The 131,560-nt window shown below is 39.5% G+C and overlaps 2 protein-coding genes across 4 annotated transcripts; one reads left to right on the plus strand and one right to left on the minus strand.

Moving 5' to 3' along the window:
* Positions 1 to 17,927: 17,927 nt before the first annotated feature.
* Positions 17,928 to 81,217, minus strand: AGTPBP1 (ATP/GTP binding carboxypeptidase 1). 3 transcript variants are annotated; one of them, XM_054397372.1, is made up of 26 exons: positions 81,201 to 81,217; positions 80,120 to 80,190; positions 74,942 to 75,072; positions 74,358 to 74,425; positions 73,902 to 73,965; positions 73,436 to 73,582; positions 73,033 to 73,164; positions 71,100 to 71,193; positions 69,677 to 69,714; positions 67,986 to 68,194; positions 63,569 to 63,746; positions 59,126 to 59,223; positions 58,001 to 58,117; positions 56,708 to 57,405; positions 52,973 to 53,056; positions 52,581 to 52,667; positions 52,345 to 52,493; positions 51,283 to 51,370; positions 50,442 to 50,586; positions 47,886 to 48,039; positions 47,013 to 47,193; positions 45,390 to 45,519; positions 44,908 to 45,039; positions 43,126 to 43,302; positions 38,503 to 38,663; positions 17,928 to 18,156 (listed from the first exon to the last, which is right to left on the minus strand). In XM_054397372.1, exons 2-26 carry the CDS (start codon positions 80,149 to 80,151, stop codon positions 17,979 to 17,981), a joined length of 3,672 nt encoding a protein of 1,223 aa, XP_054253347.1. In that variant the 5' UTR covers positions 80,152 to 80,190; positions 81,201 to 81,217; the 3' UTR covers positions 17,928 to 17,978. The 3 variants fall into 3 exon arrangements, with proteins under 3 accessions (XP_054253347.1, XP_054253345.1, XP_054253346.1); XM_054397370.1 differs by lacking the exon at positions 81,201 to 81,217 and having other exon boundaries at positions 74,942 to 75,060; positions 80,120 to 80,151; XM_054397371.1 differs by lacking the exon at positions 81,201 to 81,217 and having other exon boundaries at positions 63,569 to 63,630; positions 67,990 to 68,194; positions 80,120 to 80,151.
* Positions 81,218 to 101,499: 20,282 nt separating this feature from the next.
* NAA35 (N-alpha-acetyltransferase 35, NatC auxiliary subunit) lies at positions 101,500 to 128,098 on the plus strand. The gene is made up of 22 exons (XM_054397717.1): positions 101,500 to 101,623; positions 103,260 to 103,293; positions 104,815 to 104,929; positions 105,979 to 106,053; positions 107,485 to 107,652; positions 109,016 to 109,082; positions 109,755 to 109,798; positions 110,350 to 110,400; positions 111,224 to 111,307; positions 112,742 to 112,856; positions 113,366 to 113,544; positions 114,557 to 114,616; positions 115,703 to 115,809; positions 116,020 to 116,086; positions 119,742 to 119,840; positions 120,354 to 120,532; positions 122,207 to 122,343; positions 123,676 to 123,743; positions 123,965 to 124,105; positions 125,740 to 125,862; positions 127,364 to 127,444; positions 128,039 to 128,098. Exons 1-22 carry the CDS (start codon positions 101,500 to 101,502, stop codon positions 128,096 to 128,098), a joined length of 2,178 nt encoding a protein of 725 aa, XP_054253692.1.
* Positions 128,099 to 131,560: the final 3,462 nt, after the last annotated feature.

Below are 131,560 nucleotides of genomic sequence, written 5' to 3' on the forward strand. Positions count from 1 at the left end.
GCAGAGGGGCAGATCCCGAGGTAGCAATACCAGGAGGGTATAGCTGTCGCTTCCTCAGTTTCCCAGAACAACTCTGATAGCTCCAACAGTGATCCTAATTCTGGTGCTGGACGTTGTGCCAGCTGTACATGTGGATGTAATCCCCACCATTAGGGGTGCCCTGCCTTCCGCCAGGGGGAGGTAAGGGATAATGGAGATAACAGAATCTATTGGGATGTGTACATCCAGTGGCCTGGCACTTCAAAATTTCAGAAGTACAGGGCCTTGGTTGACACAGGAGCTCAGTGCACCATAATACCATCAAATTATCAAGGGGGAGAATCTATAACTATTCAGGGAGTCACTGGTGGATCTCAAGAGTTGTTTAAGATAGAGGTTGACATAAGTTTAACTGGGAAGCAGTGGAAGAAACATACTATTGTAACAGGTCCTAATGCACCTTGTATTTTGGGAATTGACTTTCTGAGAGAAGGGCGTTTGAAAGACCCTAAGGGTTACAAATGGGCTTTTGGAATAGCAACTGTAGAAATTGATGGAGGAAAATTGAAGTTGTCCATTAGACCTGAGCTTTCAGATGAATCTGCAGTTGTGGGACAACATGAGATAGAGGATGTAAAGCTGCCGGTTGCTTCTCAAACTGTGCATCACAGACAATACAGAACCAACCGTGACTCTTTGGTGCCCATTCAAAACTTGATTCGTCAGTTGGAGAGTCAGAAGGTCATCAGCAAAACTCATTCACCTTTCAACAGTCCAATCTGGCCTGTGCGAAAGCAGAATGGAGAGTGGCGTCTGACAGTTGATTTCCGTGCCTTGAATGAAGTAACTCCACCCATGAGTGCAGCTGTACCAGACATGATGGAACTCCAATATGAGCTGGAATCCAAGCAGGCCAAATGGTATGCTACCATAGACATTGCTAATGCTTTCTTCTCTATTCCCATAGCAGAGGAATGCAGGCCTCAGTTTGCTTTCACCTGGAGAGGCATTCAGTACACATTCAATCGTTTGCCCCAGGGGTGGATTCACAGTTCAACCATCTGCCATGCAGTGATCCATGATGCTTTGGAGAAAGGTGGAGCTCCAGAACACATTCAGTTCATCGATGACATCATCGTCTGGGGTGAGACTGCTGAAGAAGTCTTCGAGAAAGGTAACAAAATCATTGACATTCTCTTGCAAGCTGGTTTCGCTATCAAGCGAGACAAGGTGAAAGGACCTGCCAGAGAAATCCAGTTTCTGGGAGTGCGGTGGCAAGACGGTCGCCGTCACATCCCAATGGATGTGATAAACAGAGTCTCCACCATGGCAAATCCCATCAACAAGAAAGAAACTCTGCGTTTCTTAGGCATAGTGGGATTTTGGAGACTGCACATTCCTGGATACAGTCAGATTGTGAAACCTCTATATGATGTGACTCGAAAGAGAAACAGTTTCCAATGGGGTCCTGAGCAACAAGCAGCCTTTGACCAGATCAAGCGAGAGGTAGTCCAAGCGATGGGTCTGGGACCTGTCCGAACTGGTCCAGACATTAAGAACATTCTGTACACGGCTGCGAGTGACAATGGTCCAACCTGGTGCTTATGGCAAAGAGCTCCAGGGGAGACACGAGGACGTCCTCTTGGTTTCTGGGGTCGTGGCTACAGAGGCTCAGAGGCAAACTACACTCCAACAGAGAAAGAGATTTTAGCTGCTTATGAAGGAGTGAAAGCTGCTTCTGAAGTGACTGGAACTGAGTCACAACTTCTTCTAGCTCCTAGATTGCCAGTTCTGAATTGGATGTTCAAAGGCAAAGGTTCTTCACCACATCATGCAACAGATGCTACCTGGTCTAAGTGGATGGCTCTGATAACACAGAGAGCTCGAATGGGAAATCTCGAAAGGCCTGGTTTGGTGGAGGTGATCACAAACTGGCCAGAAGGCACAAGCTGTGCAAAACCTCCAGAGGAGAGAGTAACTCGTGCTGAGGAAGCTCCTCCTTACAGTGATCTGTCTGATGATGAAAAGAGATATGCTTTGTTCACAGACGGTTCCTGTCGTCTGGTTGGGAACAAGCGGAGATGGAAATCTGCAGTGTGGAGTCCAACGCGCAGAGTTGCAGAAGCGAGAGATGGAGAAGGAGAATCCAGTCAATTTGCAGAGGTAAAAGCTGTCCAGCTAGCTCTTAACATAGCTGAACGTGAGAGATGGCCAAAGCTTTATCTCTACACCGACTCATGGATGGTAGCCAATGCCTTGTGGGGTTGGCTGAAAGACTGGAAGAAGAATGGCTGGCAGAGGAAAGGAAAGCCTATCTGGGCTGCAGATCTGTGGCAAGACATTGCTGCTCGCATTGAGAGAATCCCAGTGAAAGTGAGACACATCGATGCTCACATTCCTAAGAGCAAAGCTACTGAGGAACAACACCACAACCATCAGGCAGATCTAGCTGCAAGAGTTTCCCAGGTGGACACAAACTCTGATCCTGATCCTGATCTTGACTGGAAACACCGAGGTGAGCTGTTCTTAGCTCGGTGGGCCCATGACTCGTCAGGACATCAAGGCAGAGATGCAACCTACCGATGGGCTCGTGACAGATCCATTGACATTTCCATGGATGCTATCACACAAGTCATCCATGACTGTGACATTTGTGCTGCTATTAAGCAGGCAAAGCGGATCAAGCCCTTGTGGTACGGTGACCGATGGTCCAAGTACAAGTATGGTGAAGCCTGGCAGATTGACTACATCACTCTACCTCGTTCTCCATCTGGTAAGCAGTATGTGCTGACTATGGTAGAGGCGAGCACTGGATGGCTGGAAACTTATCCAGTTCCTCATGCAACTGCACGTAACACCATTCTTGGTCTGGAAAGACAAATCCTGTGGAGACACGGAACTCCAGAGAGGATTGAGTCGGACAATGGAACTCACTTCAAGAACAATCTTGTAAAAAACTGGGCCAAAGAGCACGGCATCGAGTGGATATTCCACATTCCCTACTATGCACCAGCTGCAGGGAAGATCGAACGCTACAACGGTTTGCTGAAAACCACTCTCAAAGCCATGGGGGGTGGATCTTTGAAAAACTGGGAGAAACATTTAGCACAAGCAACCTGGTTGGTGAATAGTAGAGGTTCAGTGAATCCAGCTGGACCTGCCCAATCAGATTTGTTGCGAAAGGAAGAAGGTGATAGAGTTCCTGTTGTCAGAGAAAAGAATCTGTTAGGCAAAACTGTTTGGGTATTTTCTCCTTCAGGAGAGGCCAAACCTGTCCGAGGGGTGGTTTCTGCTGAAGGTCCTGGTCACACCTATTGGGTGATGCAAGAAAATGGTGAAATTCAAGGTATTCCACAAAGAAATCTAACTTTGGCTGAGAGAGGTTAAACTCAGAGTGTTGCGCAGATACAGCATCGCGCCCAAGAGGAGAGAACATGAGATCTACGGTGCACGAACCCTGAGAGCCCTGAGTCACCTGAGAGTCCCTGTTCCTTTCTTTGCTCCATCTATGAGGAAACAAGCTGTTTGCTGTTTTTCCTGTGATTTGACTCTTTTGAATCATCTACGTCTGAGATAGCCGGAATGGACTATGGTCTTTATTCACCTATTGTTGTAGATATTATTTTAGATTAGATAAATGATAGTAGCAGCCAATGGAATTGTTTAGAAGGGGTGGACTGTGATGGTTTGAAACCGTCTTTTTAATTTTTCCTTGCAAAGTTCAGAACAGAAAGTGAAAGAATGTAAATAAGTCACTATTGGGTGTAAGAAAGCAAAATACTGATTGTTCTAAACACTTCCATTGGATAGATAGAAATGTTTAAGAACTATTACCCAAAACAAAGTAGGCATTCTGCACATTCTGCGTTCGGCAGTGGGGGCAGCTGCTGGACTGTCTGGCTGCTGTTTCTTCTTCTCTTCTGGCTGAAGATAACACGTACTGACCTTGGCAGCTAAGTTAACAACTTTCTGCTTAACTAACTCTGCTTCTCTGTCCAGGGGGGTCTGAGGGGGAAGCTCCTGGGAGAGAGAGGCCCCTTTGGGAGGGTCCCCTTGGGGGGAAGCAAAGGGAGATCGGTTGTGCTTTTCTGTTGATTGTATATATTTGTGAATGTTGTGAATTTTGTATATTTGTACATATTCATTGCATTTCATTGTAGATTTTAGACTCTGCTTGTAAATACAGCTTTTCATTTGCTTCCAGACTGAGCTAGCCTGGTTATTGTTGGGGGGGGGGGAATTTCAGCTCACACCGACACATTCTCACAGGCATTAAATATTAAATTAAGTTAAAGTCAAAGCTTTTGATCACTTTTACAATCTACTTAAATTTAGACTGTTATAAGTTTACGATGAATCTTAAACAGGCAGATTTTGAAAATATACAGAAAATTACACAGAAATTCAAGGTCAGACATCTGAAAAAATAACAAAACAAAAAACACCCAAAACATTCTGGAATAGTGAATATAGTGAACATAGTTTTGGAGAAAAATAACATAGGCAGAGGTTAGAGTGAAGGCTGATAGACTATGTGAAATTTCAGAGCAGAGACCATGATATACTTGAATGTATGCCCAGGAGCAGGCTTAACAGAATTGGAAAAGCTAGTACATTGCTGCCGACAGGATAAGGGAATCTGTGTGTGTACTGCAGAGCTACCGTACGTACAGTCACCCATGACCACTGCTGAACAGGAGCTGGTGACTCAGGAACCACTCAGAAAAAGCTGTGAGAATGAATCCAAGCTTTAGAAGGTGCTATACAGCATAACAGGCTGAAGAAGTTCAATCCACTCACTTCAACAAAGAAAAGATTGATCCTTGCAGTGATTTCTGAATTGTAAGTAGGCAAAGACATAGATTCCTACCTGTTAACACTGAATTCACTATGACAGTTTAATGGCATCATTGGAACACCTATTAAATCTTAACAGGCATCCTGTATTTCCAGTGGCTTCTGACTACAGCTGTTTCCACCTAGAAATACAATGTGGACTGTGGCCATCTATGATCTCAGACAAAGCCAAGAAGAAATATTTGAAATAACAGAAAAAATAATAGCACAAGAAATTCACAAGGATAAAACTGGCAGAGAGAGTTTATAAACTCCTTTCCAGGTTCAATAGCGCAGGTATAATGTCTTTTCTAGCCCCAAGAAGAGAAAATTAACCTGAAAATTGTGCCAGTATATTCCGATGTACTGGGTATTTTTTTCTGTAATGAAGGTACCTCAGGTACAATCTTCTTCATAGGTTAATCATCGACCATTAAATAAATATCACAGTATCACAGTATATCAGAGGTTGGAAGGAACCTCAAGACATCATCATCTCCAATCCCCCTGCCAGAGCAGGATCACTTAGGATAGTCTGCACAGGAATGCATCCAGGTGGGTTTTGAAAGTCTCCAGAGAAGGAGACTCCACTACCTCCCTGGGCAGCCTGTTCCAGTGCTCTGTCACCCTCACTGTAAAGAAGTTTCTCCTCATGTTGAGATGAAATCTTCTATGTTCTAAGTTGAACCCATTGTTCCTTGTCACATCACCGTGAACCACTGAAAAGAGCCTGGTCCCCTCCACCTGACACCCACCCCTCACATATTTATAGACATTGATCAGATCCCCTCTAAGTCTTCTCTTCTCAAGACTAAACAGCCCCAGGGATCTCAGTCTCTCTTCATAGGGGAGATGCTCAAGTCCCCTTGTGGCTCTCCATTGGATTCTCTCCAGCAGGTCTCTGTCTCTCTTGAACTGGGGAGCCCAAAATTGGGCACAGTATTCCAGGTGTGGTCTCACCAGGGCAGAGTAGAGAGGTAGAAGAACTTCCCTAGACCTGCTGGACACACCGTTCTTGATACATCCCAGGATCCCATTGGCTCTCTTGGCCACAAGAGCACATTGTTGTTCCATGGAGAACTTGTTGTCCACCAGCACTCCAAGGTCTTTCTCTGTGGGGCTGCTTTCCAGCAGGGCAGCCTCTAACCTGTGCTGGTGCCTGTTGTTATTCCTTCCCAGATGTAGGACCCTGAACTTGTCCTTACTGAACTTCATGAGTTTGCCTGCACCCAGCTCTCCAGCCTGTCCAGGTCATGTTGGATGGCTGCACAGCCTGACAACAAATAATAGACAACAGCATAAATTAAAACAAATCAAATAAAGAAGGTACAGGAAAAGATATTTTAATGATTCCTGGTAGCATTTCATGGTCAATACTTATTGAAGGACATCTCCTTCACCACTTCATTAGGCCAAAGCCTTCCTCACCAGTAGAGACAGCCATTCAGAAAAAGCATTTATCAGGAACATAATATAAATATAACCTTTAGTTGCCATTCACAGGGATGCCAGGGAAAGGCTTCTGCCTGCAAACAAGGAGTGACATTTGTTTCTCTCCCCCGACACTTCCACAGCTACAGTGTGCAGTCTCCAGCTATATATTTGGTTATATTAACTGGCAGCCAGATGTGTATAGTGAAAATAATTAAAATTAAGAGGCATAAACTGGAACTTGGTAAAAATAAAATACAACTTTTCCTTAGAACATTCTTTCAGCCTTGAAGCATCCTACACTTTGCTGAATCCCAACCAGATTGCTTTTACACATCTTTACAAGATCAAGAGATTATTCTAATAAATGTCATCATGGAATCATGTTTTTTTTTTCAGTTGGAAAAGACCTCATATGAGGATATGAACCTTTTACATATGTAATACTATCAGGCAACGCATTCTAAGTTGCTACCAGTGATCATATCTTTTATTATAGTATAGATATATTTTACAATCAAGATTTTATATCCTTACATGATGTAATAAAACTGCCCTTCCCAATTTAAAAGCCTTGGGCTGGAAAATGGTACATTTCTTTCACAGTATTGACCTGCGTTATGAATGAAGCTTTGGAGGACATCAATAAAAAAGAGGAAAGGGCTTAAGTTTGTGCTATACATGATGGTAGCCTTCAAGTGGCAGATACTGTTTTGTAGGAATCAGAACTGCTTCTTCTGTCGGTATAACGAGCAAAAATTCTTTCCTACCAAGACAATACTAAAATTTAATTAGCTTAAAAATTAATTAATTTGAGAACCTGGATTTTAGAAATTCAGGTAAAACTCTGCAGAAATAACAGTGAATTTGTTGTGCCTAAACTGCATCATGTTACCATCTCCCTTTTTTGTTTTGGCACTGAAAATAAGTATGTTTAAGCTATTTGAAACCTCTTGGCCACCTCCAAAGCTTTCTCTTTTGAAACTTCCTTTGCAATGCCACAGCATTGTCCTTTTTTGGTGTAATTTAAATCCTTAGCACTTAGAGTCATATAGACCCTTTCAGGTGGGAATGCGAAAGTGCCTTTCCAAATTTCCTGAGAGTTCTCAGCCTCAAGCAGACACATATGGCTTAAATGTCTTTGTGCAAACCTCAGAGGTCAGTCAACATTCAAGGCTTCCTGCACATAAAGCTAGGGTCTTAGACACATTCCTTCCACTCTCAAATTTGACAAATAACAAAAACTTAAGTTTTGTTGAAGTTCTGCATTTGTATTAATCTGTTCACATAAGCATCTGTGAAGGGTGAACATAATTCCTTGTGATATGAATCACTAAATTTAACAGGGATAACTTTGAAGGTGGATCCTGGTTTTAAGGTGGTGATTTGAAGTTATAAAGGAAAGCTTATATCCCACTTCTGTAGAACAAAATTGTTTTGTCAGATTGAGCTATTAGTGACACAGCTAACAATAATTAAAGATCTTTATGAATATAGAATGGAGAATGGTAGAAACAGAACATGCAAGCCACAACCTGCATGTGTAAAAGTACTTGGGATCCCTAGCCTTCACAGACCATATGCCCAAGGATCCTGCTTCTGTGAACTGGTGACTGTTCCTGAAGGGATAAAATTTTGTATGATTCACCCAAGTAGTTTAATCAGTAAGACATGCTAAGACCCTTCTCTTGGGTCCATTTGTTCATACATCTTATTATGGGTGCAGAGATGCTGCTAGTAGGATGCACACAACATAAAAGTGTATAACAATTACTCACTGGCTGGCACACACCAAAGGTAGCTGGGATTTAGTGAGCTGCTAGGCAAAGTACTAGTGTGCTGACCATCCCCAGTAAGGTAGGCATTGGTCCCACAGGCAAGGTGGGCTCCTTGGTACTATTCACACACTGGCAACGGTTGCTTACCCTGGTGACTCCCACCTACCCATCCTATGGTTTCCCACTAAGATTTATAAGCTAGTGTTTACTTTCTTGAATTCTTTGCCCCTTAATGATCCCATCTCAACAACCCTGCTCCTGCCTCCAGTGTTCCCTTGCTGCTGTGGGAATGTTCTCACAGTGCTAGGTCAGGAGCACTGCTCAGTCACAGCCTCCAGCACCTGGCCAGCCCTCACCGTGGCGTTAAGGGAAGTTGTGGGACCCGAAGCACCTTCACTGCCACCAACAGTGCTACTGAAGGGCACGTGTGCACATGGCACTCTGCACAGCTCTGGGGTTGCTGCCCCGCCTGTTACTGCCATGCTGGTGGGAAGGGGGGAAAGGAAGAGGAAGACAGGCGGTCGCTTCGGTTTGGCTCGGCTCCCTCCCTCCCTATCCTGCCACTTCGCACTGCTTACTCTGCACTGCCCAGCACTCCTCCGTTCCCACGGCTGTCCGTGTGCCTGGATGGCTCCGCGGCCGGCAGCCACGCGGTGCCTCTCCGCCCTCACCGCATGGCACGACCCTGCTTTGCGTCGCGCTGCCTGTGGCCTAGAGAGGACCCCAGTGGCTGGGCCCTGCTCCCTGTCGCCACAAAGAAACTTGGAACTGTTCCTGTGACAATGCCACCGTTTTCAAGCCAGGGAAATGGTGATACCCCTTCTCTTTGATATGTGTTTTCCCCACTGTCTTTCCCTCCCATTTTCTCTCTGCTCCGTTTCAATCTAAGAAACCCAGTTCATCAGCCGTTTGGCATCCTTTTGCCTTTATTTACTCCAGGGGAATTACTTGAACCTTTGCACGGCTACCCGCACCCACCCTGCTGACCAAGGTTGGTAAGGGGAGGAGCAGGTCATGACAGAAGATACTGGCTGAGATTGCAGAAAGGGAGTTTCACAGGCAGCTTCACAGGCAGCCAAGATGATCCTTGGGCCGTGTTTGCCTCTTCCGTCCACAGATAGAAACAAAGAAGGCAGTCCCTGTGTCCATCTTCTTCCATTTTCTTTTACTGCCCGTAGCCATATTGCTGTGGTGGACAAGTCACCAATGAGTATCTTATGTAAACCTTAAAATTGGTGTAATTGACAAAAATGACTACTCCAATTTTATGTGGTTAAATTTAAAGTTTTGTTTGGTAAGTGAGCAAAAACAGCGCTGGGCAGCTGGGGGAATCTCCTGTTCCTCCACAGCTCGCAACTGACAGTATCGTATCGACTCCTTTTATAGGGTAGGAGTTCAGCATCATCTCAGTCTCTTTGCATTGTTTCAGTTCCTTATCTCTTGTTCTGTATACTCGGAGCCAGTTTATCTTTCTGCATATGCGTAGATATCCGGCAAGGAGTTGTGGATCCGGCTTAGGAATGTTAGAACACAGGACTCTGACAGATACACAAAGCTGCCTATGATACACAAAGCTGTCTATTGTAGTTTAGTTACAAGGTCTTGGCAAATAAGCAAAGCAACCTACATTCCACTATTAAGCTTTTACAAAATACAATTATTAATCTAACGTCATTTAAACTTAACATCGTATGATTAACAGATAACTCCATTTCTATTTATTACAAAGAGTTCGGATTAGATACGTATTTTATGGGTAAGAAATATGGGGAAAACAACTACTGTTGTGAAAGAGTAGGTGGTTCATTACATTTTAAAGTCAAGGAATTTGAAACTCTCCACTAGCTACGGCACAGCAGATTTGTTCAGGCCAGGACAAGGGTAATGGTGAAGTGGAACTCTTCTCCTTGCCATGAGGAAGGAAGCAATGTATATGATAGACATTATGTAACAGCTACATATTTAGTATCCACTCCTTAAATCTTGTTTTTCATATTTCAGTGGCTTTTTAGACATCCCAGCTCAGCTGCTTTCATTATTGCTGTGATTTGAACTTGAGCTTTTTGTCTGTCTGATACAGGAACTAGTTGAAGTGCCGAACAACCCAAATTCAGAGACCTGATGTCTGAACCCCACAGTTAAACACTCATTGCCCCAGATTTCCTGCTCCTTTAACACTGGCTGCCGGATTTAGCAGATAGGATGAGGAATTCTTTGTCAGAGCACTAACAGACTTTACAAATCCAATTTGCCCAATCTGGAGGCTCCCCAGCTGTATTCACAGCCCATATCAACCTCCCAGGGCCTTCAGTTTCTCCTGTTGTGGGTCAGGTCTACAGCTCCCCCACAGCTCTGCCCTGGCCTGGGCATTGTCTCATCAGCAGAGGTCTGAATAGACGAGACAAGGTGTGAACCGTTCTTCCCCTGCCCTGATGACAGCAATAATCGCCTGTTGTCCCTGGCCCCACAGGTATTTGCCGGTGTGTGGGGAGAAGCCCTCCGGTATTTGGAAAGGTGATAAGGGGGCTATTTCACATTTTGGCTTGAACAGATTATCTAGGAAAGGGTAAGCAGAGAACAGTCAGGGTCCTCACATATGATTAACAAATAATTTCATTTTTATTTATTACATTGGCAAGCTGTAATTTATCATTTTCTCCCTCTTCCTATAGCACAAAGCACAACTTGAAGGCAGAGGAAACTCTGCCCACAAATCTCTCAAGTTCTGAAGCAGATGACACCAGGTGAATGATGTTAAGGTGAAGACTTCTTCCTCTGCAGTGAATAACAGCAGTTTCTCCTCAACACAGAAAGCTGTATGAGAAAGAATGTGAAGTGACGTGGTTTCCTTATAGAATTAGCTGACCAGGTGCCACCTGTTAGAGTGCATAAAATCTGATCTGATCTACTTCCCTATGAAACTTTGGGTCCTTAGCATAAAAGAATTTGTATGGCTAATATCTTACTGAACTCACTCATAGATCTGAAAAATAAATATTTTGAAATACAAGTCTACTTCTGTTCTAGACATTCAGTCTTTGGACAAAAGAACAAGTACGTGACATACTGAACAGTGTGCTACTGTATTTAAACAGGTGATTTGGGGCTTGCTCTTTCATTTTGGAACACACTCAAGGTGTACATTTGATAACAGAAGTTTTCAAGCAGTCCTGGCTGATGCAATTCATAACAGGAAGCTTTTGTCAACAGTGAGGTCAAATCCAAAGGAAAAGGGAAATGTCACTGACTAATCACTTAAGCTAAAGGTCTGGCTTGATGAGACTGGATGCTTTAGAAGAATTAAGTAACCTAGAGATGTAGACTAAACTGATCTCATGTATATCTAAGCAGAAGGTCTGTGTACGTTGAACTTGTTTCTTTTGTGATAGAATTGCAAAATTATTGTTGCAGAGAATATGCAAATTTTGCAACAGTTTTCATAGGATAAAAAATCCCAGGGATGCGTCATTCTGGAATACTCTCTGAATGAGTTTAGGACTTTTTATTTGGCGGTGTATGAAAAAATGCTGAGGAACTTGGGACCTAGAGAAGAGAATACTGAGAGGGGATCTTATCAATGCGAGGGTCAAGAGGATGAGGCTGTACTCTTTTCAGTGGTACCCAGTGACAGGACAAGGAGCAGCACGCACAAGCAGGAACACAGGAAGTTTCATCTGAACATGAAGAAGAACTTTGAGGATGGTGGACACTGGAATGGGCTGCCCAGAGGTGGTGAATCCTCCAACTCTGGAGTCATCGAAAGCCTGCCTTGACACCATACTGTGCAACCTGCTCTAGGTGAACTTGGTCTGGCAGGGGAGTTGGACTTGATGATCTCCCGAGGTCCCTTCCAATCCCTACCATGCTGGGATTCTGTATTGTGCTAAATCAAATTGAGTGGAATGTTGGATCAAAACTCAGTATTAAGACAGCTGAGGGTTTGAGCAAGGCACCTCATTCCAGTTGTCTTCACAAAGTGTACAACTGAGCTGTTTTAATCTGTGGGGTCTGCTGGATATATCACTTTCACGTATGTAACATATCACTTATATCACTATAATTAAGCAAATATTATACAAAATATTAAAGATCATCTGCCTTCTCTGTTCTTTACATCTTGTTGATACTGAAATATTTTCAAGTTCAGTTTCTTTTGGGAACAAAGCAAGAAGGCAATGCTGCCATCTAAGAGTGGTTTGTATTGTCTTCACAATTAGCTAGAGAAGATGATAATTCTGATTTAACTCTGCTAGGCTAAGTGAGGTTTTCTAGGAAGAGTGGTCTGCAATCAATTGACAGAAGACCACCCCAGTGCAAAGCAGTTCAATCCCAAAAGCCAGTAGTTGCCCAGAGCTGTTTTCTGGTGCTAGGGTTAAATCTCTCTAACTGTAAGATGTAACTTGTAACAGGCTCAGTAACCTAGGTTTTTGCTTCACCCTGCAGTGCCTCCAGCTGCCTGGAAGGTAAGTAACTTTTGTTTCCATTTTTAAGAGAAGTAAGGCTGTTGCTGTGTATAAGCTAACCCTTTGTCTCAGCCATTCCTGGGCTGTGGACCTCCATGTTCTGAGGCAAAGTTCATTATGACCATGATAGCTTTACTAATAAGCTTAAAACTTAACTTAAACTGAGATATCTGAGGCAGATTAAGCTGCATGAAGACTTCTACAATACTATTGCATCATTTTAGACTGCAGTTGCCTTTTTCAAGGGAAAAAAAAAATGATACCTGAGTAATACAGTTCTTCTTTAAATGCAGAAGCAAATCTTGCCCTTTTTTTTTTTCCCCTTTTGTGTGTGTGTGAATAGGATAAAAAGTAGGTAAGTATAATCTAGGGGCTAAGAAAAACTTCTTTGCACTAAATTGTGGAGACCCTTTTGTACATTATCTTACTCTTCTAGGCCTGGGGTCGGGGGGTAGTGCAAAGAACAGTCTTATTTCAGGTCATTAGAAGTCAGTCTCCCCATTCCATGTTAAGAGCAGAGTTTCATGTATAGAAATACTATTGCGGAATTTTGTTAGTTGAGTTCTTTTATTATTTACCTTTCAGCCAACTGAAAGTTTGCAGTAGTGCTATGTGGTATTGCTAGTTGAAGTATGTGTTCTGCCCATCTACCATGAGAAATGATGCTTGCTAAATCACCCCAGTCCAAGAGAGAAGAGCACACATTAAGCACAAACATTTAATTGTAAGAATGTTGCACAGGCAGCAAAAAACAGGAGCTGGTTGGCATTTGGTAACCACATAATTTGGATCAATGAACCCTATGGTGTGCTGCTTCTTTTGTAGCTCAACCCATTTTTTTCAGCATGGTTCTTTAACTGCTTCAAAAGCTGCACTAACAATATTATGCCTTTTATAATTAAAAAACCCCAACAGAATAGCACCTAACTTTTTCTAGTAACAGAAGAATTAAAGGTGAGTGTTTCATACTTAAATGTTTTACAGGGACAAAACAAATTCTTTATAGGATACTACTACAAATAGTCAAGTTATCCATTCTTCACTAAATGTCAAAGCTGTTTAGCATTTTATATTTCAAAGCAATCTACAGTTAGTTTATTTTTGGAAACAAAATGCAAGGTCACATTTCAAATGCTTTGCACCTTGATGACCTTAGAACTACTAAGACCAACAATACCCTTAGACTAATTTAAGATCCACTGTGACTCCTCTGCACTCTACAATGTTTTGGACAACACAGCTTGTGAAGGAAGCTGTTCAACTTAACCTACCATGACAGACTTAGTCAAGTAAACTGTGTATGTATTTGCAAAAGTGACATTCACAATTCCTAGTCAACCACTTGCTCTTTTCAGAGAGCTCCACACAACTAGATCTGCTTTTATCTTGTTTCCTCCAAAAATTTCTCTCAAACCTTAAAATTGCTACTGCAAAAATACAAATAGCAAAATTAACTTAGTTCTTAGCTGTAGTCCAAGTTGAGTTGTAAAGGGATGAATTATTGAAAAGCTGGGCGTTTCCATGCTCAGTATATTACCTGTATAGGAGGGAAAAGCTCTAACCAAAAGACTTTCATCTTCTTGGTGCTCTGCAGTGTCCTTTGTGGTAGTTCATTCATACAAAGTATTCTTAAGTTTTACATACACTGATGAACATTAGCGTTTATAAAGTTATAATTCAATCTATTAATATGCAAATAGTACTCAAATCCTGCAGCACACTGGCTTCAACTTGACAGAGAAAAAAAAATCCTCCTTTTTGAGATCTCCCCAGTTCTTACAGGTAGGTACATTGCTGCAAATGCTATGATGAGAGATCCTTTAAAAATTAATAACCAATAATGGGGAAGGCAAAGCGATTTTATTAATTCTTTATTATGTACTTCTATTAGTAAGTACTGTTATTTGGGGCATGCATAATAACACTGCAACAATTATATCTATCACAGCATTACAAGAGAAGCTACCTGAAACCTTGAATTTTCACATTTTGTGAACAGTGTTTACTGCTACTGCAGTCTAATTTGAGATTTGAGCCAGTTCTCCCTGATAAGTCAGGCTGATAAAGTAATTTACCTCCAAAACTGACCAGGTAAGATTTGGCACACATCGCAGTCTTAGCTGTAGGTTACATGGCACCAGGGAATGTCACTGGTGAAGAGAGAATACCAAAATCAGTGCTGCAGCTTGAATTATAGCTGCATTATCCAGCAATTATTTAAAGCCAAGACAATAAATAACAGAGACTCAATTATTATTTATAATGTTACTACTGGGAAAATATAGAAGTATCTTCACGTTCTATACAGAATCAGACATGTTTATAGTGAAGAGAATCATTTACAACCAGAAAGACATTGGAATGCCAATAAATAAAATAAAGACAGTCAGTCATCTGGGACAGGCTATGCTAGATGATGGATTTGTGGCAGTATGAGAAATTGCCTTTGTTTGGTGTCCCTTTTGCCCTCTTATTTGGTGTAAATGTCATACTAACAGAGTGGTTAGTATGCCTCAGCTACTCCATTTTCAGCTAAACATCAGAATTCCAACCAAAACAGATAAAAGGGGACACTAGCATATGTCTGCTAACACCTCTGCAACAATGGCAACATATCAGAGAAGGGACAAACAATATGAAGCAGCTACCTCTGCATGATTCTTCCCATGAACTGGCGCCCCTGTGAGCATGAATGGAGACTCTGTCTTTCAGAAAGTGCCTTAGAAGTGCCATAAAATACATAAAAGGTAATGATTGCCTTTGCATTTTCAACAATGGGTAAGGTAAGGAAAAAGTTTCATGCTTACATTGGAAATGCACTGGTAAAGTTCAGACCCAAAAGTGCCAAACTGGCATGTAATTTTCTCTAACACATACATCTAATCTAATGCATAAGTGCCTTAGAATTGAATGGATAATCATGCTATTACTGTTTTAGAAAAGTGCCTGTTATCCTGATCCATAAGTAATGGATAACTCCTTCTTTGCACAGGCTAAAAAGCTGTAGAAGACATAAGAAGAACATATATGCATATTTACTCAGGATGAAAACACAATTCTTTCTAAATGGTTAAAGCACATTTCTAGTCTTGCCTGCAGTATAAAAACAGGTGTTCCAGTAACACAGGTTCATATGGAAACTGAGAAGAACTGCACAATGGGGGCAACCTATGTGGCATCCCGCATGCCCTGAACTGTCAGTCAAAATTATTTATGTAAGATACTGAAGTATGAGTACTTAAGGATGCAAACCCATTTATGCAGATAACTGGTATAAAACAGACATAGTAATGTGAGCATTCTGCACTGCTCTCACTGGGCTGAATTAAAGATAGTTCAAATTCCGTAGCAACATTAATCCTTCCACTTGGCAGCTTCCCAAAACCCTCTAGAGTTTCAACACAGAGGGCTTCTCTTCAACAAGGTATTAAAAACAGCTTTCTTATTTATGGTATGCAATTCACAGAAGACAAAGAATGATAACTTTTGATAGAAAGGAAAACTTACCAAGGGAGAATAATTGTTTCCATTATACATTTACATCATAAAATTGCATGGTTATTAATGTAACTGTAAGCCTTGAAACAAAAATATAGTAGCATATCACAAGGAATCATAAGGACATAAGGGAAACTTTTTCCAGTTTCAGAATCAGAATAGCATGGACAAGAATCAACAGCCTTCCAGTATCTGAATGGGGCCTACAAGAAAGCTGGGGAGGGACTTTTTAGGATATCAGGTAGTGATAGGACTAGGGGGAATGGAATAAAGCTGGAAGTGGGGAGATTCAGGCTGGACATGAGGAAGAAGTTCTTCCCCATGAGAGTGGTGAGAGCCTGGAATAGGTTGTCCAGGGAGGTGGCTGAGACTCCATCACTGGAGGTGTTTAAGGCCAGGCTGGATGAGGCTCTGGCCAGCCTGATCTAGTGTGAGGTGTCCCTGCCCATGGCAGGGAGGTTGGAACTAGATGATCCTTGTGGTCCCTTCCAACCCTGACTGATTCTATGATTCTAAACAATGCTGCATTTAAAACAGCGGATTTTGGTGAAAATTCATCTGACTGAGAATCATGTATACAGTTGATACTTTCTTTTTCCCCACAAATCCTTCTACCAAAGGCACCTTTGCCATCAAAAATACTTTTTTCTTTGCAACAGTATACACAGACAAAGTTCTCATCAATTAAAAACCTGCCATAACTTGGAAATCTTACTCTTATGGCCCTAGCACATGCAGCAGAAAATAAATCCCATTATTGAATCACATCAAGTAAAAATAATTCTGGAAAAATATCTTTTGTTGCAAAACATGTCTGTTCTTTAAAGAATGGGGTACTACTTAATTTCTCTATTAGATCTTATTCTAAGCAGCAGCAAGAGGGACTAAGTAGATGACAAGAGAAGGTGAAGATATGTAAATCCCATGTCTGGCAGCTTAACTTTAAACATGAAGAATACAGAACCACAGAGTAACTATTCAGGTTGGAACAGACCTCACAAAATTACAATCCAATCCTTTTCTCAGAGCAGAGTTAACACTGGATTGAGACTAGGCAAAAGATGTTTAAAACAAAATCTGCCTTCACCCTTCATGGATTTGGATTGGGTATATAGTTAACGTGCCCCCCATAAAGTAAGCTCTTTCTAACTACATGCAATAAGACAAGAAAAATTGAGTATCTGAGTAGTTGAACAGCCGTGCAGTGTACATAGCTAACCATTCTTGAAGTCATGTGTACATTTTAAAACCCAAAGAAACAAAAAAACCCTCACGTTAACCCATGCCTATTTTATGGGAAAGATCTTATACAAGTGTCTAGCTCTTGTAAGCATAGGCTGCATTGTTCACTGTGCAACATTCCTGAACTGTGAACAGATTTTACCTCTTTTCACCTAGTACTGTGGTAAAACCATACACTTCTCAGAAGCAAGAAACAAGTGCAACAATTCATACATCTTTTTTTTTTTTCATTTTTAATTTAGTAATTATTGAATGGCTCCAGAACAGGCACTACATCACTTCAAACAGAATTAAGTACCTTTGAAATAATGTTGAAAAATAACCTCTTCAACTCAGTATACTCAGGTGCATGTACACACAAATTAATTTAGAAAACCTGTACATATATATTTTTCAGGAAGTACTCAAAGAACAGTACCACAAAGAATTAGTTTCTGTATTCAGACCACAAATTATAATCCATTCTTCTGAATACAGGGTTTAAGGACAGAAAATGCCATGCAGTGCTATTTAGTAGAAAATGTACCATTAAGTTAATTTATCTACTTAAGTGTGCTAAAAGAAAACACAGAACTCCTTAAATAAATGCCAGTTTATTATAAATTAGAAATATTTATTGTCCTTGAGCTAGGCAAGCTTAAGTTATCTGTGTTTTCTTTAAGATTATCCCCATGTTAGACAAGAGCAAGGAAGTATTTGATTAGGAAGTTTAAGTATCCTGGATTTTCGTATTACTGGCTGCAAAGATGGTTCAAGAAAGCAGTATCCGTGTTGAATCTGAGTCTGAAAGTCCATCTTCGTGATTAGTTGCCTCATAATCACCGACATTATCAGGTAATTCAATGTCTTGGTCATCATTGCTCTCTGCACTGTAATCAACTTCTTCAAGGAAGCGAGGCTCATCTTCGTCCAAAACATACGTAGTGGGGCTACAATGAACAAGAATTTGAATGAATCTTGTTAAAAGGTTTACTTGGAGGGATATATTCAGACTGTCCCTACCCTGGCACATAACAATCCAAAAATAATCCTCAATAGTATCAACTTTTTAATGGCATGTAAAATGATTAGGTGCCAAGCCCATATTTGTACAACTCTGAACACATTACTCAGCCATATACGACATGTTATCCAAATGTGCCATGACAGATTAGCTACACACCATAGACTTATGCTAATGGCCTGTAAGAACTTCACAAAATTATCAGTATCAGAAGTTCTTGCAGAGGGATACTACAGCATAGAGAAATAGCTGCTGCTATGAGAGAAAAAAGTAAAAAACCAGAAGAGTCTGAAAGTTGAGAAATCTCTGTATTTTTTTAAAATGCACATACTACTGAAAAGCATTATGAGCAGAAGTACTGTACATATCAAAGGTGACAAAACATGGAGTCACATTTACACCTACAACTAGGATTAAGTTCCCGTATTTGTAACTTGACTCATACCAGGTCCTTATACTTCCATGCAGTTGAAACTTTTATGTTAAGCCTTCCAACTCGGAAACAGTAGCTTCAAGGAATTAAGCCACTGCCCAGTCCATGGCCTCCAACGATAAGACGACTAACACCTTCACCTCCAAGATAAGAGAACTAACACCTTCAGTGTTAACTGGAGAATAGTTAAAATACAACTTTATGATTCATACTCTCACCTCCACGGGACAGAGAGAAGAAAAAAAAAAAAGTGTTCTCCAGACCACGTTTTTACTAACCTGTCCCGGAACACAAAAACCTATCTGCCTAAAAGCACTAAGCATTCATAAATATTTGTGTGATTTTCTAGTCAAATTAGTTTCTAAGAATTCATTACATTCTAAGAATTTAATCTGCAGTTGTGATGCTTTTACTCATATGAAAGGGTAAGAATGTTATTATTAAGAAAGATCACGAGGTACTTGTAGAAATGTTTGTGTAACAGTTTTGATAAATTTTGTCTTAACAACAGTCTACCTTGGCTGTGGCTTTGTAATTAAAAGGATTAATCATTGTTTCTTTCTAAAGGTACTTTAGAAGCATGTGGACCACCTGAAGTCTATAATGCTATGTCCATTGAATATAAATAAATTCCACAAGTATTCTTCATCTGCTTGTAGCTACATGCTCCAGGTACATGACATACTGTAATGTTTTGTGCTTTTGATAGCCAGTTCAAACACTGGGATAAAAACAAATTTAAAACTATTAGTTATAGCTTAGAGAAAAAAAAAACAAAACCAAAACCAAAACAACCACAACAACAAACCTACCCACAAAAAACAGAAGAGCTAAAATAGTCAGAAAATAATCTACCAAAAATTCAATTCAGTCACAGTGTCTGACTTCCATTTAAAACAATCTGTATCATGGTTCACTAAACAAGCTCGTATTCATTAAGCCATGTAAAAAGGAATGCTCCACGAAACTAAATATTTCTAAAGATTATTTAAGCTGTAACTGGGACAACAACCCTCTATGTTGGTTAATGAACTGGCTGTTTAAAGAAAATTTGTTTCCATTCAGGAAAGATAGTGAGGAAAATAACCAGAATTTTTGCTACAAAGCTGCCTTCATTTTATAGAAGGGGAACCCAACGTACCATAACAATACATGCTCTGCAGGAAGAATCTGTGGTAGAATCAGCAAAGGAATACAGTTTTTCTGAGCCTTGTCGCACTTTCCACCCTAGTAAGTCACTACCTACCAACACATCTTCTAAAGAAAATAAAGCTGGGGGAAAGAAGTTTAAATATGTTATTTATTTAAAGAACAGAATGAAAGGAACTTCAGCAATTGTATCATGTTCCAAATGCACAGCTTTTTTCCAACTTCTGCTTCTAATCACTTAACACAGATAGTGATTTGTTAGTTTTTGTATGGCAAGGAATCCACACCGCAATTACAGGACAGGCTGTGTAATTCAATTCACAGGAAATGGAGCCATTAAACCTGAATGCTGGCCCAGTATTAACCAATAATTCTGAATACTGAGACAGAAAACTACAATGAGCTGTATTGATGACAAGTATTTTATTAACCACTGATAATGTATGGTAATGCATTACAGAAGGCACTTTAAAAAAGTCATGTTAGTGAAGTACAGTATAGAATAGTAAAGGTCTTTAAAAAAAAAAATCTATCCACTCTTTTTAATAACTGCCATCATTTGGAAATTAAACTCCTATAGCTGCTCCAGCAAAAAAAAAGGCAACCAAAAAAATCTGTTTTAGGGAAAAAACACAGAACTGGACACACAAGCAAACAGAGTTTACATCTTCAAAGTGGCTTGTCAGTATGTCCTATTTTACATTGTCTTGAAAAAAAAAACAAAGCTATATGAATTCAATATATATTTTTGTTATATTTGTATACATTTTTCACATGTGTAATCATGTAAGTATGCCCCTAACTTCTAGAATTTCAGACACTGTGCACAGTCAGTGTGTCTGATGCAAGACACTTTAGACATTTGCTCTGGCAAGTGTACATTTAAAATTGTCATCTGAAACTGAAGCATGCTTTTTATTGCTATTTCCCATTTAATAAAATAAAAATCAACATTCTAAATTACTTTATCCATTCAAGAAAACTACCATTAGAACAGACAGATCTCATTTTCAAAGCTACACAAACCTTTAATGTAAAACCTGTCTGAAACCTGTCTCATAATAATCTTAGCTTTCTGCTAACATCCACAACAATGCATCATTACTTCTCGTTTATTACTGAAAGCAAATATTATATTTATTAACATTATTTTTTTGCTTTCCATTTCTTCACAAAATGGCATTCAAGTACATTCTACATTCAGAGAAAAAAGCCATATACAACTCAGTACATTTGCTTTACCACAGTATGTTTTGTCCTGATGCAGCAAATGTTAACTGTGGATATTTAATTTTCCAGCAATCTTTATTTTAAAGACTAGCATGAATCTGCACGATGTAATTACTTCACTGTAATGAAGCAAACAAGAATGAGGAAGTTTAACTGAGGCTGGGTCACATGAAATGCAGAAATCAAAACACCTGAAAAAATGTATTGCTATTTAATCAAATTCTTCATTTGCCTCCCTGCTGCTCCACACCCTTGGCATATCATGTGACAATATATCTTTAGCTGCTGTCATGCTGATTCTACGAGTTTTAATTTTCTAACTTTTCCCTTGGGCTCTTTCTAATTAACTTGCTCAATAATCCCTCTCTTCCTCTACCCCTACACCTCCCACTTTTGCTGTTAAAAGGAAGCCGTTATTTTTATCAGGTTAGCAAAGGCTGTCTATCACACAAATACAGTTCTGTATTGTAAGGGGTGCCTTAATCCGTGCATTTTCTTTGAAGTCATGGCAGTTAAAAGAGAATACTATAGTAAAACCGGAAGTTTTTTATGTTTAACATAACAATGGTTTATGGGTAAAAATACAACATACTCCTAAATACGTGATTAATATACCTAATACAATACTGTGGTCTTGAAGTTTATTAGTAAGTAACACTATACCCTTCATTTAAAAAAAAAAAAAATTCTACATCACCCACCACTGAATATACTGAATTTGGGAATCGATACAATTTTTTTCTAAAATTTTATTTCATTGTGTATTTAAAATTACAGCAACTTACTGTAGTTTTTTTCTTATTTACATTAATACTCCAAACATATGAACAAAAATAAACCTATTCACTACCATGGTGTATTTTTTCAAACTAAAATTTTGTTTCTCTCTCAAAATATATACTTGGAATTTTCATTACTCATATGACTCAATTAATCCACAAGCCAGACAAAATCACTACTAATTTCAACCCTGTGAAGATGAGAAGCTTTCTGAGACTATAGGGGCAGTGTAATACATTCTAAAAATTCTCTAGATAAACTAAGAAATATTCCCTGCAAAACTATGAAGATTTGCAACTACTTGAGAAAGGAAAGAAAAATTTGAAGAACTAATAATTCCTTTTAAAACTGTATTGCTAGTGGAGGGGAACAAAAATAGAGGAGAAGGAGTCAGGAAGAATCACAAAGGAATAATTTCTCCATATTTTTCCTCTAAATGTTCAGTTTAGGGTCTATATTCCCTTCCAGATTGTGGTGAAGACACCATATGCCCAGAATTATGCCCCCAGATACCAGCAACTTGTCCCAACGTGTTTTGGTAAGTTCCCCCTTCCACCATCCTTTCAGGAGAGGGGGACAAAGGCCCAGGTGCCAACCTGTCTCCTAAGGGATAAACAACTGCATGCACCCATCGCATGCCATGCTTATGCTCTTGCCATCTAAGGGCATAATTCTAGCTTCACCCTTTCTATAGGGTAAAGCAGGTTGTTGACAAGTGTGCCCATTGGCCAGATCTAGCCTTGAGAAATCTGTAAGTATTCTCCTCTTGTTTACCAATTTCCTCTCTCCTTTTTCTTTCCCTCTCTTTGGTCGAGTTGGGCCGACCCTCCTGATGGAGCTGCACCGATCCTGCCAGTCCCCGGCCGCTGCAGTTGCGCCGTGGGACCACCCTGACAAGGGAAGCTACCAATCGGCGGAAAGTCGCCCCTTCCGTGGCCGCGGGAGGAGAAAGAAAGCCTTGCCCCACCCGCAGAGGCGGGAGGGGAAAGAAAGTCACCGCCCAGATGGACCAGACCCGGGCCGACAGACCTCGAGCAACCAGAGTAACTCAGCAACTTGCCTCGCTGCAAAGAAAGACACAATGTAGCTTTTCACATGTGCAACACTCAGTAACATTCAATTCAAAGTACCCGCGCCTCGCCGTGTGATATTCCAGCTTGAATCGCCTCTTGATGACATTGTAAATATCTCTGTACATAGTTACAGTCGCCAAGTGTCTTGTCAAGTCTCCATCTAGTGGACAAGCGGTGGAACTGCATCCTTCGTTCCCTTAATTATAAATTAATTCTGTAAATATTCTAATTGGGTCAAATTGAATATGCTAAACCAGTTATGGAATATATTTTCACAGCCGTGCATTGGAATCAATATATAAGGTGACTAATCAGTTATTACTAATTCTAATACTTAATAAACAATATTTTCACAATTCATATTTCATAATTCAGAAATTAATAATAATTCTCCTCCTGATCACCACACAGATATCAGCAATGCTGCATGAGTATGCAGCGACACACATGCAGCTACCTTGGCTGTCCCCTTCAGGAGCTCTTCACCTATGTGTTTTTAACACAGAGTAAGGATATTTCCTGAGAGGAACTTCCAAGGCTAAAGAGAATAACATACTCCACTCTTTTCTAAGCTATTAGAACCCAGTTTAAGTCTCACAGAGTAATAAAATTTCATTCCTCAGCTTAATAAAAAAGTAGTTCAACACTTCCTTTGTGCTACCACTCTTGTATACATTTTGTGAAAGTCAAACCTGGCTTAAATTAGTTGGATTCAGCAAATCATTGGCTGTAGCCCACATTAATATTTGGATCATGCTACCAAGAGAGGAAGAAAAGCTTGGGAAATGGTACGAAGAGTATATAACCTGTTCATCATACTCTTGTTGGTTGGTGGGGGTTTTGTTTTGTTTTTTCCATACATACTAGTTTCCTTACTTTGCCCTAAAGAAGATAAATAGTACTCTGACGCTACAGTCTATACATAATCAAGAACAATCACTTAGGCCAGAGGAGGGTTTTGGTGCATGGGCATTGCCACCAGGCCCATCAGTGAAATTCTGAGTCTCATCTTTGATAGATTTTAATTCCAATCTTCTGAAAGGCACAGATAGGAAGAAAGTTGCAGCAAAGAATGCCTTCTTTTCAAAAAAGTTGTACTCCCAGGCTACGGTAAGAAAGACCAAGGAAAGCTCAAGTGCTGCAGGAGAGTAGTAAGCAAGAAACTTTTATTCATAGGTGACGGCGATTGGTGATTAGAAGTATGCAAATGTTTTGGCACAGTGTAAGACTTATGAAGGGTGAGGAAAATAAAGCAGGATAAATCCAGTGCCTTTCTTGTAGTCTAAAGAGACATCCTGTGCAAGAAGATCTTGTACACATTCTGACTGCATGTACCCCTCACTCCTTGCCTCACTAGTCTGATGCCTTTTCTCAAGTGTAAGATTAAGTGCAGGAAATGGATTTTAGATTTTTTTTTTTCTTTCCCACAGACCTTTTTAGCTGTTTGGTTTTTTTCTACAACATTCTAGACCTGCTGGGTCCAAAGCCCAGTCTGCTTCACTGCTATAATTGAATCAAATTAACAAACGAAAACACACCAGTGAGCCTCAAAATAATCAATGAAATTACTAGAATTTCCAGAAAGAGGTCAAGTTATTGCACAAAGGAGAATTCCAGTAAGTCCTAACAACTGACTGCAGTCCTGTGTTTGGTTTCACTGCATATAGACTCTATCAAACCTGTCAGCATAACATCTATAATTCTTACTGCAAGGTCAGTATAACATCTAGTCTAATCTTTTCCATTTGGAACTGGGGGGTAAGCATTGACAAATATCTGAAATAATTAAAGAAAAATAAAGTGTTTCATTCATCACTTAAGATGTTAAAGTGCACTGCCAGAAGGAAATAAATCTACTTACAGTTTTATTTTTCCTAAGTCAAATATGTTTCAGACATAGTTCAAAATGAACTCATGGAAACTGAGCCTACATGTAATGAAATACTGTGGAGGTATATTTTAAAATATTAACACCTACTTGGTCATTTTAAGTACCAGCAGTAAACCCAAAACCAGTTTGAGAAACCCTCAAAATGTTGTGCAAAAAATTAAAAGCAGTGCTTCTGTATGTTTAGACTTGAATGTTTAAAGTTGCCAGCTTATCCTTTAAAGTGTTAGAATCGTGTTTTTTAAAAAAATAACACCAGAAATATTCAAAACACAAAATAACTATAACCTCACTGCATTTTCTCTATCTTACTCTAATGATAAGTAATAACCCACAATTCATATAAGTATGAGGAAAGATAATAAAAGTACTGCTTATAAATAGAATAATCCAAATGGGCATCTATCTTTACAGCCTTTACTTAGTAGATGTTCTTTGTGTATTTCCAGCACTGAAGTGAATGGATACCTAATAAACGGATAGGTATTTTTTAGTATCTTGTCTAGAACTATTGAGATACGCTAAAATTTCAGCACTTTGGATACAAAAACTGAATCAAGGAGCAAATAGACTACATATTTCACAGGTTGGCATACAGGTGTCAAGAGCCAATAATAAAAATCTGGGTTTTAACCCAATAAGAAATAGAAACAAAAATTGAAGGAAAATTTATTTCCTGTTAAATGTGAAGAGAGGAACTTCTGCTGCACAGAAAAACAGCCAGATCTTTACTTAGGGGGAAGAAAGAAAACCCTACCAAATAAACACATTCTCTAACCAGCAGTGAATTCTCAAACAGCTAGGGAGCCCAGCTCTCCTGTGCTTCAGCTGTAACAGTACCTGGAAATACCAGTCACAGGCTTCTCTACATTTCATTATCATTGGACTGGGAAGTGAGAAAAGAAGAGCTTGAGAGTTTGCTCAGCCTTATTACAGGTGTCACTAGGAGCTGGTACTCATCACATCTATGTAAATTAGTTGTGGTGTTATAGCAAAATTTTCTGGAGTACTTTTCACACCCCCCATATTACAAGAAAAATTATTAATGGAATCTGAATGAACTGCAATATCTTGAGGCAGTGTTCGGTCTTCTTCACTGCACAAGAAAAATATAGTGTAGCCTTGAAAACAAGTTCAGCGATCATAAAAAAATACTTCCTATGTAAAACTTAGCCCCACCTCTTGAAAAAACTATGAAAGAACATGGGAAAATCCACACTGAACCACACTTTTTTTCAGGTGTTCCTTTTATGGTACTTTCTGAGACAGTATAAAGTTGATTTCAATAGAATTCATTTTAAAAATACTATTAAAATGTATTATGAATAATACCCAAAATAGAGGAACATGTTATCTCTGTTACTCCATAAAAGAGATGTCCTCTAACTACAACTTGGTTTACAGTATGTATTTCAGTTCTCAATGTAAGCCAGTTCTTAAAAGTAAATAACATGAGACTTCTCCCTTAAGTATCATCACGGATAAACAGTCCAGGTTTTTGAACCTTCTGCTGAGACATGCGTTGATTGCTATCAGATAGGAAACTTGAACCCCAGGATATCTGGCCCAGCTGTCACATGGGCATTTTTTTTTTGGGAGCAGACTAGAATTGCACTGCTCTAGACGGACTATTCCAAGTAATTGAGGAAAGACATCTGCAGCAGAAGTCAGCTGAATTCTTCATTGAGTGAAGATATTCAATGATCTCTCCCCAGATAAAAAATTTTTCTTGCAGTACAGTTACTTTTGTGATTTTCATGACCTGGTCTTTTGGGATGGAGACTGAACCTTTCTGTTTATTGAAGTTCATAAGTATCAGTTACCTTCTACACAACAGGATTATAAACATTTCCATGTACATCCTCAATAATATTAACTTTACTGTGACCCTCACGTTATTATTCATCCATGTTCAAATGTGCTATGCCAACTACCCTGTGTTTTTGCAGTAAAACATCTTTAATTACTGCTTTCATAAAATTCAGTATGAAATCAGTGAATTGCTCAGACAGGTGGTGGAGCTGAAGGAGGAGGTGGCAAGGTTGAGAAGAATCAGAGAACGCAAGAATGGAATAGACTGGTGGAACCATACGATGCAAAGGTGGAGGCTCTTGAGAAGCAGAGAATCCCCTCCTCTCATGTCACCAGGCAGAAGGAAGTGGCCTAAGAAAAGGAGGTGAATTGCTACAGGTCCCTTGTCAGGGAGACAAGCAAACCCCATCCTAGTCTTCTTCACCTTCCCAGTTACCCCTACGTAACAGAGTGTGTCGGTGTGAGCTGAAATTCCCCCCCCCACCAACAATAACCAGGCTAGCTCAGTCTGGAAGCAAATGAAAAGCTGTATTTACAAGCAGAGTCTAAAATCTACAATGAAATGCAATGAATATATACAAATATACAAAATTCACAACATTCACAAATACATACAATCAACAGAAAAAGCACAACCGATCTCCCTTTGCTTCCCCCCAAGGGGACCCTCCCAAAGGGGCCTCTCTCTCCCAGGAGCTTCCCCCTCAGACCCCCCTGGACAGAGAAGCAGAGTTAGTTAAGCAGAAAGTTGTTAACTTAGCTGCCAAGGTCAGTACGTGTTATCTTCAGCCAGAAGAGAAGAAGAAACAGCAGCCAGACAGCCCAGCAACTGCCCCCACTGCCGAACGCAGAATGTGCCGAATGCCTTTGTTTTGGGTAATAGTTCTTAAACATTTCTATCTATCCAATGGAAGTGTTTAGAACAATTGTTATTTTGCTTTCTTACACCCAATAGTGACTTATTTACATTCTTTCACTTTCTCTGTTCTGAATTTTGCAAGGAAAAATTAAAAAGACAGTTTCAAACCATCACAGTCCACCCCTTCTAAACAATTCCATTGGCTGCTACTATCATTTATCTAATCTAAAATAATATCTACAACAATAGGTGAATAAAGACCATAGTCCATTCCGGCTATCTCAGATGTAGATGGTTCAAAAGAGTCAAATCACAGGAAAAACAGCAAACAGCTTGTTTCCTCACAGATGGAGCAAAGAAAGGAACAGGGACTCTCAGGTGACTCAGGGCTCTCAGGGTTCGTGCACCATAGATCTCATGAACTCTCCTCTTGGGCGCGATGCTGTATCTGTGCAACACTCTGAATTTAACCTCTCTCAGCCAAAGTTAGATTTCTTTGTGGAATACACTGAATTTCACCATTTTCTTGCATCACCCAATAGGTGTGACCAGGACCTTCAGCAGAAACCACCCCTCAGACAGGTTTGGCCTCTCCTGAAGGAGAAAATACCCAAACAGTTTTGCCTAACAGATTCTTTTCTCTGATAACAGGAACTCTATCACCTTCCTCCTTTCGCAACAAATCTGATTGGGCAGGTCCAGCTCGATTCACTGAACCTCTACTATTCACCAACCAGGTTGCTTGTGCTAAATGTTTCTCCCAGTTTTTCAAAGATCCACCCCCCATGGCTTTGAGAGTGGTTTTCAGCAAACCGTTGTAGCGTTCGATCTTCCCTGCAGCTGGTGCATAGTAGGGAATGTGGAATATCCACTTGATGCCGTGCTCTTTGGCCCAGTTTTTTACAAGATTGTTCTTGAAATGAGTTCCGTTGTCTGACTCAATCCTCTCTGGAGTTCCGTGTCTCCACAGGATTTGTCTCTCCAGACCAAGAATGGTGTTACGTGCAGTTGCATGAGGAACTGGATAAGTTTCCAGCCATCCAGTGCTTGCCTCTACCATAGTCAGCACATACTGCTTACCAGATGGAGAACGAGGTAGAGTGATGTAGTCAATCTGCCAGGCTTCACCATATTTGTACTTGGACCATCGGTCACCGTACCACAAGGGCTTGATCCGCTTTGCCTGCTTAATAGCAGCACAAATGTCACAGTCATGGATGACTTGTGTGATAGCATCCAGGGAAATGTCAATGGATCTGTCACGAGCCCATCGGTAGGTTGCATCTCTGCCTTGATGTCCTGACGAGTCATGGGCCCACCGAGCTAAGAACAGCTCACCTCGGTGTTTCCAGTCAAGATCAGGATCAGGATCAGAGTTTGTGTCCACCTGGGAAACTCTTGCAGCTAGATCTGCCTGATGGTTGTGGTGTTGTTCCTCAGTAGCTTTGCTCTTAGGAATGTGAGCATCGATGTGTCTCACTTTCACTGGGATTCTCTCAATGCGAGCAGCAATGTCTTGCCACAGATCTGCAGCCCAGATAGGCTTTCCTTTCCTCTGCCAGCCATTCTTTTTCCAGTCTTTCAGCCAACCCCACAAGGCATTGGCTACCATCCATGAGTCGGTGTAGAGATAAAGCTTTGGCCATCTCTCACGTTCAGCTATGTTAAGAGCTAGCTGGACAGCTTTTACCTCTGCGAATTGACTGGATTCACCTTCTCCATCTCTTGCTTCTGCAACTCTGCGCATTGGACTCCACACTGCAGATTTCCACCTTCGCTTGTTCCCGACCAGACGACAGGAACCGTCTGTGAACAAAGCATATCTCTTTTCCTCATCAGACAGATCACTGTAAGGAGGAGGTTCCTCAGCACGAGTTACTCTCTCCTCTGGAGGTTTTGCACAGCTTGTGCCTTCTGGCCAGTTTGTGATCACCTCCACCAAACCAGGCCTTTCGAGATTTCCCATTCGAGCTCGCTGTGTTATCAGAGCCATCCACTTAGACCAGGTAGCATCTGTGGCATGATGTGGTGAAGAACCTTTGCCTTTGAACATCCAATTCAGAACTGGCAATCTAGGAGCTAGAAGAAGTTGTGACTCAGTTCCAATCACTTCAGAAGCAGCTTTCACTCCTTCATAAGCAGCTAAAATCTCTTTCTCTGTTGGAGTGTAGTTTGCCTCTGAGCCTTTGTAGCCACGACCCCAGAAACCAAGAGGACGTCCTCGTGTCTCCCCTGGAGCTCTTTGCCATAAGCACCAGGTTGGACCATTGTCACTCGCGGCCGTGTACAGAATGTTCTTAATGTCTGGACCAGTTCGGACAGGTCCCAGACCCATCGCTTGGACTACCTCTCGCTTGATCTGGTCAAAGGCTGCTTGTTGCTCAGGACCCCATTGGAAACTGTTTCTCTTTCGAGTCACATCATAGAGAGGTTTCACAATCTGACTGTATCCAGGAATGTGCAGTCTCCAAAATCCCACTATGCCTAAGAAACGCAGAGTTTCTTTCTTGTTGATGGGATTTGCCATGGTGGAGACTCTGTTTATCACATCCATTGGGATGTGACGGCGACCATCTTGCCACCGCACTCCCAGAAACTGGATTTCTCTGACAGGTCCTTTCACCTTGTCTTGCTTGATAGCGAAACCAGCTTGCAAGAGAATGTCAATGATTTTGTTACCTTTCTCGAAGACTTCTTCAGCAGTCTCACCCAGATGATGATGTCATCGATGAACTGAATGTGTTCTGGAGCTACACCTTTCTCCAAAGCATCATGGATCACTGCATGGCAGATGGTTGAACTGTGAATCCACCCCTGGGGCAAACGATTAAATGTGTACTGAATGCCTCTCCAGGTGAAAGCAAACTGAGGCCTGCATTCCTCTGCTATGGGAATAGAGAAGAAAGCTTTAGCAATGTCTATGGTAGCATACCATTTGGCCTGCTTGGATTCCAGCTCATATGAGTTCCATCATGTCTGGTACAGCTGCACTCATGGGTGGAGTTACTTCATTCAAGGCACAGAAATCAACTGTCAGACGCCACTCTCCATTCTGCTTTCGCACAGGCCAGATTGGACTGTTGAAAGGTGAATGAGTTTTGCTGATGACCTTCTGACTCTCCAACTGACGAATCAAGTTTTGAATGGGCACCAAAGAGTCACGGTTGGTTCTGTATTGTCTGTGATGCACAGTTTGAGAAGCAACCGGCAGCTTTACATCCTCTATCTCATGTTGTCCCACAACTGCAGATTCATCTGAAAGCTCAGGTCTAATGGACAACTTCAATTTTCCTCCATCAATTTCTACAGTTGCTATTCCAAAAGGGTGATGGAAGGTGAGAGCCCAGATCAAGAGGCCCCTGTGTCCTACTGTCTGTCAGGTGGAAGACAGAAACTTAAATGAAGAGGTTGGGTGGTGGCAGGTTCATGGCCATGGCAAGGGTCAAGTGCACATAGCATCCTCTTCCACAAGGGAGAAGAGAAGAGTTCTGGGTGTTGGGAGACTTGCTCCTGGCATGAACAGAGGGCCCAGCATGCAGGGCTGACCCTCACCATAGGGAAGTCTGCAGTCTCCCTGGAGCCCGGATCAGGGATATCACTAAAGAACTCCTCAACATGGTGCAGTCACATGACTATTACCTATTGCTGTTCTTCCAGACAGGTGAGGAGGAAGCTGCATCCTGCAGTCTGAGGGGGATGAAGAGAGACTTCAAGGCCTTGGGACAGCTGGGGAAAGAATCTGAGGCTCAAGTTACTTTCTCTTCCCTACTTCCAGTACCCAGCCATGATATGGAAGAGAGTAGAAGAATCCAGTAGAAGAATCTGGCTTTGAGACTGGTGCTACAGGCAGGGCTTTGGGTTCTTTGATAACTGATAGTTTTGTAGGACACCAGGACAGATGGTAGTAGATAGGAAAGGCTTATCTCACAGGGAGAAAAGGGTTCAAGGACAAGAATCACAGAATTGCCAGGGTTGGAAGGGACCTCAAGGATCATCTAGTTCCACCCCCTACTAGATCAGGCTGCCCAGAGCTACATCCAGTCTGGCCTTAAAAACCTCCAGGGATGGGGCTTCTACCACCTCCCTGGGTGACCTATTCCACTCTGACCATCCTCATGTTGAAGAACTTTTTCCTAACATCCAATCTGACTCTACACATTTCTAGTTTTGTTCCATTCCCCCTAGTTCTATCACTACCTGACACCCTAAAAAGTCCTTCACCAGCTTTCTTGTAGGCCCCCTTCAGATATTGAAAGGCCACAAGAAGGTCTCCTCGGAGCCTTCTCTTCTCCAGACTGAATAGCCCCAACTCTCTCAGTCTGTCCTCATAGGAGAGGTGCTCCAGCCCTCTGATCATCCTCATGGCCCTTCTCTGGACACCTTCCAGCACATCCAGGTCTTTCCTGTAATAGGGGCTCCAGAAGTAGGTACAGTACTCCAGGTTTCCATTCGTTCCTTTTCTCATCTAGCATTATTGAAGTTTGATATCAAAAAGAAAGCAGCAACAACTTGTTATTCACTGAAAGCATTTTCATACCCATCATAAACAGTATGCTTTAAAAGTCAAAAATATAAGAACCATGAAGTCTGAAGGATTGCATTTATCACAGAATCATAGAATTGTCTGGAATGGGTTGGAAGGGACCTCCAAAGTTCATACAGTCCAACCCCTTCTGCAGTAAGCAGGGGCATCCTCAGCTAGCTCAGGCTGACCAGAGCTCTGTTGAGCCTCATCTCCAGAGAAGGGGCCTGTCATGGATTGAGTTGAACCTGCTGCTGTTACTCATGCTGTTTCATGCTGGGTGGGATTTTTTTTTCCCTGTAATTGACTGTGCTGCTTCTGCAAATAGGCTAATCTAATAATACATGATTACCTTAGTTTAATTAGGCTATTAACTAAGGTAATTATGTATTGTGCTTATGATATCTTATGTTACATTAAACTCTTATCTCTTTATATCAGCCCTGAGTTGTATGTGTTACTCTTACCCTCGCTTTTGTGCTTGGGGAGCAGGCAGGTTAGTCCTTGCGCTAAACTGTTACAGGGCCTCCCTGGGCAACCTGTGTTCCCTGTGTTCCACTACCCTCACAGTAAAGAACTTGTTCCTAAAATTCAATCTAAGTCTGCTCTTCTCTAGTTTGAAACCACTGCCCCTCATCCTATCACTACAGGCCTCTGTAAACAGTCTGTTTCCATACTTCTTGTAGGCCCCCTTCAGGTACTGGAAGGCCACTATTAGGTCTCCTGGGAGTCTCCTCTTCTCCAGGCTGAACAACCCCAGCTCCCTCAGCCTGTGCTTCTATCAGAGGTGCTCCAATCCCCTGATCATTTTCATGGCCCTCCTCTGGACCTGCCAGAACAATAATTATCCCTTTCAGATCAGCTGCCTTGGCTTCACCATAAATCAATTCTTTCCTCCCCTCATGCACTCCCACTGCCCTCTTCCCCATTTTTATCAACATATCGTTCCCATAAGCCTGAGCCCAGCTTCTGACTGACTACATGAACCTGAAGCTTCCTGTGAAGCTGCCATTTTTTCACTCTACCCAACATCCTTGTCCTGCTATAGCTGAGCAAGTCCATGTGACAAGTTTGCGGAGCTCAGAGGAGAACAAGCTGGTCATTTGATAAAAAAGGACAACACGAAAGGAGGCTGTAGAGAGATGGATGTTGGTCTCTTCTCCTCAGTAACAAGTGATAAGAGAAGAGGTGACCTCAGGATGCACCAGGGAAGATTTGGATTGGATGTTGGGAAGGACTTCTTCACCAGAACGGTCGTTGGGCATTGGAATGGGCTGCCTAGGGATGTGGGGATGTCACCATCCCTGTAGGTGTTTGGAAGATGTGTGGATGTGGTATTTTATGACATGGCTTAGTAGTGGGCTTGGCAGTGCCATGCCAGCTGTTGGGCTTGATGATCTTGGAGGTCTTTTCCAACCTAAATGATTCTGTTTCTATTTCTGTAAGTAGGTGTAACATGTGAGTATTAAATTTTGAAGTTCAACATGCTGCACCAATGCACACATGGAACTCACATGTGCCCTATTGAAAGACTATCATTTTTACAAGCCAGCCACAACAGCTGTCAAGCAAAACTGTCTACTTACAAAATTATATAAAAATATATGGCAGAAATACCAAGGGATTGGGACCTTGGCTATGGAGGTTCTAAGGGAGAGAAATGCAACCAGACCGTGATTTTAGAACCTTGTATTCTAATTAGCTAAACTGACACTCCAGTTAGAAGCTGTCCACAACATCAGCACTCAGTATCTTTTGAGGACAAACAACTTTTTCATCGTTTCACAGACCCAAAGAATGGCAGAGGTTGAAGCAACCTCTGGAAGTTGTCTTGCCCAACACCACTGCTCAAGCAGGGTCACTTACAGCAAGATGTCCACACAGCTTTGGACTATCTCCAGGGACTACATATCTTCCATGTGAAACTTGTTCCAGTGTTTGAGTAAACTCATACAACTATATATAAAAATTATATATATTTAATGCTCTAGGGTTCGTGGATGTTGCCTCTTAGCCTCTCACCAGACATCAGTGATACAGTCTGGCTCTATCTTTACAACCTCCCTTTAGGTATTTGAGTACCCCTTGATCAGATGTGTTCCCTGAACCTTTCTCCTCTCCAGATCACATCTTTCTGCTTTCCTAGCCTTTCCTCCAATTGAAGATGTTTTCAGTTCCTTAATATCTCAGGGGCCCCTCACTGGACTCTCTCTACTATGTCCATGTCTCTCTAATACTGGGGAAACCAGAGCTGGACAGTAACCCAGGTGTGGCCTCACCAGTGATGAGGACAGAGGAAGACCCTCAGCATCCTGGTAACACTCATAATTAGAAGCACAGAATAGTATTGTTATCTTTCTTTGCAGTCAGGGCACATTGCTGGCTCATGTTCAGGTTGGTGTCCATTATAACCCCCATGACATTTTCTGCAAAGCTGCCTTCCAGATGTTCAACCCACAGCAAGTTCTGATGCTCGAGACAAGCTGCTCCTCCTTGGATGTGGGACTTCGTACTTCTTGCTGAACTTAACAAGATTCCCACTGGCCTGTTTCTACAGCTTGTCAAAGTCCCTGTGAATCAGTCACTCCTAGTCTGACATCATCTTGAAACTTGCTGAGGATACACTCTAACCCCATTGTCTAAGTCATTAATCCAGATGTTAAACAGGAATGGGCCCAGTATTGTGACCCAGTACAATGCTACTGTCTAGTACACTGCTAGATACTTGCCTCCAACAAGACTTTGTGCTTCTGATCACCACTCTCTAGGCTCAGTAGTTCAGACAGTTTTCAATACACCTCACTGTCTTTCCGTCCAGCCCTGATTTCACCAGCTTCTCTGTAAGGATACTACAGCAGATGTCAAAAACCTTACTGAAATCAAAGGAGACAACATCCACTTCATTCCCCATGTCTAACAAGCCAGTCATTTAATTGTAGAAAGTTATCAGGTCAGTCAAGCATGATTTCTTTTGATGAATCCATGTTGACTACTTACGATCACCACCTTCTTCATGTGAGTACCAGATCCAGCAGAGGACCTCTCCTCTTGGTCCTTGTATCACACTGGGTTTGGAAGTTGTCATTAGTGCTCTCCAGGAAGGTCCTGGATTGCCCATGTCCTGTTTTGTTCTGCCAGCAGATATATATGGGGATTGAACGACCAGGGATTGCAAATATGAGGCTGCTTCTAGCTGGCTGGAGAAGGCCTGTTCCATTTGTTCCTCCTAGTGAGGAAGCCTACAGCACCCACCACTACTACTTTCAACTTCACCCACAAGCTCTTGGTTGGGCTAATCACTCATCCCCAGGACAACCTTCATGCATTCCACCTGCTGTCTGACATAAAGGGCAACTCCTCCTCTTTGTTTTCCCAGCCTGTCCTTACTTACAGAGCCTGTACCTCTTCCCTGCAGCACTCCAGTTGTGTGAAGCATCCCATCACATTTCCATGTCCCAAACAAGATGACAGCCCTGCAACTGCACACAGACCTTTAACTCCTCCTATTTATTCCCCATGCTACATGCATGCATTAGTGTGCAGGCACTTCAAAGAGGCACCCAACTGATTAAAATTCCTAGAAAGGATCTGGGGTTTTTACATATGATCCCTCATAGCACTTCCTTGCTTACATGCAAATACTCAAGAGAAAGCCATAAAGCAATGCTTTGGAATAGTCAAAGGCTAATCTAGTTGTTCACATTGCCATATATTGCTTGTGTATTCTATTAGTCTCCTGTGGAGACTGCAGATTGCCCAGATGACTACTCCAGAACTTTATTTTTCCTTGCCATAAACAATTTTTACCTAAGTCTAGTCTTGATTTTCCTTGTAATGTAAGGAGTCTCCTTAAGGACATTTACTCCAGGTCCTGTCTGCCCTAGGGAGAACAGACTCTTTGCCTATAAATACAATATAACAAATGCAACTGTCATGTTTCTTTAATTCTTTTCCATCTCCTAGCTTTCCTTTCCATTTTGATAAAGGCCTTGTGTGGAAAACCATAATCACTTAATTTTATTTGCTGTAGTAAGACTTCCTCTGTCATAAAAATGGAATTCTGTCTAGTGATTTCCCTCAAGAGCTTTACACTGTAAAACATAACCCCTTGGTTCCACAGCTTTACTTCAAGGAATCTATTTGTGGTTCACTATGGAAACTTTTTCACTTCCTTAACAGTTAACATTTTTCATTTCTCAAGTTTCAGTCTTTTTTGTCAACACTTAGATATAATCCCAAAGAACAACTGAAAGATCAGTCAGTAAGCTCCTCATGTATTTTAAGAGGAATTCTAAACAGATGACCTTCAGAAAAATACATATCCAAAATCCCTCACAACACACATAAAACTATACATACAAAATCCAGTTTTATTTCTCCTTAGGCTGACGATCCCTGTCCAAAACCCCACTCAATCTGTGTTTCCCCAATCCAAAATTGCAGGACAAAACAGCTGCTTTCCATAATTACCTAACGATTAACTGTCTCAGCATCCAGCATAGCAGGAGTAGAAGAAAATTTTCTGTGCTAATCTCTCTGCAATACTGCTCATTAAACTACCATGTTACATAAGTGGACCAGTAAGAGATTTTTTATGAACAAAGCAGATAATTATATTAAGTCATTCTAATTATATTAATTCATTCTAATTGCCAACTTTTCAACCCAGGCAAGGAATAAAAGAAAAAGGAATTCAAAACTATTCATAGTTTATCCTTGCCCTTATTTTAAACACACTGCAGAGATAGTGAAATTTGGTTTTACTTTTGCAAAATTAAGGAAACTTATTTTATTTACATTTTCAAACTACACCTTACAAGGCTGACAGTAATTCATACATCAAATGAAAATTTAAGAATCATACACTGAACAATATGTTACAAATGCTGAGATCTGTTCTCTGCTGCTACCATGTTTTGGTATCAATATTATGTTAGTAAACAACACCAAGGCATTCTTAGTGATTAAAATCCTGTGCTTTGCCTGCACTGGAGACACCACACTAACGTAATTCCAACAATTGTAGAGCACTTTTGGCCTTTTTTTTCCCCTATGCCTACCATACAATTCTCTTCCTTCCAAAAGACCTACATAAATTTCAGTGAGTCTTACACACTGGTGGTGTTACTCCAAGCCTTGTGAGCCTATCTCTTCCAGGAGTGAGTCACTAACTCAGTCTTACCCAAGCACAAAATTTCATCTGACAGCAAAAATCTAATAATTATAAGCACACTAATGCTGTTAGTGAGCAAATAATTCTGGAGGATCCAGCCACCACTGGAGTGACAGATATACAGATTACCACCACTACTCTTCATACACTTTTAACTACTTCTTTAAATAACTCTCTTAATTGTTTCTCCTACTGTTCTCATCACCTTTTCACTTATGCTTCACTTTCATTACTATCTGGAAGTATAAACACAAGCTCCAGTCCTTCTCAATAGTCCAGATACTGGTTAACACTCATATTTTAAATGCTGGAACTAAACATCATCCTTCTCTTCCACAGAGCACTACAGATGTCCTCATCTATCTCTCCTAGTGTGTATGGTCTACAAACAAATCACTCAGTAGTCTAGCACCTAATGAAAGTCTCGGTTCCAAGCATTTCCTTCTTTCAGTTGCACAATAACAATAATAAATTTCAAATTTTCCCCAAATCTCCACAGCATTGCTTTAGCTAAGTTGGGGCTCTATATAGCCAAGGCCACTATAAAAGTGTTTCCAGCTCTAAGTATGCCAAAAGGTGACATTATAGCGTGTAAACCTTACTCCTTCCCAATCTTTTTCTGGTCTGGAACTCTGCTTTATCTAATCTCTAACCAGATCTTCAGAAAGAGATTCTTGTGCATATGAAACCACTTACTTGATGTGAAATCCCATTTATCAGGTACAAGTGGATACTTCAGTGATAAAACACACAAATGGAAATATGCAATAGTATGCATATAGATTTTTAAGAACTGACAAAATAAGCTAGCTACTGATACAATTAATTTCCTTTGTCACCCAAAGTTTTCTTCATTCATTTTAAGTTATTGAAGTGTATTATATATCTCTGCCAGAGGGAGAAAGAAAGAAGAAAAAAAAAATTTGAAAGAAATCTTACAGTTCTTACAGTGCTTTAACTCACATACTTTGTATTTGTCTAAATGTATTTTTAATACTGTAGCCAGTAATAAAAGAAAAAAAAAAAAGCTCTCAAAGAGACAATTGAGACCTAAGATCTACTGAATTTTACTGCACATAACTCTTGGATCACATTAAAATTGCCAGTGTTTATCCTAGCACAAATGTCAAATGTGATGTATAGGCCAACTCTGTGTTTTCTTTACAAGCTTGAAACAACTGAGTTAATGAAATAGGTCTCCAAGATATTCAAATTATTGTTATACTAAAAGATCACAAGGCAACAATGTTGTTCTTGAGTGAAATATGAGAGCAACATTTTTGAGAGAATCTTTACATCTCTTGAAAAATGCAATGTTTGCTAAAAAAAAAAAATATAATAAATGTGTAGTACCTTGTCACTTTACAGCTTGACTCGATCAGCTCATTTTCAATATCCAACAGACTAGAAGGCAGATTGTGTTCCACAGGTGATGTCATTCTTTTTAAACGCAGTAAACCAACACAGAACTTTGCTCCCATCTCCTCCAGTTCTCTTGTCCCTATCTGCAATCCCTAATTTAAAAATAAGATTTACAAAACCAAAATACATACATGCATACTACACACACTGCAAAACTGCAATTGAAAACACATTTCATTATTTTATTTAACACACTTTCTTATTCTAAAGACAGAACAAACAGAAAGCAGAGTAAATACTTCACAAGAGAAAATTCAGAGAGTAACTACATAATTCCTCTAAGGTTGAGCAGACATTTCTGGACAACTCCATATTTCTTTGGAGCTTCCTAGTCTACACTTCTAGTACATCAATATTAACAGCACTGCATCCAAGGGCACTGAAAGAGAGACAAAGATCACGCCCAAGTTTATAAATATAGATTATTTTTAAAACCTGAGACAAAAATGTTTATAGGAATTTCACATATTAAGATTTCAAATACAAGATTCTCCAACAGAAGTTCCATCAGAAGGAAAAAAAAGAGAATTCATATTATGGCTATGACCAAGCTCTTTGCTATGTTCTGACACATCAATAAGATTATTTAAGGCAATAAAGCTACTCCTTGACACAAACATCTCTTCCCCTCCTGTATGTTAGAGGCTACATGTGCTAACTTTGAAAGCATGTACTCACACATTTATTAATTAGAAACAACAAAGTATAAAAAGCCATAGCTGTTTTCTAATTCAAATGATACAGCAAGGCATTTTCCTCTGCAAATATTATTTAGGAGGTAGAACTTAGGTAGCATTCTCCATGTTTCCATAAGTGATAAAGCATGCCATCACATAATTCTACTGTTTTAATTTAGCCAGCAGTGCAAAATGCATAGACAGAATCTCTGGCCTCAACTACTTTATGAAAAGAGAATGATATTCCATAGTGACCCTCAACAGTTATGGAATTGGCTAGTACTGACTGTATACACACTAAGAAATTCAATGTCACAACCCAACTCAATCTCCCCCTTCGCACCATATGTATCTCAGAATTTAAAAGGATTCTAGTTTGCATCTTCTATGCCTCTTATGATAAAGAATATTTTTAAATGAACTTTGACAAAACAGGCAGGGAAGCAGAAGAACCAGGAACTGGTGGCGACCTAAATCATCAAGGAGGAAAACATAGGAAGCAGAAGAATGGAGTAGATTTTCACAAAAAGCTAAAAGACACACAGGCAAGCTTTGTCTATGTTGCCACACTGATGATGTAGTTTAAAATGTAATGTTCAAAAGAATCTGTTATGTAGCTCTTGAAACAGTACAGTTACATGCTCTTCATGTTTTGAACAAGTGCATACTTCATAAATTGGAAGTTTGGAAGTTTGATTCTGTTTTTCTTGATTTTTTTTTCTCAGTAATATTCATAAACAAGGTGCTTTTTAATAACAAGAAAGCTAACTCTATATCCACTATTCTAAGCAGTGCCATCCTCCAGCCAAACAGTACAGAAACCTGTTAGCTGTGAACAAGAGTTGGATATCTGAATATTATTTTAATAGTAATACTACTTACCTCTTTTACAGTGCTTTTGTGCTGTAGGTTTCAAAACACTTTATTAATAAAGGAAGAATTATCCTCACTTTACTGATGAAGAAATGGAGGCAGAGAGGGTTGAAGCGATTTGCACAGTGTCTCACAGCATGTCACTGACCCCGCTGGGAACAGAAATCAGTTCTCCTCACTCACAGTGCAGTACCTTATCCACAGAGGACAGTTCTGGGGTTTTGGTTGTTTGGGGTTTGGTGGTTCTTTTTTGTTTGTTTTAAAATTTGTTTGCATATCAGTAACATTCAAAGATAGCTAGGGCTCCACTATGCTAACCACAGGAAGATACAGTCCCTGCCCTGAAGAGATTAAAATAATATTAAAGAGGCAACAAGTATGCAGAAGAAGAAGGGTAACAGTAATCTCACGGTTACAGATTACTAATGTGCACTACTTGATGGTTCACAAACTTTTCCAACCATTGTCTACATCTGTTGCTGAAGAGGTTATCGTTAGTTGGCAGATTCTTTACAGACAATGTAGTAAGAGTTGCTCTAAGTCAAAAAAGGAGAAGAGAAGTAAGTGCAAAAACAACTGTTAGAAAGATAAATAGCATATGCATGGCTGCTATTTCCAGCACAGCAGAAAGAGAATGAAACTAAGGAGACCTAAATGGATGATAAAATAAATTATAAAATAAAATTGCTAGGTAACAACATCTTTTAAATAAACTTAAGAACAAGGTAATATTCCCAAATTTATTAATCTCCAATCAGAAAAGGGATTGGTTTCAGTTTTCAGGTAGTTTGAATTGCTGAAGAAATTGTTCTTTTGTCTGCCATTTTAATTATCCTCCACAGCAGATCTTAGAGCATCTTTTCACCTGAATGCTTGTTTTCCAGTGTCTTGACTAACAGATGACTGAGCAATATTTGCAGGACTAATTCTCAATGCATTCCCAAAACCCCATGCAAGCAGTTAAAAACAAGATTGCTTCCAGAGATAACTGTCACCAGGGATCCTAAATTCAGGTAAGAATTACTAACTTCATTTCAACAGCTTCCTGGCTGGAAATAATCCAGCATCACCATCATCTGCGTAAAATTAAAAAGAATAAAAAAGAAAAAATTATGTTCTGATATTATCCAGCTTTAGTAAATACTCAGCATTTCTTCCACAAAGAACAGAATGGTTGAATAGTCCTCTTTGTGCTTTGAACAAAATTCGGGAATGATGCCAAGTCAGAAGAAGACTGAAAAGCGCATCATGATACACAGTTCACTCCCTCAGATCTGAACTGTCATGTCCACTAAGGTGGGAAGCAGGAGAGAAGACAGTTTCTCAGAGGAGAGTTCAACTCCTCTCTGTTTTGAAATAACACACTATGAAATAAAATAATCTAATTTATACCATAAGAGTATTTGTAGAGTTGCTGGCTCCACCTCACTTCACCCAAAAAAAAAAAAAAAAAAAAAAAAAGCCTGTCTTTGTTTTGCCTAGTCACTTTGGCCTTTTAGATACATTTTCTTAAGTTTGAGCATTATTGTAGTGAAGAAAAAAATTAAGAATCTCTCTGTATATTTAAAGGATGACTAAGACGTCACAGATTGTTTTATTCCAAATAAAATGAATGACAGAACAGCAACTTGATATCATCAACTGGTTTATATTGCATAGAAGAATGTTCTTCCATTTTGAGTGAATTTTTTTTTTCCATAGATTTCAGGCATTCTCTTCCTCCCTTACTGAAGAAGAGCTTTGCATGTTATCCATCTCAAAAGTTTGTCCACAAAGCACCTTCAGTTCACTTTTCTCTAACAACACTGCCAAAACCATGATGGTTCATGTTTAAGAATATTCTGGAAGTTTCAAAATAAGCAACTTGCATGAGTTGCTACTTTCTAAAGCTTAATAATGATATCTAAGAAATAATGGAATTTTCTGACAACAGCAGGAATGCTTCTGTTAACTAACAAAAGTAACTTACTCATTCAGTACTTATACATCTACTGAAATTTTGCCAAAATATCTGTCTAGGGAGATAAGCATGTATGTTGGAACACACATTAATATTTTAAGTATACCTTGTTCTAACTTTTTTTTTGTTCTTCCTACACCACTTCCTTTAATCCCAAGCCTTCTGACTCTTTATCATCACCTTATTTGAGACTTGGGGTCATCTTCTTAATTAGCACTTTAAAAAAATATATAAAAATCTGTTTTCAAGTGGAGAAAACTTACTTCATCCATGAATGTTCATTTAAAAAGTCCACTTCAATTTGTAGCTATATTTAACACAGTGACAGAAGCTGAAGATCAGATGTGAGGGTGGTGGTTCTCCTGGGTTTTCCCCTTCAAATATTTTCTTTGAACTAAGTTTTTTACTAGTGAAAAACTATGAATAGGGTCACGTTTTGTTTTCAAATATCCATCCCTGTAAACACTTTTGATGGAGACAAATTGTAAGTAAGTTTTAAGTAAAGAAGTCATCAACTATAAGTTCAGTGATGTGGAATCAGTAGTTCTGCTAACCTGATATGAAAGTGTTTTGATGGATAAGACTGTTTTTGCAGCTACTCAGGAAAATTCTGTAAGGGTCACTACTAAGTATCCGCTAAAGGATCATGAACTGCCATGGTGAAGTCTGAAACTGCAATATGTAAAGGAAAATTTAAGTCTACTATGGGCATTTATTACTACCCCATTTTAATAACCTACTGGAAAGAACAGTTCTGATTTTGTAAACTACATGCATATATATGTGTTACAAGTGGTAATTAATATTAATCTGGTTAAAACAGCCAATACGCTTAACATACCATGAGGGAGGGTGTTAAGTGACAGATGAAAACTGTTACACAACCTGTAACATTCTAAATTACATCATTTCACTCTAGCGCACACAGATCTGAGAAGAGTTTTACAAGTTTAATGCAAGCGAGCAAGTGGAGTTATAGAAAAAGAAACCAGTGCAAACGTAAGAAGTGGTAAGCAAGACAGTTTAACTGATGCATTTTCTTACCTTATACTTTCCCTGGTCACATCCACATAATGTGCTTTCCATTGTGTAGCTCCTCAGTACTCCTATCTCTCGCCAGACAACAACTCGCGCTGTTGATTCTTTAGACTTTTCCACTACAAAGCTGCAGCTGCCCATGCAGAATGCTGGGGCAGTTTGACTCAGGATCTTAGGGAGTGCCTGCAGGACAGTAATTTGGAAAAAAAAATACAACAATTCCCTTATGTCACATATGCAAGCAAGAGGGAGTGGAATATGCAGTCACAAACTGTTATCAGAAAAATTTGCTGCAATGTGAATTAAAAGAACAAGAATGAAAATATTTCTCCATATTCAGTTTTCAAAACTCACTGTGTTCAAGTGACAACAGGCTTGCCATTTCCTTCTTATTAAAATCCTCTTCTTCAGATCCAATCACTAAAACTGTTAGTTATGTGGGTAAGAATCAGGATATAAAAGAACTCTTTAAGTGATCACCATCTCCTCCTAACTGACTGATATTACTTTGCTCAAATTAAGTGTACTACATACCCCATATAACTAATTTTAAGTTAGTTTCCAACTGTTTAAATGATCCACTGTGCAGACCTAACATAGGCACTATTTTATTAACATACGAAATTCATTTGTATTCAGCAAAGCACTAGGTGCATATTTAACTTCAAGAGCATGAAAAAGACAGTTATACAAATTTATGTATTTGACTAATCCTAAATGATTACATTCTTTCCAGCTTTTATCAGTTAAGCCAAAGCACATCATCATTTTGAATTTACTATTTCAGCAGTACAAACACCCTTATTAGTGTAAGCTTGCCCAAAATTCCACTCCATCTTTTTGAAACTATAAGTCTTTTCCCACAGCTCTTACTGACTATTGTCTTTTGTGTGTTATGGTAGCGCAGGCTGAAGTTACAAACCTCACATGGGGAAGTGACATCACATGGGCATGTGATCCTTTTGAACAGTAGAGGTGAATGGCATTAGACTCAGTATCTGGGAAACCAGACAAGAAAATCAAGCAGGGATTATTTTTTTTTTCCTAAAAGTGTGGAAGATTTAAGAGGGGGGAAAAAAAAATCTGAAAGCATCAGTACTCATTGACACTCACAGATTCCTAAAAAGCATTTTAATGTGCATTCACATGCTGGTGATTCTTCATCACACCTGAAGAAACCATGAAGTTCGGACGCATTGGGTTGCACAGATTTGCACTTGCCACAAGGCGGCAGAGGAGTTACACAGAAGAAACAGGCAACGCATCTGCAGTCTACAACACAGCGGATGTTGCTTGTGCCAAGTTTATGATGTATGCGTACCAGGGACACGTGTCTTAACAAGTTTAAAGAGGAACTTTTCCCATTTCCATACACCAAAATTAGTACTTCCTGCGGAGATATAGTATTTTTATTTTCTTGCTGATAGAATATTGTTTACCATGTTTAAATGACTCCTTTTTTCATCCAGTAATTACAAAAACACAGATGCATATTTTCCATGTATTTACTATAATGGTAATGTTGAGCACAAATAACAAAGTATTGACATAGAGACCCCCCAAAACAAAGCACTGTACTAACAGTGAATCCTTCACTTTATTAACTAAGCAATATTTAAAGCTCTCAAAATACTTTGAAGTACACTCATGAAGTAAAAAGCAATCATTCTAAGCAAGTCTTTGCTTCTGCTATGAAGTCATTATGTGCACAGAATAATATTATGAAGTTATTTGGAAATTATATCCCAAATTCATGCCGAATGAAAAAGCTACAAACAAGAAACTTACCCTGTAACCAGGGTCTTCCACTAGGTCACAAGAGGCAGCATTAACATTTGTGTGCCACATTGTCTCTTTGATGCTGCAGCCATACATAAATACATTTTTTTTACGAGAGTGACCATGATAATCACAGTAGACCTACAATAAATCATTTGACAAAATAAAGTCAAGACATGTGGAATTACCATTTTATAAAAGTAATATAAGAACAAATAAATATTTTTATTTGTACCGTTGAAAGTTCCAAAGAGTTAGGAAATGCAACTCCTTATATAACTTGTGCATTAAGATAAAAATAGGAAGGATTGATCTAAGGAAGATTTACCCTAGCAAAGGAAACAGATTTAGATCCAAAGGTTTGCAGTGGAGCAGTTCTCCAATTCAAATTTAAATGTAACACAGTTTACAAGACCAAATTAAAATGTTTACAGACTAGCTACATATACAAGGTTAAAAAGATGCAGAATTGCTTACAGATGCATACTCACCAAAGGTAAACGTTTTATAGCAGCCAGATATTGCAGTAACCCTTTAGCATGGTAAATAGTGGGATGCAGATCTGGATTTGGATTTTGCCACTGTCTGTTTAAATCTTCTCCACTTAAAGAGCAACGGTGGCTATTGGAGGGGGGGTAGGGGGGAGTGGAAAAACACATGATGTAGTCTGTATTATCATACTTTAAATAAGCCTCCCCCCCACTTCAAGTTTTCCTCATCACCACTGCTTCTTTGGAAGGAGTTTGGTAAGACACAAAGTTCAGTTTTCTAGATAATAGAAGTGCTTGGGGGTTTTAAACTTATGTCAAAGAAAACTAAAAATAAATTAGAAGTAGATTCTTAGATGAGTTAATTTTAATCTTCCTTTGTTGTTGAAATTGAAAGTTTGTCATTCTATTCAAATGCTATTTCAAAATCAGTCATTTTGAATATATGAAATCTTTATAGTTTGGTGTCTAGACTTCTGTAATATAAAGACTAATGACAACCAGAAATCTAAGACTTGAAACATTAATTTTTTATGAGACAAGTAGCTGTGAGAAAAACAAGAAAGAAAAACAAACAAACAAAAAACCAAACCAGCAAACAAATAAAAAACCCCACCAAAACCAAATAACCCCAAACAATCACCACCAAAAAAAAGCCCCTAATGAATAAATACAACTTATCTCCATATTCAGCCAACTACCAGAAAGAGCTTTTACACTTGAAAAAATTCATGACCAGTTTGTTTGTCTTTAGATTGCATCTGCTGGGACAGATTTCTTAGTTGCTCCTGCGTTAAACTTTCCCTTGTATTCTGAATTATTTAATTACAGGTGTTCTGTTACAGACATACTTTTACATATACCAGGATAGGGTTCTACTCAAATCCACAACTGGTTTGATTTTTATTATTTTGTTCACAAAATCTCTGAAAATACTACCCATAGCTGGGTAGAAAGGAACTGTAGCTTCACCATAACAAAATTTCCATTTCATATGAATTCCCTGTAACCAAATGAACAGGCTGTTAAATGTTTGCTTGTACCAGTTTCAAAAGAATCTGAAATACTCCTTAATATGCTTCAGAAAAGAGGCAGTAAGTGAAACAATTATTATTAATAATTTATAAAATGACTATTAATATTACTAAAGAATTACTAATTTAATAAACTCTCTTATCCTTTCTCTTGCACATCTATTAACTTTCCACCTTTTAGTGCCATTTGACAACAGATTTTCATATGATCCATCTAAAAACTGTAACTTTTTTTAATTACATAACAAGTGTTCTCAGATACAAGGATTGTTCCTTTTCATGAGAACCATGAATTTGTTTAGCTTTCCCTAAAAGCAGTCCACACCTATCCATGATTATCACGATTACCTTCTATGAACAACTGAAAATACTTTCTATAAAAGCAAAATTCATGGAAAATGTATCTGCCTTTAAAAATAATTAAAAAGAAGGGAAAAAAAAGAAAAGTTTTTGCAATTTTTAAGTGAAGGGTTTTTTTCCATATTAAGTATTGCACTTTTATACTTCTAGGATTAATATTTTATTTTTTTAAATAACAGATCCAAAGACTTACTAGTACAGATCACATACTTGCGAGTAAACTTATGCTTACTTTCCATTGATGACACCATCTGGATTGAGCATGGGGATAATTTTGAAAATGTAAGATTCTCGTAAAGATTGGGCACTTGGATTATTGCTCATAAGGTATTCCAGTGTTCCCTTCATAACCCAGCTTGCATTAGTCTCTCCAGGATGTACACGAGCAGATAGGAAAATGTAAGGACGATTCCCTAAAAGAAGCATGCATTGAAGTTGTAACATGACTCTCACTAAGTAAACAGTTTGTTAACTGAAAAAAAAGCGACAAAGGACAGCTTCATTTATTGCAGTGCAACAACATAGTATTTGGGAGAGTATTAGTATTCTTGATAGAGCTTTCCGGAGTGTTCTGGAATAATCTTGTAATGACTCCTAATTAAAGAGCTCTCACAATGGAGCTTTAAATTCTGTCAGACAATTACAAAGTCCCTATTTTGAGCTGGCAATCATAACATGATGGTTTGACTTTTTTTTTTTTTTTCCCAATATCCAAGAAAAATGCTGGAGTGGAAGAACAAACCAGGAATGCTGTCATAACTAAAGCTCGCTTCACATCAACAAGCTAATAACCTGGACATTTAAAAAAAAAAATACTTAGAAGTCAGGTATTCTTTCCCAAGAAATGTAACATAAAAAATATCTAGCAACTCATTTAAAATATGTGGATATATATACACTTACATATCCAAATATAAATACCGTTATTTGACTACCACAAATATATACTACTAAATACAAAGCAAATCCTCAAATACTGACACCTCTTAACTTCAAGAAATTCAATAACCACATTTTAACATACACAAAAGCCACTACTAGGGCTTTTTCGTAGAGAGCTGGGTTTACGTTATTCTCAGTTGATGAGAAAGAAATTCATACTTACTGAAGTGACAGATATGTTCATAGTAATTGGACTCTGGCATGGCTGTAATAGTGACTAAAGGACAACTATTGCCAGCCAGGGTCTCACAGAGAACATCTTGTCGAAAATATATCTGTTGAGGGTTGTGCAGAGATTCCAGCTTCTGAAGATGCATCTTCATCCCAAAAACAATGAAAACAAACTTCAAATCTTTTGCAGTCACATATCATAGTGTATTCCATAGGCACTATTTAACTGATCTTTCTTTTTGTTATTCTAAACAAGTTTCCACTATAATTTTGGCCACATCATTCTAAGACTGTTTTTCCAACTGCTTCAAGGAATATGGAGGCACAGACGGTACATTATTTTCTACCAAATGATACTGTAAGAGTACGCAGAAGTTAAGAACCTCTGCTTCATGGAGGTTATCTGATCAGGGACCTTTCCAGTGCAGAAGGGGATAACAAAGGGAGAAGCAATAAACAGAGACAGAGAGCTACAATCCTGATAGAACAGGCAAAACAAGAACAATAAAAAAGATGAATGTCTCCAGTCTTTAACTGATGAGCCATTAAGAACATACAGGCAAAGCTTAGGAGTAGGCCACCTAAGGGATGAGAATAACCAAGAGGAACATGAGAATTTGGGATATTGAAGGCAGGGCCATGGGACTATGCAAAATTTGCAAAGTCTGCTCTTAGCTATTTCTCTGCACAGCCTCGCTTTCCATCCTGTGCATGCCAGTGCTGTGTGAACTAGGTGCAACTAGCAAGACAGGTGAATGGATTTGGGGGTCATCAAATTGTGTGAGCAAAGGTCTTGGCCTCAGCAGATGGAGAGATGGTTTTTGTGAGCACCACAGACTGTGTCCAAAGTACCAACTACTGTTGGGATCAAAACAAGTGAATTTGGTGCCAGCAGCTGCATGTGTAGGCAGTGTAGGCACTCTTCAGTCTGTCAGGAACAAGGAAGGTCAGTCTTGGAGTCAGTAAAGGTCTTGGTCCCAGTCCAGCCACTGGGGCAAGAAGTGTATGTGTCCCAAAAAAAGACAGCTAGTGGGGTGGTAGGGGTGAGTGAAGCAAGGAAGGCTGTCTCAGTACCAGCATTCAGAGTAGGAACATGGGTTATAAGCCCATGCACCTGTTAGAAGCTGCTGTGAGGTATCTTCCCCAAAGCTTCTGTGCATGGGCTGGTATATGTGCAATTTGCTAGTAAACTTCAGTGTGGACTACCCAGCAGATATAAGGGCCCTGGGCAAGGCAGGGGTATCAGATGGGCAGAGTCCATTCTGGCATGTGGGAGGAACTACAATTACAGAGTGCCTGTAAGATGAGTATGTAAGTACACACATTTGCTAGTGAGCATCAGGCTGAACTAGGCTGCAAGTCAAAGGACTGCACAATGGGTAACAGACGGGGATCCAGGTAGGTCTATGGCACAGATGAACCATGCCAGTTGCCCACAGAAATGTGTGTACTTCTGATTCCAAGGATTACAGGTAGGTGTGTACTTCTTATAATGAACAGCAATTCTTACCGGCTGGAGAGGAAGAAAGTGACATGGGGGTCTGTAATTCTTTTAAACAAGTCCTGGTAGTGTTACGTACAGGTGCTGTTGACAGCAGCACTTTGCCTGTGCTAGCCTGTGCATAGGTGTGAGTGTCTCTCTCTGAAATACACATTGAGATGCTAGTGGTTGAACCTATAACCAAACAGGAAAGCAGCAACCACATCCACTGGCCTGGGACAGAGCCTCTTAGGTCACAAAATCACAGAACGATAGGGGTTGGAAGGGACTTCTAGAGATCATCTAGTCCAACTCTCCTGCCAGAACAAGTTTCCCTAAGGCAGGTTGCACAAGATGGAGTCAGGGCAGACTTGGAATGACTCCAAAGACTCCATCACCTCTCTGTGCAGCCTGTCCCTTGGTTGGGCTCCAGTAGCCAAGCAGGAGGAAGTGCTAGGCCCCAGAGCTGTTGGAGACAGCAGCTCCTTACAACATCCTTTAACACTACTCCTTTCAAGACCAAGTGTACTTAGTAAAATGCTTCATTTATATACCCACCACTTGCATTCCCAAGTTTGTTTTTAGTGCAATGATAGAAACAACCAGCAGGTATTGGAGCCAGGAATATTGTTTAGTATTAAAAAGCTTCACAATACTTCTTTAGCCAATTCGTTATCCTAAAAGGGTCTCTCATTATCTTAAACACAGTAACTTGAAGAGGTCATTTGTGACGAGGTATATGTAGAACAGCAGGATATAAGTCATTAGACTCAAACACAAATATTTCATCCAGTCAGCATCGTTTCCAGTCAGTTATGAATTGTGATTACCAGAACACCCATCTAGTCTGCAAGGAAATACCAATTTGATTTTTCCAGAGATTGTTCTTTAGAACAACTTACACATATGCCAGTCTAAAGACTACTATTTTCCATCTCCAAAATTCTCCATTTTCAGGGTAATTTTGAACTTTATAAAACCGAAGTAAAAATAATTCACTCATGGCTGCTTACATTTCCAATTGTCCACAAGTACAAATATTTAAGTAATACACCATAGCCTTCTCACCTTTAAAGTTGAGTATGTATATGGATAATGGTATGCAAAGTAGCAGACGTCATCTTTATGTTGGAAAATCACTGTGAATGTAATTGTGTAATAAGATTTTCCTTTCTGACCTCCAGCAGCAACTGAACTTCTTGAAAAGTGATTCCTATGAGCAAAATGATGATACATTCATTAGAATATTTTTTCATATAACTGATTATTCGTGAATACATATTCTAAGAGCCAGGAAGATTTTTAGTGATTTTTTTTAACTCTGTGCACATCCAGGTTAAATACACTTGTTCCCACCATCTGTAAAGGCACATTGTTATAGCAATGATACAAATTCATTCATATTAAGAAAATGCAAGTAAACCAAAATAATTAAAATATACCCCCCCCCCAAAAAAAAAGGCAAAAAATTGCTAACCAAGAAGGGTAATGCACAAACATGCTGTAGTATCTCATCCTGTGTTCCAGGATTGCTCTGCAATGCTTGCGCCATAAAATACAAGAACCTAATCACAAGCACCATGTGATCAGTATTAATGGAAGTCATTATTAAGATATCAAGTATGCAGGCAAATATACATTCCTTTAAAAGCTTCTCTGGTATGGTCTGTAATTTTTCACAAAAGCGTAAAAGATAAATCTTAGTGCGCTAACAAAACAAGACCTTGTGTGTTTCAACCACTGTGGTGGAAACAGCAGTAACACTCAGGAAAACTTTCCCAGGAAGAAAATTTAACTGCTACAATAGAATTGCGAACCTCAGAAAGCAATCTCTCTCCTAAATAATTCTACCTCATACTAATTTTCAGTCTAAGATTTGCTCTGCATACTTACTTATTGGTGTACTTACTTATAATAACAAATATCTGTCCCAACACGAGTCCAACATGGTCGAGAATTTAATGCTTCTTGAACAGAATACATGAGGGGCTGCATACCTTACGGAAAAAAAAAATGCATTTCACTTCACTAATATTAAATACCAAGATCTTAGAAATGAACCACATAAACATTCGTTTGTCCCAGAACTATCTATTTATTTTTTTAAACAGTAACTCTTTGAAGTTCCTATTTTTTGAGACTATACTTAAAGATGAACACTTTAAGCAGAAAAGAATACATATTAATTGAACGTTATTTACTAGTTAGATTAATTAGCCAAATACATTGACTAATGGAGATTAGTAAATAATTTAAAAGCATCATATTATTGGTCAAGCTACCTGATATTATTGGATTTTGTCAGTGTGAATTGTACAATTATAATAGAGCAGAATATGATGTTACTCTTTCCCAAGAGCTTGAGGGGAAGGAAGAGGGGATCTTTTCCTCCTCCTCAAAAGATGAACTTAAGAAAACCCATCAGGAAAAAAAAAAAAACCCACAAGTGGTTTTAAGCTAAATGACAGTATCCCCTTCCCCCACTCCTGACTAGTGGAAGAAAGGCATATTCTGTAAGCCAGTGTTTTCGGATGAGGTACAAGTACCACCTGCTGGAGACTCCAAGGGTCACCTACCAAAAGCCCAGCCTTTCAGAGGAGTTTCACTTGCTCTTTTCAAGATATTTGCCTCTCTGTTTAGAAAGGGATTAATAATGATAGCTACTACTCCTCTTGCACCCATGTGGATCAATAGGCTATCATGTTGTTCCCCCAACCATGGTTTTAGGACAAATTTTTATGGCAACCACAATTTTACTTCATTTTAAAAACTGACAGGTAGTGTTTTAAAGATATTGGTTTTCTTTTTAACTGAAACTTTCAAAACATTTTCCAGTAATACTATTAAAAAGAACCTGATTGGACAAAATTAATGTTCCACTAATCCCAGGATGCAGGGAAGGAAACAGCTGAGTTGTCCAGCACAGGTAATTTTCTATGTATTTCACGTCACATTATGGAAACTGTCTTACCGTAGTTAAACTGACTGTTTGACTTTTCACAGTTGATGATGTTAAACCGGTAACCAATGCCAGTTTTCATTCCACTTACTTCAAAGTAAAACCACTGATGATAATGATTGCTATTTATATCCGAGTTCAGAATTAGATCATATTCATTTCTAAAGATAAATAAAAACAAATCAATCTCTTTTCTTCTGAAACAGAAATAAAAGGCCTTTTATGTTAAAAGACTTGAAATATCTTACTTTCTGATTTGAATAACTTTGCGCAGGTTTCCAGACTCAAATTTGGAATTAAACTTCAAAACATCTGCTTCCTCTGGTACTACATAACTATGAGTAGGGAAAAAAAAAAAAAAAAAAAAGAGAACAAAATGAATAAAAGAAACTTATCTAAAACAAGCCCATTAAGTTTATTTTAGGCCTCATTTGGTAATTCAGAAATTATTTTGAATATCCCTCTAGATAGCAGAAACACTGTTGCATTAGATTTCAATTTTCCTTGAAGTCTGTCATATTAGTACTTCCTGTGTCACACTTTACATTTAGTACTCTAAATACTACAAATTGTATCGCAGAAAAGGTAGAACAAGCTTAGACTATTCATTGACTTTTTTATCAGAAGGGTAAAAACTTACCTCAAATTATCAAGGTCATACACAACTCTGTCTATAATGTCATTCTGATGAATCAGTCTTTCAATATCTTGAGAGATTTTTGTTCTAGAAAAAAAAACAGATTTATTTAAACTGTTGTACCTTGTTTCCAATTATGAAAGAGGAATTACTACCTACAACAATGAAAACTAACAAAGTTTACATAAAGACAGTGAGAGAGATTTTCTGAGACCTCAGCCTCACCCCCATTTATGTGCACAAACTGTAAGTGTACTGAAGTTGAAACACCTGCATTCACAGCTGACTGAGTCCAGTATTTGTATGCGAGGATCTGAATTTTCATGCACACAACCCACTAGGTTTTATCTTATGGAAAAAATGCACTATTGCATACTTCACAGTAGAAGCAAGAATTACTCAAATATTTTTTATATTAATGCTTTAATCAAAGACAGGACTCAGTAACATTAGTAACTTACATAAGTCCTACCATCACTCAGTGAAAGAGTTCTACAGAGTAGGTCGTGCAGTGAGTGTGTTAGTGCACTAGCTTTTCACCTCTTGAGATCTAGGTTCACTTATCGACTAGGTAACAAATAAGAATTAATTTGGTGATGTCAGCCAAAATGTCAAATGAATGCTTAATCCAGATCATAAAATCATTGTGTAACTGGCAGTATCTAGGTCCTGGTTTGGAAAAGTGAATAAATATGTGTTGCAGTTCAAGAATGAACTATAATGGCAGAGCTGTGTAGAAAAGCTTGCACAGCACCTGCAATAAGAAGAAAAGGAGGGAGATTAACAATGAAGAATACAGGAACAGAGTGCTAAAGTACATTCAGGATGGAAACTCTCCATTTAATTAAAATAAATATCATTAACAAATGAAAAACAAAACAAACAAACGGTAAACGCAGAACTCTAGGACCTAATATTAAAACTTAAATGGAACAGAAAACAAATCACAAGCCCAATGTACTAACAAAGCTGTAAAAAGGCTGACTCACCACAATCTATCTCATCAGGTTCAGCTCAGGGCAGAGCTACAGATTTTTGATCTTGCACTTGTTCCTACACAGCTCCTTAGAGCTCAGTATGTCTCATCTCTAAAGAGTCATATTACTTCCTGTCTTCACAGTGTTTTTGCCAAGACAAAATCCATTAATGAACATTTGGCATTCTCATACTATTGTAATAACCAATGCAGACAAAAGGAAAGAAGAAATAGTATTCAGGCTGCACATGAAAATGAAGTAGCAACTGACGTTTTCAGGTTAAGAAGAAAAAAAAGAGAGAGAGAAAATAGATGCTATACTAAAATAATCGAAGGAAAAAGTGAAAAAACCTACACTGTTGATGTGGAAACTGCGTGTACAAATCAGTCCTTTGTTGATCCTGATTTACCAGATTATAACATCTAAGTGTCAGATGACTAGAAAATACTGACATGATTGAAAAATGCTGAAATAAGTGTACAGCAAAAACCAACCTAAGATTTTAAGGACTCAGAGGTGTAGAAATTTAAATCCAAATTTATAGCATACTGAATGATATAGTATTTTTCTTCCCTAAAAGACAGAATAATATAGGACATTTCAGTTATCCTCAACGACATCCTTCAAAGAACAATAACTGATAAATATTTGGCAAAAGTGGTGTTACTAAATATAAACAAAAAAACCAAAAGCACTCCAAAGCACAAATTCAAAACCACTGCATCTCCTATCATATTGCAAGACTAAAACAAACTCCCCCCAAAACTGCACAGCACACTTACCTAATAAAAGTAAAAACCACCCACTCCCCCACCTCAGGCCCCATTTTTTTCTTAATTTACAAGGAAGGATTAAGGCAATAATTTGCTTTTCTAAAGCAGACACAGCTGACAAGCAGTAACTAATTGTTTACAAACAGAACATAAATCCCACTAAATGCCAAAAAAGTTTGTGCACAGGTTTGCAGACTTTAAAGGCTTCTCCAGGTCCCCAACTAAACTAATTTTCATCACCTTTCTTCCCTGAAACTTGTTACATTGCAGTAACATATTAAGTCATTTGTAGAAAACTAAACTCTCAGAACCCTGCGATGCAGGGGTTTTGATTCCAGTATAGCAATACTACCTGAGATTTCGGTCTTGTATCTCACAATACCTATAGAAGTTACTTTCAACGTAGAAAATACAAAAATAAAACATTTTGAAGTTAAATCAAATATATTCTAGATTTATCTTCAAAGTTCAGAAATCATATTTTTGCATAACCACATGAGTAGGTTTGTTGGTTAAAAGTCAGAATATAATGCTTTCTATCTAAGAACAAGAGGCATTCAAATGGCAAATTTTACCTGACCACTCAATGCTACTCTGAATTCAGAAGTATGAAGTACTACAAAAACACAAATGAAGATATGCAAGATTTTCTTAAATTTTCTTAAAGTTCTTGAGTGCTTTCTGACTTAGGACTATTGCCTTCTAAATCAGCTGAATCTGTTTAAAAATAAGCTTATGGGGAAGATTTTTCTCCTTTAACACTGAATAGCACTTTCTAGTAGCAGCATACTCACACAGAATCACAGAATGTCAGGGGCTGGAAGGGACCTTGAGAGATCATCTAGTCCAACCTACCTACATCCGTTATGTCGTTAGTGTTTCAACATTTGGTCATTTCACTGGAAAGATCACTTTTTTTTTTACAACACATGTGAAACAGCTAAAGGTTTTAATTACACAGCCTAAAGACATAATCTCTTAATTTTAATATCTAAATGTATATATGAAGAATGTCATGGAACTGCTTAAAGTTCGAAATAGAAAGCTGAGAGCATTCAATCTAATAATTAAAAAAGTGGCAAGATGTTATGCCTACTGTTATGTGTTCTCCTAAGATTCTCATTTGTCTCCACAGTAATTTGCTATACATATGAGCCAGCTCTTCATACCACCTCAGCATATCATTCTTACAATTCACAGCATCTTTCATTGTTTTCTAGTATTTCTCAGTGAGGAAATGGCTGTAATGATGTGGTTTTTTTTCTTGATTTACTTTTTATTCTGTGTTTGTTGTGCACCATTCTGCTAGATCTAACCCAAACTGTATCCCCAGCCTTCGTTACCTCTAAATTCTATTACACTGCAAACACTAAAAACAAGCATGTAAGTGCATTTTTTTATTTTCCCCACTACGTTTTCCTGAAAGACAGCTTTGTTAGCACAGGAAAGTGAAAAGCTGACCAAACTTTAAACTATTAACTGTCCTAACCTTGCTAAGAAGGCAGCATTCAGGTGGATTTTGTGGATTGTCTTGTTTGCTGTGGGCTTTCTACATTTGTTCTTTGAGGGGGAGTTTGTGTGTGGTGGATTTGTTTTTTATCTGTTTGGTTTGTTTTTTTTTTTTCCACGGTTTTTGGTGGGTCTTGGTTGGTTGGCTGGGTTGGTTTTTTTGGTTGGTTGGGTTTTTTTACACAAAGGACAAAATTTAGATGGGGAATGGTGGAAAGGCAGAAAAGACGACCATAAATTAAACTTTGTATTTAGAAACTGAATTACAGAATTAGTAATTACAGAATCAGCTTGTGTCCTTGTCAAGAGCTCTGCACTGATTTAATGCCTACTCACCTACCTTCAGACTGCTTTTCACTGAACATAGTTTTAGATGCCAAATTAAACATTGTACATGTGCCTATTACTCTCATCCCTAAGAATGTTTCTCAAGGGAAGGAAAATAAACCAAAAAAAAAAAAAGAAGAGTACGGTCTCACCTCTGCACCCCATATGGCCTTTCCAGAATAGGCTCCTTAAAAGAGGGTGGAATATGACCAAAATAATCTGGATAGGCGACTTCTGAATATTCAGGGATGGACTTCGTGGTCTTTACCATCTCAATATAAAGATCACAATCATGAACTGGTGATACATCAGAAACCTCAAGCATTACTTGTTCCCCCGAAGAATTAGATCTGGAATCTTCCTCCTCCGAATCCACTCCAGTACAGCAGAGTTTTCCCAGTTGGACAGATGATCCTTCAAAGAGGCTACTGCCACAAGGTGAAACATGTTCACAAGGTTTACCATAAGCAGGTGTGGTAAGATTAGTTTTGCTTTCTTTCTTTCTTCCACACCCTGTACCATAATACTGATCATTTTTTGGACTATTCTGCAAACTAATTCTTTCCAAGCCTTTCACAATTTCTTGGCATGATGGAAGCAGGTCTCTTTGATCATTTTGCTGATGTAAACTACTGTCTCTGGTACTCCCTATCTTTGATAATTCCAGAAAGGCTGGCCTCCTATTGTATTCTTCTGTCAATAAAGGATTGCTCTCCTTCAAAGCAACTTCTTTCCTTGACTGGCTTGGTTCAGCAGAGTGCTCCTCTCCTGCTGTAGGAACAACAATAGGTCCACTCAGATTTGCATCAGGTACAAAAGGCTTTGGCTCCTTGGAAACCAAGTCACAATCCTTAAAAAATAAAAGAAAAAAAATTAAAGGACTTAATAAAAAATAAAAGTAAACAGTTTCTAAACTTTTATTTATATTAGAAACCCTTTTCTTTCAATGTTTCTGAGATACGTTTTGCAGTATCTAAAGAGAGTGTAATTTAAAATACGACAGTTATTATATTTTAAACTTACACAAACATAGCAATGAAGTTCCAGCTTTTACAAGACAGTGTCAAAGCAATAAACAAGTAGCTAATCAATAACAAATTATCAAGTCCATGCAATTTCCCAAATATTTTAACCAAGTATTTTAAAGAGCTGCATAGCATTAAAGGAAATTTCTAATACAATGAAACTCTGTCAGAAATCTCATTCTTTCTTATTTTCCACAGAAAACAGAAACCTGTTCTCCTGTGCATTTGGCCCCCAGTCTCCCTCTCAAATAGATTGAAGTAACTGATGAAGTGTAACTAAGTAACTCACTCTTACATGTAGCTCTAGAACTACAGACTCATTTCTTGGCTAGAGAACCATCAATCACAAAGAAAATGCCCAAGTGTATTCCAAAATCATTCTGTCATGGTGAGGAATGTCCTGGGAATAATATACTTTACCTGAAAGTTTTCTGAAAGTTCTGGGAAAAATTGCTCATACATTTTCAGGTCTTCTATGGATCTTCCCAATTCTTGTCTGGGTTTCAGTTTATTAATATCAGTCTCAATATCATCATTCTGGAAGAGCACCAGAACAAATTAATCCTGCATCCAGAATTAATAAACTTCTAAAATAACTATATTCACCGTTTACTTAAGACATATATGCCTACATGACATAGTCATGCTTTAAAATCTGACTATCTCAATTTTAAAATTAGCTGCACTGTTCACCATGAAGGTTTAAACAACCTAGTTTTGTTTGTATGTCAAAGCCCCCACTTTAACAAAAACATCACAAACACCTCCATTTTCTTGCCTCCGTCTAAATTATGCATTATGCACAGACATCAGACTTCACTTTATGTCACATCTGAGCATAATACAACTACTGCAGTTGGGAATGTGGGGATTTCATCTGACTGCAGTGACAAAGGAAAAACTGCTTCTAAGGAAGATACTCCCTTCATCACGGCTCATGAAAGCCTTGAACAGAATCTGACACTCCAGTCAGTGGGCCTTCGTGCAACATAAATATATAGAATACAGTAGTTCTGACCAAATTTCCTTCCATGCTCTGATTGGCAGCTGCAGAACCCAAGAAGATCTTCCCAAAGTGATGCAACACTGAGAAGTCTGATTTCTACCTCTAGAGTTAGCTGAACTTCAAAGGTACATTGCTTAAACACTGACCTAGTCAATTCCAGTCTAGAACGATAGGAAAAGTTAGAGCAGCTCCTACATACTTTGCAACTTATGTGGGAAAAGAGGGCTGGGAGGAATACAAGTTGTGAACTAAACATTGGAGTTCTGTTCCACTGTAGTCCAGACACATCAAATGTGACGAAAATGGTTTTGACAAAAATCCGGAAGCTGTCCAACCAACGGATTGGTATTTTCAAGTTGCACTCACCTTCTTTAAGTTTCAGAAGCTTTTTGAATTTTAGAGGTTGCCCTGAAAACCTCCTCGAAGTCCTTTTAACACCTAAAATATATGACTCCATTAAATGATTAAAGGAATGCTGTTAATCCTGTTAGAATCCTGTTACGCCTGATTCTTGTCTGTTAATTCAGTTGCATACCAACCTTAAATTGTTGGTCCTTGTCATCGTCATTTTCAGTTTCAATTTCCGATTCTGTTTCAGCATCATCGTTATCATCGCTTTCATCTACTACATCATCCACTACAATACAAAAAAGCTTTGTAAGGCAGATTATACATATCATCCAGCATAATGTTCCAAAAAATCTCTGTGTCTGGACTTGCTTTCTTTTTTTTTTTCTACCACTTAAAAAAAAGTGAAAGGAATTAGTGGCAACTAGTAAACACTAGTTACTGTTACTAGATTTACAAAACATTTGTTTGACAATACTATTGACTTGATTTATTAGATTTCCATCCAGTTTTAAGCCAAAAGTAAGATCTCTGATTTAAACAAAGCAAAACAAAAACCAACAAATACTCAACACATCCCCACTCCAAAAAATCTGAGCAAGACAGGGCCATCAAAAATATTTTACAACATGTATGTGCCAAGAAAATCTCAGCATGGCTTGAGGTTAGCACAGAATGAGATTGCTCTGGCACCTTTTCCCAAAGCAAGTAATAATGACCATATTTCCGAACTGAGGTCTCAAAACAATGGGACAAAGCACCACTCTTCACATTTTTTGGTCTTGCTTAAACACCAAGCACTCCATGTTTCTCATTGTGCCTCTAGTCCTAGTTATTCTATAGATACATGAAATGGCAGCCAGAAATAAGTATGTTGTGGCTTTTCACAGTATGGTCAAGTAGATTTAAAAAAAAGAGGCAATGAAAATAAACCAAAACAAACACCACCTCAGATTCAACCAGTATGGAAAATACTCTAGGAGTGTGGTCACTGTAACTGCTCAGGTTGGGACCAAAATTTTATCCACAAAACACACAGCAAGATGCTACTTTTTCAGGTGTATGGAACTATTTGGACAGTAATACAGTATAATTCTGACTTGAGTTAGAGCCCCAGGATATTGAATGATCTAGGATGTCCTCGTTTTCTAACAACAGAAAACTCAAGGAAGCAAACTAGTTGTTTACACAAGAGTAAGGAGAATTGGGCTGACTCCCTAATATTCAGAAGTGGCCATTAACTGGTATTCTGGCAGATGTTCTGCATACTAGTGGCAAATTGGATCTTTTTCTAGAAATCTTACGCAGTTTGAGTGCTTGGGGAGTTTTGTTGTTTTCTGAAAGTTTTCTATGATAGAAATTTGCTGATTCTCAGTAAAAAGCTCACTCAGAGCTCTGCATACTATACTGATTTTCTAGTGTATTCAGAATGCTTACAAGTGCTGCTTTTACAATGTTGACTATACAAGAACTATACTGCACAGAACTGTACCCACCCATATCTTTTAATACTGTTTTTTTTTCTTAAAAATAAATTCTTATCTACCCTATTTCCTTCGCTGTTTTTTTTAATACATAACAAACCCATTCAAACAAACAAAATAATAACAAAAAAATGCAAACCCCAAACAGAAACCAAAAAACAATGCCACAAAACTATCAGTAATGTACTTCAACAGAATAGGAAGTTTCTAAATAAGTACTGTGGAGTACCAAAAATACCACATGACATACAGGTTTCATTTCTGCAGATTATGGAACATGCTTCTCAATCTATTTTCTACTATAAAGACAAACCCTAGAAGTCTGCAGTTTGAGTCTGACACATATGAAACCCTGTCAGACAGCTGCCTTTGAGACTATGCTTACATTTTGTTTCATGAAATTTTATAAGTAAGAAGGTATTAAAAGCTCTAATTTTGCCTCTGTGTTTTATGAGTAATTGAATTAGTTGGTTAACCAGGTACCAAGATGTTTCACCTCACATGAAAATTAAACATTAATAATCAAGAACAATGAAAGGTGTTCACAGTGGAATTAATCTATTTCCTACAAAATACCATGCAAATGCTTTGCAGACAAGTGCTGCCTAAGAGACTGTCACAATTCAAGTAAGCAGCTCTGCAAATGAAGGAATAAGCACAGGTATTTAATGGCACATGCTAATCTAAATTCACTAGGTGTAGTTTATCAGAGTAATGGAAAGAAAGGAATAGAGTCCTGTAATATAGCAGGTACACTACATTATACTGCACGTCATGGACTGAGTTGAATATTTGCTACTGCTATTGATACCATGCTGCTGTCATGCCAGTTTCAAAATGAAAGGGTTGGCTGGAGCAAAGTATTATGGGCTTGAAGTTCAGACTGTAACATGAGAGGGTTTCTGTTCTGGTTGCTGCTTTTGGGTTTGGGTTTTTTGGGTGTTGGCTCTTTCACAGAATCATAGAATGCTCTAGGTTGGAAGGGACCTCTGAAAGTCACCTAGTCCAACCCTCTCTGCAGTAAGCAGGGGCATCCTTAACTAGATCAGGCTGCCCAGAGCCCTGTCAAGCCTCACTTTAAATATCTCCAGGGATCGGGCCCCAACCACTCCCTGGGCAACCTGTTACAGCATTCCACTACCCTCATGGTAAAGAACTTGTTCCTAACATCCAAACTAAATCTACTCTTCTCTAGTTTGAAGCCATTGCCCCTCATCCTATCACTACAGGCCATTGCAAACAGTCTCTCTCCATCCTTCTTGTAGGCCCCCTTTGGGTACTGGAAGGCTGCTATTCCGCCTTCGCGGAGCCTTCTCTTCTGCAGGATGAACAACCCCAGCTCCCTCAGCCTATCCTCACAGCAGAGGTGCTCCAACCCCCTATCATTTTTGTGGCCCCACTCTGGACCCACTCCATCAAGTCCATGTCCTTCCTGTATTGAGGGCTCCAGACCTCAATGTAGTACTCCAGGTGAGTCTCACCAGAGCAGAGCAATGTGGCAGAATCACCTCATTGGATCTGCTGGCAACGCATCTTTTGATGCAGCTCAGGATGTGACTGGCCTTCTGGGCTGCAAGGGCACACTGTCTGCTCATGTCTAGCTTCTCATCCATCAGCACCCCCAAGCCCCTTTCTGCAGGGCTGCTTTCTATTACCTCATCCCCTAGACTGTACAGATACTGAGGATTGTTCTGGCCCAGGTGCAGAACCCGGCACTTGCTCTTGTTGAACCTCATGAGGCTCACCTGGGCCCACATCTCCAGCTTGCACAGGTCCCTCTAGATGACATTCTGTGCCTCTGGCATATTGACAGCACAACACAGCTTGCTGTCATCTGCAGATTTCTGGATCCCACTGTCTGTATCATTGCTAAAAAATTTAAACAGTAGAGGCCCCAGTACAGACCCCTGAGGGACACCACTTTTCACTGCCCTCCATCTGGACTTCCATCCACTGAGAATTACCCCCCAGATGTGATCATCCAGTCAATTCCTTATCCACCCTTCAATATGTATCTCACCCAATTTGTTGAGCAGGATGTTGTGGGGCACTGTGTCAAAGGCCTTGCAGAAGTCCAGTTTGATCACATCCATAGGTCATCCATTATCCACTGACACAGTCATTTTATCATAGAAGGCCACTAGGTTGGTCAGGCAGGATTTGTAGTAAAGCCATGCTGGCTGTTTTGAATCACCCCCCTGTCCTCCATGTGCCCCAGCATGGCATCTAGGAGGATCTGTTCCATGATCTTCCCAGGCACAGAGGTGAGGCTGACAGGTTGGTGGTTCCCAGAGTCCTCCTTTCTACCCTTTTGAAAAATGGTATGATGTTTCCTTTCTTCCAGTCACCAGGGACTTCACCTGACTGCCAGGACTTTTCAAATATCCTGGTGAGTATCTTGGCAACTGTATCAGCTAATTCCCTCAGGACTCAGGGATACATTTCATCTGGTTCCATTCCTCAGATGGTCACGTACCCTGTCTTCACTTACAGTGGGAGGGACTTCATGTCCCTGGTGTCCATCACATGGGCCATCAGCATGAGAGCCATGAGGAGAGGTGCTACCAGTGAAGACTGAGGCATTCCTGCAGGAATGGCAGCGATACAGCTGGGAGTGGGGTAGCATGCTGTTTTTCTGCTTTATGCTTTTTTTTGTTGCATTTTACTGTGCTTTTCCTGCAAGCAGGCTAAGCTAAGGTAATAGTGCATATTATTATTATTATTATTTATTCAGTAAAGTCTTATCTTATCTCAACTCTTCACTCAACCCAGAGGGTTTTAGTGTGTTATTTTTCCCTCACTTCTGCGTTGGCAGGTGGAACAGATGTATTAATCCATGCTCAGGGTGTAACAGTCTAGTGCAAGGGCTAAACTGCCTGCTCCCTCAACACAAAAGTGAGGGAAAGAGTAACACACAAAAACTGAGATATAAAACCTAAAACTTAACCATACACGTAGACAGAATTTTCATCAGCTAAAACCTGACTTTAGAAATTGGTGCTTCATACTACAGGATGTAACAGGAGCTTTTCCTAACTGAGTCTCAGAGTCCAGGTTTTCATGGAGAACACAAATAACTGCAATTGATTCCACCCTACATAAAGCAATGTTATTAAAAATTGAAGACAAAACATTACAAAACTACCATACCATCAGGAGGCAAATTGTACAGCTGAGCCACAGGACCACCGGCAGGAATAACTGGGAGTTGGAAATGGAAAGCACTTTTTATAGTTGGTAAAGGAAGACGATTTTTAGGAAAACATTTTCTCATTATTAAGCTGGATGTGTTGACAAGTGGATCGAGAGTTCTTACTGCAAGGCACTCCTATTAAGAGGAAAATAATGAAGACAATAGAGAAGAGTGTCTCAAACTGCTAGTCAAATTAAATTTGTTTTACAGATTTCTAAAATTCACTAACAGCACAGTAATATGTTTACCATAAATTTTGCTTTGAAGGCTAGAACTTCATCCTACTGTGGCAGTTTAGGCTGGGTGCCCCCTGCCACTGCTGCATGAGATACACCTCTGGTGTCCTGGGTGCCCACCCACAGGGGTGGACACAGGAAACGACGTATTTCTACCCATAAATCCTGCACCCTATAAGGCCATCTGCAAAGTCATTCTCTTCCTCTTTCTTCCCTCTCTGCTCCCACGGGAGATGTCCTCTCTTATCGGGTAATGCCGGGGGAGTATCCTCAAGGCCTCTTAGGCCTGTCTAGGCCTAATGCCAGGAGGAGAATGGAGGGGGGGAAGTCTCAGACCTGGCCAGCCTGAGACTTGCCTAGCAGCGGGAGGGGGAAGAAAGAGCCCTGGGGGGTTTGGGTTTACCCTCAGGTGGGAAGAAGGGAAGGATTGGGAAGCTTTCGGAATTCTGTGAGGGGTTCTGTATGCTTTGGGATACTCTTTGTCACTATGCTTTGTAGCTTGTAGTTCTCTGTAGCTTCACCAATTGCTTTTCCATTTAAACTTTCCATCACTCTCCAATCCGTTTGTGTGAGTCTCATTCTTTTGTCCCTTTCGGGGCAAGAGAGGATCTGTCTGGCCCCAAACCAGCACAGATTTTTGGTAGCAGAGGATGGTTCCTGTGCTGAACTCTGCAAATTGGATTGGAGAAGAGCAGGGGTGGGAGGCCAGATGCCCACCAAAGCCGCTCTATCACTCCCCCTCTTAAATGGACAGGGGGAGAGGGGAGGAAGAAAAAAAAATTGACCAAAGCTAATAATAAGATAGAAGCGAATTTAATAACAATAATAGTCAAAAGCAATAGACCGCGCGGAAGCAAGAGAGAGATGTTAGTCTCTACTTCCCATCAGCAGGACGATGGTCGGTCTCGGGAAGTAGGGCTCTCTAAGCTTGATAGTTGCTTGGGAGGATAGACGCCATGGACCAATCCCCCCACTTCCTTCTTTTACTTCATTCTTATATCTGAGCTGACGTCATATGGCATGGAATACTTCTTTGGCCAGTCCAGGTATGCCAGCTCAGCCATGTCCCCTCCCAAGATCCTGCCCATCCCTCAATGTACTCTTGGGGCAGGGAAACATTGAAAAGACATAGCCTGGGTACTTATTCAACAGTAGCCAAAACATTGCTATGTTATCAACTGCTGCTGCAAAACACAGCACTGGAGAATTAACTCCAGCTTGGCCAAACCCAATACAATCTCCACCCCTTATTCCATACCATTTGCGTCACGCTCAGGTTCTACACAATTCAGTACCTTTGTGCCTAGATGGCATCAGCGTGCATTGTGCCCCCGTGTCTACCAATGCCTTATATTTCTGTGGCTTTGATGTGCCAGGCCATCGAATCCACACAGTCCAATATACTCTGTCATCCCTTTCCTTCTCCTGGCCAAAGGCAGGGACCCTCTACTCTTGGTCTTCATCAGAATATTCAATGTCTGATCCAGGTGGTACGTGGCCAGAGGTCCCCTCATCAGGATCAAGGGGTGTAACCTCAGTTCTTTTCCTCCTGGAAGATCGTTTGATTGCTCTCCTGGCTTTCTACAGCAGATACCTTTGCTGCCTTCTTAGATGATCCCTTTTTAACCGCCGTCTTCCCTCTTAGTTCACGAACACGAGTTTCCAGTTTATAAGTGGGTTCACCATCCCACTTCCTCATGTCCTCTCCCTGGTCACGCAGGAAGAACCAGAGTACTCCACGTGGCGTGCGCCTGGGTCTCCCCTTCCCTCCAACTGGGGCAGAAGGGGACTGGTTTCTTGGGGTACACCTAATAGGTGAGGCACTGGTTCGTGGGAATGAGTTGGTGCAGAGGTTATCTTCAAAATTCTGGAGCCAGGCTGACACTACCTCCACAGGCCGTGTGTCCTCATCTAGATAGTACATCAACGCTAGGCTGCTTGAGTACAATGCTGGAGCACCTTGGATCACTTTCCTCCACATGGCCCGCGTGCATGGGACATCCTCTGGGTCTGTGGAGACACTTTGATCATCTAAGTCACCATAGATAACTTCCAGCACCGCTAATTCTCTTAGGTACTGGATGCCTTCATCTGCAGTGTTCCATTTCCCTGGAGAGCTCATAAGGTCCTCCTTGCATGGGTACCTTGCCCTCACACTTAACAAGAGTCGTCTCCAGAGGCTGCATATGCCTGTCTCCTTTGCAATCCCTTTTTCAATACCTCTGTTTCTGGCAATGGGACCCAGTTGTTGGGCCTCTTTCCCTTCTAGCAGTTGACTATCAGCCCCATTGTCCCAGCACCGGAGCAGCCAAGCAGCAATCCGCTCTCCTGGCTGGCGGCTGTAATCCTTGCGCAAGTCTCTCAGCTCTGCCGAGGTTAAGGACCGAGTAGTTTCTGCTTCTTGTTTGATCTCGCTCACTGCCTCTGATCTGCCAGTTGATGGACCAGCCTCTTGATCATAATCTTCCTCATCCCTTATCAATCGATGAGAGGGACCTGTTGACCTCCTTGTCCACTGTTTCTTTTTCACTACTGGGGCAACCTCTTTGGCTGTCATTTGGGTCCCCATCTCAACCATGATATCCTCAGGTAATGTTTGAGTACCTGCCTCAGCCACAGTTTTCTTAGAGCACTGAACTGTGGCTCGGTAAGCACAGGCCAGGCCCCAGTAGAGTGCAAGAAGTTGTTGGTTCTCATTGGGATAGGCAAGGCACCCTTGTATCAGATGGTGAGTCAGCTTAGTGGGATTGCTCAGCTCTTCTGGGGTAAAGTCCCAGGCTATGGGAGGTGATAACCGTCCTAGGAATCTGCCCAAATCCTTCCACACTCCCTGCCACCCAGGGACCGACCACCTCAGGGCACGTTTCAATATATCCCCACCCAAGGGCTGTTTCCTGTCATACCATGATGGAACCAAACTCCACAAAACCCGTAACATGCCAGTGACGTTGATTAGCAGTACTAGAGAGCTCACGTAAGGATGGATCAAAATCTTGGGGGCCTGCATAATAAAATTCTCTATATTCATTTCAGGCGGGGAGAAAGAAATGATAACCTCTCCAGCATAGCTCCCACAGAACAGTAGCCCTACAAGTAGGAGAAACAAACACATAGCCATTATCTGCCTCGGCATGTTCCCAAACAACCGAAACGTTTCCAAAACAAAGCAAATATTATCAAGAAGCCACGTGACCAGCACAGAAGCTTGTATCTTCAGCAGGCTTATAGAAAAACTACAGAGTTTACAGCTATATTATGTATATATGTATTTTCTTTTTCTTCTTCCCGGGTTTCGGCACCAAAATAGACTGTGGTGGTTTGGCCCTGGCCTGGAGGCCAGATGCCCACCAAAGCCGCTCTATCACTCCCCCTCTTAAATGGACAGGGGGAGAGGGGAGGAAGAAAAAAAAAATTGACCAAAGCTAATAATAAGATAGAAGCGAATTTAATAACAATAATAGTCAAAAGCAATAGACCGCGCGGAAGCAAGAGAGAGATGTTAGTCTCTACTTCCCATCAGCAGGACGATGGTCGGTCTCGGGAAGTAGGGCTCTCTAAGCTTGATAGTTGCTTGGGAGGATAGACGCCATGGACCAATCCCCCCACTTCCTTCTTTTACTTCATTCTTATATCTGAGCTGACGTCATATGGCATGGAATACTTCTTTGGCCAGTCCAGGTATGCCAGCTCAGCCATGTCCCCTCCCAAGATCCTGCCCATCCCTCAATGTACTCTTGGGGCAGGGAAACATTGAAAAGACATAGCCTGGGTACTTATTCAACAGTAGCCAAAACATTGCTATGTTATCAACTGCTGCTGCAAAACACAGCACTGGAGAATTAACTCCAGCTTGGCCAAACCCAATACACCTACTCACCTTTTTTCAATAAAACTCAAAATGAAAAGTGAATAATTAACACCCCCACTCCCCCAAGATAGTCACAGCCAAGGAATAGCAAATATGAATTTAATTCTGTACTATTTCATTCCACTTTAGTCAAGTGCATAAAATAATCCGTACTCCTGTAATACGAAATGACTACGAATGTCATAACATAACCATGACAAATTTGAGTCTGGATGTGTTTTTAAAGCCAAAGAGACTCAAAACAACAAAACTCAACTGCAATAAACTTACTTGTGAAGTGTTGTAAAGAATTTTCATTCCATTGGCATCAATGAATGCTTTTCTCCCCAGTTTGATGTTTGTAACACTTTTAATGCACTGCAAAACTCCTTTCCGTATCAGCATGTATCTGTGTCGGCTATCATGGCGGTGCCAATCAACATAAATCATTAAAAGCACCTGCACATATCCTCTGTCTACTGCTCTCCTGGCATTTGTTTCTTTATGGGGGAAAAAAAAGTTAGGAAAGAAAATTAAACATTATTTTCATATCAATGTAAAATTACTCTTTTATCCAAGTAACTGAACTGTTTCAGTTAAAGCAGTAATTTAGCCACACACAGCTGTTTTACATCAACCTAAACCAAAAGGATAAAACAGCTGAGGCCAGTAGTCTATAATTCATCTTTCAGAATAACATTGCATGTAATTCTCACGGTTTACCAGAAGACTAATGTATAATTACCTTTAAGTGTAGTGAAAGATACTGTCAGCTAGCAAGTAAAACATAATAAGTGTTTCTATAAAGCATATATATATGTACCCACACTCACTGTGTGATTATAAGATTTGAAAAAAACTTGTCGTTTGCAAACCATACAGTTTTGCAGCAACTATTGATCAAATTTTATAGTTAAAACACCTCTATCCCAAGTATGGGGTAATTAGCATGACAACTGGGCTCTACACAGCAGAGATAAGTAAAGCTTTTCATAAAATACTAATATAAAAATATGGGAAATTACAACATCTAACCTCCTCAGGATTGAATAAGACATCTCAAAGAAGACCTGTTTTAAAGATACACCTTTTAAACACAAACTTTAATGCTGGGGAAAGAAATTAAATTGCCAATTTAAAGAACAGAATACTGACAATAATTCAGAAATACGTCTTTCCCTACATTTCCTAAGGAGAAATTTAAAAATTAGGAAATACCTTGGTCTTATAGATCTGTGTATCACACTGATCAAAGAGTAGAAAACTCAGCATTCTGAAATATTTGGTATAGAAGTTTCTTGTCATTCGACTAAAATGGTTTTCTGTAAATTCAATCATGCTTCAGTTCTTATCCAACTCCACTAAAACGAGTAGGAATACTGTAGCTTTTATAGAACACCAGTTGGAAAGCGCAAGTTTTTAATTCCTTGTCAGTTACAACCATGGTGCAAAAGACTCATCAGGATCCACAGCTGCTGGCCAAGATGGCCAATGCCTGGGTACAAACCACCATTCTGTAACCCTTTTTAACACCTCACAAGCATCTCTGACAGACCTGCCATTAGAACTCCAGATCTTAATTTTTGAAAAAGGTACCTAATGAAACCCTGTATTTATCCCTGCCATCCAAGAGATATTTTCTGATGTATGTATAAAGAAGATGCCCAGGAGCTGAGCTACAGATGTCCTTTACTGAAAGGCTGAGGTGACTGGATCCACATCAGTTGTGCAGAAGTAGGGCACCTTTCTGCTGTGTAACTGAAGAAATTGAAGAATGTTATTGAACATGAGTATGTACCACACAAACACTTAAGAACCAGAAAGCACAGCTAAAACTCTAGCCTTATTTCTAAGTTTCCTAGCCTTGACTTTGTTGTGGCCACACACTTAGTACCGGTTTCGCTGTCTGTGTGTGTGTAAATATGAACACACACACACACACGTTTCAACTACACAAACAGTTTTTGCAGGCAAACACTTACTTGATTTTAGCAACCCAGCAAGTGCGTCTAGAGCAACCCTGTCAACATAACAAGAAAAGTCAAACCAATAACCAACCTTAATCTATAATACTGAAAAGCTACACAAAATATTTACTGCTGATAGATTTATCATCTATTCATGTATTTCTGGTTTTGCTGTGTCACAGACTGTGCTTTTAAAATTTGATTTTACTAAAATACCATGCATGTCCGCTATATATGAACTCTGTGAATGTTAAAAATATCAGTGCAATGGCTACACAAACTTTCAGCCTTTGCAAAAAAAATATAAAGAGACATAATATAATGTTTATGGACCACACTCATTGGATGATATCATGGGTTTTTTTTATGCAGAAAAAATACTTCTATGAAGCAAAGGACACTCTTTTAGAAAATTGCAGGTTAAACCTGGTGGTGTATGAATATACCGAGGAGTACTGCTTGTCAATCTGCATTACAGTATGTAATTAATGGTGTAATATTTTTCTTGTACACAAAAACCTCGTCTCAAGCAATTCAAGATGTTAAACTAGAAAATATATATACAGATTTTACCCTTTTTTAAAGACAGACACTGCACACCTAATCTTAGGCCATAAACAAGGTTATAATGATTAATCACATCATGGAATAGAAAGTTCATATGTCTAATTTTAGCTCAGGCTTAAAGACACAAGGCATTTTTTAAAAAAAGGCAACTCCAGTGACCCCAAAAAACAGATTTAAATAATGTAACATGGGGAGTTTTTTGTATGTACTGAAGCTAGTGTATGAACATGAGATTATTATTTTACTGACTAGATGAAAAGTTCAGTTTTCCACAAGTATATATTTCAAAAACATTGCAGGGTACAAAAGGTGGCAGTGTTTATCTCCAGTTAGATCAACTTACCTATTTTATCCCTAAATTCACTTTAAAAAGCAAGAAACAAAAAGATATCATGGGTGGTAAGGGGATTTTTCAAGGTATACACTAATTTTTTTTTCAAACACAATAGCCAGAAAGCTGGTGCTTTCTACAACATGTTTTACTTTGAGCTTATAATAACTGTACAGATAGTGTGACCATAAACACAAAGGATGTGTGTGAGCCAATTTAACAAATTTGAAAATTATGAGATTGCCTTGATCTGTTTGTCTTGATTTGGGGATAACCATTGTACAGTTTCCATGCAGGAATATGAGGCAAAAAAAATGGCACTTATGTTCTTTTACCAGTACTGTGACTAGACATTCAAATACTTCGCATTAGTGTACTAGGAAAAATTAAACTGTCAGATTTGTGATTCTCCTTCCCACCTCTACCCATTTTAACTTTTGAATACCAGTTATATATGATTTCTCTAACATTAGTCTTCATTTAGATGTTTTGAAACATCTAAGGTTTTCTGGTATACTGTATTAAAGAGACTTTACTTACTTCATAAGGCTTGTGTTCTTTTTACTAAAAGGGCCAATGATTTTAAATAGCAGTTCTACTACTCCATTCTTTCCCAAGGATACTGCATTTACAGCTGGAAGACCCATTTTAAGACAGGCAAAAGAGAAATAAATAAATCAATATGCTTAAACTAAAATTCACTTGAGTTAATTTTGAACAAAGCGATGTTAGACATTAGTGCTTTAAGATATACAATGAGAAGCAGATACGACTTTACACATAGTGTGATAACCCCATCCTGATAAAACTTGAAAAAGAAAAAAATTGTAACAACTTTACAAATAAAATCACTTACTACTTCCAATGCATGCTTCTGCTTTCTTTGGTATTAAGATGTACCATAAAAAGATCACAGGATCACAGGATGTCAGGGGTTGGAAGGGACCCAAATAGATCATAGAGTCCAACCCCCCTTTAAAAGCAAAATATCTCAGAGTTTATCAAGAGAGCAGAGTTTCTAAATTTTCAAGTCTAAGAAGCTCTATGACCTGCAATTGCCCTTGCTATCAGAATAGATGGGCATGTCAGGATTAGAAAGCCAAGCATCCTCTGTAAAATTTTAAAATGCCAGTAAGAATAAGCTTTCCTGAGATACATACTAGGCATATACGTTCTCAGAAAAAGAATTATAAAAATAATCTGTTTGAAAGGGAGCAAATTAAAAGAAATTATGCTCAGGCCTATGCTTGAGAAACACCCACTGGATGCATACATGGCTGAAGCCCAACAGGCACTGAAAATACAAACTGCTGAAAGAGGCACAGAAATTCAATTCCTGACTGGGTTCTAACAAAGCAGGATGAGAGAAGCTAAGAATTGACTTTGACATAACTACAGCTGTTATTAGTATAGAATTTATTACTTGAAAGCAAGCTGTGATTTCAGTAGCAGCAGCAACATTAAACCACTAGAATCTACGAAAAGTTAGGACTCTAGTCTAGTAGCAACTGTACACAAACCTGAATAATACTGCCTATCAGAATGTAATAAGCTACTCCTTTTTCTGTTTATATGGAGCAGGAAATATGGAAAGATAGAATTGATCTAAGCAGAGCTCTGTTCAATATCCTACTTTCAAGATGAAGTAAGTTTTCAACTAAGGTATGTAACTTTGTATTTAACTTTTCCATTTAGAAGCATTTTACCTTATTATCAGACAGCTCAACAAAAAGAAATCTTCCACAACTTAAGAGAATTGGGACTTCATGAATTATGTGAGCATCCTGAAAACATAATCTTACAGACCATCAAATCAATTTTCTTGGAGGAATGTGGTTGCATTTTCAATTTCTCATAGCTGTTTAAGGGAAGGAAAACTTGAGGGCATCTAACTGGCAGAAGAGATACAGCAGAAATCACACCATTATCATTGATTTCCTACTGCCTGCCTGAACAATGAATTTGGCTCTTGTGGAATAGTATTAGTTGGGCACTTCAACACAAGAAGTAATGGAAATTTTAAATAAATATTTCCCATGTGAACCAACATTTAAATTAGCAAGAATGAAATAAAATAACAAAAAGCAAAAAGCACTCTAACTATAAGCATGTAGAGCAAAGATTTAATTTAAATTGCTTTTGCAAGTAGAATATTAGCACTTCTGTTTACATTTCAAAGCATCAGCATTTATGCAAATAAGATGACTCAAAATTCCACATATTCAACAGCACTGGTTAACTTTCCCCCAACTACTTACATATACACACATACACAAAACAAACAAGTACAAACATACTTCACAGCTTTTATTAGAATTTAAGCAATCTGATCATATAAAGAGCAAATTCTCAGATCAAAATAATTATTTTAAATATATAACATTAAACAAGATTTATATCCAATACTTTAACTGTATGTAGGTTAAAAAATTTATATCACATGGGAAAGGAAATAATTATCTGTGATACTTACAGTTGGTTGAATAAACTCTTAATACTTGAAGACATGGCAATATTAGCCTGTGGTTCTGCAAATTCTGCTTCACTAAATTCAATGATATGTTTAGGGCACCGTTAATTCTTGCTTTCATGCCAATCTTTTTGTCTGACAAAAAAACATACATAATCAATCACACTAATTTTGAAACTATTATAAAAAAATAGTTAAATTAAAAGCTAATTCCTTCTACTGATAACATCAACTCTGCCAATCTATTTTTCACCATTCATTCCTCTCTTTTTACTCATCCTTTTCTTCTCCTCCACCAATTCTGAGGACATGGATGCTTATACAATAATACAAATAATTTTTTTCATAATTTCAATAATAAAACTGTAAGGCATTAAGCCATATCACTTAAGTATACTATTACCACCTTTTGGACCAACTTTTGCAAGAAGAGTATGAAGAAGCACCATCAATTCTTCATTTGGTGGAGTGTCTCTGCTGGCAGTCAAAAGCAACTGCAGTAAGATCTGTGTCCCTCCTTTAGTGACTAAGACACTTGCTCTCCGACCCCCACCTAGGGATTAAAATTCAACTAATATCACCAAAAGCAAAAGAACAATTAGTTATTAAGCTACAGCTATCACTTAGAAAGTCTTTACAATAGGAACATTTTCTTCATATGTTACTGACTATGCAAGAACATGTTGGTATAAGACTTATACCAACACAAAACTATATTTGTGTAATTACGTGAAAGGTAACATCAGTCTTTGTGTTCTTTTTATTCTGCATATTCAGCTTTGGCAAACATCAGAAACACCAAGCAAACACCAGAAAGAATTTGGCGAAAGACTACAGGCATATAATCACAAATTGCTCCTTAACGAACTTACCAACTGAAACCACCTCAATGAGAATATTCAATATATTTACAATAGTTTGAGGATCCTTTGTACTCTGCAATAAAAAATATTTCTTTATTTAATCTAGAATATAGCAGTTTAGATACTTAAAGATCACACAAACTGTGACCATTAAATCAAACAGAACTGAAGATGTAACCACTCAGCTAACTATGCCATTATCAAGCCTGAATTAATCACAAAACTAATTAAAATTCAGTTTGTAAGATGGCATATTAATTAGAACTGATAGCTGACAAATGATTTCTTAGAACTTCTAAAAATTGTGAGGCAAAATTTTTAGTAGGTTATGTACTTCAAAACTGTACCTAATCTTTACAGTCCTACACAAGTTTTAAGAGACCAGCAGGATAACAACATGTTTACTACTATCAAATCCAATGATGAAACAAAACCTTGATAACCACACAAATTAAAACGTTTTACCTCTAGGGTTGACAGGATAATTTCTATTCCAGTGGAACCTTTAGAAGTCATCTCCTTCCTGGTTTTTTCTGCCAATGAGAAAACCACCACCACTTTTTGTTTAATATACTAGCTTGCAGGGGAAAAAAAAAAAAGTAATCATATACAGATTGATCAGAAAATCTACACTGCAAACCAGAAAACCTAATAAAAAAGCCTATCAGAGCAAATGAAATAAGTAGAAGTGATTACAAAACTCATTTTTTACTTCACTTGCTCAATTTTGTCATCTCCCAGAAAAAATTACAAAAGCCCCTCTCTTCCAGACATGTCTACTTCTCATACACACATACACACACACATATAATACTGTGAACTACTACTTAGAGTATGTGTGTTTGACCACACAAAATGCACACAGTGTTACCAATACTATACCAAATAGCATTAAACATGGCCTTTAACAGGTGCTTTCAACCATCAGAGACAGAAACGGATAATCAAAATCATCAAACAGAAGCAAAAAATCTAAAAGAAGTCCAGCAAGGAATAAATACAAGAAGGAAAGCTCAAAATGAGAACTACTAAACCCACAAAACATTTACCTTGACTCTGAACCAGATGAAGGATCCTTGAGGTGATGTATCTGGCATTGTCTGCTTCTCCTAATACAGAGCCCAAATTGATCTTCTCCAGCTGTGACAGCAAGGACATAGTCCGAGAACTGGTAGAAATGCTACAAGAAAGATTATTTTAACATTCACTTTTCCATCTAGATCACATAACAACCCCACTAACAACAAAAATTCCATGTCTAAGTAAATAGAAGGAGTAGCTTTCTATTTTATCACAATTGAAAAATAGTTTTAATTCTCCTTAATTCTGGCAAACTTAAATTTTGTAAAGCTTGCATTGCAGTAGACTAATTATACACAAGAGCAACTACGAACAAGGAGATTGGCTGCAGCAAATAAAATCCAGATACAGGTACAAAAATTGTTTATCTATGCCAATTAGAGTAAATTACATTTAATAGAATTTAAGTTAAGTGCCAAGATAGTGTATTGAGCATGCCATTCAAGGAAAAACTGGCTACAAACAGTCCCAAAGACTCTTTGTGATGTCAGTTGGTGTTCTGGGAGTGAAAGAAAAGAATATTGTTCTTGAAATGAGCAAACCAGAACCTATCAGATGAAGAAAAATAATGGCATTTTGAAGAAAAAGCTTCAGAAGCTGCCCAAAGCAAGCATCAGAGTTTAGACTAATTTTGAACACAAGGGTATTTTGGCCTGACATCATAACATTGCTTTCAAAATGTATTTTAATATAAAACCCAACATCAAACCAGGAATTCTTATGGATCTGTAGATTATAGAGAATGAATAAATGAAAATACAATATTCAAAACAGAGTCAGTCTAGAAATTGGTTTATTTGTTCTCCAATTTTAGATCATGAGAATTATTCAGAATAGTTTTGAGATTCACATTTCCACATGAAAGTAATGTAACAAAGGTTTAATGTTTAGAAAGTTTTAACATTTGAATTATAGTTGTGTAATTAACTATAGGAAATGATGATTTCCAATTATTAACTACCTTCAACAGGAAATTATGATTTCCAATTATTAACTACCTTCACTTTCCACTTCTGTAACTTCGGAGTCCTGCAATAATCAACAATTATTCTTTTTACACACATATGTCTCTATCTGCAATAACACTAAAGCATGTAGCATTAGTTTTGTAAATGCTGTCAGTTTTGTTTATTACAATGAGAAAATATTACTCCTTGATTTGTATTTTACGTTGCCATAGGCTGAATTTTAATCTGCCGCTGTTATTCAAAACCATCCCGCCTCATGCCAGCTTCAAAATGGAAGTGCTGGATAGAGCAAAGTATTATGGGGCTTGAAGTTCAGATCATAACATGAGAGGCTCCTGGTTCCAGTTGCTGCTTTTGGGTTCTGGGGATCTGAGTGTTGCCTCTCTCTTCTGCTGAGATGGCAATGGGACAGGGAGGGATGGAGGGGTTGTGTTTTTAGCTCACTTGCTTCAGCTTGCTGCTGCTTTCTGATGTGCTTTTTCTGCAAAAAAAAAATAATGCTAAGATAATTGTGTGTTTGTATTGATTGTTTGATTTTGATCTGTAAACTCTCATCTCACTCTTTTTTGTCTCAACCTGGAATTTTTTGTGAATTGTTTCTGCCTCACTTCTGTTGTTGGGGGATGCAGACAGGTTAACCCATTGACTTTGCTTTAAACCATTACATACATCTGTGAAAAAGTTTCATGTTTAGAGTTAACTGTACTACAATGATTAGTTTACATATGGACAAAAATGTTAAAAGCATGAAAAAAAAAAGAAGCTGATGGCTAAGGTTGTACTGTCATGAAAGCAAACTGATAGACCAGCTGCTGAGGAAACTTCCACATTCTCATACTGCCATAACCAATACAGATGACACTTAGAAACTGTTAACATCAACAATAAAAAATAGTTATACTAATTACAGACCATAAATCAAAATCATTTTATTGTGAAGCAAGTATACATCAACTTCACAATTATTTGCTAGATTTCAAATTTAAAGTATTTTTGATCTAAAATAAATCTGTCTTGGTTGCTGAAATATTACTTACCTTGTACAAGTAAAGCATAATCCCTCCTAACTTTTCACAGAATCTAAAAGCCAGGGTGGATAGTATAAACCTGTTATTTACCTAAGTTTTGCTTTGTTTATTTATACTTCTTCATTTATCTACTGAATTGAAACACTTCAAAATAAACCAAAGATCTTAATGTCTCTAAGAGACTTGTTTTTTCAACCCACCCATTCTAAAGTCTTCTCACAACAGCACTGTTTAGTCACTGAGGGTTACACAAAGTCTCTACCACTTTATTTATAGAAGTCAAAACTAAGGAGCACCAGAAGAAATTTCATAAAACCAGATATATTGTGTTTTTCAGAGTTGGATGAAGATCATGGCTGCTCTTCATGCCAGACATATGTCCAACTAGTCCTCAACAACCAGCAAAAATGATTCAATAATCAAAGGCAGCTTCATTCCAACATTTTGTAAGCCTTCATTTGACAGTTTTTCTCCCTGCAGTTTAATTCTCTATTTCTCGCTCTCCCTTACTACAACATGATGGTTCTTTATTCCACTTCTCTACGTACTTACATGTACTTCCATCAAATATTCTTAACAATTTGCTGCATTTCACAAGTGTATTTTGAAACCATTCCGTCCTCCAATATTTTTGTGGATCTTTCCAGCTTCAAGTTGTCTGTAATTTTAACAAAAGCTTTCTTCTTTTTCAGATCATTAGTTGAAGTTCAAAATGTTTTCAGGCATTAACTTTAACCTGTAACACTGTTTCCTTCTGAAAGTGATCAGATCACCTGTATTAAGCACTTGCCTTAGCTTCCTTATGGCAATCCCATACAACGGTTATTTTAGCTTTAAACACATGGTATTTTAATGTCATTTTCCTGCTCATTGAACCTGTTACTGTCTCATACATTAAAAAAATTGATGCATATTCAAGAACTACTCAAACCACCTTTGGCTGTTCGCAGCTTCACACATTTGGCTAGTACTTAACAGGATCCTTGTGTGCAAACAAGGTGTAACAGTGTGAGATGGCTGATCCACAGGTTGTTTTCTGCTCTGACTCCTACACTCACAGCCACCAAATTTGCCTTCTCTCCTTTCTCTTCTCAACCCAAACCACTCAAATTCTGAAGACTACCAATAATTATTATTCTGGAATGGATTTAGAATTTCTTTAAGCACCCTGACCTGAAGTTTACCAGGCTTATCTGATTCTACAGACTGCACATCTCTATAGGCAGGAAGCCTTTCTCCATCCCATGTTGAAATGCCACAGTTCAAAATGCCCTTCACACCACCATCTTACTTGCAGAAAGGAAGCATGAACAAGCTTGCTGTCTTCTCAACTGCTGACAAAGCGCACAGCATGACTCTAGCTAACCAGAGAGCTTTGTGGATTTCTTCATTCTCTGGTTAGGAAAGCTATGAGTAGATATAGAGGAAATAATTGCACAGTGAGGAACAGGGGACTTCAGGACTGCATTTGAAAAATAAGTTCCTCAACAAGAAAAAAAAAAAATCTTCTTAAAGAATGTTCCCTCACCGCTGCAACAGATCTTCCAGTCCTACCAACTCCCAAAAGGTTACCCATTCTAACCCTGATTATGAAGAAGTGCTAAATTCACAACTCTTCATTATTCCTTGTACACTACTTTCTCTACACAAATGCTGAAACATATCATTACAATTTCTAAGTGTCTGCACATTATGAGAAAGATAAATCTAATGACTGTGATAGAAACTTATAAAAATTCAGTTATCTTAGAACTGGTTTTGGCTCTGTATCTTGCAAGAATCCCTTCAAAAGGTAATACTCAAAGGAAGGAAGTTATCAGAAACTTTCAGCTTCCCAATTGTGTCTACTTCCTTTGAAACTCTCATTGCAGTTAGCCAGCACACTAATACATCAGGGAATGTCTTCTTTCCTCACAGCAACGAGGTCTCCCATACTACAGTGAGCCTTTAAAAAACGATTTTAACAGGCTTGTCATGAGTTTGTTTTCATTTTATTCCAGTTCAAACCATTTCCTATTTACTTTTTTTAGCCACCTCCACAGTTACCAAATCATCTTTAAAGAGCTGGTAATTCTGACTAGTTCACAGCTATCTCTGTATAATAAATTCACCACCATTTATTTATGATTTAGGGAACAACTGTATTGAACTGCAGGGATGGAAGCATTTTAAACTCAATAAACACAGAAGAATAAATGGTACTCAAGTGGCACTCTGCAAAAAACCTAATATTCAGTATAAAACAGTATACTATATAAGTTATAATTATCATTATTTCCATTGCTGACAGAGTTTGGCATTGATTATCACAAGGACTAAGGAACTAAAATACTCTAAGTATCAAACATATTTTGGTCCACCTCTCACACAAACAGGGACAACCAGTCTCTGATAAGAACACTGTTATAGTCAGCAAAGGTAAAGATGATTCTACGTGCAAGCATTTAAACTCAATTTTAAATCCATCCCAAGACAGAAAATTCATCCACAGAGGAACACATCCTTCATGCAAATCCATCCACTCATTTAGAAAATAATTAGTATTTTAGAGAACTAAGACTAGAGACATAATTCCCTATATTGCCACCTTTTGAACTGTTTTTAATCTGATTAAAAAGCCGTTTTAGCATAAGAGTAAAACTGAAGGACTTTCAATAGTTTCCTTATGCTTAACAGACATGTTGCCTCACACACACAATCAACAAATTATCATGAAAATAACAACTTTTCAGCTCTTGGAATCTGTCATCTAACTTGTCCTGGCTGTGTGTTGCATTGCAGAACTGTCAGGGAATAACATACATCTTATAAAGAATTCATGGCTTCTTACACTGTATTATAAACTTGTCCTTCAGTTTCTTCAATAAAAATAATTTTGTTTTGGCAGTATTTGCATGCTATTATTACACTTTTCCCAAATAAATTTAATGGATGTTCAACATGTCATGAAAATTTGAAATTTAAGAAGGTAATAAACATGAAGCTACTTTATGCTAATCAATATTGACTCACGATTTCAGAACATCAACTTACACATTCTTACTAGAGACCCATAATGTATATTTTATTTATCTTATTATGAACGTAAAGACTGCCTTTGACAAATCTCAAATACCTTGATGTTGAGAAGTCACTATAGTTTTCAATTTACCTTTTTTCAGATGATGCTTTTACTTTGTTCATATCGGAAACCTGATTCTTCAAATCACCATCTCTGATAACCTGGAAGATATTAAACAACTACAAATTATCAACATCATCTGTTCTTTAATGATAAAATGCTATCACCATGTTGGATGTCTCTATATTAGAAATATTAAATAAGTTCACTTGCATCAATTGCATTTCCAAATACTGACAAGTTCTTTTCAATCTGTTTAATCCAGCTTTTAAAATAAACTACTGCAGTTTAAGTAAGGACTAAGATTCTGCATTTTAATTCAGTCCTACCAAGCTCAGGAAATCTAATTCTAATAAAACAGAAATTTATATCAGTTACTTCATAGACAATATTTTCACATCCAGGATATATCAAACAAAACTTTTGCTGAAGCCAGTAAATACACTTCTTTAAACTTACTTGACAATGCTGTGAGAAGCCACAAGATACTTATTTATGGCTGCCATTTCATGTATCTATAGGATAACTAGGACTAGAGACACATTAAGAAACATGGAGTGTTTGGTGTTCTTATTTAAGCAAGACCTGAATACTCCTCTTGGACAGAAACCATATCATGCTAAGGACTCAATTTTCCTATCCTTTTAAGGACATAGTGTCCTCAGAGTACACTGCTTCCTCAAACAGTGCCCCCAAGCAATTAAGGGTGCAGCCTACAGGACTGTTAACTGAACCTCAGTACTTCCATTTGAGATAAGTGACAAGTACTCCCAGTGTGAAAAAAAAAAGTGTCTTCAAAGGGTACAGTGGTCAGTTTTAAGGTAGAACACAGAGTAAAGGGAAAACAAGATGGTGAAAGACATGATAGGTGAGAATGAAGAAGATAAAGCAATGAAGTAAAGCACCTGTTGCCTTTGGAAATGTAGACATGAAATTCAGTCAAGCACACACGCACAGCTCCACTTTCCCAAAGAAAAATTTGCAAGACTTCTCAAAAATTCTTGGTTTTCAGCACAAAGACATCAGGTTTTTATTACTCGCAAATCCCACTCTGCAACTGCTAAAAGCCTAAAATAAATGAAGTATAAAGCAAGCTTATTTCCAGACTTACCCAAAAACCAGATTCCTTTTTTCCCAGCAGCGAGGAAGCAAATGCTTAGGTATTCACAAGAATTACAATTTGACTCCAGTTAATAGGTGTCCAAAATTCATCCAAGCACCCTTCAAGTGTAAACTGTCTTTATTTCCTTTAAAGAAAATGAATAGTTAAAATAGTTATAAGGCCAGGATTATTACAATCAGGCTGCAAGTTTTACTGGGGGTGTGTGTGGAAATAGATTCTTGAATTCAAGTTGCCAAGTGGTGTTTTGCTTGCAGTGTTGATGCACTGTCAGACAGATAATGAATAGTCTTCCAGTGCCAATGGTGTCTACATATTGTAGTGCACTGAACTGCTGCACAAGTAGAACCAGCTGTTTCTTGAACGTCAAGGTCTTAATTTGTATTGCTCTAAATTCCTCACAAAGTATTTGAGTACTGATGTGCAAATGCTCCACACCAAGAAGAAAAGACAAGTAGACATGAAAAGCACAAAAACTTCTGGGAAAAAGCCAAACAAACCAACCAACCAAAACAAAAACACAACACAAAAACCACTGAGAAGTAACAAGGGAAAAAAGAAAGACAGAAATGCAACCATCAGCAATTCAGCAAGCTGTTATAGATTGACAGAATGCTAAAGGCAGAAGGTTCATTAGTCTCAGTTACATATTTTTGTTAAATACATTTAATGTCACTTGCCTGCCAGTGGCAGGAAGATAAATTAGCACCAGTTCTTCTGCATTGAAAATATCATAAATTGGGGTGGGGACGGGGGGGAAACTCAAGTTAGAAGGGAACTAGAGAGCAGGGAGTGCAGACTAGTTAAACTTCAAGTGTAACTGAAGTTTAACTGGATACATGCTGGGTTATCTGCAATCTCCCTCTGCCTTTTCACCTTGTCTGTGGACTGTTATCCCCTCCACTCTCCCACCTGCACAGGGGAAACAAGCACCTTCTTCATAGGAAATTTCTCCAGACAGGTGAAGTTCTACACTGGAAAGCTACACTCACTATAATAATGCCACAAATACTAACATACATTAAATGGACTGCAATAAATTGTATAAAATGTTCATCTTTCCCTTTCTCCCCCCAAAAATAAAGATACACCTTACATACAATATTTGCCACCTTCCTAGGTGAATTCTTTGTCACTGAGTCACTGACTCACCTCCACCGATCTTTTCAGCTCTATGAAACTTTGCCTCTCTCAGGCAATAATCATGCAAAGAGGCAGAGGCTACCTCCTCAGTACTCACCTTTCATGTAACTTTTGACATGTGCTGAAATGGAACTCAGACTCCTAATTAAACACTCTAACCACAAAGCTACTGCAGAAAATGGCAAGCACTATCACAAAGTAATTTTTCTTTGATCAAAACAGTGGCTGAAGAAATTAACTGGTACTATTTCATTCAGACTTCACATTCAGGCATGCCTATTAGGCACTACTGGGAGTCCCTGTTAAGGCTACAGAGGACTCAAAAGGACACCATTTTCCTGAATATTAAATGGATTTATACACATCTGAAGAACACCACGGTGCTCACACTCCAAGTCAGCAATAATTCTGGTCAGACATTGTAACAGGATTCAGAGGAAATTTTACTGACACAAATGAAGTGGTGACCTTGATGGGAGGATAAAATGGAAATCAGTAGTTCTGGTACTGTGCTCTTAATGCTTGATACTAACACCATTTGGCTGGCACAGGTGACTGGACTTCAGGGTTTCTGCAAAAACACAAAGGAATTATGACCAGGATCATAGAATCCAGATGTTGTCATGCTCTCTTTTAAACAGCCTTAGACCCAGTTCTTCTCATGTGGATGAAGAAACTTCTAGATTTGGGCTTTTCTTTGCCACCTGCCAGGTTTGAGATTTCTTCCCTTGCTGCAACCCCTGAAGAGTGCACATGAAGCACTCCTGATACTTCTTGTCCAAATGCCTCACTACAGACACCAAAGAAAGACCTCCTTTGTCACTGATTTTACCTATCTGTTTTGATGCGAAGTTAAAACTAGATCTTGAGTCTTCAGAAAGCAATGTCTCGTTCCATTTTTACGTATTGATTTACTTTTGTGATCCCAAGTCTGCTCTTTTGAGGGAAGACAAACCTAAACCACCACATTTCAAAAAAATAATCAAATAAATACAATCCCCTTCACTAAAATCAGGCCAGTCTATCCTGCTTCCCTTATCCCTTAGAGGAATTATTTTTCATTTTTATGCAAATACCAAGAACTTCATACCCCAGTAGAAAGCCACCTAATCATCCAATTTAGTCTCCACTACCTACCTAACAATGGAAAGAAGGAATTTAAAAAAGGCAAATGTGACTAACCAAATACTTTACATGCATGTCACAGAGCTCTTTTTCTATCTTCTTTAAGATTCTGGTACATAAACTGATGCATGTATTTCTGGGGAAAGCAAGTATTGTCTATTGCAAGCCATCCAAGTGGAATTTCTACACACCATCTTTAAATAAAACTGAAGAAATCAAATGCAACTCAGTAAAGTAATGCTGACTGGAAACTAGCAAATGTGATGCCCATCTACAAGAAGGGCCAGAAGGATGATCCAGGGAACTACTGGCCTGTCAGTCTGACCTCAGCGCCCGGAAAGGTCATGGAGCAGGACATCTTGAGTGCCATCACATGACACTTACAGACAACCAGGTGATCAGGGCCAGTCAGCATGGGTTTATGAAAGGCAGGTCCTGGCTGACTAATCTGATCTCCTACAATGTGACCCACCTGGGTATTCTCTGCCCAGACTTTAGTAAAGCCTTTGCCACTGTCTCCCACAGCATTCTCCTTCAGAAACTCATGGCAAAAGGTTTGGACAAGTGCCCTCTGCACTGGATAAAAATCTGACTGGCTGGGTCCAAAGAGTGGTGGTGGATGGAGATAAATCTGGCTGGTGCCCAGTCACTAGTGGTGTCCCCCAGGGCTCAGTGCTGGGGCCTGTGCCCTTTAATATCTTTATCAATGATCTGGATGAGGGATTGAGTGCATCCTCAGTAAGTCTGCAGATGACACCAAGCTGGGCAGCTGTGTTGATCTGCTAGAGGGTAGGGAAGCTTTCCAGTGGGATCTGGAGAGGTTAGGCTCATAGTTCAAGGCTAACTGTATGAAGTTTTAGCAAGGACAAGTGCCAGGTCCTCCACCTGGGTCACAACAACTCCGTGGTAAGCTACAGACTTGGCAATGTGTAGTTGGAAAGCTGTAACTCTCAGATGGACCTGCAGGTATTGGTTGGCAGTTAATTAAATGTGAGTCAGCAGTGTGCCCAGGTGGCCGAGAAAGCCAATGGCACCCTGGCTTGTATTACGCTGTGGCCAACAGAACAGGGAAGTGATCATCCCTCTGTACTCAGCACTGGTGAGGCCACACCTTAAGTATTGTGTTCAGTTCTAGGCCCCTCACTACAAGAAGGACATCGAGGTTCTGGAGCGTGTACCGAAAAGGGCAATGAGGCTCGTGAAGGGTCTGGAGTGGCCTACATGGCCTATAAGGAGCGTCTGAGGGAGCTGGGGTTATTCCGTCTGGAGAAGAGGAGGCTGAGGGGAGACCTCATTGCTCTCTACAACTACCTGAAGGGACACTGGAGCAAGGAGGGCAGCAGCCTCCTCTCCTTGGTGGCAAGTAACAGGACCAGAGGAAATGGTTTCATACTGTGCCAGGGGACATTCAGGCTGGATGCTAGAAACTACTTCACAGAGAGGGTTATCAAACACTGGAATGGTTTGCCCAGGGCAGTGGTGGAGTCACCATCCCTGGAGGTGTTTAAGCAGCATGTGGACCTGGCTGGCACTTAGGGACATGGTTTAATTCGACCTTTCAGTGCTGGGCGAAGGCTGGACTGGATGATCTTTGACGGCTCTCTGAACCACATGTTTTCTGTGATTCTGTATGCCTCAGCAGCTAACTTGAAATCATTTTCCCTTTTATCTCCCATTAATCAATGCTGTAAAGAAGGCAGATGCAAAACCAAACTCCAATCCTTACTCTAACTTACAATCACAATAAAAAATATAAAATACATAGTCACCACTACAATACGTCAGGGATGAGCACTTTCACTGTCATTTTGTTAACATTGTAGCTGAAAGAAATTCTCAAAGGTTAAACACAGAGTAACCTCAGATATGAAGTTCAAAACTTATTTTAAATAACAGTAGCTCTTTTTCATGGTTGCTTTTTTATCTTTTTCCCTTGGAATTACATGAGACTGTTTTGCCATCAACCCCATTATCTTGTAATGGAAAATCTCCCCAAGAAGAGTTTTCAAACAACTTCAAACAAAAACGGAAGACAAATCTACCAGTATCTGGGAAGCTGATGGCAAGCAAAACAAGCAGTGCTAGTCAGATAGGGCAAAATGATTTCATCATAAACTAAGGGATGTGCTCAGAAGGAACTTGTGCAGGCCATGCCAGATAATGCCTATCTCTGGAGACAAGGGAGGCTGAAAAAAAACCCGAAAGAACAGTTTTCATACTAAATCACTGCTGTTAGAAGTCTTTGTTAGGGAAAACAAAGATAAGCTCTCTGCTGCTGAGGCTGGAAGACATTCTGAGTTTCCGTAAGTAGGATTCATATGCTCCGCTTACCACAATGCTTTTTAACATGGAATGTGCCTGTCTTGGAAGTATAACTGCAACCAAAAAATTTAAGGTAGCTTTGCATTTTCTTTTCTTAACACATTCCACCCACCCCCAAATCCCAAACAACTTTATATTCCATCAAAACCTAGTAAACAGAACCCATATACATGAAGAGTTATAACTAATGTCAGTGAAAATTTGTTTTCCAAAATTGCCCTGTCTTCACCCAGTTACCGAACCTCCTACAAGCACTAGGAAATAGAAACACTGACCATCTATCTCCAATCTTACTTTGTAGAAACACTGGCACTCCATCCCCAATCTTACTTTGTAGAAGTCTCATAGGAATTGAAGTCCTAGTCAACAACCCAGAGAGGACCAGCTATTTTTAAAATTTGATTTAATTGCAAATTAGGACAGAATGGTTTTGAGTACACCCTAAACCACTATCTCTTACCAATACTTTAATATTCAGCAAAATGACAGTATCTCTCTCTTCAGGGTATTTCTTCCATGAGACAAAATTTTGCTCAAAATACTAGAAAAACTAGTGACACATTTCTTCTAGATGTAATTGTAAAAACTCCTGTGGAAATGTTAGAAAAGAACCCTTTAACTAATGACTAAAACTAATCAATTCCTCTATGTAGCAAGGAAGGAAAAAAAAATAAACAGGACCCAAGGAAAAAAAAATACACAAACTTAAGCTTTTATTAAAAAGAGTCTAATCTTCAAACACAAAATAACATGAAAAGGCTAACAACCTTTACTACTAATAAAAGAAAAAAGGCTTCTGAAAATAAGCTACTGCATTTTGCTTGTACCCTCTGCTACAAATGTTTATAGTAGGAAACAAAAAAAAGGCCACTGATTAGTTTACCCATTGCTGCATTACAGCAAAGTACTAACTTTTTTGACATGTCTACATAAACTGCATTATATGATCAGACATTCAAAATTAGACACATAAAGCTTCACAGAAGACTGAAGTACCAAAAACCAGCACAGCAGCTTGCCAGTAACATCAAACAGCTTACTACCACCAGCTCACATAACCACCAGCTCACATAACTGTGAAAAAAGGGTCCGATACAAGTAGCCAAAAATAAGCTGTAAATACCTAACAGCGATTTATCAGGAAAAATGCAAAATAAGAAAAAAAGTACTTCATTTCTTGCTTTGAAAGAAGTTCCTTGAAAGTTACTGGTACACAAGCACAAGGTTAGTCCACAAGACATGACAAATATGACATCATCAGGCTTACGGAGCACTATGTTCAAAGCTTGTATGATTTAAGGCGACAGAAATACTGCAAAAGTCAGCTCTTCTTTCCTAGCTAGTATAACCCTTTTATCCAGTAGAAGGTGAATGTCACCGGAAGGGAGAGAGAGGCAGTTAAAATAGCCAGGAGGGAAAGAGTAATCATGCAGAAACAAAGCATTTTCCTACTCTAAAACCCGAACCAGAATCAGAAATCCAATTACTTTCCCTAGCTCTTGGAAATGCTTCATGGATGCAGTGCTAAATGTCAGAGGTGATCTCCAGCACCTACCCCAGTGACTGCCTTTTTGACTTACACTGTCTTGATGGATGTAAAGAAATCAAAACAAACATCTAAACTTGCTAATCACACAGAATCAGAGAATCACAGAATGATAAGGGTTGGAAGGGAACTTTGGAGATTATCTAGTCCAATCCCCTAGTAAAACAGGTTCAACCAGAGCAGGTTGCACAGGAAGACATCCACCAGGTGGGTTCCAAGGAGCTCCAGAGCCTCTCTGGGCAGGCTGTTACAGTGCTCTCCAATTCTCAAAGTAAAGAAGGTTTTCCTCATATTTAGGTGGAAATTCCCATGTTCCAGTTTGTGCCCCTTATTCTGTCACTGGCCACCACTGAAAAGAGTACAGCCACATCCCCTTGAGGCCAACCTTTCAGATACTTATAAGCATTCGCAAGATCCCCTCAGACGCCTCTCCAGGACAAACAGATCCAGGTGTCTCAGCATCACCTCGTAAGAGATGCTCCACTCCCCTAAACATACAGTTTTCCATTCCTCTGTTATACTCTTTCCACTAATTTCCTGTCTCTCTTGAACTAGGGAGACCAGAACTAGACACAGAACTCCAGAAGAGGCCTCACTAGGGCAGAGTAGAGAGGAAAGAGACCCTCCCTCAACCTGCTGGTCCCCAGGTGCAGGACCCTATGCTTGTTCTTGTTGAACTTCATGACGTTCCCCTTTGCCCAGCTATCCTGCCTGTCCAGGTCTCACTGAATAGCAGCACAGCCTTCTGGTGGGACAGCCACTCCTCCCAGTTTTTTATCATCAGAAGACTTGCTGAAGGTATACTCTGCCCTTTTCCCCATGTGATTGACAAGTAGGTTGAACAAGACTGGACCCAGTACTGACTCATGGAGAAGACCACTAACTACAAGCCTCCAACTAGACCCTACATTGCTGGTTATAATCCTCTGAGCTTCGTTATTCAGACAGTTCACCATTCATCTCACTGTCTACTCACTTAACCCACGCTTCCTAAGCTTAATCTATGAGGATGATATGGGAGACAGAATCAAAAGCTTTGCTGGAGTTGAGGTAGATGCTTTCCTCTCATAAACCCAGCCAGTCATGCCATCATAGAAGTTTATCATACTTCATACATATAATATCAAGCATAATTTCCCCTTGATGAATCCATGCTAACTGCTCCTCCACATGCTAACTCACCAGCTAAATTAAACCAAATCTTCAAGTCTGCCTTTAATCGAATTTAGAAAAAAAAAATTAAAAATCCATGGCTCCTTTATCTACTCAATCCTACTTCCAACCTGTCAGCATCATTAGCACTCAGAAACACAGTCATTTAACAATCCATAAAACTCTCAGCAACCATTCTTTCAAATCCTTGATTTTTACTGTGTAGCTTATGAATTATATTTGAAGCTATTAAAACAGTATTACCCAGCTCCACTATGCAAAGCCCTGGACATCCTGCTTCTCATAAATGACAAGGTTTTTAAAAGAGGTAATGAACATGTGCTTTTAAATGCATTAAGCTTTTAGGATGACAGTTTCAGGACTGTTAGCTGTACAGATTGTGGCAGTTTGGGCTGGGTGCCCCCTGCCACTGCTGCATGAGATACACCTCTGGTGTCCCAGGTGCCCACCCAATAGGGGTGGACACAGGAAACGACGTATTTCTACCCATAAATCCTGCGCCCTATAAAGCCATCTGCAGAGTCATGCTCTTCCTCTTTCTTCCCTCTCCGCTCCCATGGGAGATGTCCTCTCTTATCGGGTAATGCTGGGGGAGAATGGAGGGGGGGGGGGGCAGTCTCAGACCTGGCCAGCCTGAGACTTGCCTAGCAGTGGGAGGGGGGAAGAAAGAGCCCTGGGGGTTTGGGTATACCCTCAGGTGGGAGGAGGGAAGGATTGGGAAGCCTCTGGGTACTATGTAAGGGACTCTGTATGCTTTAGGATGTTCTTTGCCACTATGCTGTGTAGTTTTTCTGTAGTTTCACCAATTGCTTTCCCATTTAAACTTTCCATCACTCTCCAATCCGTTTGTGTGAGGGTCATTTTGTGTGAGGGTCATTCTTTTGTCCCTTTCGGGGCAAGAGATGTTCTGGCTGGCCTCAAACCAGCACACAGATGTTGAAAAAATAATATTTGGTGCTCCCCTCCTCCTCTTTTATTTTAAATCTTTCTATCTTTAACAGAATAGTATTACCAAATGTAAAGCATACTGAATCACCCATGTATTCAGGACACACAATGACAGGCTGATAATCATCTTCATGCTTAGCACAGGATATTGGACAGTTAAGCTGTGGATAGTGGCAGCACTTGAAACATATCCAGAGACACACTGCCATTTACAAATCCCTCCTAAGCACTCAATACAAGTAGCTGCCTTGTTCAGCACTCTCATGCTCACTTCAAGAAACTTGACTTCCTCTCTAAATTGTTTAAGAAGTTCAAACACTTTATTGCAGTTTTACTCCAGGGCCACCCTAGGGTGACTTGAGCCACATTCAGTTCTTTTGGACATTAGTAATTCGTATCACAGGAGCATCTCTGAAGAGCAGGCAGCTCACAGATACTTGAATTCAAGAAGTTTCAAGTAACATTGAGAGGCAAAAAAACAGGTGGATTCCAGACATGTCCAGTACCAACATGAATTTTAAAGCCTGCTAAATCTCTAATTATAAGATACACTGATGATAATTTGATTAATGACAAGCTGAATGTCTTCCCTAGATTAAACCCTACACATGACATAGCAAGCTCCTTCTGTAAGCCAAAAGAACTCCAGCAAGGCTTGTGCTCTTTGACTGTAGCTTCTCATGCAAAATTTTAGGAAGTTGTTGCCAGCAGCAGCAAGGTAATTACTACAAATCTGCTGATTGTGTGTTTACATCTACTAGCAAGACAACTGCATAATTTTCAGAATCAAAAGCTTTCATTTGGAAGACAATCTGTGAATTTCTTCAGTATGAAAACTTGAGAGCAAGCACTGCCATGAAAACTGAATAATAAGCCTGAGATCAAGAATCACTTCATGCAAACATAGATAAAGTATTACTTCACCCACTAAGAATATGCCTTGGCTTGGTATCCTTTCCTCCCTTTTGGGGGAAAAAAAAAAAAAAAAAAGTGCAACTTATTTTTATGAAACTTTAATTTTAAAAAGGCACTTCCCTTGATTTATCTGGGAAAAAAAATCAGAGCAGTGAATTGAGACATCAGAATCTAACCATAAAAAAATCTTGTTGTGCTGAAACAGGGGCATGTGCTAAAATGATCTTGATGCTCAAGTCCCCAGAAAAGGAGATCATCTAGTCACTCCCCAACCCCAAAAATAAAAAAGATATTCCAATACAGACTTGTATTTGCACTCGCAATGCACATCGTAATTTCCAAGCTCTGAGGTGCCAGGCACCATTTCACTGAAAGATTACCCAGAAGGTGGGGCTATCCCATCATCAGCATCCTGTTACACATCAATATATACAGCAGCAAAATACACACTGAAAGCTACTTGCAACATATGGAAGCCTTTTTGTTAAATATAACATATAAACGTAGCTCACACATCTATGTCTCTTTAAAAAGACCAGGGGAAAAAAAAAAAAAAAAAAGGAAAGAAAAAGAAGCATTAGTGGGAATGCACTAATTGAAGAACTAGTTCTTTTCTGATGTAAAAACACACCCCCAAAAACAAAAAATTAAAACAAACAAACAAAAAAAACAACATTCATACCACAAGGATATACAGAAGTTTCGTATTGATTTTACACCATACAGGTACTTAGAATTATTTTACCTTTGCCTATGACATACCACAGAAAGCTTACAACTGTAATTGCATATAAGAAAAGTTTCGTTCAGGTCAGAATTCCTAAACATCTCACAAAAATAAGCCTCTGAAAAGAGTTTATGCTTAGGAGGAACACTACTTCATCCCCCGACACATAGCCTACTTCTCAAACTCTCGGTCAAGCATTTGAACCGACATCTAGAGAAACACTTGCCAAGCTGTACTTCTACAACTGTGAAGAGGAGGCAAGAGGCGAAAAAACCCAATCAAATGTTAATAAACTGCTACCCATGGCGAGTTAAGCTCAGCAAACGTTCAGCAGGCTGTACTGCACGGCCCATTACGCGTCACTCCTCTCGCCGAGTTTTTCATGCAATTCCCACACAAGTTTATCCCGCTCAGCACATTGGGAGAGCAAAAGGCCACGGCGTTACGAGGCTGGCAGGACAGGGGCCACGCACCCACTTCGCAGAACGTAATTCTGCTGTAATGCGTCCGCCCCACTGAGCGCCGACGAAGAAACGCACCCTGCGGGCCCTGCCGAACTCCGCGGAGCCAAGCCACCGGCTCCGCTCTCTGCAGCAGGCTGACCGACGGCCCGGCCAGGCCCCAAAACTATACACCGCTCCTACCGCCGGGCCCGGAACCGTCCCTGCAGGTGGGGACATGCAGGGCGCGGCTGCCAGTTGAGAGCTGCCGCGGCCGCGTGTCCCCACGTACAGCCGCGGCTCAACCGCAGGGAGCCGGCACGGGGGAGCCTCGTTGGCACCCTTCCCCGCCCCCTCACCCCAGATCGGCCGCTCCCCGCGGACACTCGCCGCGCCTCACATTACCCGGCCCTGCCCCCCACATTACCCCCATCCTGCCCCACGCCCGCGGGGCTTCACCTTTGCCGTAGCCCCTCTGAGGGACGGGCGAGACGGCAGAAAGGGTACCCCGCAGCGCTCAGGGCGGGGCTGCGGCTCCGCGCTGCGCCCCCACCATCTTCATGCCAGCGGCAGTAGGAACCTGCCCGCACCGCAGCGCGTCACCGCCCCGCCGCGCCCCGACCTCGCGCAGGCGCTGCACGCCGCCGGGGGGGAGAGCGGTGCCCGGCTTGTGCGGTACCGCGGCGCGGGCCCTACCCCCGCTCTCCCTCTCCCCGCCTGGATGGTGGAGGCGCGGGGGATAGCGGCAGCGCCGGAAGAGGCTGCGAGCGCAAGCCGGCGAGATTTTCACCTGGCCACGGGCTGCCTTCTCGCGGCCCGCCTCACACATGCTGCTGGGGGCCTTGCCTGCGGCCGGCGGCGGGGGAGGATGCAGGCTGCCTCAGGCAGGCGTGTCAGAATCACAGGGTTGCATGATCAGCATGACAGGCCGCGTGAATGTAGCTTGCCGGCAGCGCCACTCTTGAAGGGGCCGCTCGCACAGGAGCCGTCCCCCTTGCGTGGTGCGGTTCCCCTGCCCGGCGGGCCTTTCACAGTCGAGTTTTCTAGGCAGGTTAAGTACCGGCAACTGCACGAAGCGAGGGATCCCTCACTGCCGAAGGCACCGAGGAAGCACTGAGGCACGATGGGAAACTCGGCTTAGTGATCTGTAAAAGTCAAATGCTTAAATCTTTTTTTCCTCTTTCATTCCCCTCCAGGCCCTTGCAAAAAGGAAACAATACTTCATACACTTTAAAATAATTACATTCTACAATTAACGTCTATGTGTCTGGATTTGCTTACTTGGTATCAGTAATGGCTTCTTGAAGTGAGGAATTTAATCTCCCTCACCACAGCTGTTAATCTGTAACAACCAAGAAGCAGCATTTCCATTATCATTAAGTTCTGCAAATGAAGAAAGGAAACTGCTCAGAATTCTGTGGTCAAATCTATATGCTGATGGTTTATAAAACTTAAAAAGCAGAAGCAACCCTTTAGAGAAGGCTGGTAGGTTGAAGTCGGGTTCAAATCTCATTTCTACCAAGAACAGTTAATGATAAAGGCACAATACCGAATATAAATATGCAAAGTTCATTTCCCAGTATTATTGTGTAACCATGGAGTTACCCATTCTAATGCAGTAAAAAGCAGATTTGGGTTCCTGTAAATCTCTATAGCTGTATTCTTCTTGCCTTTCAGAATAAGTCCATTTGGCTACAACACTAGCAACTGCAGTCTTATACACAACTGCTTTCTTATGCCACTCACAAAGACAAGAACGAAGACATGAAAGACTTTTGATGTGCTAGGAAGTACCTTGCGTTTTGAATGACAGGTGGCAACTCTTCCTTAGGGATGATTCACCTGAAGAGACTGCTTGTAGTGACTGCTTGTTACACTTTTAACTGAAATTAGAAAGGTAAGTTGTATCTATCAGCCATGCAGTGGTCCACAGATGGTATGTGCAGAGACATACACATCTATACCTTCTGGATACAACAAAGCTGCTTTACCGGCAAGTAACGAGAAACTACACAAGTTAAGAGCAAGTGACTACTTTTGTGTAGCTATGCCAGATGACAGCAGTCCTCTCTGGGCTTGGCTAAATACAGTGTGTCCAGCTACCTACCATTAGCCAATTTCTACCCATCAAACAGAGAAAGCAAACTATAGAGTTTTGGTGGCAATAATCAAGTTTGAAGTGGTTAGTTCATTATCATATCATTTATGCATTAATACTTGATTACATTTTCAAAAGTCCCCTTCCTAACATATTAACATGAATATGGATAGGAATGATGGGTCATAGAACAAGTCATTCTTGATTTTATTATTTATTTGGTTTTTCTCCAGCAAAAAATTTAACATTAACTGTGCTTCCTAGAACTTGTAACCTATGGGTTAAGATCAAAAATACACATATATTTGGAAGGAGATTCCTCCCTCTCCTACCTTACAGGTTTCTCCAGTCATGTATCACAAAGGAGAGGAATGCAGACAATCAGAATGCAGGAGTTTACCAACACGTTGGCAATCAGTAGGAATGGTTTCCCTTGTTCTGTAACAGCAGTCAGGTTGAACAATGATTAAGCAAGAATACTTAAAACAGCAAACTGTACAGCTACAAGTGTTGTGTGAAGTTCTATTCATGGAAGTATTTTAAATGCATGACTTTGAAGCAAAGCAGAAGACATGGGATAAACTCAACTATGACTCAGGCAAAGACAAAAATAGCATCAGGCAGGCTGTAGCAAGTAAAGAGCAAATAAGGGTGTGTGTGTGTACATAAAAATATCTCAATTTTTTTAAAGCTGAAGTCAGTTTACTTAGTTAAGGAAATAATAGTTTTGAACAGCTCTGTATGTGTCCTCACACATAACAATAAAAATAAATTGAAAAATAATGACAATTCTCTCCTGAAAGAAGAGGCTACAGAAGTGTAGATCCAATTAAGACTAGTGAAGAGTTTAACATCATTTAAAAAAAATTGATAGTAACCTGCCTAATAGAAATACTTGCATCAGTTACAGAAATGGATTAACTTTTCTCTCTGCTAATGTAAACAGAGTGCAGAAGATAGTATTTTTGGTTATGTGTATTTATCTTAATTATTTCACCAAAGTTTGTTCTGTGCAGAACTCCTATTTTCACAAGCAAAACATCTTTTCATGGGAAGTTAAAGGTCACTGATTGATTGAACCTAGATTTTACTGATTTTTTTTTTTGCAAGTAAAGTAATTCCAAGTTTAAGATTTATTTCTACAAAGAACAAGACTACCTTTAGAAAACTTGAGTCTGGTGTACAAATGCAGTAGCAGGCCACGCTATTCTTATGTAATAATTCTCACCAATTCAGACATGAGACTGCAGGAATTTGCCCTAGCATGCTTTGTTTTCAAACATGTAACTGTGTGCAAAAGTGGGTAGTTCATCCACTGAATCTTTAGGAAAGAGATACTTAGAAATCACATTAAACAGAATACAATTCTAAACATCTCATGCTATGAAGTTAATATAATGGTTCATTACTCTTTTCATTTCACAAAATTTACAGCACTTCAAGTAACATCCTTTACTTAATACATGAGAATTGGAAGCGATTACCATTTCATTTAGCTAGAGAAATTAATAAATCTGTGGTGTTTTGAAAATAAGGTGATGGCAAACTATACTGCCATTATGTGAAAGTTTGATGAGGATCCAGGCATTCTTCTCTGAAAACAGCAACAATAATACTACCTTGTGAAGCAAAATGGGTTCTGCGTAATATTAAGTCCTCTGTTTTTGATATTTGTAGGGAATTCCGTCGCAGAGATACAACTTAATAGCACAATCTAAGCACTTAGAAAAAAGTAACAAATATATGTCAATCTACACATAAGATGGAAAGGTGAGGATATCAGAGGTGTCTAGCATTATAAGCTAAAAAAACAGCTTATGTGTTTACATAAATCACATTGCATTCATTTAGTATTTCTGATACGGAAATACAAGCAATGATTTGAGAAGTAGATTGCTGTCATTTATGCAAAGATACAACTTCTCAAACAGGCTTCCCACTCCAAACTGCATGTTTGAATCAACATTTACTGCTATGTAAGCAGTATAATATGACTTCTAGCATCAGACCATACAGCTAAAATAATCACAAATAAATCTCAAAGTTAACAGTTATCCCTCTGGGACCAGGAAAGGCAAGCACAGTAAGAAAAAGCTCTTCAAACGACTTTAATGGTAGCAGTGTGCAAGCATTATTACATCTTATCCTCTTGCTTTGTAATTATAACATGACTAATCATTGTTTCCTGTTAAATCTTAACCTGTAGTAGTTAAATCTGTCTTCCCTTTTCCTTTATTCCTGCCTACTGAACATATCCAGTCCGTTCCAGATAATGAACATGGCTACCAACTCTCCTTAACTCTGGGAAGTAATCACACCCTCATTTGAAAGCCAAACCTCATCTCTACAAACACAGTGGAAATTTTGGTTTTGGCTCTTTTGATAAAAAAAAAATGGCAGGGTGGCTGGGCCCAAACAGTTGTAAACACAGTTAAATCCAGTTGGCAGCTGGTCATAAGCAGTTTCCCCCAGGACTCAGAACTGGGGCCAATTCTGTTTAATATCTTTATTAATGATTTGGATGAGGGGATCGAGTGCACCCTCAGCAAGTTTGTAGATGACAGTAAACTGAGCAGCAGTATTGATCTGCAGAGAGATCTGGACAGGTTAAATCGATTGGCTGAGTTCAGCTGAATGATGTTGAACAAGACCAAGTGCTGGGTCCTGTGCTTTGGTCACAACAACCCCACACAACTACAGGCTTAGGGAAGAGTGGCTGGAAAGCAGCCTGGTGGAAAAAGATCTGGGGGTGCTGGTGGACAGATGGCTGAAAATGAGCCGAAACAGCAAATGGCATCCTGGCCTGTATCAAAACCAGTGTGTCCAGCAGGAATAGGGAAGTGAATGTGCCCCTGTACTTGGACCTGGTGAGACCACAGCTTGAGTAGTGGGTTCAGTTCAGAGCATCACAGCATAAGAAAGACATTGAGGTCCTAGAGTGTGTCCATACAAGAGCAACAAGCCTGCTGAGGGGTTTAGAGGGCATGTTATACAAGGAGCTGGGGGTTGTTTAGTCTGGAGAAGAGGTGGCTAAGGGAGACCTTATCTCTCTCTACAACTACCTGAAAGGAGGCTGTAGCAAGGCTGGTGTTCATCTCTTTTCCCAAGTAACTAGCCATAGGACAAGAGCAAATGGGTTTAGAGTTGTGCAGGGGAGGTTTAAATTGGACATTAGGAAAAAATTATTTATTGAGAGAGTGGTGAGGCTTTGGGACAGGCTGCCCAGGGCGGTAGTAGAGTCACCATCTCTTGAGGTGTTGAAGAAGCGTGTAGATGTGTCGCTTCAGGATAGTTTAGTGATCACGGTAGTTGGGTTTTGGTTGGACTTGATACTTTTAAGGGTCTTTTCCAACCTTCATGATTCTATGATTCCATGATATGGCATTTCTCCCTAACCATTAAAACACTTTGTACTTTTCCAACATAGCCTCTGGTTTCTGCCACCTTTGAGAAGATCTTCCGTATTCTGTTACATGTGTGTTTCAATGGATCCAAAAGCATTGCATTTCAGCTTCACATCTGTGGTTCATTCGGCTAGTCTTGCTTATGTAATTCTACAAATGAAATAACTCATCAACACGGAGTAATTCAGAACATACAGGTCAGTACCCTGCTAAATGTTCTGGGGATTGGAGGTGGGAAGGATTGGGTGTCATTTTTCAGGGCAGGAAGGGGACAAATTTCTGAAGTGATGCACCATGTTTCAAATGCTGCTACAAATCACCCACTTTCAAATGCTGTTACTAAATCAGCCACTTCTTTTCCAAATGCTGACAATCACATTTAGTTTATATATGCAGGATATTAACACAAAAAAAATGCACAACAAAACCAAGAGGGAATCTTGTTTCAGCCAAACAAGAACCTCTATACTCACATCTAAAAAAACCCCAAACAACTAAACACAGAAGAATTTATGCATGTGATTTAATTTGTGCACAGAGGGTACTACACTGCCACTTCTTCATATCCTGACTATTGTTACCGTGCACTACATTTTAGCAGCTTGTATTCACAGCTTGTACTATGAAGCTACAAACAAACTGGGGCAGTTTTGCAGGTTGTTTTCAACCTGGCTTTTAATCTGGAACAGCCTGTGGTAAATTCCTTCATACAAACACATTAAAGAAGAGCATGAATTAAAATAGATTTTGACCCAGCTGAATGTCACATTCTTTCTGTTTAATAAACAAAGTATTTTACCTATCTCCCTTTTCCTTTTCTCACTGCACCAACTGCTTCCATTATCAAGGGCACCCAAGGCAATGGTTCCTGAAAAATATATCCATACTTTAAGCAAGGCAAAAGGTAGAGAGTAATTTTTTAAATGACTATGAGATGCTTACTTCTTGGGGGAAAGCTAACTGAAAGTAACTTGCAGCAGGTGACCTCTCCTTCCACAAGGGACTTCAGACACTTCTTGAGGGAGAAGTGGGTTCTCTGTTATTCAGAAAATTATGAACAAATGATGTAATTTTGTACAAACGGGTCAGTATCTAATGCTAACACACTTAAGATTCTTGATCCTGAAAGCAAACAAATGAGACTTCACTCTTGAATCTGCTTCTATTTATTTAACATGTTTCAAGATTGCATCCAGAACACGAGAAGAACGTATTATTGGTAAATCACATTTCTCTGTTTGATATAATTTACTTTTTTACACACAGTATTTCAAAGAGTGCAGACAACTTTTTGCTTACATTGGTCAAAATTCTGTTTTTTAAGCTGAACAGTAGAGGGCAAGTTTGTGCATTTTCTAAGTATCCTTAAAAATAATACTTTAAAGCGAGTTTCTGCTGTGTAAAAACAGATGCTCTCTATTACAAACTCATACAAAATACATCAGTACCTTCAAAATTAATGTAACATTCTGAAAAGACAAAAACAGAAGGCAGTCAACTGACTACAGCCTAAACTGGTATATGGTTAGCTGAAAATTTCTTAGACAAAGCAGCCTATTTAAGTCAAATATGATGATGATGGTTCTTATTGTATTACAGGAACAAAGAAACTCCACAATTAACACTGAAGCAAGTTCCTCAGTCAAGGGTTAGGGTATAAACATCCACTGGAGAAATGACAGGCACTCTCTATTGACCCCTTTCTTCTCCCAAATAGGAAGAGAAAGAGGCAATAAGGGAGAGACTTATGGATTAGAAAAAAACAAACTACTTTGGTGAAAACAATAAAATATATACAAAAGCAGTACCAAAGGCAATTACATCACCATCACCCACTGATGCTGTGAGCAGGTGTGGTGGTTTGAAACTGTCTTTTTAATTTTTCCTTGCAAAGTTCAGAACAGAAAGTGAAAGAATGTAAATAAGTCACTATTGGGTGTAAGAAAGCAAAATAACGATTGTTCTAAACACTTCCATTGGATAGATAGAAATGTTTAAGAACTATTACCCAAAACAAAGTAGGCATTCTGCACATTCTGCGTTCGGCAGTGGGGACAGTTGCTGGGCTGTCTGGTTGCTGTTTCTTCTTCTCTTCTGGCTGAAGATAACACACTGACCTTGGCAGCTAAGTTAACAACTTTCTGCTCTAACTAAACTCTGCTTCTCTGTCCAGGGGGGTCTGGGGGGGAAGCTCCTGGGAGAGGGAGGCCCCTTTGGGAGGGTCCCCTTGGGGGGAAGCAAAGGGAGATCGGTTGTGCTTTTCTGTTAATTGTATATATTTGTAAATGTTGTGAATTTTGTATATTTGTACATATTCATTGCATTTCATCTGCTTGTAAATACAGCTTTTCATTTGCTTCCAGACTGGGCTAGCCTGGTTATTGTCGGTGGGGGGGGGAACTTCAGCTCACACCGACACAGCAGGCACTAAGGATTTCCCAGAGTGGGCTGAGCAGCAGCAGATGGGAACCATATTCCAGGGGCTGAATTCTGGAATCGGATTCAGAAACATGTACACTGGGATTACAGGCAGAATAAGAGTCCTCCTACAGCACTGGTCATGGAAGAGGAGAGCTTAACCCTCCCAAATTCCTCAGTTTTATGCTGAATATGAGGTATACGGAACGGAGTATCCTGTTGGGTAGTTTTAGGTCACCTGTCCTGCTTTCTCCTCCCTGCAAATGCCATTCGCTCCGCACGCTCCCACACGCAGCGCCCTCTGCGGAAGTTACTTCACCGCCGCGCGCGGCCGCGTCCACCCCTTCCTGACTACGGCGCTAGGCCGCAGTCCTGCGCTGGTCTGCTGCTGTCACTCTGCTCTTAGCCGCGCACAACGGGCGTGTTCATGCGCACGCACGCCACCGCAGGGGCATGTGGCCATCCCTTTAGCTGGGGCGGCGGGCGGAGCGGTGGCGGCTCTGCGCGTGCGCACCACCATCAGCCGCGGCCAGGGCAGGTTTGGAGGGCTCGAGTGCGCGGGCTGCAGGGGCGGGACGCGGCAGGTGAGGCGGCAGGTGAGGCGGCAGGCGGGTGCCGGGAGGGAGGTAGGTTACGTGCTGCCGCCGGACGTAGTGCCGCTCACCTCTCGCCTCGCCGGGGCGGCAGGCACAGGCAGCCCCGTAGACGAGGGGAACACCTGAGTCTTCGGTGGCGGGTGGGCTCGCGGCGCTGGTGCTGGTGCCCTGCGGCGGGGCGAGCGCGGCGCTGTTCTCTGTTCTGCGGCGAAGCGGAGCAGCCGCGCGGCCTGTCATCGGGCCGCTGCTCGCCGTGCTCGGCGGGAGTTGGTCTGCCCGCCGCCCTTGTGAGTGGGGTCTGCAGAGCGGTGGGGCGTCGGTGGCCGAGACAGCACCTGTTTTGGGAACGAGTAAACTGCAGGCAAGGCAGAGCTCGGGAGGGGTCTGGTTGTGCTGGCGGCAGTGTTTGAAATTCAAGCAGGATTTCTGTTTAATTGTCTTCCAACGTATTTCCTCAACCCAGCCTGCTGAGCCTGGCGGTCTAGGCAGTCGCTTGAGAACCAGTGACATAGTGACGGGAAACTAGGCCAATATTGCTTGGTCGAAGAGTCTCCTGGTCGAGTTTTCCAAATCCACTTGACTTCCACCCCGCTTTGTTCGTTGCTGGTGCCTGGGAGATCTCCTGTCATAGGAACCTGTGTTTAACGTTTCCCTGGCGGCTTTGAGCTTAAGAGCTCGCCAGTCTCGTAGCTGTCTCCTGCAAGTTCTCTGACTAGGTAAGGGGAGATTTAGCATTGCTGATATCTCGAAGGCAGGCTGCCTGGCAGAGCGTGAAATTCCGCAGGGCTGCTCTGCGATTCATGAGATTGTAAAAACACAAAAACAGTTTGAAATAACTAGTCGGTGAGGTTTAAAAAACTGTATTCCAGCCTGAAGTTGCTTGACACTGCTGTGGTAATCTTGATATTACGTTATGCTCGACTGAGAGGAAATATACCCATTTTCACCCGTTGGTTGGATGTACTTTGTAAGAGTAACAGACCTGTGAATGGTCAGTTTCACAGCTGCCTTTTAAATTCTGCTTACAGAGCAGTGGGAGGACACACATTTCTAATAGTGCAATGCAAAAAAAAAATTGTCTGCATCTGTTGTAAGAGGATGTCTTGACTTTATTTCACATTTAATTCCAGTTTGACGATATACACTTCATTGTGGCTTTATACTGCTAAAGCTTAAGTGTCTTAATTTTTCAGGTTTTATAGCCTACAAGCTAGTTGTAGAGGAGCAACTGAAAGTATTCTTCTAAAAGAATTTTTATTAGGGTTTTTTTTTCTAGTTCTATGTGATAGCAGCTGTTTAAATGAAAGTCTCCCTTTCTCACCTGATTCTTGAAAAGAAAAAAACTCTGATGAAGCACTTTCTCTAATTTGCGCATAATGTGCAGTGTCTCTGCTACAGATTTAAAGGTACAGTACAGATTTAAAGGTGCTGCATCATGGTTGTGAAAGCTTCAATAGAAGATGATGATTCAGGATGGGAACTCAGTGTGCCTGACAAGATGGAAAAGAGTAATACAAGCTGGATAGATATAACTCAGGGTTTTGAAGAAGCTTGTAGAGGTAAGTTGTATTGCTTGTGCTTAACATAGGTTGAACTTCAGGGTGAATGGACTGCATTGATTCACTGTTTCATGGTTGTCCTGGTTTGAGCTGGAACAGAACCAGTTCCCCCTTCACTGATCTTAATCTTCAGCCAAGTTTCTTTAAGTGACTGCACCTTCAAAAGTTAGCGGCATATTTTCATAGTGTCTGCTTCTAGAAGAGCTAATTTTTCATGTTTGTAGTTACTACTAAGGATTGGTATGCAGGAAAGGCTTTGGTTATACTTGCTTTAATAGAAACCAAGGTCACTACTAACTCTGGTTTACTGCACTAACCTGCTGTAACTGAAAGGGTAGTAACTAAGTTTATAAAAAGGCACTTTAAGGAAGGAGCAGACAGGATGTGTTGCCTAAAACTGTCCACAAGATGCTGCATTCCATATATGTCATGTTCAGTGTAAAGGTGAAGGATGACAAGGGTTAAGCCTTCTTCATCAATGACCAGTGGCCAAAGAGGACTCTGCTCTTCTGCCTTTGATCCTGTGCATTCCTGAATCCAACTTCCCATGTCCTGCTGAGTTCAGTCTGGGACTTCAGGGTTGTTTTCCAACCTATAAGTCTCTCCCTTACTCCTTTTGCATTTTCCTTCTAATAAGGGAGAGGGGTTAATAGAGAGCATCTCTCATTCATTTGTGGCTAGCCCAGCCTCAATATGTGACATCTGTATTTAAAGTAACTGTGACATTAAAAATATCAGCAGAACCTAACGTTGCTTCCTCTTCTAGATTACATAAATCCATTTTTTTAAGTCATGGGGTTTTTTTTGCTTTACACATTGCTGCACCTTCATTTCTTCTTTGCAAAGATTTCTGCGTATGTGTCTTGCCATATGGAAACCTCCTTCATCCACACAGAATCAACACTATTTTTCCTATATATTTTCAATCCATAAGGTCCAGTCATTTGTTAATTTAATTAGTCAATGCATTGTGTTTCATCTTTCAAGCAAGGCTGAGCTTCTGAGGCTACGCAATCCATCCCAGTCATGGGGGGAAGCAGTCACTTCACTTAAACAGTGCCTTTATTGTTATTGGATGTTAGTGCTAGTTTACTGTAACAGTGACTTTGTATTTCCACTTGCTTTTCTGATATTAGGTAAAAATAAATGCAAAACTGCAGCTTACCACATTCAATGTCACATCGTGGTGTAAACAAATACCTTATTCCATCAAAGAATTCCTGTGAACTAGTCATGTACTAAATCAGGTACCATTTGGGTACTCGATAAAGGCTGCATTAAAAGTACTGAGATAAAATAAGCCTTTTAATAAACTTTCCTGGGGGAAAATTAGCCATCTGTGTAAGGGAGCACAGAAAACTGCTGCCCTATGTTGCAGACTGTGCGCATGCTATTATTGGGAAATTCTAAAGCCCCTTTAACTGTTGGAATAATAGGAATGAGGAAAGAGTGTGAATAACTGGGGTTTCTTACCTTTCAGTCTTGAAAGTGCTTTGTAAATAAAAGCAAATGAAGGTGGAATGCAAATTTCTGGTCTTCTTCCCACACCTTATTCCCACCCAGTTCAGTGACTGTTCTGGAAAAGTTGTGCTAGAGGGGTGATTGTAATTCTTTATCTTGTTCTATTCCTTTGTAGAACTGAAGTTAGGAGAACTGCTTCATGACAAGCTGTGAGTATGCCTGTGGGATGACTCTGGTTTTCAGACAGGTTTAGTGCAAATAGATTTATGTTTAACAACAAACACGTTGTTCAGTATGGGCTAAGATTTTAAATTTAAAAAACCCTTTTTCTTTAAATAAAATTAAGTATTCAGAATATCCTTTGTCCTCAGCAGTATGTATATGATGTACCTGTTTGATTGTAGAACATTTCTTGTTGTGCCAGTATAATATTCCATTTTCAGTTAATCAGTGTAGTATTGAGATTTATAGCACATCTTACCAGTGTTGTTGACAGTGCTGAACCTACTGTATTTTCTGTGAACATGTTTTTATTTAAAAATGCCAGAAAGACTCTGTGCTTTTAAATTTGTTTGCTTCAAATGTCTCTAACAAGCTTAGGATAATCAGTCCATGTGCTCTAAGCTAACTCTTAAATGACTTGCTAAAATGTCAAATGTATTTCAAAAAAAGGCATGTACTAAAATCTTGCTGAATTCATTGAAGAATGACAGGAGATTAAAATATTGTAAAAATTGGTTACACAAATCTGTGCACTTGCATACGTTAAAAAATGCTTATTTAAGACTTAACAGCTAAAGTACGCTGTTAAATGCAAACCTTAAAAATTTAAATGGAAAGCTTAAAAACTTGTGTGAGGATATGTGTGTCTGACATCTGTGTGAGGATGTCACCAAGTAGTTGCTCAGTAGAATTTAAGCATATTTTTGAGGTATAATTTTACACATAAGAGCATTTCAGAGAAGTATGCTTTTCAGAATTAGAATGTGCCATGTGCAGTAACCTTTCTTATATAACAGAGGCTTGTACAGCAGTTCCAATGAATATCATATATACTGGAGACCATACTTCGTTCGGTGGGATTCTCTTGCAAGCTCTTATGCCCTGACTAAAGTGATCCTCTGTTATGTTCTGGCTTACTTTTTTGTTTCCATTTCCTCAACATGCCTGTGTAAACAAAGTTGCTATATTTAATATACATGATTGTTGCTCTTCGTCATGTAATTTCAATTAGTTTGTGGAAGACATATCTTACTTGTTTTTTTGGATATAAAAGAGTAAAGAATAGCTTAGTCAGTTAATATTGGTTTATGTTATGTTTTGTGATTTTTAAAAAGGTGCTATGGCCAAGTTTTTTGGATATAAAAGAGTAAAGAATAGCTTAGTCAGTTAATATTGGTTTATGTTATGTTTTGTGATTTTTAAAAAGGTGTTATAAAAACCAGTGTGCATAGGTTTACTAATGGGGTATTTGGCTCAGGAGTGTTGTTTGGATTTTTAAAAAAGGTTAACAGTTTCTTTTAGGCATCTATTTTCTTACTTGCTGAGTAATCCTCAAATTCCTGAAAACTGGGATCTTTGAAGATGAGTAGAAATCTTCACATATGTTCCATTGTTGCCAGTATATAGTCAGTGTACAATGTACTCAGCTTGACTTTACATTGGTTTGTGAAGACTGTTTTGTACAAAAAAATTACGTTTAGAACAAATCTCTTTATTGGTATTCTTAGTTTTGGTCTTTTTGAAGCCATGTCTGCAATTGAAATGATGGATCCCAAAATGGATGCTGGTATGATTGGAAACCAAGTGAATAGAAAGGTTCTTAACTTCGAGCAAGCTATTAAGGTTCGTGTGACTTTCCTGGTTTTGCCTACACTGTCTGTAAAAGTACGATATAGTTTAATCAAATTGCAGTTAAGCACAGTTGAGCGTAATTAATGTATTCAGTCTTTACTTTTTTTTTTTTTTTGTTAGTTAAGGAACAGTTTGTGATATTTACCTTTTTTGTTACCTGTATTATCACAATGATGCCCACTCTTCCAGTGAAAAGTACTGAGAAATTGTTGGCTATTGATACCTCAAATAAAACATTTTGCAAGTGGTTTTGCAAGTGACCCTGTGCTTCACCAAAGTGTGTCTTTTTATATGAAGGTGTACTGGTCCTCTTTAAGCTGAATGAAAACTAGCTTCCTTACAAAAGCTTGAAATTAACACTTTATGAGACTATCAATTTATTAGCACTGAACAGAAGCTGGCTAATTTAACAGCATCAACAGTAATTATTAATCTTTGATGCATAGCTAAGATAAACTGGTAGAGGAAAGTTGAAAGAGATTCTATTCTTTTGGAAAAAGTAATGCATTCATGGAGGAAGAAATATTTTTTTGTCGCAGACCTTGTTTTGAATGGACTAAGAACTGTGTGAAATAATGTCTAAGTCATATAGAATATATGCAGAATTGCCTGCACCAGACAGCTAAAATGAAAGAAGTAGGGTTACTGCCTTGGTCCTGACCTTGGAGGCAGTAAAACTCTATAGGTATCTGCAGTGTGAAAAGCAGTCTACAAAGAATGGGTCCTGCATATTAGTCCTTGTTCAGTTTTTGTAATACATACTGCTTTGTGATTTAAGTGCTGACGGTTGACTGGTTTTAAACTTTTATTGGCTGCTCATAAATCAGAAAAATTATTTTATCTTTCTCTTTGAATAACTTTGATGGTTAAGCAGAGTTTTCAGAATTTGAGGCACATTATGAAGTGGGTCACTGAAGCTAGTGGTATAAAAATGAAGTCAATTAAATTGTAGTTTCCTTTTACGCTGTACAAATAATAAGTTATAATTTGCCTATAGGCTTTCACAATCTTTAGGATTTCTTCTTTCTTTGTTTTCTAAGGATGGCACCATTAAAATAAAGGATCTCACTTCACCTGAGTTGATAGGAATAATGGATACATGTTTCTGTTGTTTGGTAAGCATTTCTCTGTTCTTAACATTAGATGGTTTTGCTTTCAAAATACAATCATTTAATCAATTTTTTTTTAAAGAAAAATACATAGAACTCAAGAAAAAATATTTACCAAACAGGAAATGCATAATAATTTATTTTAATTTTCATTTAGATATTTTCATTGGCTATTATATTTATATTCTCTAATATAAGTAAGCATCTGCTATATTCAATGTATATTATTGTCACTCTTTGTCACATATATTTCAGTTAGCTTGTGGGAGACATATCTTAATCGCCTTTTTGGATATAAAAGAATAAAGAAGAGCTTATGCAGTTAATATTGATTTATGTTATGTTTTGTGATCTTTGAAAAAATGCTATGTCACAAGTGTATGTAAACCAGCATGCCTAGATTTAGTAATGGGATATGTGGCTCAGAAAAGATGTTTACTAAACAGGAAATACAGAGTAATATATTTTAATTTACATTTAGATGTTTTCATTGACAATTACATTTTTATTCTTTAACAAATCATCTGGAAGATAATCGTCAGGATTTTTTACTAATGTAATAAAATTTCCACAATTTGTGTTTTTTAAATATGTGATACCTTACTGCCTAATATTGGTATTTTATTGTGTTTAAAAGTGAATATACAGTAACCTACAGCACTCTGTTGCTTTTCTGTGTAACCAATATTGACAAAGCTTACACGGGCATTTGAAGAAGGGAAGGAAATGCCTAAATGCATTTAGCAATGAAATAAATGAATTATCAGGAAGGGGTTTGTCTTTATTTCATCAGTGAATGAGCCAAATTATTTTCAGTTACTTTTTAAAATGACATAAATAGAATTACTTTTGAAATGTTTTTAAAACCAATGAGTTTAATACAGAAAGAGACATAACATAATTAGTCTTCTTCCCCACTACCAAATACTAACTTTGTTGAAGAGGCAGTGGTCCTAATAAAAACCTGATTGTACCATGTTTTGTGCTGGTTTGAGCACAAATTATTTTTTAAATTACTGATCTCTGAGAAGCATAAAAGTAGGAGAAAGAGGGGATTGTGAAAAGAAGCTCTGAATTCTTGAACAGACCTTGGGGAATATTGCCAAATTGTTTCGTAGTTGCTTGCATTTTTTATTCGGTATTTATACACAGAAAGCTTATAAACCTGATGGTCTCTTAACTTAATGTCATGTCTAAATCCCAGAGATTAGACTTGAAATTTGTGGAATTCATTGATCCAATACCTGAATAGAGTTTACTGCCTGCCACAGCCAGCAGATAGACAAGGGTTAAAGGCTGAGAGACTTGCTGTTGTTTGCTAGAAGGAAGGGACTTTCTCAATGACTTATTGAAGCACAGTAAGATGGAAAAAGAATAGAAATACAGAAAAGAACACTTAACTGTCACAAGTAAAACATTTACTTTTCTTTTCCCTAGATAACATGGTTAGAGGGACATTCTTTGGCACAGACAGTGTTCACTTGCCTTTATATTCATAATCCAGACTTCATAGAAGATCCTGCTATGAAAGCTTTCGCTCTTGGGATCCTAAAAATCTGTGATATTGCCAGAGAAAAGGTTAACAAGGCAGCTGTTTTTGAGGAGGTACGTATTCGTCCTGTAGTTTAATAACTAACATACATAGGCTCCATAACACAAAAAAAGCAGTATATTAGAGACATTTATTCCTTTAATTCAGATGTACTATAGGAGCAGCAGTACCTCACCTCAGAAGTGTTGTAATCGATCTCTTTAAAACACAGTTTTCTTCAGCAAAGGTGTTTCATGCTCCTCTCTGTATTTTGCTTGAGTATTGGAATTGCATAAATGTGTTATTCAAATAAAAATGCAAGTGTTGTGGATAACCATTTGAAATCAGTTTTACTTGTGGGTTTCTTCCTGCTTAATTTTTAAGTTTTCTACCTTAGATAACTATGATTGTCTTTTGTATGAAATGTTCATATGTCAATGGAATCAGCCTTGTTTTCTGTGTTTTGAAGAGCAATTTTTCTTTTGAGCTTAGACAAATCACTTCTTATCTAAAATCTCTTGAATAGTGCTTTACATCCATAGTTCTAGTGCTTTGATAGGGTGACACTTTATGAAAATATGAATGGAATACTGGTATTAAGGACAAATATAGGCTGGATGAGGAATGGCTCGAGAGCAGTCTTGAGGAGAAGGACTTGGGGGTGTCAGTTGACAAAAAATCAACATATGTCAGCAATGTGCACTTGAAGTCCAGAACACCTGGGCTGCATCAAAAGAAGTGTCACCAGCAGGATGAGGGAGTGATTTTTTTCCCTTCTCCTCTGCTCTCATGAGACTCCATGTGGAGTACTGCATCCAGTTCTGGTGCCCCAGCATAAAAGTGGCATAAAATTGCTGGAGCAGGTCCCTGGAAGGCCAGGAAGTTGGTCAGAGGGATGGAGAACCTCTCCTATGGGGACATGGTGTCAGAATTGGGGCTCTTGAGCCTGGAGAAATTGAATGCTCTGGGGATACCCTATAGCAGCCTTTGAGAATATCAAAAGTGCTTACAAGAAAGCTGGGAAGGGACCTTGCACAAGGGCTGTAGTGATAGGATGAGAGGGAATGGATTGAAATTTGAGGAGGGCAGATTTAGATTAGATATTAGGAAGAAATTCTTTCCAGTAAGGGTAGTGAGACACTGGAAGAGGTTGGCCGGGGAAGTCATGGATGCCCCCTCCCTGCTGGTGTTCATGGGCAGGTTGGATGAGGTCTTGAGCAGCCTAGACTATTGGAGGTGTTGCTGCCCATGCAAGGGGATTGGAGCCTAGATGATCTTTAAAGTCCCTTCCATGGCAAACCATTCTGTGGATCTGTGAACTTTATGCAGGAAATAATTACCACCAGATTTGAGTAGAAAAGTCAGTATTCCGTTTTTCAGAATAAAACGTGCTGTTTCTTTGATTTTTGGTTTGTGGTTGTTTGTTTTTTTTTTTAGGAAGATTTTCAGTCAATGACTTATGGATTTAAAATGGCCAACAGTGTGACAGATCTTAGAGTTACAGGTACAGTTTGTGGTTCCTCTGTATCTGTCCATCACTCTTTCTGTTTTGAGCATGTTGGTTACTTTCAACCAAACTTAATGAATTGGTAGGAATCTCGCATGTTAATGTTTTTTGTGTTTTGGGGTTTTATATACATATTATCATGGATTTTGGTGGTTTGTTAAAAAAGAGAGATCAAATTCCTTTTCCTTGAAGAAAAGGTTCAGCTGTTTATTTGTTAAATGCCTAAAAAACAGAAGTGCTGTTAGATGTGCCAACCAAATACCTGGGCTCATTGAGCTCATCCAGGACTGAAGAGGGTACAAGCCACTGGAAAGTGCACATCTTGAATTCTCTTCCTCTGCTTCATAATTTATTGTGGTCTAAATGGATTGCTTTCGAAGGAAAAGCAAGCTAGTAGTTCTAAAGCTGTGAAAAATGTATGTTATTAGGTTATGTACGTAAGTATGTATGTTCATCTTTTGCACTGTTGTGGATACGTGCTTGAGCTTTCATTAGACTCATTTTAAGAAAATTTCTGAACACCATAGTTTCAGATCAGTCTGTCTGTACTTGTCCAATGGGTATAAAAAGCACTTCAAAACTTGATTTCTCCATAAAACCTTTTCTGCCTTGAGTGGTGTTGAGTGTACGTAGGAATGCATCTCAGCTTTTGTACTGTCCCTTTTGCAGGTATGCTGAAAGACGTAGAAGATGACTTGCAAAGACGAGTGAAGGTATTTTTCTCATGTTTGTCCTGTAAATGATACTTCAAGTGTATTTGACATAGACTGGCAGTATTAGATTATGAAGGGTGTGGTGTGGATTTGTGTCATTACACAGTTTTTTTGAAGAACTGCCATAAAGGTTTGGGTAGCATGCTGGTGGTCTGCGTTCTAGCTAAATATTCTGAAGTGTACAGGCTTTTTCTAAACACTTCAGTGGCTGCTTCACATAGTAATAGGTGGAATCCTAATGCGTAAGATAACACAAACCTGAGGAATAGAAAGTATATATACTATGTGATGTTAAAGAGATCACTTAATCTTCGTTTATGACAGTTCACAATGTAAAATGTGTGTACAATTTCCTTGCCAGTTTGCTGAGTGGGCTTGAAGACTCACTACTATAGGAGAGTCTTGGATCACTCCTGTACCTAAAATATATAAAGAGGTTTTGAACTTGAGAACTGATATTTTTTAGGGTTATTCCACAGGGTAAAGGGATTTTATGAGTAGCTTCCCTTTACAAGTTTTAATAAACTGTTTTAAATTCCTTTGCCTTGTAGAGCACTCGAAGTCGACAAGGAGAAGAGAGAGATCCAGAAGTTGAACTTGAAGTAATGAATTGGGTTGTTTTTCTGGGTTTTTTTGTTTGTTTGGGGGTTTTATTTGTTTGTTTTAATTTTTTTTCCTCAATTTCATGGACTAGTACATCTTTAATCAGTAGTTAACTGCTTGTGATAAATATGTGTTGCCTGTGTTGTCATAGCAGAACTGCTCTAAACATGGCCCTGAGCACACCCTAGACAAGTGGGTAGGCCTTTATGCTTCGAAGGGGTGGAGTTCTGGATCTGTTGCAACAGCAGAGTAGTGATGCTGCTGCAATTCTGCTGTTTATGCATCTACCCGTCAAGCAAAAGCTATTATCAAAGTAGGTGGTCCTTATTCTGTACCTTTGTCCCTTGGTTCTTTCCCAGCAGCTTTTACTGCTGAAAGCCTCACTGTCAAAGAAGGTGGTAGGAAGAGAAGGTGAAAGCAGTGTAACTCCTTACAGAGAAAGTGGTAACTGATCTAGTTGGATTTAGAATATTTCTTCAGAAATTACTTTCTACGTAGATGGCCAGTAAGAAGGAGAGAAAACTGGTTTAATGATTTGCATTTGTTTACTTAAGATTTGAATGGTATTTGTATAGGAGGTAGCTGTACAGCCAGTTACCGTGCTTTAACTGAAGTATCTTAATGTTTCTCATGTTAGTGCTTTTCTGACAGCAGCACATATTTCTTCTATAATTTCTAGTACCTTTTTTTTTTTCAGAATGGTAATAAGTTCTACATTTCTTAAGACCAGAGAGGACACTTCAGTAAATCTATAGAAGGTTTTAATAAGTTTCAAGGTTTAATGCACATGGCTTAGTAACTTACAGTATACTTCTATTACAGCATCAACAGTGTTTGGCTGTGTTCTGCAGAGTGAAGTTTACCAGGGTGCTACTGACTGTTCTCATAGCATTTACCAAAAAAGAGGTATGTTCTGTGTTCTCACTGTGGTCCCATGAAACAGGCATTTTTCATTCTCTAAGGTCAGGTAGTTATATTGTAGATTCTGTAGATGTGAATAGATGTTGATACAGGTAAAGCATTGGATAGGGCCTTATGTTTATGTGGTTTGGATTACTTTTTTGTTTTGTCTTGTTTTCTTTTGTTTTACACATATAAGCTTTTCTGAAGTTCAGTCCCCTTCTGTGAAGTTACCTGACATTGGACAGTGTTTTCTGTGGAGAATAATTGGCTTTTTCTTCAGTGTGATACTAAATTTGTATCTGGGCTTCTTAGGTGTGAGAAAAGGAATGTAGCAGCTTTCCATGCCATTTCCTTGCTTTTTTGAATATAAGATTTCCTAATAGTTGAGGCAGGAAGGGGTAGAATCACATGTCACATAAGACAAAAATTTTGTTTGAGTAGCTTTTTCATTATACAGGGATAAACGTGTCTATTGCATGTCATTATTTCTATTTTCATGAAGGAATAAAGTTTTTTGCTTAAATGGTATGGAGGCTTTCCTGCATATTTTACTATTGAAGCTGCATACCATACAGTTCAAAAGACCTTGATTAAATTGAATGTCAGGGGCAAATATCACTGCTAAATACCAGAGTTGAGGAGAATGTGATTGAGTGGTTGAAAGTCATTGCATTCTGAATGTAACAGAATTCGGTTGTATCAGAAATCAAGGTCTTTGACATGGAAGTGATCTGCACTGATGAACAACCAAAGTCTGTGTACATCATGGACTATTGTATTTGATTCTTTTAGTAGATTTGTGGATGCTATAGTATGTCAACATATATACTACACAGAGCTACAAATCTTGTTCAGTTTCTATTACATCTTCAGGATGTCCTAAATATCTTGGTTTTGCACAGAAAGCTATTTTAAATTGTACTCACTTCACTAACAGCTTTAGAATCATAGGATAATTCAGCGTATCAGGAGGTCATGAATCAAGATTTCTGATGGATATGTGGTATCTTCTAATGTTATACACAGGTTGTATTTTGCCTATATTCTCAAGAATTCTGCATTTTCTAATATTAGATTTTTTTTTTCTTTGCAATTCTGCCTCATTTGGCAGAAGAGTTTTGTCAGGTCTTTTGCTTTCCCCTTGCCCCATTGTCCAAAATCAAAAGTAGAGGACTTGCATGTAGAGCACACTAGGCTTCCAGCTGTAGTTGTTGTTAAGGCTTATCTTATACAGCAAGAAGTACAGTGTTATATGTATGTATAGGTATGTAAAATATAAAGAACATTTTATTGCACAAAAATGTTGACTGTTTTAAGAATGGGTTGTGTACCAACATTAGAATACTAGTAGCATTCTTTTTGTTTTCAATGCTAGTATTAATCCTATTGTCAAAATAGCTTGGTTCATAATATGAGTAACCCTTACCTGCCTTTCAGATGAGTGCAGTTGCAGAAGCTCAGAAACTAATGACGCAGGCAGCTGATTTGCTTTCTGCCATCCATAATTCATTACATCATGGTATCCAGGCACAGAATGATACCACGAAAGGAGGTGTGTATCAAATGTTGCCATTTTTTCTCCTTTCTTAAGGATGCTGTATTGATAAACTTACACAGATACTATTTTTTTTAGAAACCACTATTTGCTTTGAAGTAATAATAATACATTATACAAGCTGTTACAGATTTGCATAGTTTAACCTTGATTTTATTCCACAAAAAGATGGTTCTTCTGACAGCAATACTGTCACTTCAAAGACAGGGATAATGTCAACTTTCAATTGATTGTATTACACTTCAAATCAGTGAATAAACCATTTTAAAATAGGGAACACCACTTGACTGTCTGCACAGGTTTGTACTGAGGTGCTGAGGGCTGATTTGTTTTAGGTTTTTTAAATAGTAATCATTGTCTCAGTTGGGTGGTTAGTCTCTCTGGAATTTAACGGTCAGTTGCAAAGCTCATTTTGGCTACTTGATTTATTTGGTATTATACTTCCAAGTTTGGAGTTCTGTAAACACAGCTTATATGCAGCTTTTCTCTCTATTTCCTTTCATTAGATCATCCTATTATGATGGGCTTCGAGCCCCTTGTTAATCAAAGGTTGCTGCCACCTACTTTCCCTCGATACGCAAAAATAATTAAAAGGGACGAAATGGTCAATTATTTTTCCAAACTAATAGACCGAATAAAAACTGTATGTGAAGTAGTCAACTTAACTAATCTTCACTGTATACTGGTAAGTACAATTATTTCTTATTTTTAGCCAAAAATAAGATATTAAAATATAAATTGGAAAAATTGTTTCATAATGCGTACTTTTGCTCACTGGAGAAAAAAGTGAGCTGTTTGTATAAATCTGTTGTTTCTTATTGTTGTGTATAATTTCAAAATTTTATATCTTTCCCAATACTTGATATTTGTATTGTTAACAAAGACTTTTTCTCCTCTCAAACCTCTCACTTTTCCCGTAATCTTTTAAATAATTATGCATGTTAGTGGTGAAGTCTAAGCAAGTTAATTTCCTTGTAACTCATTCTTTGATTGAAGAGCTGCATCTGCAGCAGCAGAACATAATTCCTTGCTGTATTCATGATTTTTTTTTTCCACATACAGTAAGCAGTATTCTGCATATGCCTTGAACACAATAGAGCACTTAATAAATGCTTGTTTAAGCATGTAATTCTGAACAGACATAAAGTTAAGCATCTGCTTATGTTCTTTCCCAAATAAGTGATGCTATTTTCAGTCACTGTCTGCATTTGCTAGAAGAAACTGAAATGCTAAATAATTTAGACCAAACATCATCAGTGACTGAGAAAAGTGCCACAGTGCCTCAGTTTGAAGATCAAGCAAAAATTTCTTGTCCTTCAGTTTTCCTGCTAATTAAAGCAGGGTTTGCATGATGCATCTGGTATCAGTTAAGCATTGCACTTTTATTACATACCTGGTTCAGTTATGTTGTGATCTTAACCACTTCAGTATCTTTTCTTCTATAGCATCATACTCATAATTGTTGCATCTAAAGAAGAAAATTCTGAAGCCTTTTGTTCTGTTAAATAATTGCAAAAAAAAATAGATTCCAGCTTCATAAGTTCTGTTTTGTTCAAATTATTCATGGCTTATTCTAAGTTGCGTAGGCTATGCTATGTGTATGTATGTGTGTGTACAAAATATAGGTGTATTTACACAATATGTATATGTATTTGACATATTAACCTAAATTGTCTTTTTTTTTTAACATAAATCAGGATTTTTTCTGTGAGTTTAGTGAGCAATCACCCTGTGTTCTTTCAAGATCCCTGTTACAGGCAAGTCCTAATCTATGTCTTTGAATAAAATACTTCTGTATTCATTATAAATATAGATTCATCTTCTTATTTCAAATACGTAAATTACTTGCATCTCATTTAGTAATTTATGTGGTAAAATACATTTCTAGAGATACTTAGGTATATGGAGGCTTATGTTCTGACCTAATTTTTTAAAAATAATTTCAAAATATTTAGATTATATTAGTACATGCCAATAAAAACTCTGCCATAGAGCTGTACACACTTTTTTATGTTCTCCCTATGTTGTCTCAGTTTAGGGATGGTGTTTGTGTTCACCACTTATATCTGGACTGTGTTTGTTGTATATGTTGCCTCTGCTGCTACCACAGTAAAATTGATGGTTAGGGCAGAATAGGCTGCTGCCTTTCTTCTCACAGTTTTAATTACTTTGAAAGTATGTTGTATATTCCTTAACTTGGAGTAAAATATACTTATTTATAGGAGTTTTTTATTTCAGCAGGGTGTCCCTGGACATCAGAACTTCATTATATTTGATCTGCATAGAGCTGATGGAAAATAACTACTGGCAAGCAAAATCTTTCATAGTCTGTGTGTTCTGACTTTTCACTACATGTTTGTGCAATCCCTGTGGGTGCTGGCCGGCAGAGGTTTTTTTGATCCAACTGCTGGAAAACAGCTGGACACAGCACTCATGTAGTGAAGTGAAAGGAATGCATCAGACGTGACCTGATACTGACCATGAAAGCAGTAGTATCTGTAGGAGTAGGAAAAAAGTCTGCATTAGTCAGAAGATTTACTGTTATCTGCCTCCAGGAAAACCACATAACCTATTTTGTTAATCATGAGAAAAGTCTGTCTGATGAACCATCTTTAGAGGGCAGAAAGTAAAATAATTTTTCATGCATTGCTTTCTGCAAGAACTGTATTTTGGGTCATGGGAATACTACAGAAGTGACAGATCTCAGTACACCTTTATCTGTGAATTCTTAAAGCAATCTTAGAAGTTTCTGACATGACTACTGTAGGAGCTTTCTACTAGTAAGTTCTAAAGCATTACTTTTAACTTCAAACATCTTTCTAAAAACACGTTTTCACTTTCAGATGGCGTTTCTGGTAGATAACAAGAAAGTGTTTGGCACTCACCTCATGCAAGACATGGTAAAAGATGCTTTAAGGTCTTTTGTCAGTCCTCCAGTACTTTCTCCAAAGTAAGTGGAACTTGAGTTTACTTGGATGCGTTTACATGTTTGATGGAAAAAATATTTGTTGATTAAAAAAACGAAAGAAGACATAAAAGTAACAAACTTTTTTGTATTTATTAGTGCTTGTGTATGAAGGAGGCATTTGCAATTGCTGGTTTGTTTTTTTTTTTTTCTGGTGCTACACAGACAGGTCATATGTGAATATTTCCCTTTTAGGTGTTGCCTGTATAATAATCACCAGGCAAAGGACTACATTGATTCCTTTGTGACACATTGTGTTCGGGTAAGCCTTCATTCCATTTATAATATGATTGTGTGCATTATGAGCACTTTGAAAATTTGCTTATGTTGAAAATGACACCAGTGTTCTTAGATACTGGACATGAAGGCAAAGTTGCAGAAGTTGGCCATCTTAAAACGGTAACACTTAAACACCGAGTGTTTAACACTTTAAAAACCCAGTGTAATTACTGCTGTTTGTTTCCTACATTATGCTTCCAGATTTTTCACTAACATTTCACTTTGTTAGAAATCTGCACCTAAATACCTCTTTACAGGATATTTTCATGTCATAAACCAAATGCATACACTAGTAAAAACAAAATTATTTTTACATTCTCTCCAGTTCAAAAATTTTAAAAGTTGTTTTAAAAGATTCAGTTACTGAATGCAGCACAATGAAAATCTAAGAAAAATCATAGAATCACAAAATCATTTGGGTTGGAAAAGGCCTTTAAAATCATTGAGTCCAACCATTAACATAGTACTGCCACATTCACCACTAACCCAATTTCCTGAGCATTACATCTGCACACCATTTAAATACCTCCAGGAATAGTGATGTAACCACATCCCTAGGCAACCTGTTCCTAATGCTTGACAACCTTTTTGGTGAAGAAATTTTTCCTAGTAGCCAGTCTAAACCTTCCCAGGCACACCATGAGACCGTTTCCTCTTGTTGCTGTGAGAAGAGATTGACATCCACCTTGCTGTAGCCTCTTTTAGGGAAGTTACAAGAGAAAGTAAGGGCTCCCCTCATCCTCCTTTTCTTAGAATCGTAGAATGATTAAGGCTGGAAAAGACCTTTAAGATCATCAAGTTCAACCAAAACCCAACTACCATGACCACTAAACTGTATCCTGAAGCGACACATCTACACGCTTCTTCAGCACCTCAAGGGATGGTGACTCTACAACCTCCCTGGGCAGCCTGTCCCAAAGCCTCACCACTCTCTCAATAAATAAATTTTTCCTAATGTCCAATTTAAACCTCCCCTGGCACAACTCTAAACCCATTTGCTCTTGTCCTGTGGCTAGTTACTTGGGAAAAGAGCCTTGCTATGGCCTCCTTTCAGGTAGTTGTAGAGAGAGATAAGGTCTCCCTTAGCCACCTCTTCTCCAGACTAAACAACCCCCAGCTCCTTGTATAACATGCCCTCTAAACCCCTCAGCAGGCTTGTTGCTCTTGTATGGACACACTCTAGGACCTCAATGTCTTTCTTATGCTGTGATGCTCTGAACTGAACCCACTACTCAAGCTGTGGTCTCACCAGGTCCAAGTACAGGGGCACATTCACTTCCCTATTCCTGCTGGACACACTGGTTTTGATACAGGCCAGGATGCCATTGGCCTTCTGAGCACGCTGCTGACTCATGTTCAGCTGGCCATCCGCTAGCTGAACTAGGCTGCCTCCCTACGCCCTAAGTGTTGCTTGGGGTTGTTGTGACCAAAGGGCAGGACCTGGCAATTGGTCTTGTTAAATCTCATCCCATTGGCCTTAAGTCACTGATTTAACCAGTCCAGACCTCTCTGCAGTGCACTGATACCCTCAAGTAAATAAGTTTAGTGTCATGTGCAAACTTGTTGAGGATGCACCAATCCCCTCATCCAAATCAGGATAAAGATGTTAAACTGAACTGGCCCCAGTACCAAGCCCTGGGGGGACACTGCTCGTGACCAGCTGCCAGCTGGATTGAACTCCGTTTTCTACAGCTCTTTGGGCCTGGCTGTCCAGCCCATTCTCTGTCCAGCAAATGGCACATCTGTCTGTGCCACAAGCTTCTTGAGGAGAATGCTGTAGGAAGGGGTGTGAGAGGCTTTACTAAAGTCCACAGCCTTTCCCTTATCCTTGAGTTGGGTCACCTGGTCACAGGAGATGATGTTGGTCAAGCAGGACCTGCCTTTCATGAACCCATGCTGCCTCAGCCTGATCCCACCATTATGCTGTAGTTGCTGTGTGAGCAAACCCCCCAAACCCAGGATGCACCACTCTGTAATCTTCCCCAGTACTGTGGTCAGGCTGACAAGCCATAGTTCCCCAGGTTCTCCTCTTGGCTCTTTTGTAGATCAGTGTCCCATAGACTTGGGTGTCTGGGTGGCACAACAGGTCATTAACTGCTTTCTCCTGGATTATGGGGAGTTGATACTGCTCTCCATCCTTGTCAGAAGGTTGAATACCATGAGGATAATTGGTCTGAGTGTTAAAGACTGAGACGAAGGCATTAAGTACCGCAGCCTTTTTCCTTCATCGTAGAACCATTTGGGTTGGAAAAGACCCTTGAGATCATCAGGTCCTACCTTTAACCCTAATGTACCAGGTTCACCACTAAACCGTGCCACACCTAAACAACCTTTAAACACATTCAGGGATGGTGACTCAACCACTTCCCTGGGCAGCCTGTTCCAATGCTTGGCTGCTATTCATTGAAAATTTTTTTCCTAATGTGTAGCCTAAACCTCCTCTGCTGCAGCTTGAGGCCATCTCCTCTTGTTCTGTCACTAATGACCTGTGATAAGAGACCAGCACCTACCTCTTTATATAGTCCTTTCTAGTAGCTGTAGAAGGTAATAAAATGCCCCGTCAGCCTCCTCTTCCTCAGATTAAACAGTCCCAGTTCCCTCGGCCACTCTTCATAAGACTTATCCTCTAGGCCCTTCACCAGTTGAGTTCCTCTTCCTTGCACTCGTTCCAGAACCTCAATGTCTTTCTTGTATTGAGGTGCCCAAAACTCAACGCAGTACTTGAGGTGTGGCCTCAGCAATGCTTAGTGCAGCATTCATTGCAGCACTCCAGTGATGAGAGTTATCCCATCACGTTTCTATGATGGCAACTGTATCATAACTGTCCTGTTGCGTAATGGTTTCCAACTCCTCCTGTTTGCTATGTGCATTGGTGTAGAGACACTTCATCTGGGCTGCCAGTGTTCATAGCATGCCTCAGGGCAATGTGTTGAAGATGCTTGCTGTCACCCTATCCCTCCAAACTTTATGTGTTGTCCTGCCACTTGTCACAGATGATAGTATTCTGCTCCTCTCCCTTTGCATCCAGTTTAAAGCCCTGTCAATCAGCCCAGTCTCCTGGGAAAATACCGTCTTCTCTCTTTGAGAAAGGTGTCTCCCAGAGTAAACAACCCCAGTTCCCCCATCCACTCCTTGTAAAAGCCTTCAGCTCTAGACCCCTCACCAGCTTTGTTGCCCTTCGTTGGACACACTCCAGCAACAAAATGTTCTTGTAGTGAGAGGCCCAAAACTGAACACTCTTTCAGGTGGGACCTCCCCAGTGCCAGGTACAGGGGTACAGTCACTCCCTTAGTTCTACTGGCCATACTATTTCTGATACAGGCCACGATGCTGTTGGCCTTCTTGGCAACCTTGGCATGTGAATTTAGGCATAACAGGTATCTCTTACTCCATGCATTCTGCTCAGATTCCTAAAAGCCACTCACTTAATCTCATGTTGAGTTCAGAGGTACAGAAAAATGGGCTCTTGCATGACTCCAGAGGGCTTGCTTGCCTGCTAGCTTGCGCTAGGCTTCCTTGCCATAAGGAACCCATCTAATACTGTTGCATAAAACAGGTGCCTAAATAGTCATCATAGTATTTCTCCTCTGGTTTCAAAGTTGGTTTGAAAATTTAAAACTACACTTGGTTTCTTTCAGCCATTCTGTAGTCTGATTCAAATCCATGGACACAACAGAGCTCGTCAGAGAGATAAACTGGGTCACATTCTTGAAGAATTTGCCACCCTCCAGGATGAGGTACTGTCCTAGGCAGCAGGCCAGAAAGCTTTTCTTTCGAAGTATATTTGTACAAGAATGTGTTACGTGGTATTACATTCTAGATTAATGAAGTAGTTCCTCCATTTGTCCTAAAATCTTTAGGACAAGGATTCCTAAAACACAGCCCAGGAAGTCTGTAGGGTGCATCCAAAGACTCTCTGTTAGATCTGTTGAACAAGGTATTACATTTTGCTAAGATGAACTTCCTCCAAAAGAGTGGACTTCAGGGAAATCTGCTATGCTGTCTGTAATTTAATGATAATTCCACCACCTTATGCGCTATCCTGCTTATAACTGTCAGCCTGCAGTATGCAACTGCAGACTGGGTGAACCATGCTTCCAGGATTCCTTGGAAAATTCAGTGTTTTAGCCTTTTAAGCTGTAAATTGCAAAACTTTGTTCAGTTCTTTTTGGGATTTTTTTTTTCTGGCAGAACTTGGATTGTGTTGCAGTCAAATCTTCTTTCTCTGTTACTTTGCTTTTCTTCTACAGGCAGAGAAAGTAGATGCAGCACTCCATAGTATGTTACTGAAGCAGGAACCACAAAGACAACATTTGGCTTGTTTGGGCACTTGGGTCCTATATCATAACCTTCGTATTATGATACAGTATCTTCTGAGTGGCTTTGAGTTGGAACTGTACAGTATGCATGAATATTACTACATATATTGGTAAGAGGATGCTTTATTGAAAGCTGTTGGAGGAGGGGTACTCCCACAGCTGTAATAGCAAACATTTAAAGGAGAGACTTCAGTGATGAGATTTTATTTTTATATTTTAAATCCCAATCAAGCTTTTTCAGCACAGTATTTACTGTACCTATCCATCAAATTACAAGTACGAAAAAAATTTTTTTGGATCTTTTTTCTAGATTTACTCAATAGTGTACTCTTTTCTTTTCTGAAATAGTAACTTACTATTTAGTTTTTAAAAACAGTATCTTCCAGTGACAGTGAAAGAAACATAAAGCCAATTTTGACAGACAAGAGAATGCCAGAGGAAAGATGTTTCCTTTGTTCTGTTCTGTCTTTGTAGTACCAATATCAATAGTCTTATTGACCTCTAGTTTTCTTAAAAACATCTTCAGAGTTTTCTTTTACGGCTGTAATCTGAAAGTTTACTAGGTAGACATTAACATCTTCTGTAAGCATACTTGAAGTCACAGCTGCCTTTAATGAAAATGATTGTGCCATAGGGAGGCAAAGTACTTTTAATTTTTCCACTGCTGTTTACATTATTTATCATAGTTGATGGCTTGGTTCAAAAGATAAATTGTTTTAGATGGTTCATTTTTGATTGAGTATTTAGAGGTCTGATGTTGAACCTTCCTATGCTGAAGTGCTTCCATAGTTTGGTATTTTGTTGTTGGTTGGTTTTGGTTTGGTTTGGTTTGTTTTGTTTTTTTTTTTGTTTCTAGTAGGCTACCAATAAGCTCCTGTTAGGTAAGCCATCTTTCTGAGAGATCATGTAGGTTCAAAATGTCCTGAACTTCAGTCCATCTACTGTATTTCTGTGCTGTTTTGTAAGTTAGATTAAACACAGAAGATGGCAATATTTTTTAAGTAATACCTCAGTAAGTAATACCAAATTTTCTATATGACAGTGTTTTTTACCTTTCTGTATTGCCTCCAGCAATTTTAATTAATCCCTCTTAATTGGAACTGTCATGTCATCTTCTGCATTATATCATTATTGTAAGTAAAGAACAAAAAGGGTAGAGATTTCTGATGGTAATTCTAAAGCATTACTGCTTTTTTCATGTGCTCCAGAACTGTAATTTCTGCTCTCTTTATTTTCCCTATTCTTTTTCAAGTCAGTCAAGAGATTTGTTTGATGTGCATGTGGATCTCATGTTCCTGTGAGCTCAGCCCTTTTATTTAATAATTTGTGGCTTTTTAATGCTTAGAACAAATCAGTAATAATCTTGTTTCTCAAAACAGTAACTCCCAAAAAAAGTAGAAAAACTATTAATATAGTGGGATTTTTTTATTAAATGCGTCGTTTTTTGGAGAAAGGAAGAATTTGACATAATAAGAAACTTAGACTTCACTTATTGAACATGCAAGAAACTTGACTACTTTGAGCTACCTGTGGTTGAATCCATACAGAGTCTTGTTTAAAACAAAACAAAACCCAACAAAAAATAAAACAAAACTCAGAGCACAGACTAATGTGTTGATACCAGCCATGCAAAACAAAGTTGCAGCTGCCCTGGAAGTTGTCCTTTGCTATATTTGTGTAAATGATGTGGCACTCCATGAGGATGCATATGTTCTGGATGTATTTTGTATTGTGTATGTGATGTATTGTGTAATAGCTACATGCTCATGCTCTTTTTACTGCAGGTATCTATCAGAGTTCCTCTATGCCTGGTTAATGTCAACACTGAGCCGAGCTGATAGCTCTCAAATGGCAGAGGAGAGAATAATGGAGGAACAACAGAAAGGCCGTAGCAGTAAGAAAACAAAGAAAAAGAAAAAAGGTATCTAGGTGGAAAGTGTAACCTGGACTTTTATGTTTTTCCCTTCATGCAGCCATGTAGAATTACAGTTCAAACTTTGTTGAATCAATGCTGATGTGGGTAGGAAAAATGTTCTAAAGTTTATGAAGGCTGAATGTAAAATTTTTATTTAAGAAAGTCATCCAGTGAATAATAATTTCCCTTTTTATTTCCTTACTTTTAAATAGGTCTTTCAGAAAAAGTGAAAATAATTTTTATTCACATCTTCAGCAATTGTATTTTGTGTTGTATCCTATGAGATGTAATTAACAGTTCCAGACCAACAGCCTTTGAAAAATAGTACCTTCCTACAGTCTGTAGTTCCTGCAGAATGTTGCTATTTTTTTTGACACTGTAGCTAGATTCAAAGCCTAAACTTCCAGTGAATTTCTATACTTTCTTTTTGCCTTCAGAAGGTGTTCAGGCATGTTTTCTTAATTTTGCAGCAGTGAGTTACCCTGTTTCATTTCAGTGGTACTACTATTGTGCAAAAGCCCCTTTAGAAACTCATGCTTTCTCTGGTGTATGTGCATGAGAGAAATGATAATTTCCCTTCTATATCATAGCCTGCTACAAAAAAAGGGCATCCAAACCCAGGTAGTATTCAGTATGGGCTTACCATGCCTAAGTGTCTTCTAAGGTCATGGTGTGTTGGACTTACCTCAGCATTAACACTGCAAGTAAACACGATATAGAAGCTTGCTTTTGATCCTTGCTATTCCTTCATCTTTGTGTGTTTATCCTTGTCTTCCTTTCAAGGGGAGCAAACAATTAGATGTGATTCTAGGAACTGAATTCCCTTGCCTCTAGAAATACAGAAAATTATTGCTGTATTTTACACTTCTTAAAAAGCTGCTAATTGTGGGGCAGTTTGGCAGTAGTTAAACACTGGAAGCTAAAGGGGAGCTTAATATTGTCAGTCTAAAAATCTTTTATATTAGGATAAAAATGCTTTATCCTTTTAGTCTTAAAAATTTAAAAGATTCCAAGAACAAAGCAGGCAGGCCTCTTAACTGCAAACTTTACATTCTAGACTGTGGTTTAGTGTTGTATAATGACATGCTAATGCCATTGACTGTCCAGGCCATCTTATTTCAGTAGTGGCAGTATGGTGTTCATGTGTCTGTTAAATATATCTGAGATATATTTTATGTAGTCAGGAGCCAGGTGAGAAATATTTGTCCATGCTTTTCATGCTTTGGTTTTCTTTCATTATTTTACAGTAAAATTATGTCACTGAACTGTTTTGATCTGAAATTAATAGCTGTACTTACATTGAATTAAGAATAAAATATTCTTATGTGAAATTTGCAGTTCGCCCTCTCAGCAGAGAGATCACCATGAGTCAAGCGTACCAAAATATGTGTGCTGGGATGTACAAGGTAATTTTTTTGTGGCTGCTGAACAATGGCTTCCATTTTTTTGTAATAGAAATCAAGAACACATTGCCAGTGGGGCTGGAAATTAAGTTCATGTTTATAATGTGATATGGCAAATACTCTTTCTGTCCTTACAGTTATAGCTAAATTGTAGTTTCATGTTGCTCACAGCAAAAGATGACATAAAGCTAACACTTCACTGTATTTATCCTTTCTTTTTTTAGACAATGATTGCATTTGACATGGATGGTAAAGTAAGAAAACCTAAGTTTGAACTGGACAGTGAACAAGTTCGATATGAGCACAGGTTTGCTCCATTCAGCAGTGTTCTCACACCACCTCCAGTGCACTACTTGCAATTTAAAGTGAGTGACCTTAAAACGTGGCGCCACTCACATTTTTATAAAAGTCATTTGCTCACCTGCTTTAGACATTGTTGTCATTGTAAGAAGAGCCTTTGATATCTCAAAGTTCTTATTAGAGAATGTAAAAATGTCAGGGAGTTCTAACTTCAGTTGTGTGCAAGGAAAATATATTGCTTTGATTTCTTACTAAAATTAGACTCTAGAATGTTTCAAAATTGGTGTGATGTCATCGTTTATGAAATGCTTGTGTTGGCTTGCCAGAAAACAAAATCTCTTGGAGGGCCACTGACAGATTTTCTGGCTGTGGTTTACATAGCAGCATGTCTTTATTTCTGCAGCAAGTAAACAAAATGAACCTAAAGTGATTTTGAGTGTTAAATCACCAAAGTGTTAGTTGGAAGGCCTGTCCTGTCCAGTTTCCTCCTTGAAGGAGCATTATAGGTCACATCAGTTATGTCTTTTGCCAAGTATGGAAATATCAAAGAACAGAGATTTTCCAACCTCTGGTTAACTAGACCTATTTGCTTTTTCTGGGCCATTAGTCTTGGATAACCTGATTGAGGGCTAGGATATTCTTGTTGTTTCCTAATGTCCAGTCTGAATTATCATGGGGGTCTCTATCCCCATGTTATTTTGTGTGCTGTTAACAAGGAGGATTTTGTCTTCCAACAGCTTCATAACTGTTTTTCAGGTAGTTGTAGTCTGCTACTAAGTTTACCTGTTAGCCTCCCTCTCTAACTGAAAAGTCCAGGTCTGTTGACCTCTCCTTTGTTGTAAATGTGCTCTAGGCTCCCAGCCATCTTTCAGATGTTACAGCACAAAAATTGAGTATAGGACCATAACCTTCCTTGATCTGCTGGTCGTACTCTTGCTTGTATAGTCCCATATAAAGCTTGTCTGATTTTTTTAATAGTAACAGCTTGCTGGCATGTATTCAACTCAGCAGGCACAGTAACCCTGCTACTCATCCTGCTGGTTATTATTCTCTATTACTTTGTGGGATTATTCTGCCTCAGGTGCACAAATTTGGATATTCTTTTATGATTTCTGCTGGCCACACTTTTAAGTTTCTGCTATTTTGTATGCCTGTCACTTTTCCTAATTTAGTGTTATGAACAGTTGTAGTGGAAATTAAGACTGTCATGGCTTTCTCCTTGTCATTGAAGATTTTTTACCCCTAATAACAAAAGAAAAAAAACCTGCAAGTATCAAATTATATAAAATTATGTTTTGAACAGTTTCAGCATCTTGCTTGTTTTAAGTTTGATTTGAGTAAACAATACCATGAACTTCTAATTTTTCCTGTAATTTTGCCCCTGTTATGTGGCACTATGAAAGCAAACAAACGACAAGTTGTTCAGGAGGATTGTTTTTTAAAGAGTATGAGAAGTTAATTGCGTTTTGTGGCACTAATAATTAACCATTGTATTGCACTAATAATTAACCATTGTGTTGTATAGCCAAATGGTATTTGCGATTTTAAATGTTCTCAACTTCAGTATTTATTCATAAAATACTTAGTTGACATGGCTTTTTTTCTTGATCATAGTCACAAGCTTTCACTTAAGCTCATAAAAATACAATTTGTTGGCAATAGCTTTTAATACACATTTATGTATTTTTCTACACACTAGGAAATGTCTGATTTAAATAAGTACAGCCCGCCTCCTCAGTCATCAGATCTCTACATGGCAGCTAGCAAGCACTTTCAGCAAGCTAAAATGATTCTGGAGAATATTCCTAATCCACACTATGAGGTAAAACTGAAATACTGGGACAAGGAGTATTTGTTTATAAAAAAAAAAACTGTTTTCAGATGAATCTGCTTGAGATCCTGTCATAAATTGAGTTTCAAAATGGAACTGCTGGCTAGAGCGAAGTATTGTGGGGCTTGAAGTTCAGATTGTAACATGGGAGGCTTCCTGTTCTGGTTGCTGCTTTTGGATTCCGGGTTATGGGTGTTGGTTCTTCTGCAGAGATGGCAACAGGACAAAGAGGGGTGGGGGAGTAGCTCTGGCTTAGGCTTTTAGCTCAATTGCTTCTGCCTGCTGCTTGCTGCTGCTTTCTGCTGTGCTTTTTTTCTGAAAAAAATTAATTGTGCTTTTGTATTGTGATTATCTGATTTGCACAGTAAACTCTTCATTTCACTCTTTTGTCTCAACTCGGAGGGTTTTTTGTGTGTTTTCTTCCTCACTTCTGTATTGGGGGAGGCAGACAGGTTAACCCATTGGTTTTGCTTTGAGCCATTACAGATCCAAAGTGTACTTTGTCAAAATACTGAGCAAACCTGAGTGCTTTGATTGAGGAGTGGGCAGAGGATGGTGGTGGCATCTTACACAGAGGTCTGTTTCAATACATTTAGATAACATAATCAGGGTTGCGCACGCTGGCCGAAACTTCTCCCCACTGTGTATCTTAGATGCTAGATAGCAATTTAGTTCCTTCTCACGTGTTGGCTTCTGGTCTCATTCTAAGAGTGTGTCAGTGTTAACAAGAAGGTGACATGCCTGCCTCACATACTTGGAATCTGGTTAAGTCACATGTACTCCTGAGAGGTGGAAAAACAAGTTTGTATGTTATCTGGCTGAAAAGAGGATTGAATCTAGCACTTTTCTGGAGCAGTTTTCTAAGCATAGGGCATAAACAACAGGTAGCAAACTCCCCCTCTTTATCCATAGCTTAAAAACTAAGTGTCTATATTTTGGAGCAAGGAGGTTGATTACTTGGCGGCATCAGGTCAAGAACAGTTTTGGGCTTAGGTTCCCTAGAGAATTTAGGAGTACCTGCCTGTTCTGTGGATCCTGGTGATACTCACAGATGAGCCCTCTGACTAAGGCTAACCACTTAGAGGTAGTTTGAATGTGTCCAGAGACTTCCATGCAAAAATCTACTATTTTGACACTCGAGTATCCCCTTCTCACCATGTCGTATTGTTGCAGGTACATGCCTAAAGTCTGTCTAAACCTTTATTTGCATGTCTCAGAACTTGCCATAGTTTAAGAATTTTTGAACATAACCATGGAAAGCAGTGACTCCTGTGGTCTGTTGAATAAAGCTTGACTACTAAAATTTAAAACCCCTTCATTACATTTCATTAGTCCAGCTGTTATACCTCAAAATGCCCTGATACCTGTTAAACTGATGGTATAAGAGGACTGCTGTATTGTTAAGAGTATGTAAACATTTGAATACTATCTTTGAAACAATTTTGTGGTCATATACTTTTCACTTGAAAACTTCTTGCCGTTTTTGATTTAGATCAACCAAATTCTGAGAGTTGCTAAACCCAATATTGTGGTCATGAAGCTGCTAGCAGGAGGCCACAAAAAGGACTCTAAGGTAAGAAAACAGTAGCTGAATTGAGTATGAAATGTAGTATTACACACCATGCTATTGCAGACCCCTTGCAATTGGATAAGCAGATTCAGGCCATAGTTACACTCTTAAAAGAACTGGGAAAATAAACAAATTTTCCCTTTGAAGGAGTTTGTTGGTTATTTGATGCAGAAAAATCTCCTTTCTACATGTTTTGAAAAAAAAATTGGGAAGTGCGTGTGGGATGACATATACAAATATGGGCGCTCTTCAGAGCAAAAATAAGTAATGGTTAGCAGCATATCAGCAGCTGGTGTGAGCACCATGAGGAGTGCTGGCTGTCAGGATTAGCGGGTGCCACATGGGCCAGAGGGAGGAGAGAGGCGTTAAGTCTTCCTGCCAAAGGCTAGTCATAGAACTATGAAGGACCCCATGACTACTGGAGAAAGACTGACATACCCAGAACTGGGTTGGAATATTTCCACATACTAATTTAAAGAGACAGCATTTTATTTATCGCCTTGAAAAAGCTTTTCTTCTGTCTGCAGAGTGTCCTTCATTTTGAGTATTAAATTCAGTAGTACTGCTGTGTACTGTTTTCAATCTTATCTTTTCTAGGTTCCTCCAGAATTTGACTTCTCGCCTCATAAATATTTTCCAGTTGTGAAGCTTGTTTGAAAGATACTTCTGTGATACCTGAAGCATTAATTGCTTATCAGATACCAGATATAGGATGAATTGTCTAGTACTGTGCCCAGATATACTGACAGATATTTTCAGGATAAAAGCAGTTATGTAGAAAATCTATAGTCTGCCCTTACGTGACCTGAATGACAGCTGCTGTTTTAAAGTCGTTTGTCTAAAATTTTACTGGAGAAGTTGATTTTTTAACTGTATTGTTGAAGAATGCTGTATTTTAATAGACTTTTATTACAGTTTTAATCATGATTGACTTTTTTATGAATGAGCTCTCGACAGAAAACTTGTGACTGAATACAAAGAATGCAGTAAAGCCTCGTGTCTGGTAGGCACAGCTGAGCTCCTGAAATTCTACTTTGCACAAAGCCACTTGGAAAGTTGTAAGTTTTCATATTTTTGTCTAAATTGCGTCAAATTTGCTTAGTTTGTTTTAGCTTGCAGGGCTTGGCAGGGAAAGAAGCCAGTCTTTCTACTTGCAATCTCTACAGAAATTGAGAGCAGCTGAAAACTGATCATTTAGCTCCTACTGCAGTGAATTCAGTGGACTTTGTTTTGCTTAAGTCTATTGTCTAAGAGGTGTTTTGTAGCAAATGTCAAAGTCCTTCAAGCCAGTGCAAAATGGATTATTTCTAGTTGCAGTTTCTTTATTCAGGGTACTAGAGAACCTGCAGAGGTAACACTGTAATCAACAGTAGCAACATAGGAACCGGGAAGACTAGGAGCCTATTTTAACTATTCTGCAACTTTATTTCAATCTTGTTACTTTGTCATGGCGAAATGCTTCCATTCCTCAGTCAGCTCTTGCATGACCTTAATTCTCTTGTTTGGACTGCATTGCTGTTGCTTGATCCTACTTCTGTAATGGGTGGTAGAGGTAGAAATCCCAAGCAGGAGAAGCCTCAAACCTACCCTTTCTGTCTTAGAACAGTTCTTCCTCTTGTGCTTCCTGATGTGAAATAACAAAAGTAAGCTGTTGTGTTGATTAACAAGAGGGGGGGGGGGGAGGGGGAAGTTTACAAACCTGATTTAGAATAATTAGAATCATAGAATCAAGAAGGCTGGAAGAGACCTCAAAGATCGAGTGCAACTTGTCACCCTAAACCTCATCACTATCTAAACCATGGCTGCAAGTGCCACGTCCAATCCCCTCTTGAACACCTCCAGGGATGGTGACTCCACCACCTCCCTGGGCAGCCCCTTCCAATGGCCAACCACTCTCTCTGTGAAGAACTTTCTCCTCACCTCCAGCCTAAACCTCCCCTGGCGCAGCTTGAGACTGTGTCCTCTTGTTCTGGTGCTGGTTGCCTGGGAGAAGAGACCAACCCCCACCTGGCTACAACCTCCCTTCAGGTAGCTGTAGACAGCAATGAGGTCACCCCTGAGCCTCCTCTTCTCCAGGCTAAACAGTCCCAGCTCCCTCAGCCTCTCCTCATAGGGCTTGTGCTCAAGGCTTCTCACCAGCCTCCTTGCCCTTCTCTGGACATGCTCCAGCAATTCAACATCTTTCCTAAACTGAGGGGCCCAGAACTGGACGCAGTGCTCAAGGTGTGGCCTAACCAGTGCTGTGTACAGGGGTACAATGACCTCCCTGCTCCTGCTGGCCACACTATGCCTGATGCAGGCCAGGATGCCATTGGCTCTCTTGGTCACCTGGGCACACTGCTGGCTCATGTTCAGGCGGCTGTCAACCAGTACCCCCAGGTCCCTTTCCACCTGGCTGCTCTCCAGCCACTCTGACCCCAGCCTGTAGCTCTGCATGGGGTTGTTGTGGCCGAAGTGCAGCACCCAGCACTTGGATTTGTTGAATGCCATCATGTTGGACTCTGCCCATCTGTCCAGCCTGTCAAGGTCCCTCTGCAGAGCCCTTCTACCTTCTAACAGATCAACATCTGCTCCCAGCTTGGTGTCATCTGCAAATTTACTGATGATGGACTCAATCCCCTCATCCAGATCATCAAGAAAGATATTGAACAGGATGGGGCCCAGCACTGATCCCTGGGGGACACCACTAGTGACAGGCTGCCAGCTGGATGTGGCACCATTCACCACCACTCTCTAGGCTCAGCCCTCCAGCCAGTTCCTAACCCAGCACAGAGTGCTGCTGTCCAAGCCACAGGCTGACAGCTTGGCCAGCAGTTTGCTGTGGGGGATAGTGTCAAAGGCCTTGCTGAAGTCCAGGTAGACTACATCCACAGCCTTTCCTACGTCCACCAGGAGGGTCACCTGATCATAGAAGGAGATCAGGTTGGTGAGGCAGGACCTGCCCTTCCTAAATCCATGTTGGCTGGGCCTGATTCCTTGGCCATCCTTCAGGTGCGCAGTGATTGCCCCCAAGACAATCTGCTCCCTGATTTTCCCTGGCACTGAGGTCAGGCTGACAGGCCTGGAGTTCCCAGGTTCTTCTGTCTGCCCCTTCTTGTGGATGGGTGTCACATTGGCCAGTTTCCAGTCTTCTGGGACCTCTCCAGTGAGCCAGGACTGGTGGAAAATGATGGAGAGAGGCTTGGCCAGCTCATCTGCCAGCTCTTTCAGCACCCTAGGATGGATCCCATCAGGTCCCATGGACTTGTGAATATCCAAGTGACTCAACAAGTCTCGAACTAATTCCACATGGATTTCAGGAGTACAACACTGCTCCTTGACCCCATCAACCAGTTCAGGAGGCCAGTTATCCTCTTTGACAAACTATGCTGCCAATGTCTTACCTGGGCCATAGAAGCCAATCCTCCAGGTTTGACTGTGCTGGGCAGGATAATTCTTCCATTTTGTGCAGAATCGATTCCTTCATAGTGATGAGGTTGTAACTCCTTTTTGATGATGGAAAACATTTGTTTGTGTTTCTCCAAACATATAGTTTTACTGTGCAGTAGTACCACTTTGACTTTATCACCTAAGCAATAGCACTGCTGAGCTAGAGCTGGAAAAGAGTGAAACAGTTCTGAAGCAGGACACCCACTAGTCTGCCAGCAATTTGCAGCTTCTTGAGAGAAGCAGGACTACTGCCCTTAAGCCATGGTTTTTCCAATTTCTCTGCTAAGGAGGTTGGCTACCGTTTCATAGGTTTGCTTATCATCAGTGTACTTGAATGCCTCTGTATCATTGCCAAAGCAATGAAAATTCTGGACAATGTAATGGGAAAGACAGCAAATTTGTTCCAGTGCAGGGCAGCAAGAACTCATCTGGCTTTTGCTGCCTTCTTATAAATGATCACAAACATTTTCCTATCTTAAAAATCTTTTAACTACTCGACAGCAGCTCAAGAACCATTTTTCATATTTGACCAAAGGAAGCAGCAAGTAAAAGAGAAGCCAAGTTCCGCATCACTAATAGAACTAAGAAAACTGGGATGATAATCTTTCCCATTTTCATTAATGTTAGAGGGACAGAAGATCTGTACAGAATACAGTGAATACACAGCAGAGAAGGTTATTTTTATTCTGA

This window comes from Indicator indicator, chromosome Z, assembly GCF_027791375.1.
Source record: "Indicator indicator isolate 239-I01 chromosome Z, UM_Iind_1.1, whole genome shotgun sequence".
NCBI classification, from domain to species: Eukaryota; Metazoa; Chordata; class Aves; order Piciformes; family Indicatoridae; genus Indicator; species Indicator indicator.

Excerpts from the sequence above, each read along its gene's own strand:
- AGTPBP1 (XM_054397372.1), bottom strand. The coding sequence starts at position 80,151 with ATGAACAAAGTAAAAGCATCATCTGAAAAAAG. Across the intron at positions 58,118-59,125 it reads ACAAGGACCAACAATTTAAG|AATGATGATATTGAGACTGA; the intron begins GTTGGTATGCAA and ends GTGCTCTTCCAG. Across the intron at positions 18,157-38,502 it reads TCAAGCTGTAAAGTGACAAG|CCCCACTACGTATGTTTTGG; the intron begins GTACTACACATT and ends TGTTCATTGTAG.
- NAA35 (XM_054397717.1), top strand. The coding sequence starts at position 101,500 with ATGGTTGTGAAAGCTTCAATAGAAGATGATGATTCAGGATGGGAACTC. Across the intron at positions 109,083-109,754 it reads GACAGATCTTAGAGTTACAG|GTATGCTGAAAGACGTAGAA; the intron begins GTACAGTTTGTG and ends TCCCTTTTGCAG. Across the intron at positions 122,344-123,675 it reads AACAAAGAAAAAGAAAAAAG|TTCGCCCTCTCAGCAGAGAG; the intron begins GTATCTAGGTGG and ends TGAAATTTGCAG.